The sequence below is a fragment of the Acomys minous genome (genome assembly GCF_964271855.1).
Source record: "Acomys minous genome assembly, chromosome: 10".
NCBI lineage: Eukaryota > Metazoa > Chordata > Mammalia > Rodentia > Muridae > Acomys > Acomys minous.
In genome coordinates this window covers 89,506,060-89,650,238 of record NC_140491.1, presented here as the reverse complement: position 1 = coordinate 89,650,238, position 144,179 = coordinate 89,506,060, and the positions used below count along the sequence as shown (strand labels likewise).

General features: G+C 38.5%; 3 protein-coding genes and 1 long non-coding RNA gene across 17 annotated transcripts in view; 1 reads left to right on the top strand and 3 right to left on the bottom strand.

The window, feature by feature from the left end:
• Positions 1-17,968: 17,968 nt before the first annotated feature.
• Positions 17,969-19,579, bottom strand: LOC311607325. Its single transcript, XR_014782577.1, has 2 exons — positions 18,994-19,579; positions 17,969-18,953 (listed from the first exon to the last, which is right to left on the bottom strand). It is a non-coding gene; the product is annotated as an uncharacterized lncRNA (long non-coding RNA).
• A 9,569-nt stretch (positions 19,580-29,148) lies between these two features.
• Positions 29,149-51,035, bottom strand: ARL6IP6 (ARF like GTPase 6 interacting protein 6). 2 transcript variants are annotated; one of them, XM_084797407.1, is made up of 4 exons: positions 50,228-51,027; positions 48,908-48,961; positions 40,008-40,140; positions 29,149-30,576 (listed from the first exon to the last, which is right to left on the bottom strand). In XM_084797407.1, exons 1-4 carry the CDS (start codon positions 50,625-50,627, stop codon positions 30,483-30,485), a joined length of 681 nt encoding a protein of 226 aa, XP_084653533.1. In that variant the 5' UTR covers positions 50,628-51,027; the 3' UTR covers positions 29,149-30,482. The 2 variants fall into 2 exon arrangements, with proteins under 2 accessions (XP_084653533.1, XP_084653534.1); XM_084797408.1 differs by lacking the exon at positions 29,149-30,576 and adding an exon at positions 38,303-39,508 and having other exon boundaries at positions 50,228-51,035.
• Positions 51,036-51,376: 341 nt separating this feature from the next.
• Positions 51,377-100,006, top strand: PRPF40A (pre-mRNA processing factor 40 homolog A; the record flags this gene model as incomplete). Of its 9 annotated transcripts, none has more annotated exons than XM_084797400.1 (26): positions 51,377-51,652; positions 52,783-52,914; positions 64,708-64,788; positions 65,908-65,938; positions 67,087-67,103; positions 71,927-72,037; positions 73,302-73,422; positions 73,656-73,709; positions 75,206-75,230; positions 76,248-76,610; positions 78,912-79,020; positions 79,481-79,545; positions 79,881-80,045; positions 80,519-80,627; positions 81,250-81,400; positions 82,303-82,436; positions 88,871-88,985; positions 89,166-89,257; positions 89,348-89,464; positions 89,757-89,894; positions 91,047-91,142; positions 94,278-94,364; positions 94,445-94,541; positions 94,627-94,688; positions 95,778-95,909; positions 97,632-100,006. In XM_084797400.1, 26 exons carry the CDS (start codon positions 51,377-51,379, stop codon positions 97,722-97,724), a joined length of 2,973 nt encoding a protein of 990 aa, XP_084653526.1. In that variant the 3' UTR covers positions 97,725-100,006. The 9 variants fall into 9 exon arrangements, with proteins under 9 accessions (XP_084653526.1, XP_084653525.1, XP_084653522.1 ...); XM_084797399.1 differs by having other exon boundaries at positions 89,154-89,257; XM_084797396.1 differs by having other exon boundaries at positions 51,377-51,778.
• A 2,861-nt stretch (positions 100,007-102,867) lies between these two features.
• The window catches only part of FMNL2 (formin like 2), a 276,955-nt gene continuing 235,643 nt past the window's right edge, over positions 102,868-144,179 (bottom strand). For 2 of the 5 annotated variants that reach the window (XM_084797390.1, XM_084797394.1), the window contains 17 exons: positions 139,579-139,653; positions 134,858-134,968; positions 132,743-132,892; positions 130,476-130,577; positions 128,452-128,764; positions 127,614-127,820; positions 122,182-122,306; positions 121,363-121,565; positions 119,360-119,594; positions 118,404-118,472; positions 118,215-118,295; positions 116,792-116,921; positions 114,442-114,605; positions 113,505-113,606; positions 110,113-110,211; positions 109,642-109,765; positions 102,868-104,854 (listed from right to left, as the gene is read on the bottom strand). In XM_084797390.1, coding sequence (XP_084653516.1) covers positions 104,745-104,854; positions 109,642-109,765; positions 110,113-110,211; positions 113,505-113,606; positions 114,442-114,605; positions 116,792-116,921; positions 118,215-118,295; positions 118,404-118,472; positions 119,360-119,594; positions 121,363-121,565; positions 122,182-122,306; positions 127,614-127,820; positions 128,452-128,764; positions 130,476-130,577; positions 132,743-132,892; positions 134,858-134,968; positions 139,579-139,653 — 2,400 coding nt within the window. In that variant the 3' untranslated portion in view covers positions 102,868-104,744. Of the gene's footprint in view, positions 104,855-106,253; positions 106,348-108,098; positions 108,225-109,641; positions 109,766-110,112; positions 110,212-113,504; positions 113,607-114,441; positions 114,606-116,791; positions 116,922-118,214; positions 118,296-118,403; positions 118,473-119,359; positions 119,595-121,362; positions 121,566-122,181; positions 122,307-127,613; positions 127,821-128,451; positions 128,765-130,475; positions 130,578-132,742; positions 132,893-134,857; positions 134,969-139,578; positions 139,654-144,179 lie in introns of all 5 variants that reach the window. The other 3 variants (XM_084797392.1, XM_084797391.1, XM_084797393.1) reach the window with 3 other exon arrangements.

The following is a 144,179-nucleotide window of genomic DNA, read 5'->3' as shown; positions in this document are numbered from 1 at the left end:
TCAAGGCAGGCAGGGCAGTTCTGAAGGGGGTGGAGGGGAGGCTTCCTACTCAGGTGATTCTAATGTGTGACAAGTTAACATTAAAACCAACCACCTTGCTTCTCTTTCTATCAGCTACACGTGGCAGGCCACTGTGAGCCACGGTAAATGCTGCTGAGGTGCTGGCTCTTCTCAGGAAGGCCACTGACCAGCATGTCTCACAATTATCTCCGCAGGATAAACTCTTGAATACTTATCATCTGTTTGATGTGATGCCCATCCCTACTGTTGACAGTTGGATCACTTGATGAGTCACCTCTATAACTATTTTCTTACTTTAATTTTGGCCTGTTTCACAGCATTTACTATTACGCTTTCTTTGCATTTTCTATTTTACTTACACTTCCTATCAAGCCAAGTTCTCATGAAACCCAATTAGCCAAATTAATAAACTTTCTTTTCTGTTTAATTATCTTTAAATGTTTTATATTCTAAATAAAGTCCCTCTAGATTTACGTTTAACCTACTTCCTTATGCTGATTGTCAAATGTCATTTTTTTTTTTCAGTTTTCTGTTTTTAGGGCAAAGGTTTATATTCTGTTTTGTAAGTATATAATCACAATTCTTAGATACATTTGTGTTACATCCATTTAGTTCCCATTGTCATTCAATCACAGTATTTTAAATATAATTCAGTTCATAAAGTACTAGAAACTAAAATTATCTATCGGGGGAAAAAGATCTGAAAGACGCAGAAACCTAGAAAGCATGCTTTGACCATTTTTCTTTGTGTGGCTATTTATCACACATGGGATCTTAGATTTAACTGATTGCCTCTGAGAGCCAAGTGAGTGTAAAGATGGAAGGGTAAGTCAAGATGTCAGTACACGGAGAGAAGAAAGCCCAGCTTCTGTGATAGGATGACTCTTCCTTCTTTCCCCACTCACAGGTTTTGCCTGTTAACATTTTGCTCCCCAGCTTGAGGGGAATCACTGGAGCTTAACCGACCTGACTATCCAGCAACCCCTGAAGAGTCGGTCAATTCTGCCCCTGAGAAATGACGGTGCAGTGCTTACTTCGGCAGTATATACATGAAAGTTGGACTGATATGAAAAAGAGAAGCGTGGTGTTGGCTCAAGGGTGGCATGCAAATTTGTGAAGCATCCACATTCCATATTTTTCAGTACACCAGCGGGGGTGGGGGGTGGGGGGAGGAGAACTTCTTGATACCTATTTTCATGTCATTCTCACAAAGTCTTTAAGTGCAATATTGGTCAACAGCTTTCTGAGGTGGTTAATGTCACGTACAATTTCTAATATCTGTGAGTTAGGGACCCAAAAGAAAGTGAAAAATACCAAAGCTTCGCACCTTACGTCATGGCAGTATTTGGTCGGTGGAATTAGGGAGGAGCTGCTGGTTCTGGCAACCGGCTTTACCTAATTATGAAATCTTTGAGACACCTGTTCTCTCACATTATTTGAACTCAGTCTAGTGAGTTCTAGATCTAGAAGCCTCTGTGTGAACTCTGTTCCCTACCTGTTTCTGAGACACAGACCATTCTTTTGCATGTTTGTTTGTTTTTTTAAGGAGCCAGCAAGAACTCAACAAAATCTCCTTACATTGGGAAGTGATTTGGCAATCCGTGCATGAGGTTTTAAGTGTTCAAATTATTTCCCTACCATTTCATCTAAGGTACCGCCTGTGTCACATAGCATCACTATGCCATTAGACACTGGCCCCTTTGTTCCTCGTGCCTCTGTCTTTCTACTACTAGGACCTTCTTGTGTGTGCTGTAATTTTCTTCATTTGAGCGCTGGGATGCTGGTATTGTTCCTGACACAGGAAGAAAGGTGAACACACAGAGGCAGATGGCCCTGTGTGGTGGCTATGGCAGGCTGGTTATAACCCCTCCATCAAAGGTCCCCAGTCCTTTTCTCACCGCCTCAAGATGAAAGCAATTCAGCCCATCACTGAGCTCCTCTTCAGCTTCATGGAGGCCAGAAAAACAAACAAACAAACAAACAAACAAACAAACAAAGTACCCTTCACTACAGCCAATGTTGCCTTTGAAGTCTTGGTGCCCCCATGCTCTCAACATACAGTGTGTTATGCTGTTTACAGGCTCTTGTCAATCGCTGTGGCAGTCGGTAGCTAGCCCTTTCTGGATCCCACAGGCTCTGCCTTACAGGCAAGTGATTAAAAGACTTAGTGGCCAACTCCAATTTCACAGGTTAACATTTTCTTAGCTCTCAGTCAAATTAGACATATTAGCCATATTTTATTCTGCCATTATCAAATTTCATTATTCTCATTCGTTCTATTATCCTAAGAAAAAGGGAAATGACAACTCTGTAAGCAGGCACAATTGCCAGAGTTACAGTTTATTGCATACGTAAAGAACTTTTGTTGAACAAATTAACAAATAAATAATTGGTGGTGTGCCAAATTTATGCAGTTTAAACATAATTTTTGATATTTTTTTTCCTTTTATAACCTAAGAATTTATTCAGCCACTTAAAAATATTAATAGGCAGCCGGTCATGGTGGCACATGCCTTTAATTTCAGCACTCGGGGAGGCAGTGAGTGGTCTCTGTGAGTTCGAGACCAGCCTGGTCTACAGAGTGAGTTCAGGACAGCCAAGAATACATAGAGAAACCTGTCTAAAAAACAAAACAAAACAAAACAAATTAACAGACTTGCATGGCTTCAGTGTTACATTTAAAGGACAGACACATAGAGGTTTTTTTTTTTCTCCTTTTATTGAAAATAGATTATTTTTGCCTAATGTTGTTTGATATGATCAAAATGTTCAGCTGTTATTCAATCAACACCAAATAGACAACCTCAGTAAGTGAAAAAGATGTGACTGAACTGCACACAGAGGACAAGGCCTTTCTTACATCTTCCAGATCTCTGGACACCAGCAGCCTTCCCACAAGCCATTTATCTCAGAGATGGCAGCCGTACCGGAAACTAACCACCTCTCGGATGGCTGTCATACTTAACTGCAGCTGCGTTTACCTGACAGATCAAGCATAGCACTGAAACTATTGGGTTCAATAAGCTGAACCAATTATTAAGACAGATTAAATAAATGAATGGGCCGTTAGTCTTATGAGCAGCCAGAATTAGTGGCTAAAAACTCAAGAGGCCTAATGTAAAGTTGAGGAACAATTTTTAAGACATTTAATGTACAGTAAGTTATCCATTATGAAAGCCTGACTAACCAGAAACTTTAATAACTTTATTAGATATTATGCAGGTGGTAAAGATACATGCTAAAATTAGTCAAAAAATTTACATGTTAAAGGTATCTGTCCAACATACTATTTACCACTCTGAAAAGTATAAAAATGTATAAGTCATGATTCTTATATTTAACTTGCTTATAATTTAGATGGAAGACAAAAATCACATATATTAAATGATCTGGAAGCAGTTAAGTGTTAAATTCTGTATAATTTGTTATAAAAAAAAACAAATAATTGAATTCTTTTATGGATACTCTTTGTAACCCAAGCATGATCAAAGAAATGAACTTCCGTTCTATTGTTTTTTATTTTAATGCTATTTTTGAGAATTTCAGACATAAGCACTACATCTACAGTACTTCTGCCCCTCCTTTTCTCCTTTCAACTCCTCCTATATGCCACCACCAAATTTATGAATATGTGTTTGTATTTGCCCATGTATACAGAACCTACCAAGTCCCTTTAGCTTTGCTCATATTGCATGTGTCCAGTGCTGGGCATTAGGAATTGGCAGGCAATGCAGCAGTTTGTCCCTAAAAGAAGCTGATTCTTTGTCTATCAGCAACCATTGACAATATATAGCTCTTCACTAAGGGTGAGGCAATGGAAAATTTCCCCTGTCCATATTGGTATGTCAAGTATTGTTGTCATTAGGCTGCTTTTATTCAGGCAACCATATTGTCGAAATTTCATGGATGCATTTTCTCTATCATGTCTCGTAGACACCATCTAACAGCACATGCCCCGAGTCTCTGGCTCTTACAGTCTTTCTGCCCTTTCTTCCGTGCTGTGCCCAAAGCCTTACCTGCAGAGGTTGTCCTGCAGATGTGTTAGTTGGGGTTGGGCAGCTCACAGTCACTTACTTTCTGTGTTTTGACCAGTTGTGTATCTTTTATTTTTATTCCCCCTAGGGGGTTTACTGTTCTTGGAGGTACTACAATACCAGGTCGATGCATAGAGTGGACGGAGCAAGCTCCAATTCCAACTCCTACTTCCAAAGATCCATTTAATATATTGTCCTCGGATAGAGGACGTATCAGATATTAAACTGATAAGAACAGATACTACACTTGATCTTATCCAAAAGGCCAAGAAGTGATCCAGTTGTGTCTCCTGATAATAGTCTCCATTTGTTGCACCTTAACGACACAACTAGAAGCCCTAGAAAAAAAGAAGCAGAAACACCCAAAAGGAGTAGACGTCTGGAAATAATCAAACTCAGGGGTGAAACTAACAAATTAGAAACTAAGAAAACAGTCCAAAGAATCAACAAAACCAAGAGCTGGTTCTTTGAGAAAGTCAACAAGATAGACAGACCATTAGCCAAACTAACTAAAAGGCAGAGAGACAGTATTGAAATCAACAAAATCAGAAATGAAAAGGGAGACATAACAACAGACACTGAAGAAATACAAAGAATCATAAGATCCTACTATGAAGGCATATATGCCATAAAATTTGAAAATCTAAGGGAAATAGATGATTTTCTTGATCAATTTCACTTGCCAAAGTTGAGTGAAGAACAGATAAACAAGCTAAATAGTCCCATTTCCCCTACAGAAATTGAAGCAATCATTGACAGTCTCCCAACCAAAAAAAACCCAGGGCCAGATGGTTTCAGTGCAGAATTCTACCAGACCTTCAAGGGCGAGCTAATACCGATACTCTTCAAGCTACTCCAAAAGATAGAAAGGGATGGAACATTACTAAATTCATTCTATGAGGCCATAGTCTCATTGATACCTAAACCTCACAAAGACTCAACAAAGAAAGAGAATTTCAGACCAATTTCTCTTATGAACATCGATGCAAAAATACTAAATAAAATACTTGCAAAACGAATATAAGAACACATCAAAGATATCATTCATTATGACCAAGTAGGCTTCAGTCCAAGAATTCAGGGATGGTTTAATATACGGAAATCCATCAATGTAATCCACCATATAAACAAACTGAAAATAAAAAACCACATGATCATCTCTTTAGATGCAGAGAAAGCATTTGCTAAAATCCAACACCCATTCATGTTTAAAGTTTTAGAGAGATTGGGAATACAAGGCACTTTCCTCAACATAATAAAGGCTATATATAGGAAGCCAATAGCCAAAATCAAAGTAAATGGTGAGATACTCAAGGAAATTCCACTAAAATCAGGAACAAGGCAAGGCTGCCCACTCTCTCCATATCTCTTCAATATAGTACTTGAAGTTCTAGCCAGAGCAATAAGACAACAAAAGGAGATCAAGGGTATTCAAATGGGAAAGGAGGAAGTCAAATTATCCCTATTTGCAGATGATATGATAGTCTACATAAGTAACCCTCAAAATTCCACCAGTGAGCTCCTACAGCTGATAAACACCTTCAGCAAATTGGCTGGATACAAAATTAACTCAAAAAAGTCTGTAGCCTTCCTATACACAAATGACAAGCTTGCAGAGGAAGAAATTAGGAAAACTACACCCTTCACATTAGCCACAAGCAATATAAAGTACTTAGGAGTTACTCTAACTAAGCAAGTGAAGGACTTGTTTGAAAAAAATTTCAAAACTCTAAAGAGAGAGATTGAAGATGACATGAGAAGATGGAAGGATCTTCCTTGCTCATGGATCGGGAGAATTAACATAATAAATATGGCCATCCTACCAAAAGCAATCTACAGATTCAATGCAATCCCTATCAAAATACCTACACAATTTTTTAAAGACATTGAAAGTTCAATTCTGAACTTCATATGGAAAAACAAAAAACCCAGAATAGCTAAAACAATCTTGTACAATAAAAGGTGCTCTGGAGGAGTCTCCATACCTGATCTCAAACTGTACTATAAAGCAATAGTAATTAAAACAGCATGGTACTGGCACAGCAACAGGCTGATTGATCAGTGGAATCGAATCGAAGACCCAGATATGAATCCACACACATATGGTCATTTGATTTTCGACAAAGAAGCCAAATCCATTCGATGGAAAAGGGATAGCATCTTCAACAAATGGTGCTGGTCTAACTGGATGTCTATGTGTAAAAAAATGCAACTGGACCCATATTTGTCACCTTGTACAAAACTCAAATCCAAGTGGATTAAAGACCTCAACATAAAACCAGAGACACTAAGTCACTTAGAAGAAAAAGTGGGGAAGAGCCTGGAACATATTGACACAGGAGACAACTTCCTGAACAGAACACCAACAGCCCAGACATTAATGTCAACAATTAATAAATGGGACCTCATGAGGCTGAGAAGCTTCTGTAAGGCAGGAGACACTGTCAAGAGAACAAAGCGACAGCCTACAGACTGGGAAAAGATCTTCACCAACCCTACATCTGACAAAGGTCTAATATCCAAAATATATAAAGAACTCAAGAAATTAAACACCACCAAACCAAATAACCCAATTGAGAAATGGGGCAGGGAACTAAACAGAGAATTCTCAACAGAGAAATATCAAATGGCTGAGAAACACTTAAAGAAATGCTCAACCTCCTTAATCATCAGGGAAATGCAAATCAAAACAACTCTGAGATTCCATCTTACACCCATCAGAATGGCTAAGATCAAAAATTCAAGTGACACCACATGCTGGAGAGGATGTGGGGAGAGAGGAACACTCCTTCATTGCTGGTGGGAATGCAAACTAGTACAACCACTTTGGAAATCTATCTGGTGCTATCTCAGAAAAATGGGAATAGGGCTTCCTCAAGACCCAGCTATTCCACTCCTTGGAATATACCCAGAAGATGCTCCAGCACACAACAAGAAAATTTGCTCAACCATGTTCATAGCAGCCTTATTCATAATAGCCAGAACATGGAAACAGCCTAAGTGTCCCTCAATAGAAGAATGGATAAAGAAACTGTGGTACATATACACTATGGAATCCTATTCAGCTATTAAAAACAAGGAATTCCTGAAATTTGTGGATAAATGGATTGAGCTAGAAATGATCATGATGAGTGAGTTAACCCAGGAGCAGAAAGACTCAAATGGTATATACTCACTTATATCTGCATATTAGCCCAAGGGGCATGTCCCATGAAAGCCTTCACTTACCAGGAAACTGAGACAGAGGGGAGGACATTCTAGTGGGACTCTAGATAAGAGAATCATGGGAGAATGGCAAAGGGTCCTAGAAGCCTACAAGTCGAACATTATGATAGGTAGATTAGGGCACAGGGGTCCCGCTCAAACTAAGGCACCAGCCAAGGACAATACAGGCGGTAGACCTTAAACCCCTACCCAGATCTAGCCAATGGACAGAACACTCTCCACAGTAGAGTGGAGAGTGGGATATTACTTTCTCACATACTCTGGTGCCTCACCTTTGACCATGTCCCCTGGAGAGGGAGACCTGGTGGCACTCAGAGGAAGGATAGCAGGTTACCAAGAAGAGACTTGATACCCTATGAACATATACAGGGGGAGGTAATCCCCCTCAGGAACAGTCATAGGGGAGGGGAATAAGGGGAAAATGGGAGCGAGGGAAGAATGGGAGGATACAAGGGATGGGATAACCATTGAGATGTAACAAGAATAAATTAATAAAGGAGAAAAAATGTAATAAATTTCAAAGGCTTATGATAAACTTTCCACTATTTTAATATAGCTTTAATCTACTATTTGGAAGTCAGAGTCATATCCATTTTAAAGATGGTTCAAAAATTAACCACCTCCACAGAGATAGACAAAATATTTTTATTTTTTATTTGCTTTGAATAGACTCAAGCCACTATCTATTATTGACAATACCTAGTTACTGAATGAAAATCAATGAATAAGTGTGCTTTTTTTTTTTTTTACAGCAATGGCTTTGGGTGCAATGGCATAAGTGAAACAAACTGCCCAACCCTGGGCCTGAAGTGGGCCTGAAGACCACTTTCTGCTTTGCGAACAGTGCTGACAAGTCATTGCAGCACACAAATGTTCAAGAAATCAATTCCATGCCAAATTTTTCAAAGGAGTTTAATTTTTTTCATTACTCCTGGAAAGTAACTTCCCTTTACCCACAAAAGAGTCGGAAATAGTCATTCCATGGATAATAATGGAGTTCAGTTATGAATAGGACTCCAAAATAAAAAACAGTAGGAGACAGTTTATGAGAATTTTACTTCTGTGTGGTTCCGTTATTGAATAAAATGAGTGTCCCTTAGCAAGAGAAACACTGTATCTCTTGGAAGAAAAAAAAGCTATACGACTGCTGAGATGTCTTGATTAGCTTGTCCTGCGCATCTTCACTCTCTTGGGCTATGACTCTGTGCAGCAGTGCTAACCTTGCCTGCCCACTGGACCAACTGAAGATCCTTAAAGCGTATGCCTGGTCCTCCCTCCATCAACAGGGATTCTTATTTGACTGGTCTGGGACCTGTGCTAGGTATTGGACTTTTCTGACACTCCCCTGAAGATTTCAGTATATGCCCAAGGCTGAGAGACACTCCTTTACAAGGAGAAGATGAAATGGCACTGCCAGACCTTGGAGGGTTTCCTGAACACCACTAGTAGAATGAAAAGAAGGGAAGAGTCAGATAAACTTTTAAAGTGATAGCTAGAAAGAGCATGATATATATATATGTGTGTGTGTGTGTGCGTGCATATATATGTAAATGTGCATATGTATGTATATATGTAAATCTTACGTGGGAGGGAGCAAGGCAAGGCAAGGCAAGCATAGATACTCATGACAGCTTTCCAGCAAGCCTGGAAGGTATATCAGACTCAAACTGAGGATGAGCCTGACTGAAATAAAAGAGTTCTAGTCTCTTCCTCTCCTCCCCTCCCCTCTCTTCTTCAACTTCTTTGTGAAAGCTAAAGTTGTGTTTTAAGTTTTAACTGCAATGCTTAAAAGAGCTATAATAATAATAATAATAATAATAATAATAATAATAATAATAATAATAATAATAATAATAATAATAATAATAAATGCCTGTAAGCTGTAAGGCCCACTTGACCAAACTGATAACATCCTGAAAGGCTAGGGTCTTTGTTCTTGTAAGATAACAAGCCATGTGTTTTCACTTCTGTAAACAAGGTTGGTTGCCCTAACTACACAAGCTCCGGGAGGTGGCCTCTTTTGGCTCCATATCCCCAGCTGCGAGGAGTTTCAGCTAGGGTCACCCCCACCCCATAGACTCCCAGGGGCCTCCCCCTTCCCAGAGACACCCTTCACCATTTTGTGTTCTCCTTGGCAGCCCTCTCCCCACCTGGTCCCTACACCCTTACCCCTCCCCCCATCTACTTCGGATGTCTATTTTATTTCCTCTTCTTAAATTCATGCATCCTTCCTTGGGACTTCCTTGCTGGACCTAGGCCCCCTACCCATATGTAGCAGATGTGCAGCTTGTTCTTTATGTGTGTCCTCCAACAGTTGGAGCAGGGGCTCTCTCTGACTCTGTTGCCTGCCTTTGTATCCCTTTCCCATAGCTGGGCTGCCTTGTCTGGCCTCAGCAGAGAGGATGCTCTTAGTCCTGCTACTACTTGATGTGCCAGAGTGGGTTGGTACCCAGGGGGGAGAAGAGGAGGGGAGAATAGAGAAAGGGGCTGTGAGGGTCGGAACAGAGGAGGGAGGAAGCTGTGATCAGGCTGTAAAGGGATTAAATAAATTAGCTAGTGGAAAAAAAGAGCCCGTCTTTGCATAAGACTTTCTAGTAGGTTCTCTAGAAAACATTGAGGCTGAGGCTTTTGTTAACCTAATTCACCACACTCCTCACTCCCAAGGGGTCTCACAGCATTGTTCTTTTTCACTCTGTCCCTTCACCTTTATCTTTCTAATGCATTTTTCCTTTTTTTTTTTTTTTTTTTTTTTTGGTAACTTCCAAGCCTATTTTGCCCTCTGCTTCTCAGAATGAACTGGGACAAGATTTCAAAGAACCACCCAGTTGCAAATAAATTTCATTTTAGCTTGAAAAACCTAATTTTCAAATGATTTACTAAATGTTACATGTCTAGGAAGTGGAAGGTCAGAATTAGCAGGGAGGTTTCACAATTCGTAATCTAATACTTTTCCTACTTAAACAGGAAACATTCCAAATGAAGATGGCCTTATTAGAAAATTAAAAAAAAAAAACAAAAAACAACCAATAGCAAAATATATAGTGTGAAAATTTCAAGAAATAAAAAAATTTTTTAAATTTTAAAACAAAGCAATAATAATAACCTGTGAAGAAAATGTAACCTTGCCTTAGTCTGGGCACAAGGTGAAAACAGTCTCAGGATGCTACCCCACTGAGACTTTATCTCTACAAACTGATAAACATCTGAGATAGACTCAGAGGAACCATATCAGCCCCAAACAAAAGACAGGGGCTATTGTATTGCAACGCGGGGAGTAGAAGCATTCGCAAACAAGTTCGGTGCTTGGATGGTGCGGCTGCTTCTGTCCTATAGATGATCTATGAGACTCCTGAGAATTACACCAGGGGAATTGCCCTGCAGAACTGACACCCAGAAGGTTTCATTTTTGTTCCTTTTAATCTCCTTTCCCTCCTATTTAGGGTAGTCAGGTAGGAGGTACATGGCTTTTATCAATTCAGGATAAAGTAGAGTCATTAAGGAATTGGAGGCAACAATAACCACCTATGTAATTTGTACTGGGTGAGAACACTGAAAATACTCATGAGTTTCTTATGCATCTGTTTACCAGCTGACGAATACTGACAGCAGCAAGAGCAAGCAAGCAAAAACTACATTAGGGACATCCAGCTGAAATGTCAGGTCACCCCTCAGTCACTAGGGACATAGGTGCTTCATCTCCAGAATGCAAAATAACAAAACATTGGCAAGATAGCTCAATCTTGGGGAAGCTAAGTGTAATGGGTCGAACCAATCCAAATTTGTGTTGGAACATTATTAATGTAATTTTTGCAGATAGAGTAAAAAAAAAAAAGAGATAGAACATACTGGGTTAGGGTAAATTCTAACTTCAATGAGCATAGCTTTATAAGAAGCAGAAGGGGCGGGTAGGGTAGGTGGCTCAGGAGTTAAGAGAGTATATTGTCCTTTCAGAGAGCTGGAGTTCAATCCTCAGTAACCATGCCAGATGCCTCATAACTGTCTGTAATTATAGCTTCAGGGGATCTGGTTCCCTGGTTTGTAGCCCACACATGCCCATGCACACATGATATATACTCACAGAGAACACACACGCATTCACATATGTGAATAATAACAAACTAATTTGAGGGAGGCGAGAGGGGAAAGGAACACACAGAGAGTGCTGTGGCAAGAGTCACAGGTTGCAATGATGGAGCCTTTAGAAACTGGAGTGGACAAGGAAACTTCTGCCCATAGATCTCCACCAGTATGTTCGCCTCTAGGTCCATGACCTCACCAGCCTCTGGTAATCAGCTAGGTTTACAGCTGAGGCATGAATTCCCTCCTAGTCGCTGGGTCTTAAATCCAATTAGGTGGTCGTTAGTTACCCCCAAGACGTAAGCGCCACTATTGCACCCATGGGTATACCTTGCTGTGCTGGTCGTTGTGATTTGTGGGCTTTCCAACTGGGAAGAACTCTTCATTGCTTTTCTCTCTTGGCAGCTTGCATAGCACCTTGGGAGGCTATGGGAACTAGTTTTCAGGGAGGAGGTTTCAAGGTCAATTCCAGCTCTATTTCATCCCAACATCCAGTATTTGTTGTCAGTTATTTTATTTTTATCTTAGCTACTCTGATGAAATTCCAAAGCACTTTGTTTTACTTTGTGTGGCCCTAATTACTAAAGATGTTGAACAGTTTCTAAGGCATTTCTTAGCTGTTTTTATTTCGTCTTTTGAGAACTCTTTGTTCAGAAACTGTATCTTTTTTTTTTAATGGATCGTTTGTTTTCTTGATTGTCTCCTCCTCCTCCTCTTCCTCTTCCTCCTCCTCCTTATTCTCTTTCTTCCTTTTCTTCTTCTGTCATTTGTATAATTCTAAATACTCATCCATTATGGACCGTGCACCTGGCAGAGACGCTCTTCCCTTCCATGGCTCCCTCTTCTTTCTCCTTTGTTGTACAGAGCTTTTCAGCTTTATAAGACCCCACTTATGAATTGTTAGCTGTAATTCCTGAGTGAAAGAAGTCTTACTGAGAAAGTACTCAGCTATACATGTATCTTATAAGGTATTGTCTATGCTTTCTCCTATCAATTCCAGTGGTTCAGGACACACATTGAGGTCTTTGATCCACTTGGAGTTATTTTTGTCCAGGGCAATATTTTATTCTACTTTTGCTTGACAAAGTCAGAATTATATAACAGGCATACCATCACCTAAAGCCATGTCCTGGTATTTTCATTTTTAACAGCTTTCAGACCGACTTTGTCCTCTTTAATGACAACCTAGTAATTCTGTTGTGTAAACGAACAAAATATGTTTCGCTAATCCTCTGTTGTCATGTTAGCATGCTCCCTGCTACTTGCTATTAAGATAATTGTTCAATGAATAGCCCTGGAAGCGTGGCTATGCAGAAGACTTGACTCGATGTATAATGCAAGGATTTTTGTTACTGTTTTATAGCAATAATGAAAGCAACTGTAATTGCTAGATACAAACAATGCCATCTCTCAATTATTCCTAAAACCAAAAAAAGAAATAAAAAATCAAGTAAATGCTACAGAATCTCATATTTGGTATTTTATGTAACCCTCCCAGGATCACTTACATAGCTAATTACTATCCCTTTTAATGTATATTTTCAATTTAAGAAAAGTTTTCATTTATAAAAAAATCTAGAAAATATAAACATTAACAGTGAATAACAATTTAACTGTTCAGGGAAAACTTCTATTTTAACAAATGTCTTTAATGATTTCTTTCTATGTAGCTATTTTACAATTCTTTATGCTACTTATTAATTTAATTTTTTGAGACAGTTTCTTGCTCTACAGCTCAGGCTAACCTTGAACTTGTCAAGGAGCCAAGGCTATCCGCAAACTCCAAATCCTCCTGTCTCAACCTCCCAATGATAGAATTTTAAGCATGAGTCACTAGGATTGTTTTTATTTAATAGCATACTATCCCATGTGTTCCCTCTCCAAATAACTATTTCTTCAAAAGCTTCATAATAGGCCCTTGCAGCCTGCACCATGTCATTGGTCTTTTAGTTTGCCTTATTTCCTACCATAACTGGGAATTAAAGGTAGTTTCTTTGAGTATAGAGATTTTGTGTGCTTTGTATCAGGCTTTTTAAACTTTTTGCCGAGTTGTTTTTTGTTCTCGTTGTTTTGGTTTTGTTGTTGTTGTTTCTCTTTGGGTTTTTTGAGATAGAGTTTCTCTCTACAGACTTGACTGTCCTGAACTCCCTCTGTAGGCCAGGCTGTCCTCAAACTCACAGAGATCTGCCTACCTCTGCCTCCCCAAGTGTTGTTGGGATTACAGGTATGTGTCCCCATGCCTGGCTGCCTAAGAAAATTTTATACTATAGTGTGTAGGTATATGAAGTCAATGTACAAACCAAACATTTCCTCATAAGTCATGAAAAAAATTATCTTTAAAAAGTTCTTTGGTGTATATACAGTTTTAGTATTTATTAAAGATGAAAGTCAATTTGCATACAATGAAATGGATATGCTGGTTTATTTTCACATACAAATTGGATGGTTGGAATATTTGATACTTCAGTATTCAGTTGAGAATGTTCAATGTTTTTTCATAGTTGATTAATATCCTCATCAGTTCTGGCAAAACCATTTTACCTAAACACATAGTATAAAATGACAGAAGTGTGGCCATTTCAGAATTGCTGGAATCCTGTCTGAATCCCAGACCAAAATTCTTTTCTTTTTTTTTTTTTTAATGAAATACAAGTCGGCAACTCAAACATCCCAACACAACAAAATCCAAAGATGTATTAATTTCATACACACTCATTAAGAAGTGGTGTTAGGAAAGTGAGTATCAAATCTTTGTTTTTCACAAATAAACCAGTGTTTTTGTAGCAGCAGGAAATCTTGTGTATACAGTGAAAACCCTGCCGTTCATAACATATAGCATAGTTTCAGATCTGAGGCAAGAGGTTTTGGGATGCTGTTAGCACAGCACAGCCTGAAGGCACGCACAGTACAAAATGTGCTCGCACTGCGTTCAGAGAGGCTGCTGCTGTGGGATTGATTGACACAACACGAGGGAGGTCCAGACACTCTGTAGAGTTGTCACATGTCCTACTTGAATTAGTTTGCGGTTGTTAAGTATTCAGAAGCATGCTCCCAAATTTTTTATGACCCTCCATTTACTTCTGCAGCAGTGACCCATAGTTTGAGAAGCTATGTTTTATTTCACATCTTTAGGATATATCCAAAGAAATCGAATTAGGAGATCAACACACTGAAATTCCATTAGAGGCTTACTGAACTATTTCTTATGGGCCATCAGATATTGGGCCAAGTAACTCCATATTCTAAACTACAATCTAAATACTCTTGCAGTATTAAATAGCAGTAATACTAGTTGATACAGATGTTTTGTTTCCTTTCCATATATTATCTGAATTTTTTTTTCTTTTCTTTGTATTTATTTTGTTTGGGTTTTGTTTGTTTTCTAGACTGGATTTCACTATATAGCTAAGGCTGTCATGGAATACATTGTGTAGACCAGGCTGGCCCTGAATTCATAGAAACTCACCTGCCTCTGCCTCCTGAGTTCCGGTATTAAGGGGTGCATCACAAGCCAGGTGCTGATGGCAGTGCATGCCTTTAATTCCAGCAGTGGGAAGGCAGAGGCAGGTGGATCTCTGTGTTCGAGGCCAGCCTGGTCTACAAATCAAATTTCAGAACAGCCAGGGCTACACAGAGAAACCCTGTCTCAAACAAAGCAAAACTCCAAAAATTCTTTGCATGGCTACAGCTGGCTCAGAATTTTTCTTAGAATAGTTCCATAGGCCTAGCTCCTTGCCTCTGCCCTTGGCCATATGGGTGTGCTTGGCACCTGGCTGTAATCAGAATGCACTTACTGCAGGGTTGTAGGTGACTACTGGGTTCATATACTCGTTCTTACGGGATTTGTCACTGGGTATTACCTAGGCAGGAAGAATGATCAGAAGCTAACTGTGTTCTGGAGTAACAGTGTGTTATCCCTAAGGCAACTGAGGCCCAAGCACGAAGTCACTGGAAGTCAAGGCTGCAGCAAATTACAAAATGTTCACATTTTAAAAGTTACCGGAGAAATGAAAAAATTTTTATTTATTTATTTTTTTTAAAGACAGAGCTACAGGAATAAAGAAAATCACAATAAAATCTTTGGCATAATTACTTTTAAATTGCCCTTTTGTTTTTCTGCTTATATTGTGTTCAAAAATTATAAGATAAATTAATGTGTACGTTAACATATTATTGAGATGTTATATATGAACTTATTTTATGTAATATGTTACTACATCATGTATTGTAATAATTACAACAGAAAATAACTCCTCTGCAAAATGAATATATATATGTGTGTATATTTATACATAAAAAATGAAAATCCAGTTCTTACTGACAAACAGATAAATAGGAACTATTAATGATCTTAACTTACAAAATTATATCCATTGCTGTTTGTCAGTCCTTTGCCATGACAAGGAGTATAAAACTTTGCTTCTCAATAAAAGCTTTTTTTAAAAAAAAAATTTGTGGTTCACCCTAGATTTTTCAATTTAAAGAATTTTTGTATCAATTATATAAAATGTTCCTTATTGGATACCTTTATGATACTTAAAAGAATAGGTCCCTCTTGGTCTTTCCCCGCTTGAATACAAATAGAAATTTGCCCAATCTGAAAGTACAATTTCATGTAAAATTGATGTAGAATAAATGTCATTCTCTCTATATATTGCATCAATATGAATTTGCAAATCCCAATTGCAGGCATTAGCTATATTTAATGCAAAATGGAAAATGATTCTGTTATTACAGTTTTAAATCCAGCATATCAAGCTTCACCCTGGGCAGATTTATACAGCACTAAGAATTATCAATGGTTATAACTTGCCTAGAGGCAGCAATTACCTTCTCAGTATCTAATACAAATATATAAAGCCCCAGCCTTTTACAATATAAGTTGTGCTGAAAGATTTTAACATAGTCGCTTTTAAAGAGGTTAAAATTCTAGCATCAAAGCCAACACCCATGAAGGATTCCAGGTAATCAGAATCTTATTTTTAATGTCTAAGTGTTTTTCAGAAATTGCGCTCTTCTCTGGCATATTACGGTGGCTTGACGGTCAGATCGCTTTAAAGCTCACCCAAGGCCACCAAGTACTTGCAGCCTTCTCAAAAGAGAAGGAAAGTGTGAGCGGCGTGAGGCTATAGAGGGAGTATCTCAGCACTTAGATCTACATGAACAAGTAGAAAATGAAGTTGCTTTCCGGGAATGCAGGATCAGGGAGTGCTGCTCTGGCAGAGGTGCCAAGGAAACTGTGCTATTAAGTTTTGTTGGAAAGAAAAGGCTCCCAGGGAAAAAAACGCTAAAAGCTAAAGAGTACCTCTAGTTCCATACTCTTTTACCAGCAACACAAAACAAATCTTCATTACTTTCCACAGCTCTGTCTGCCTAAGATTAATTATCTCTCTGAAGCATCCATCACCCCTTTAAAACCGCAGCATCAGTCATTGGTGGGGATACAAACCTTCACCAGGGCTGTAGACTTTTAGCACATAACAGCTTCAGGGAGAAGCCCTATCTCATAAATTTGTATCATACTGAGAAAGTTTTAAGATTCTAAGCCCACCTTTTAACTCGAAAGAGCATTTATTGTTGTTATGCTGGGAACTTGCACAAGACACTTTAACTCTATTCCTTTTCTTTACTATTTCTTAAACCAGTAGTGACTACCCTCCCCACACCCGAATACTCTTTGTAATAATTTTTTATTATTTCTCTGAGGATTTCACACTCAGTGTCTTCTTTTAAGTTTTCAAATCTAGAACTTGTACTCAATATAGGTCTAACTTTTTTGGCATGGGTTGGCAATGTTTCTGTGTCCTGGGGAGTAACAGGGCTTTAGATCAAAGAGCGTGCCTGTAATTGAATTTGTTTTTAATGGTCCTAAGTACATATGTTGGATTTTTCTCCTGTGTTATCAGGTTTTGATTGATGCCAAACTTCTTATATGTTTTTCTACCAACATCTATGGCTTTCTGGAAAATTATTATAATTTTTTTCAAATCCCAGGATCTAGGAAACTTTAATATCATTTCATCTGATTTTTGATGAAACTCACAATGTGGGATTCTTCTTTACACATAGAAGTGACTTTTTCTTTTGAATAACTTACGTCTATATTTTCATATAAATTCTAAATAAATCACAAAAATGTTTTATTATGGACACTTGTTCTATAATATTAATTTTAAAAATAGAAATAAATTATATACTCTGCTCACTAATATGCTCAGTCCAATGGCACTGTAAATGATGATATTTAAACATAAAAATATGTTTTCTTTAAAATGCAAATTTATTAATATGACTTTTACCTTTTATATTTTAAAAGAACTATAAGAATTATATACACAGATATTTATACTAGTGTTCATAGTAAGCATTCTTATAGCCTCATATAATATGAATATGGTACATAAAATGTAAAGTCATCTTCCTAATTTATTTTTTATTTATCTTATGACTATAACTCTATGCACAGATTATATATGTAATAAATGTCACACACATTTAATAAGTATCTAGTAGGTTAAGCCTCTAGGTATTGCATACATAAAGAAAGGACCTTAAGACTTTGGAGGGTAAGTCACTCTAGTATATCTGGATAACATATGATGCTTTTTTACTTGTATTGTTTAAAAAAAAAAAAGGAAAGAAGTCAAAGTAGAAAATATTATGGTGAAACATTTTTTTTTTAAAGTTTTGTGGTGCTGGGGAGAAGGTTCATTCAGTAAAATTCTTTCCCCTCAGCCATGAGAAGCTGAGTTTGATTCTCAGTGCCCACAGAGAGGGCCAAGCTTAGTGACGTATGCTTGTAACCCCGGTGCTAGGCAAGAAGAGACAGGAGGATCTCCAGGACTTGCTGGCCAGCCAGGATAGCCAAATCAGCAAACTCCAGGTTAGTTAGAGACTTTGTCTCAAAAACTAAGGCGGAAACATGGCCACCCAAATGTGAGTTGAACAAGGAATAAGCCAAACTGCGTAAGGAAATACCTGCAAAGAGCTATGGGTAAGCGGGGTAGGAGGTCCTCCCAAGAGAAGCGCACACCAAGTCATTGTCCAGTGCCGAATGGTCAGCCCAGAGAACACACATGCAAGTAATATTATACAGAGTCAGCAAGGTATACCTAGGTATCTATATATACATACATATTTATTAAGAATAATTAACAATTTATGAAAAAAGAGGTCATAAATTTGAAGGATCTAGGGAGGGATATACCATATGGTTCAGAGGGAGAAAAAGGAAGAGAGAAATATGATAATTAAAATACAGTCTCAAAAATAAATAAATGAAAAATTAAGGAGAGGGAGCTAAGCTAGAGAGATAGTACTGTGGTTAAAAGCACTTTTTGACTTTGCAAAAGACCTGGGTTCAGTTCTCTTCACCCAGATTTTGGCTCAAAACTATTTGTAACTCCATTTACAGGGGAGCTGATACTCTCTTCTAATCTCAGTGGGTACCAGGCACCCACATAGTATGTGTACATATATGTAGGCAAATACTCATACACATTAAATAAATTAACACAATTTTTAAAATGATTGAGAAAAATGCACAACATTAAAATTTTTATCTTTATACACATGTACACACTTGTACAAATGCACCTATGCATACATGCACACACACACACACACGTACACACACACACACACACACACACACACACACACACACACAGAAATACAAAAGACTCAGAAAATATGAAAAGTAGCAGTGGAGAGTTAAAACATGATGAATGCCTTCTCGATTTTAAACATTAAAATCTAATTTTTAACACTCTTCTCCAAAATCCGTGATTTCACTAGTCCTGGGGAGTCGGCTAGGTTTCCAGTACCAGGCGTGATTTTCCTCTTGCTGGACAGGTCTTAAGCTCAATAGGGGAGTTGCTGGTTACCACCAAGGTGTGTGTACTACTACTGAACCATTAGGGTTAGCATGCCATCCTGGTCCCCATGGTTGACAGGTTATGATAGCAGCTTAGGACAGTTGGATTCTTTCCTCCCTTAAAAGCTTGCATGACACCTTCTGGCACCATAAAAGTTAGTCTTCAGTGGGGAGGCATTGAGGGTAGTTCCAGCCCAGGGCCCTAAGTGTCTGAAATACAAATGTGTTTAGCAAGGGACTTGCCTTCCTCCTCTGGAACTAACTAAGGGCAATAGCCTATAATGTTTTAGAAGACTGACCAACCAGATTTCTCATGCTTGCTCTTGGGGTCTTTGGTTCTGGAGGGAAGGAGGATTTGTCAACAGAGACACAAAATTTTCACTTAAAATGTATATACTCATATATGTGTATACATGCATATGTATACATTTTAAATGAAAATTTTTATTTAGTATACATATGTGTACTAAAATTTAGTATATATATTTATTTTTATTATATTATATTATGCCAGATATTATATATAATAATATAAAATATATGTGATAAAATATATTATAAATTTAGTATGTATATATATTTACACACTAAGCAGGTTGCATTTAGGAACAATATTTACATAACAACAATTAATGAAAGGAGAAGCAAGAGATGAATTTGAAAGAGAGCAAGGGTAGATATATGAGAAGGCTTGTAATAAGGCAAGGGGGAAATAATACAGCTATCTTATAATTTAAAAAAATCTATCCTTAGCTAGTTTAGTTTAGAAACAAAATAATTCTGTTATATAGTGAGGGAGTATTTTATAGAAAGTTTAGAGAAAGAAAGAAAGATAGAAAGAAATAAAGAAAGGAGGGAGGGAGGGAGGGAAGGAGGGAGGGACGAAGAAAACTTGGTGATAGAGTTTATTGGTAAAGTTATGCTTCAAAATAGGATTCTGGGGAGATCCAAGATAGTGGTGCCAATCGTGCATGGTATTTGAACAGTAGAACAGTGTGATTGCAGAGAAACCTACAGGCCATACTGAGGACCCCAAAATTCCAGGTCTGTGTTTCCCAGGTAAGAGGAGAATCCACAAGGAGGGAAACAAGCAAGTCCAAGCTTAGGTTACCCTGCTAATCCCAGGATAAGTTCATGGGTTCCCAATGGAGCCTAGTCTCAGCCTCTGGCCACCTGCATACTTTCACCATCGCAAGGATGGATACTTTCCAGGTACTGCCCCAGCTGTGGCTCCAAAGCACAACCAGCTGCCAGACCTCTGAGCTCACAGGTTCTCCAAAATGGCAGCACCCAGCGATCAGTGTCTGAGCATAGTGTCTGGCAGCTGGAGCTCATTAACCTGGGAGTAAGAAAGTTAATAGCTGGGAGGTTGACTCCAAGACTTCCCCTGGCCAGAGCAGGGCCCCCTCAGGCTCCTGAGGAGTGTCTAGTTGGTCCTGAAGATCGTACATCTGAGGGCAATTCCCTGAGAACCACCTGCCAGTCAGAGATCATACCCACCAATCCGAGGTGGAATTCAGCAGGAGCTTACTGTTCAGGGTTCTTCCCACACCACAGAGAACTCCAGCAGGCACCAGGAACTACCAGCCAGTGCTGTTGGGTCTTTGTGTGGTTTAAGTAACAAGGTGACTGTGGCTTCATAGAATGAGTTTGGTAATGTTCCTTCTGTTTCTATTTTTGTGGAATTGTTTGAGGAGTATTGGTATTTGCTCTCCTTTGAAAGTCTGGTAGAATCCATCTGGCCTTGGGAGGCTTTTGATGAGTACTTCTATTTCCTTATGTGTTACAGGACTGTTTAATTGATCTTGATTCAATTTTGGTAAGTGGAATCTATCAAGAAAATTGTGCACCTCATTTAGAATTTCAATGTTTGTGGCATATAGGCTTCTGAAGTAAAGTCTAATGATTCTTTGGATTTCTTTGGTATCTGTTGTTATGTCTCCCTTTTCATTTCTGACTTTGCTTATTTGGATACTCTCCCTTTTCCTTTTAGATAGTTTTTCTTTCTTTCTCTTTCTTTCTTATTTCTTCTCTGACCCAGTTGTCATTGAGTAGAGAATTGTTCAGTTTCCATGTCTGCGTGTATGGTTTTTTAATTTCTTTAGTTGTTGAAGTTCAGCTTTAGTCCATGGTGGTCCAATAAGATACAAGGGCTTATTTCAGTGTTCTTGCGTCTGTTGAGATTTGCTCTCTGACCGACTATATGATCCGTTTTGAAGAAGGTTCCATGAGGTGCTGAAAGAAGGTGTATTCTTTTGTGCTTGGGCGAAAAGTTCTGTAAATGTCTGTTAGGTCCACTTGACTCATGGCATCTGTTAGTTTCATTATTTCCCTGTTTAGTTTCTGTCTTTGTGATCTTTCTATTGGTGAGAGTCTGGTGTTGAAGTCTCCCACTATTAATGTATCAGGTTGTATGGCAGTTTACGCTTTAGTAATGTTTCTTTTACGAATGTAGGTGCACTTGTATTTGGGGCATAGAGGTTCAGAATTGAGATATCATCTTGGTGGAATTTTCCTTTGATGAGTATGACGTGTCCTTCCTCATCTCTTTTTGATTAATTTTAGTTGAAACTAACTATTAGATATTAGAATGGCTACTTCAACTTGCTTCTTGGGTCCTTTTGCTTGGAAAACCTTTTTCCAGCCCTTCACTCTCAAGTAATGTCTATCTTTGTGGCTGAGGTGTTTTTCTTGTATGCAACATTATAATGGATCCTGCTTATGCATCCATTCTGTTCATCTGTATCTTTTTATTGGTGAATTGGGAAATAATGGGCCTTGGAGGCAAGAATCTGATTTCCATAGTGGCTATACAATTTTCACCCCCAGCCCCCGACTAGCAATAGATGAGTGTTAGCCTTACCTCACATTCTTGCCAGCCTGAGCTGCCATTTGTTTTATTGGTCTTGGCAATTCTGTGGTAAGATGAAATATCAAAGTAATTTAAATTTGTCTTTCTCTGATGGCTAAGGTTGAACATTTTTCTTTCAGCCATGTGTGTTTCATATTTTAAGACTGCTCTGTTTAGTTCTGTACCTCCATTTTTACTGGGGTTTAATTTTTTTTCAGTTCTTTATATATTTTAGATAGTAACCTATCAGATGTAAAACTGACTAACATCTTTCCCCATTCTGTATTTTGCTCCTTTGCCTGAATGATGGTGTCCTTTGGCACAGATTTTCAGCTTCATAGGATCCCATTTTAATAGCTGCCTGTGCTATTAGTGTCCTAATTAGAAAGTCACTTCCTGTGCCAATGTCTTCAGGCCTAGTCCCAACTTTATTTGCTATTAGACTCAGGGTATCTGGACTTATGCTGGAGTCCTTGATCTATTTGGGGTGCAGGGTTATAGATGTGGTTCTATTTTTATTCTTCAACATGTAGGCATCCAGTTTGGTCAGCACCATTCTTCTGGAAATGCTTTCTCTAGTGTGTGGTTGGGTTCTGGTTTCGCTTGTCAAAAATCATTTTCATAGGTGTGTGGACTTAGGTCTAAATCTTTGATCCACAATGTGTCTGTTTTTATGCCAGTACTATTTTTTCCTTTCTATAACTTTATAGTATAATTTAAAATCTGTGATAATGCCTCCAGCAGTTTTCTCATTATTCATGATTATTATAGGTATCCTGGGTTTTTTGTTTGTTTCCATGTGAAGCTGAAGATTACCTTTGTCATATTGTAAATAATTGTGTTGGAATTTTGATGGGGACTGCATTGAATTTGTAGATTGCCTTTGGTAGGATGGCCATTTTCACAGTATTAATCCTACTGATTCACGAACACAGGCCTCTCCATCTTCTTCAACGTCTTAAAGTTTACTTTATACAAGTCTTAACTACTTGGTCAGGGCGCTCCCAAGATAATTTATATTATTTCAGTTGAGGCTATCATGAAAGTAGTTTCCCTGATTTCTCAGTATGTGATTGGTATATAGGAAGGCTAATAATTTTTGTATATTAACTTTGTATTATTCTTTGCTGAAAGTCTAAGCTATAGAAGTTCCCTGGCAGACTTTTTAGGATATTGTATCTATAAAATTATATTATCTGCAAGTATACTTTGGCTTCTTCCTTTTCTACTTGTATTCCCTTGATCTATTGCCGTTCTTATTCTAGCTATGCTGGTACCATTTTTTCTTACAATTGCTTTGTAGTACAACTTAAAAATCTGTGATAGCGATACCTCCAGCAGTTTTCTTATTATTCATGATTTTTATAGGTATTCTGCTCTTTTTTGTTTGTTCACTTCCAAATGAAGTCAGAGATTGTTGTTTTCATATTTTGTGAATTATGCTGAATTTTTTATGGAGACTGAGTTTGTTATGTTGATGTTGGCTGTGGGTTTCTGCGTTTAAGATCATCCATTTTTTGTCTTTCAGACTGTTTATGTGGTAGATTATATTGATTGACTTAGGCATATTCAACCACCCCTGCATCTGTGGGATGAAGCCAACTTGTGTTGCATACAGCCAGCCTGTAAAGCTTCCATCAAGTCAAACCTAAATTCAGAAACACTCAATCTTCCTTAGTATTCACATGTGGATATTGCTGACTAATCTGATAGCCAGAAAGAAAATGCCTTGAGGCGTGTTTTAGGAGTATATTCAGGAGGTAGCTCTGAGCTCTTACAGCCTCTAAACCTCTAGATAAGGCCTGGCACTCCCAGTAACATCATTCTTCCTTTAAATACAGCAAACTCTTAAAACTGCTTTCTTTCCTCCATAAACCCCAGAGTCCACGTGGATCTCTCTGCATGGGTCATTGCTCTTCTCTTCCAGGAACTCCCAAGTGTTAGCTTTAGCTATGTTGGACGCAGTAATCATAATAATCTTTTTGATGTGTTCTTCGATTTGGTGTATAAGTACCTTATTGAGAAAGTTCACATCTATGTTCTTAAGTGATACCAGACATAACTTTTTTTGTTGGGTCTGTGTTGTTTTGGAACTAAGGTAATAGTGGCTTCATCAAAAAGGATTAGGAAATGTTCCTTCATTTTCTATTTTATGGAATAACTTGGCAGGGATTCTTCTGCCAAAGGCCTGATAGAAGGCTAGGCGTGGTGGTGCACGCCTTTAATCCCAGTATTCGGAGGCAGAGGCAGGTGGATCACTGTGAGTTCAAGGCCAGCCTGGTCTACAAAAGCCAGTCCAGGACAGCCAAGGTTATCACAGAGAAACCCTGTCTCAAAAAGCCGAACCCCCCCCCCCCCAAAAAGTGATAGAATCCAGTTCGGCTCTGGGGTTTTTGGAGGTGGTGGTGTTAATCACTTCTTCTCTTTCACTTGGGACTATGGGTGTTTAAATTACTTAGTTGATCTTGGTAGATCATATATCAAGAAACTCATCCATTTCTTTTAGGTTTTCCAGTTTGGTGGAGTATAGATTAAGATTTTATTTATATTCCATGTGTTTTGCATACGTGTATATCTATCTTATGTTCATCTTGGGACTGGAGTTTATGGTTATGAACTGCCAAGGGTGCTGGGTGCTCTGTAAGAACAAGTTCTAACAGCTGAGCCATTGCTCCAGCCACAATTACAGAGTTTTAAAGTATAGCCTTGTAATTCTCTGAATTTCTATATGTGGAAATGCTCCCCCCCCTTCTAATTTTATTAAAATGGATCTTCTGTCTTCAACCTTTTGGGCTAAGGGATTGTCAAGGTTGTTGGTTTTCTCAAAGAAATAACTCTTGCCTTTGTTAAGACTGTGTTGAGGGTGTTTTTTTTTCCCCTCCTTCTTTTTCTTCTTCTATTTCATCAATTTGAGCCCTTGCCAAAATTTATTTCTTGCCATCTTTTGCGGTATTATTTTTGATGTTTTAGAACTTAGTTGTCTCCAGCTTTTAATGTAGGCACTTAGTGCTATGAACTCGGCTCTTAGAACTGCCATCACTGTGCCCACACAGGCTTGGGTATGCTGTTCTCATTTTCACTCGATTCCAAAATGCTGGTAGGTAGCTAGAAATTAGCATCCTAGAATGGCAGCAAGATGAGGGAGGGAATCCCTCATACTCAGCTCTGGGCTCCACTACCTTTGCCACTAATAACACAATAATTTTACAACTGAAAAAGTGGTGCGTAAAGGAGAAAGAAAATGTCCCATTTTCTTCTCAGAATTTGAAATACTATGTAAAAAAGAGAAAGCACCACAAATCCATCTCCTGACGAATGAAAATACAAGGGCTCTGACAGGGAAATGGGGAAAAGGGTGGGCTCTACTGGACAGAAAAGAGGAAGATAAATACAAAGGGTAATCATAGCAATGATGTCTAAGAGAGTCATAAGAAATACTATAATTGTCTATCATTCCCCCCAAATATATGTCTGTGTATAAATTTAAAAATATAATTTATATGAAAATTTCTCATCTGGGCTGACAATGCCCCTAAGAGCCAAAGGCTATCTAACAAATACCCTAGTACCAGATATGAGAAGCCCTGCTTTGACTGGTTGGTCAGGGCTGTACAAGAGACTCCCTAAACATTACAGATTATTGCTATTTATCATGGTTGCCCCAAGAGGTGGAAAAAGCAAGTCTCTACTGCTGAACACACCACACAATTCAGACACAGGGCCCCAAATCCTAGAGCTGGAACTGACTTGCAGGCCTTTCTGCAGTAACAGAGGTGCCATGCAAGCTTCCAAAGGAAGCCAACAGCAGTCCTACCCAGGTATAACACTTATCAACTGCCAAAGCCAGCACTACATAACAATCTTAAGGCTACAGTAGTGGTACATATGTTGACAGCAACTAAGAGCTCTCTAATTGGACTTAAGACCCACTCAACAAGAGGAAATCATGCCTGGTATCGGAAACCTAGCCAGAGACAGTGAAGCCATGGGTCTTGGAGAACTTATAACCACTTCACTAAACCAGCATGATCCCTAACAACGATCTCATTACTTGGCCTCACAACCACAAGTAAATGTAGTACTCATCCCAGTAAACCTTACTTTGTAACAGATCATTATAGAAAACTATAACCCACCAAAATGCAAACCTGTGTAGTCAAGTTCCAATGGATACATGCATAAAATAACTCCCAGATGTGAAGCTCATGGAACATCTTGGAAGAGAGGCACAAACAGTGTAAAAGCAGAAGATAGGGGAGTTTGCTGTGAGATTGTGTCTCCTAGCCGTGCCTTCTAGCCATGTCAGAAGGTACACTCATAAACTGTCAGCAACATTACAACCTAAACATGAGCTGGACAAGGGCAACAAAAATAAGCACGAAAAGGGGATAAAAGAAAGGCCTCACCACTACAAGCACAGGCAACTGTGAAATGTTGAGGGAAGAGCACACCAATTGTTTATCCAATGTCAAATGGTTAGCCCTGAAATCGTAAATACAAGTAACAGACTAAGCATGATAGAGACAGACACACACACACACACACACACACACACACACACACACACACACACACACACAAACCTTATAGTTATAAGTTAATCTAAATAGGACTCATATGGACTAGTTAACAGCCCTAAGAAAAACTACACTCCAGATAATAGAAAGCCTACTCGGTAAGAGTTTTTCCTCTGCAATGTTCTTTGTCCACTGTCTGCTCTCATCTCTTACTACTCTTTAATAAACTCACACTCATGTATCTTGTTTGAAATTATTCAGCAGAGAAAACAAGGACGAGGATGCTCAATGAAGTTCTGTATGGTAAGACGATATATGATAGCCAAACTTTTGGTTCTGAATGAAAATTAAGTATATTGACAAACCAAAGTAAAATCATAAAATGTCACACACACACACACACACACACACACACACACACACACACACACACACACACACGTTGCTTGGAACATCCAGAAGAAAATGACTGGAGAAGCCCTGTTGCAGTAGACATCTTGAGTTTGGGACAGACCAGAATGGAAGAGAAACAGCATTGAACGGAGCCTTACTGAGACATCCAGCAGAGTGGGTAAACTGAGAATAAAAACAAAACAAAACTTGGAAAAAAGTTTTTTTGTTTTAAAGGCTTTTGCTTCCTTTTCAGGGAGATAAGGTCAGTTTATGTTGTCTACACTTGAGTTTATCAAGCTTGTGTCCGTGGGTTGGTGAGTTTGACTACTTATTTGTTTCTTCCTTATTTACCTTTGCACACTTTTGTAGGTCCTGGCTACCTACGTATGTCAAATAAATTTTATTTCCTTAGATGGTTGTTACTTACAATATAAGATTCAAATTAACATGTCAAGAAAGTTAACAAAAATGTAAAAATACATTGAAAACCTTTAAAATGATTAACCAGAATTTTGGAAAAATATATTCAATTCTCCACTGAATAACTTATCCTTTCCTTTCTAATCTTTCTGATTTGTATGTGTACAAGAGTTACTCTGAAATTTTGTTAAGTTTGATATTCATTCTTAGTTTATTAGGTTTTAGCCAATGTCTTGATAAATATATTTGAAATCACAAATTATATTAAGTGTCTTTGCAAGGTCCTACAAACACTATTGCACTGTTTTCAGTTTGCAATGTGTCAGCTTAGAATTATTTTTCCCATTTAGCAGGTAAAGAAACTGGGAAACTAAGATATTAAACCTTAGATTTAAAACTTACATAACTAATAATGTTTTGATAGTACAAACTGTGGAAGCATTTAAAGGGAACAGACTTCCTGACGAAGCCCTGAGATCAGTAGCCGGCTTTACTCTAAAGATGTTTTGAAATCTTCTAGACTAACTATCAGCCACAGGCGCACTCTTACCCTACCTATTCTTCACAAATAAATAGGGATATTACAAGCAGCACATGATGGTCTAGACTCTACCTGCTAGGTGACTGCATCTTTGGTGCGAATGACAAAAGCCAATGTCAACAGCAGCAACAAATGTATCAAAACATTGTAACCAAGTTTCAAGAACAGCAGGTTGTCACTAGGTTTCAAGAATCAGGGGAATATCATTAGTTGGACTCATCTCACCTTTATCCTTTTCTACTAAGCTTGGTTCACATGGCTGCCAGCATTTCCTGGGATTATGTCTCCCAGTATCATCAGATCTTATTTTCAAACTGAAAAATCCTAGAAATTGGCTGATTTGAATCACATCTCTCCGTGCATTTGTTACAATCAGTGTGGCCAGCAAAGAGGTTGGTCTCAGGTGATCTCAGGTGATCACTTTCCTCATACGTGGTTTATACTGAAACCCAACCTTAGGTGCTGAGAATGAACGGCCATTTTCCAAAGGAGATTGCTAGTTCATAAGCACTAGTGTTTCAGAGAAACAGTACTGTCTGCCCTGTGGATCTACATTATAAATGAGGCTATCTTGTGTATGAATAGATGACTATAATAACTTTAACCTTAGTCATTACATACAAAGAATTTAGAAGAAGCCATTCAAATTGGGGTGATCATAGGGGTGGCACTTTACACAGGCAGAGAAGATAAAGTAATTTTACAATTTGAACTTATCTTTGTCATAAGATAGTCCTTTAGAGGCAAAAGGTAGAAGAAAGGAGGTAAAAAGGCTGAAAGTAAAATACAGAATTATTCAAACAAACAAATTTCTTTTTCCCTGAGAGATAGAACATGAAGTTGGATGAGTAGGGAGGTAAGAAGGAGGGAAGGATCTAGAAAGAGGTGTGTGTGTGTGTGTGTGTGTGTGTGTAAAAAATAAGGTAGAAATATACTGTATGAAAAAGAGCCAATAAACAACAACAAAACCATTCTAACAACCATAACTAGCAGGAAAACTTAAGCCATGGGACTGGTATTTAGTAAGAGCCTATCTACGTCCCTCTTCATCTCTTACTTAAAACTGGAACATTATGAGCCGTTTCCAATGAACCGGAAATGACTTCTTTTTTTGAGGATATAGAGAAAACAACAGACTTTTAGAACCCTTGTTTAGTCACAGCATTCATCAAGGGACTGCAAGTGCACTGCACACACTTATTTCCCAGTTAGCTAGAATAAGTTGATTACACAATGATTTTCTAATCTTAGGTTTGCTACATCCAGGAAAAACAGCTGTGTAAATCATTCAACTTTCTTAAATTGAGATGATTTTCTAAACACTTCATAGTGAGCAACACAGAAAAACAGTTAAGGCCTAGTTACTATAAAGACAACAACAAAAAACCTTGGCATGACAATTATAATATTTAAGCAGAAAAGTTATAAAAGTATATATATATCAACACACATATTACAGTTTTATTACTATATACATATACAGAGTATCAAAATACCTTTTCTACTTTGGCAACTAAATTTTTGAGATTAAAAATAAACAAGTTCAAATATTTCTACATACAAAACTTTCAGGTTTTCATTTACTAAAAACAAAATTGTACAAGTTTTGCTGCCCAAATATATACATCAAAATAAATATTTTCAATTGTAGAAAATAGAAATGGTTATCAGTCTCAAAGTTATAAACATTATAAGGACAAATAGTTTACCCTAAATTTTTATCATCTTTCTGTTAAAAAATAAATTTAATCTTAAACTCAAATCAGTGTACTTTAATTTTTTTTAAAAAAGTCAAAATACTTACTAAAGGTAAAGTTTATACCAGCTAAGAAATAAAATTTACAGCCATATATGTATAAATGTAATCATTTTAAAAACATAAATTCATTATTATAAAAACATATAAAAAGCCCTAGGTACACTCCATAAAAATATAAATGTACATTTGCATTCTATTGATTATCAAAAACTCTTGGTTTATGTAGTTTCTATAAAATATCAAATAATAGGCATTGTCTCTTCTTTTTCTTGAAATGGTCTCATTGTGCAGTTGCAGGCTGACCTCCACACCGCAGAACCTACTTCTCTCTTCAAAGTGCTGGCTTGAAGGTTTTGCTACCACACTTGGCTTCAGCATTGCTTTCTTAATGTAATATATAAATAAAAAATATTTCTATCTCAACCAGTAACATCAAAATTTGTTAGCAAAAAAATGGAGTATACATAGAAAGGTAGGCATTGTCCTGTATTCAAGTTCCCAAGTTTGATTTCCATTAAAATATATTCTGTAACTGATAAAAACTACATAAACAAAAGTAAAAAGATGAGGTAAACATCTTAGACTTTTACGAAAGTATTTGAAAGTACTCAAACATTCCCGAGTTTCTGAAGTGGCACTCTACAAGATCTTCCACACTGATGACGGTACGTATCTGAATCACATCTCATAGTCTTCTGAGTAGGCAATATTCGTTCCTGTTACTAAAACAATCATAACTTTCACCAACAATACTGCTCTCTTGTGGGATTACATGAGGCACCACGCCACAGTGAGAGCAGCTACGATGCCATTCAAAATTGCCATGCTATAGCCCATGTGGAAAGAATGTCCAGTCAACTTCCTAGAGAGGAGAGAAAAGAAAAAAAAAAAAACAGATTTAATGGCTCAGTGGTTAAGAGCACCGCCTGCTCTTCCAAAGGTCCTGAGTTCAAGTCCTAGCAACCACATGGTGGCTCACAACCATCTAGAATGTAATCTGAAAACCCTCTTCTACAGATAAAGCACTCATATTCAATAAATAAAATAAATAAATCTTTAAAAAATAAAGTTGTATGTCATACAATCCCATTATTTAAAAAAAAACAACAACATGTAATTTGGTATGAGAAAATAATATCTTACTAAAATGCTTAAAACATCACAGTGAGCTTTTTTTCATTTATTTATTTTTCTTGGCATATGGCATTTATTTGGGTATTTCTTCTGGGTTGTTAATAACTTAACCTCTAAGTACACTTTTATTTCCCTTTTTCTCCCTTTTTAAAAATATTTTATTAATTCTTTCATATTACATCTCAATTGTTATCCCATCCCTTGTATACTCCCATTCCTTCCTCCTTCCCATTTTCCCCTTACTCTCCTTCCCTATGTCTGTGACTGAGGAGGTCCTCTTCCCCCTGTATATGCTCATAGGGTATCAAGTCTCTTCTTGGTAGCCTGCTATGCTTCCTCTGAGTGCCACCGGGCCTCCCCATCCAGGGGACGTGGTCAGAAATGGGGGATGGGATAACAACTGAGATGTAATATGAGTAAATTAATAAAATATAATAAAAAAGAAAAACCAATAATAAAAATTAATGAATTAGTTATTTTACTAGTTAAACTTTTACCTTATGGTTCATTTGACTATATAGTAAGACATAATGGACAATTTAATGACAGAAGCAGAGTGCTTAAGTTAGGATTCTAAATGTTGATGCTACCAGGCTTAAATAAAGATATTTTCCACTACATTTCTGAAATAAAAAAGAAATGCTGTTCAGTAAGAATAAAATGACTGAAAATAGTTACAAAGAAAAGTTCATTATAATAGGACAACTTACATGTTAGCCGATGAGTTGTACAAAGGAAACTTATCTTACTCTAGTTTCAAAGGAATCTTTTTCAACAATACAGACACAAGGAAATGCTCACGTGATTCTCACCAGTGGTATGATTAAACTCTGTAGAATTAGACATAGGTTTGAGAACTTGTACAAGAGTTTGTATAAAGATCAAGTTCCCTTATAGTAAGTGACCTTCTAGTGACACTGGAAGAAGTCTGTTGAAGCGTTCTGTATGGCTGAGATTTTAAATAGCCACAAAAAAGTGGTAAAGGAGACCAGATACATAGATGGATGGATCGTCATCAAACCTAGCCCAGCATATGCAGTTGTATACTCTAGATATTTGGAACATATTTTGAATAATAAACTATTTACCCTCTTTGATATATAATGCTATAAACTTTGGCCTATTTTAGATGAACATGAGATCTGTGCCTCCTTAACCTTTCTTTTGCCCTGTTGCTTTGTAATTTTACAGGGCAGGCACTTCATATACCATTTTTTGTTGTTGTTCATAAAGACCTGATAAAGGCATTATAACTTTTCTTAGCATTAATAATAGTTGTAGCAATTTTGATACATTTATTTTGGCTTTCTCATTTTTAAATTTCAATTATTTTCCTGGCCACTAATTAATACCTTCCCTATTCTCTAACTTAGCCTGAAAAAATACGATATGAATTATTGCTTAATATGTAATTTAAAGAAATCTGCCTTATTCTTAAGACTATATATAATTTGCCAGAAACAATGACAGTATAACACCCCCATTTATCCTTTGGCTATGTAATAATCTATTTTGGGGACAGGGTCTAAAATTTAGAAATGTTTTGAAAAGAATGCCTAACTTGAGAAAAAAATCCTCAAAAGCTGGTACTAGCAAATTAAGATCCATTTATTCTATTATCCTTTTCTGCAAATAAAGGTTTATTAGAAGTCTTGCTCATTTTACAAACTGTCTACAAGCAGCTGTAACAGATGAGGAATTGTGACAAAGGTTACATGGACCACAGAGCTAAAACTACCTATCATTTGGTTCTTCACAGAAAAAGTTTGTCAATTCTAAATTCTAGTATATAAAGCCTCTCTATTCAATCAGCTAAATCTGCAATCCTAAGTATTACCTGGACTTTCCCCTCCCCGCCCCCATTTTCTTTCAAAACAGGGTATCACTAATTAGCTACAGCTGTCCTGGAACTCACTACTATTAGGCTGTCCTTAAAAAACAGAGAACCACCCGCCTCTCTCTCCTTAGTGCTGGGATCAGGCTTGGCATTCCTTAAAAATTCAGAATCAAAACCAAGATCTTATCCCAAGGATATTGAATCAGAATCTGTATGTTTTAACTACATCTTCAGGTGAAATTACTCAAGAGTAAATACTGAGGTTCACTATTTGGCTATAAATTACCAGAGATTTTGAAATAGATCATTTCTTTAGAAAGATGTGCCTGTTGTTTTCTATGGACAAACCTGAAAATTATTGTAGTTTTAAACAGAATTGAACAAATGCTTACAAAACCTTATCATAATTTTACATAGTTATATTTGAATGGATACAATTTTTGAACATATATTTTAAGTACACACATGGAAACAAAACATACACTAACCAAAAATACATTCACAAGGGTTTACTACTCCCAAAAGATACAAAGAAACTGCTAAACTGATTCTTTGGTGCGTATTACAGTAGAATAAGATTGTGAGCTAAAATAAAAAAAAAAGTCATAGAATTAAAAAAAAAACAAAACATAAATGCTAGCCCCCAAATTAAAAAACAAAAACCCATCTGGAGGAAAGGAGGCCCAAGGAGGAAAGAAGACTGTAGGAGTGAACGAGGAGTGGAGCTACACGCCAGGCTGAGGCATCATGCACGCTTGGCCATATGACATACCTGTTGCCTAAAAAACAAACCAAAAAAAAAAGATTTTTATTATTTGTGTTTGGAGCAGGGAGAGGTATGTGCACATGTGTGCAGGTGCCTACAGAGGTCAGAAAAGGGGTTTGGATGCCCTGGAGCTGAAGTTACAGGCAGCTGTGAGTTACCTGACCTGAGTTCTGGGAATGGAGCCTGATCCTTTGAAAAGGCAGCAAGCACTCTTAATTGCTGAGCAATCCCCTTAGCCCGTATCTGTTGACTCAACCATTAAACTCATATTAATTGCTGATTGACTTGCTAAAGAATTCTTCTGGAAACCTACAAGAAGAACACTATGCCGGGCAGATCTGAGCCCAGGTGTTCTGCTCAATCTAAGGCACCAACCAAGGACAATATATGCAGTCATCAACAAACCCCTACCCAGATCTAGCCAAGGGACAGAACATTCTCCACAGTTGAGTGGAGACTGCGGTCTGACTTTCATATGAACTCTGGTGCCCCATATTTGGCCATGTCCCCTTGATGAGGAGACCTGGTGGCACTCGGAGGAAGGATAGCAGACTACCAAGAAGAGACTTGATACCCTAGCATCATATTCAGGGGGAGGAGGTCCCCCCTCAGTCACAGTCATAGAGAAGGGGAATGGGGTGAAAGCGGGGGGGGGGGGGGGAGGAAGGAATGGGAGGATGCATGGGATGGGATAGCAAATGAGATGTAATATGAATGATTTTATTTTTCAATAAAAATAAATAAATACATTTTAAAAAGAATAGATTAGATAGATATATTGGCGGAATAAAGATCTATATACAGAGAGATGGATTATAGACAGGTGATAGGCAGACAGTAGTTAAAAGAGAGTTACAGATAAGAGACAAATATATTATAAAATGACATCCATTTTGACTTAATAAAATGTTAATGAATGTAGTTATTAAATTCATATTGAATTAAATTAGAGAAATAAACAACATAAAAGTGAAATTAAAGCCGGGCGTGGTGGCGCTCGCCTTTAATCCCAGCACTCGGGAGGCAGAGGCAGGCGGATCGCGGTGAGTTCGAGGCCAGCCTGGTCTACAATGTGAGTCCAGGACGGCCAAGGCTACACAGAGAGACCCTGTCTCGAAAAACCAAAAAAAAAAAAAGTGAAATTAAAAAAAAGAATTCTTCTGGAGTATGAAACATAAGCTGAATTTAAAAGCACCTTTCTGACTTCAAAGTACTTTCTAATATAATTAATAAGCTCATAATTCATAAATATTATTGTGGTGGTCTGAGTAAAAATGGCTCCCAAATAAACGTGGGTGTGGTGGCCCACACCTTTAAGCCCACACACTTGGGAGGCAGAAGCAGGTGGATCACTGTGAGTTCCAGGCCAGCCTGACCTACAAATCAAGTCCAGGACAGCTAAGGTTACACAGAGAAACCCTGTCTTGAAAAACAAAACAAAAAAAGCTTCCATAGACTCATACAGAGTGAGAGTGGAGACCTGGCCTTGTTGGAGGAGGTGTGTCACTGACAGTGGGCTCTGAAGTCACCTTCTCTTCTGCTGCCTGATGATCTAATCTATAGCTCTCAGCTACTCTCCAGCACCATGCCTGCCTATGGGTGGCACTGGTTCACACCATGGTGATAATGAACCTCTCAACTGTAAGCCAGCCCCAGTTAAATACCTTTGTTTATAAGAGTTACAATGGTCACGGTGTCTCTTCACAGCAATAGAAACTAAAACAACTGTTGAACACACAAAATGATTCATACAGTCTCTCTTAGGATTCTTAGTGCTGCCTATGTTTTTGAAAACTCACATTAACAGCACACCAAGTACAACAGCAAACAGGTGCAAAGCAAACGATCAGCTAGACACATTATCAAACAAGGAAGCCAAGAATAAATGCTAACAATTTCTTAAAGGATTTTGACTCATTTCTATATATCTTAACTCAGGAGTAAAATTTTTAAAGACATACATATATTTTAACTTTGCTCTTCAGAAGTCACACTATGCTTCCACCAATGTAGTTGTTAGTATATTCATTCCAACTGACGGTTCCAAGTAGTCCCTAGTTAATGGAACTTCACGACACTCAGATAGCAAAGCTAAGTCCACAGTCAGTAGTTTTCCTCTCCTACTGCAATTAGCCATCTGACATCTGTTCCATTAGTTCATAATAACGGATCTGATTCAACAAGGAGGCAGCTTTCCAAAACATGTATGAAAGAGGATAGACTTAACTTATTGTGATCAATGTTACATCTAAAAAAGAGACTTCTAATTTAAACGTTAAAGCATCCACTTTTCTTGATCTACAGAGTTTATATCACTGGCCAAGATAACCGACACTTTCCTAATGCTGTTACTTTACCCATCTGTATTTTCCTAACCCCAATGTAAAGAGCACTAAAAAGCTACAGACTATTCCTAGTAACACATTTAAAACAAACACAGTCTCAAGGGTACACAGAAAAGTACTACAACACTGTAATGCTAACCCTGAAATCTACAATTCTCCAGGAACAAAATTTAACACAAGAGAAAAAAAAAAAACCCACAAATCCCATGAAAATTCAACTTTAAAACCAATAAATCAGAAATGACTGATTTGTGCACACTAGGTTATTTTGGTTTTATAGGCCTAAAACGATTACAGGGTATAAACTGTTAAATGTGACTTCTGATCTAATCAATGGACATTTTCTTCAAGTTAGCAACAAGATTTTAAAAAATTTTTCACTACACTTATTGCTAGTCTACAAATTAGTATTTGCATTATAGGTGGGATTCTTCAGTAATTAAGTGATTTTATATTTAGCATGGGGAATAACTACAAGCCTACAGACAGACCATACCACTAGATGGTGCCTATAGAGAGGTAATGTGCAATGTGTGCAGTTTAAAGGAGAAAGGAGAAAACCATGAAGGTGAGCACAGATGTTAAAAACAAAGTTGCTACTCTAGTTAGCAACACCACAGAGGCAAAACTGCCATGTCATAAAAGCTCAAAGTTGGTTGTCAACAAAATAACAATGAGTAAAACTCCTCCCATTGATTCCTTTGATAATGTAGAAGTCAGTGAGTTGATGAGGCAGACCAGAGTCAGATGCATGATGTTACATGAGCGTGCAAGTCGCTTCAGTTCTTGAAACTTGGTTTCTTCCTGTTGTAAAATGGAAGAACAATAATATCTATGGGTTGGCCCCTCTGTGACCTTTATTTGGAATCCCTAAGACATCTCTAGTACTAAAGTACTAGTTTAAAAGTTGTACTTAAAAAAAAATAAACTACAAGGTAGATAATATACTACCTAACTTCTCCAATCACAAAGACTTAAATAAATGTCTGGTTCTGCCAGTGGCCTATCCTAGAATGAACCTCAAGATTACTTAAAGCTGTGGGTTCTCTCTGTATCTTACATAGATAGGTGCCGTATGTGCTATAATGTAACATAGTAACTATGCATATACTTAATTTGCCTGCTTGGAACTCACTATTATGACCCAATGAATGAAGTGAGCGAATGGAGATGCTCATGAGACACTGTGGAGGAAAAATAGTACATTATACAAGATTGTTACAGTGAATTATAACCTAGTAACAATTAAGGAATGCTGTAGACACTGCATGAGATCCAAGCTTCTGCTTTGTTCTTTAACAATGCAAATTCCAAATAGCTAAGACAAAGTTCTCCACATAATTATTTTAGAAGCATATTATAACAAAATTCTCACTTTTACATAGCACTGTTAGAATGAAAGATTAACAAAGGACATTTCAAAGAAGTACTTAATGAACTTTGACAGGAAGATGACTCCATGCATTTGTAACTTAGCTAAATTAAAAAGCTACATTGATGGAAGACAAGATCGTTTAGCAGGTAAACAAGTATGTGACCGGAAGCTATCTTGGGAGAACTGAGTTCAATTTCTAGAACCCTCATGGTGGAAGGCGAGAGCTGACTCCGTCAAGTTGTCCTCTGACCTTCCACATGTGCTACGGCATGTGTACACATAGCAAGAGCAGCACACAATTAAACAAAATATAATAAAAATTTGTTAAATAAAACAAGTGACAAGAACAGCATCTTATTTTTAGTATCTAAACTAGTTATTCATTCAGATTGCTAATTTCATTAAATGTTTCACCTCATATTTACTAAATAGCAAGAAATGTTACTTTTTTTTTACTTCACGGAGAATTTTGTGTTTCAGTAAAATGCAGCTCATAGAATAATCTTGATTTTCTTCTCTTGACATTTTCTTTTGTTAAAATTCATGTTTTATTCTATAAAGACTACCAAGACTACTGGCATTTAAATAAACCAATTACATGTGTAAATTGACTACCATGAAAAATAATATATACATGGTGATCCTAACTCCCATTTCTAAAATAATCATAAAGAACATAAAGAATGGAAAAACATACACTAAAATGTTCATAGTAATTTTCCTGATTAGTTATTTCCATTATCTTAACACACACACACACACACACACACACACACACACACACACACACACACACATCACACTCCTATTTTTCACCTTCCCTTCCACCGTCTCTCTTTTTGAGACAAGGTCTCATGTATCCCAGACTGGATTCAAGCTTGCTATGTCGTCCAAGGACGGCCTTGAACTAGCTGGTGAATTACACATGCACCACTACAGACTGTGCAGTGTCAGGCATGAAACCCAGGCCACATGCACACTAAGCAAGTATTGTAGCAATTGAGCTACATCCACAAAACCATTTTCATAGCTCTCAACAAAGAATAAGAATTACGTTTAAACAACCAAGAAACATGCTTATATTAACCTTATTTTTAGGTTAACATTTTACTAACATATAACCTATTATAAAGTTACTTTTATTAAAACATTGTATTACACATTAGGAAAATACATGATTTCTTAGTAAGTAGTCTGAAGATTTCAATATTTTTATAAGAGTCCATTTTCCTGTGCAAGGACTCACTCTACTGGCTACAGAGAGAAAATATACTTCGACATTTATGAAGCAATTGTTTATTTTCATAAACACTAGAGGGCGATGTTTTCAGTTTCAAACAACATCACTGTGTGTTTGTGTATATTTGACTGTATACTTAAATTTCAATTAAATAAAATAATTTTTATTTTATATTTTGTATTTACTTATAAAAAACAACATAAGCACAGCATATTAAAATATATTTTATGAGTGTTTTAAAACTTTTAAGACTAGATGACCAAGTACACAAAGCATGTAATTTGAAGCTCTTTTATTCTAATGACTGTTAAACATTTGACAACTGAGGTTCTTTATTTCTCCTTACAATTTAATAAAAAGATTAATTTATTAAAAACTTAATACAATTACTTAACTGATCTTTAGGAGAGAGAAGCATGGGAGAATGGGGAAATAGAAGGATCCAGAGGGTCCTAGAAGGATCCAGAGGGTCCTAGAAACCTACAAGAAGAACATTATGACAGGCAAATCTGGGCCAGGGGTCCTGCTCAAACTATGGCACCAACCAAGGACAATACATGCAGTAAACTTTGAACCCCTACCCAGATCTAGCCAATGGAGAGAACACTAAAACTCTTTAATCCTTGAAACTCTAATTGCCTAAACAGCTGGAAATACAGGACTAGCATTCAGAGAAGTGAAATATAAATAAAAGAAAAGCTGAGCATATTACACAAGTTTTACAGTCTCTACTAAGATATCAGGCGTTAGTGGGCAGCCATTAAAGCCATGAAGTTTATGAACACCAGCACTTATAAGTGTTACTATTATAGTAACACTGACAACTATCGCTATTATGGCTTTACCTTTACAGAGTTCCTCAAAAAGATATTTAAGAGGTGGGTTAGAGTTGGCAATAACAACAATAGTAACAGCTGTCCTGGGAGTATACATTTACTTGAATTCATTTTCACGTCTTCACCCTCCCTCTGAAGTTTATTTGTAGAAAACTAGAGATCTGTGAAGCTCTTCGCAAATACTATTTAAGGCTGCAGTCTCTCCAGCATTAGTTTCTGATATTCTTTGAAACATAGAAAATACAGTGCAAAGAAACTACACTACAAAAACGCATCATCTACTCTAATATGGATCTCTATACTAGGCACCAAGTATGCAAATTATTTAAACATGAGGTTCAAATCCAGAAAGAAAGTCTAATTCAAGAACTAAAATGTTGTTGAGTCTGACCACACTCAACTAATACTTTTCACACTTGGCATTTTGACTTTATAAACTGTAAAAAATGGAAATCTGCCCCAAAAGTGCAGTCATGAAAGTTTCTCACTTCTTTGATATATGATTTAACATTAAAGAAAAATCATTAGATAGGAAATTTAAAATATCATTGTCCAATTACTTAAACATGAGGTCCAGACACTGAGAAATCTTGTGTTGTTTTGTTTTCTACACTGAAATCTAGAGCCTCAGCATATCTCACTTTGCTCCTCACAATGTTAGTGTCTTTAACAGAACTGATATGAACACACACAACCCACACACAAACACCTAAGCAAGCAACAAAACAACAAACAAGCAAACAAACCCAGAAGCACTTACCTGAACCTAGCAGGTGAAAGAGGAGTAGGCGGAAACATCCCTGGCTCAAAAGAATCAAAATAAGTTACTGTCCAAGAGAAGCTGCAACAGGAGAACCCAGCGGTTAGAGATATTATCAGCAGAGACCAGAATCCTTAATGGGAAGAAAGGGAGAAAATTATTAAAATAATTTAAGCCAAGATCTTCATGTCTAGATGCTGATGTAAATCCCCTTAGCAGCTAAACCAGCTTAGCACATGCTAACTGGTATAAAGTACAAAGTACTAGAACACAGTTACAGGTTGTACCAGTAAGTATTTTAGTGAAATTATTATATATGTAAACAAAGACAAGTTCTACTTAAAAATAGAAGACATTTGGTTTTATGACGTTTAACTACAACAAAGGCAGTCACACCGTCTACTCAGCACTAGCAATGGTGTCATTCACCTTCACGAGCGACAGTCAGCACTTGCTAATGCTTTGTGCTAAGTGCTTTCTCTCATTCCAGAACAAACACTTCTGACATTTCATCCAATTGTGGACTAGCTCCTTTTTATACCTGACCTATGAAAACATCTTTGCTTGGTATAGAAATAAAGTTGATTTCCAACTTAAATTGGTCAATTTAGAACTTTTTTCTCTCAGGAATCAAATCAAAAGCATGGTATTACAGTGAACTCAGGTTGAGGGATAAGAACTGGGAAGCAGAAGAGAGCTACAAAGCGACAGTGCACAGGGGTAAACTGATCGGAAGATTTCTAGATACTACTCAAATCATTAAGGGTAGTCAAGGGATAATATTAATGTAATTTCTTTAGTAGGAATGCAGTTTTATTTCTTAAAACTTATTTATTTTTACTTCATGTGTATGAGGGTTTTACCTACATATATTTATGTGTACCATATATGTGCCTGGTACCTGCAAAGGTCAGAAGAGGGTCTCAGATCCTCTGGATCTGGGATAATTATAAACAACACAGGTGTGTTGCCTAGCAGATGGAATGTAAACACTAGTAACTCCCTTAAGGCACAAAGCTTTTCAGTACAACCTAGAAAAAGGAAGACTGGTTGGATTCACATCCCACACTATACACAATAAATTCTAAAGCATGTCGATGAATGAGGAACACAGTGGCACGGTGATGGAGACTGTAACTTCGGAACTTTGGAGACTGAGACAGTAGGATCATGAGCCCGAGGCCAGCTGCCACCTGAGCTGCACAGAAAACCTGCTTACAAACTTAATGCAGAGACACATATGGACATGTGCTATAGATGGATACATATTTTACTTAGGATGTTGATTGACATAAAAATCCCAGAGAAGACTGAGAATTTAACACTGGTCCTTGTAAAAAGTAACTTTCATTCTCCCAGCTCAATTGTTGTCTGGGAGGCTCGCTACCTCCTTCTGCTGGCCTAGGCTCAATCCTGGAAGCCTCCAGCCTCCATACAATCTAACCTAGGCCTAGAATGTTTTCAGGCTCTGAGACTTACTGCTTAATGAGCTCACCCTTACTCTTCTTCCTGAGCTCACAGCTGGCTGGTACAACTCAGCTGTTCTGGCTCAAACTCTTCTCCCAGTTGAATTATTTAATCTGGCTTCTCTCTCGGCCCAGAACTTCTCTCTCTGCTTGGTCTCAAACCAACTCAGGCCCTTAAGTAGATTCCCTTCCTCTCTCTTCTCATGATAGTTGGGTGTATGCTATTCTCTCAAATCTTCTCTGATTCATCACCTTTTCTGCCACTCAATTAGATATCATTTTCTTTCTTTCTTTTTTTTTGAGACAGGGTTTCTCTGTGTAGCTTTGGTTGCCCTGGACTCTCTTTGTAGACCAGGCTGGCCTCGAACTCACAGTGATCCGCCTGCCTCTGCCTCCCGAGTGCTGGGATTACAGGCGTGCACCACCACTGCCTGGCTAGACATCATTTTCAAACATGGGTGCTTCTTTCTACAACCTAACTTTACCTTTGTGTGGGATTAAAGGCATGTACTGCCATACCTGAACCTAAGCTGTTCTTTACCTGATACTGGCTGGCCTTGAACTCATATCTGTTTGGTTCTGTCTCCTTGACTAAATCCGTGTTTGTGTACCAGCCAGAACACACAGACTTAAAAGATCTTTGGATATGATCTCTTGCCAGACAGCCATGTTCTGAATTAACATTCCTCTACAGGTCCTCTGTACGGAGAAGAAATGGTGAGCAGGAGAAGCCTGTTATGGGCGTATTTCATAAGTATTTAAATTTGACCCATGTGATTTGGGGGGAAAGGGTGAACAGGGTCTTACCATGTTGCTTTTGCTATCCTGGAACTCACTATGTAGGCCAGGCTAGCTTTGAATTCAGGCATCCACCGGCCTCTGCCTCCGTAGTGCTAGGTAAAGTTCATGCACTACCATGCCTGGCCCGTATAATTATTTAATTTATTAAAAAAAAAAAACTAGGAGAAACATAGCCAGGAATATAGTTTAGCAGGCAGATTGCCTGTGTGGCATGTACAAAGTACTGGGCCCATTCGCAGTGCTGGGATGCCCATAACCCTAGCAACAGGGAAGTGAAGCAGAAGGACCAGTAGTTCAGAGTCAGTCTGAGCTACATGAAACCAAGTCTCAAAAACGTAAAGGCCAGGTTTCAAAATTGTTTCTCTAGTAAAGACTGCAGAAAAGCTGTACCAAAGTATATGTATCATCATATTCCAACTGCTCCTTGATGAGGCAAGCTTACTAAGGTATACTCTTACTAAAAAGTTCACAAGAGATGCTTTCAGAGTCCCAGAAGACAAAGAACATCAAAGAATGACAAAAATTAGCAATTTCTTGGCTACCCAAAAATGATGTACCACAGAATATTTTTATCAAAAGGCAGGTAAAAACTATGTGCATTGCACTATTTGTAAATCATGTGGAGCTTAGTAACACTGACAACAATGTTGTCATGTAAAAAGAAAAGTAATTAAACGATAACAAAATGTACAAGTGTTTTGACTGACCTACATGCTTTCTGATAGTTCCCTTTCTGCCCCCCCTTTTTTTCGTTAGCCCACAAGAAGTGTGTGGCAAGGCAGAAAGGAGAAACACCCTGTCTTTTATCTTGTAAAACCACAAAGCTACTAAACAGATTTAGTCAGGAACAGAAAGGTAAATGATGAACGGTTTGGAATACAGATGAAGTGTTTATGTAGAACACAGAGGAAGATGTTCGTATTTGGAATAAACATGGTTGTGTTTGCACTGAACTGTGATATAAAGGAGGAAGAGCGCTGCTAGGCTTCCTGACACGGCCATGCAGAAGTGGCTGTGCACTGGGCGTGAATGTGGTTTAGTACATCCTGGCAGCTGGCCCAAGGATCATTCTGCAGATACCTATAAGTGGGGTACAGAAATAGCAGATGGTCCTGTGACTTAAGTGCTGTATCTAAAAGGACATCCAAAGCAGAATGCAAGAAACTTCAACAGTAACTCACTTCAGCAAATGTCATCAGAATGCACCTCAATTTTGAAACCTGGGCACATTGCCCAGGTCTAACTCAGTGTCTGGCTACTTAAAACCAACCAGGCCTTTCCATCTCAGAGCTTTTAGACCACACCAGTCAATTTTATGAATACTGTTGAGAGTGGCCATCTTATTTTTCTCTAGCTACTATTTCTATAAGTGGATTTTGTCATAAAGAAATAGAGGTGTTATTGAAACATGTAGAAAGAATTCTTGAGATTGCCCATACTGATTATTACTGTACAATCTCAGTGCTTATCTCATCATGGACATTTTAATTACATTTTTATTTATTCTGAAGTAATCAAAAGCTGCATGAGTGGAAAGTCATCACAATACTAAGGCTAAGGCTGCACTGCACTGTACTCTAATAATGCCTATGGTTCTGAAAATTACAAAACTCATCTACCAATAAGCAGAAAAGCCAAAGATGTTAGCTTCAACAACTTTGTCTTGATAGCTCCAAAATGAATCCTTGGATATCATTTTAATACAATTTATGAATTCATTTAAGTTAGGATTTACTTAAGATGAAAAACTGAAGGCATATAAAATGGAGTTAAAATTTTCTTTCCCAAGTGATTTACACCATCCCTACAACTAGCTAACTCAGAGCTTGCTGACATCTTTGTAAAAGCTAGCAGAGTCTGGAACACAACAAAGCACTCAGTTGAAGTTATTTTCTCTATGTACTGCCCAGAAATAAGATTCTCACTGTTCTGTTATCACAGAGGAGTCTATGCTGAAGGTTTTTCTTATCAGAAAAGTTAGTCTTGCCATACATTTTGTTTCAGCCCTTTCACTATTACAAAAGAAATGTTGCAAATACCACAGACTCAGCACATTAACAGATGTACATTACAGATTTTCAGTGTGAACTGTTATCAAAGGTACTGAACTAAGTACATACATCTATATTCTCTTTGGTTCAATTATTAGTTGATACAATGATGAAACTTTATCTTTTCCATCACCTGAAACTTACTGGATTCAATGTTTTCAACTAATGCATAAGATAGAGAGCAGAGTTCCTAACCAAATCCTCTTGTTAGTGCATCTTTCAAAACGAGGTTACTTATCAAATAAATCTGCTGGCAATTGTCTGTATTTCTATAAACTTTTGTATTAAAAAATTGAGAGAAAAGTGTAATGAATTCATATCACTCAGCTTTAAACAACTAACCTACAGCCAACTCTGTTCTTTGCACCTGCTTATGCAAGAAGAGCAAACAGTCTCATCTTTTTTTGGAACTAACATATTGATGGACGTAAAATGGTTTAAAAATAATAACATTTTGGCATACTCACAGTAAGAATGTTGACTTAAACTTAAAAATGTATACTACAATCATACAATTTTAAGTCAGTTTAAAATTACCTTTCCCCCACACCTCTCTTTTAGAGAACAGGGCTTATAGACCAAGCCTTGGTCTTGGTATTGCTATGTAGCTGAGAATAACCCTGAACTTCTGATTCTCCTGTCTCTGCCTCCGAATATGCATTACCAGCCCTGACTAGTTTGTTCTTTTGAATGCATTTTCTTCTTGACAGCTACATTTGATACAAATATTAAACAACTCATAATCCAAAGCCCTGATAAACTGTCATTTTGTTACATCCTTCCAGCCTATTCACTTTGGTTTTCTCTTTTCCCTGATTAGTCTTTTATGAGGTTTTACACTTTTTCAAGGATGGTACTACAGCAGAGGGTAACATATTAGTGGATGTTTAGGTGAAATATATGTGTTACCTCACACAGGTACAAATAACTATTTCTTTCTTAATAGTTTGTGGGTTTAATTAGAAGACTCATACATTGGATATAACTTCTGAGTTTTTAACTTTTCACCTTAAGAGAGAATTGAGCTTTTCTTAACATATATTTTACTCTGGGTCACTTCCAGAACTTTAACCATAATTCAAAAATTTTGAAGCATAAAGTCATGATAGTAGGAGCCTCATCTATTTCTCTGAAGAAGAAAAGTTGAAGTTTTCAATGACTTCACTTAAGATTGAACTCAGTGTTTGTCACTTATTTCTTCCCTGAATATAAGCAAAGTCTTAGAAACTTGTCAGGTATACAAACTATAGGAGCAACTCAAAAACAAAAATAACTTGTTAATGAAAAATAAGTCAACTCTGGTCTTGTTACCAAAAGTTAAGGAATGATAAGCACACGCAGTCATGCTTGGGAGCTGTGTTCGCATGTGTATGTATGCATGCATGTGTATGGATGTATGCATATGTATCAATCAGTGGGTTGGTTTTATTCTGATCTAGGAATCTTCCTATGCTGTCCAGATTGGTCTTGAGCTCCTGACCTCAAACAAACCATCATCTTCAGCTTTCCAAGTGGCGGAGCATAAGGAACTTAACAGACCCAATCTAGAAGCTTCATAAATCACTAAAAGCTGCCCATCAAGCCTCACAATATAATTTTTGCATGGTATGAATTAAAACATACATATAAAAATACTAGCTCTATATATTTTAAATTAAGTATTTTTTGCTAAAGGCAATTCCATGTACTTCCCTAAGAATTTTTCTAGGTTTGCCTAAAATGGAAGGCTATCAGGCTTATTCTGGGAAATATTAAAAACTGCAGAAAATACTGCAACGTTGGAAATAGTACTAAATTGTCAAATGTGAGAAAACTTGGAAAATGGGGCTGGAGAGAAGGCTCAGAAGAGCACTGGCTGCTCTTCCAAAGGTCCTGAGTTCAATTCCCAACAACCACATGGTAGCTCACAACCATCTATAATCAGATCTGATGCCCTCTTCTGGCCTGCTGGCTCACATGCAGGCAAGAATACTGCATAAATAATTAATAAATAAATCTTTAAAAAAAAAGTCACTTGGAAAACTACAAGAAATGCAAAAGCCAACATGCAAAATTAAGTAACTCAATGTTGTATGTGTTTAGCTCAATCAATCTGGCCAGCGAACAATCTTAAAAGAGAAACGAGTGAGATGTGATTTTACGTAAGTAATTGTACTAATCTCTCAGAAAAGTAGGTTCAAAGAAAGGGAGTTTTAAAAGAAGAGCCCAACATCTGTAAAATCTGTGGTGTGATCACTACCATTCAAAGACAGTATCAACCACTCTGCCTGGAGACTTCTGCAGTAAAGCTGCGCTGTACAAGCCTAATGCTTGTCAACCAGACCAACTAACTCTGCCAAATGCAAACCTTTCTTGGGAGGCACAAGCAGGCAGATCTTTGAGTTTGAGGACAGCCTGGCCTACAAAGAGTGTTCCTGTCAGGAAGGCCAGGGCTACACAGAGAAACCCTTTCTTGAAAACAAAACAACACAAAACCAACTCTCCCAACTGGTCTTCTACTGTCATAACAAACCTTTTCTTTCAAAACAAAACAAAACAAACAAAAACAATAACTACAACAAAAAACAAATACTGTATCCAGGCTTCCTATGAACAATTTTTTCAGAGAAACAAGAACTATTCATAAAAGCTGAATATCCTTGGACCCAACCTAGGGTCAAATCATAATTTAAAAGCATCTAAAATAATAAAAGAAACAAGTCACCAAATTGAGTCTTATCCATGTCAAAATGAGAAATGCTGTTAATTCTGCTACATTCTTACGTTACTGAGGTTTATCCCAGCCCTAAACTAGTATTCAAAAGCATCTACAGTATTCAAAATGTTTATGTGTATAGAAAGAGCTTTTTCATGGTTGAGTACTTACTGTGCTCACATTACTTTTTCTAGAAAATAAAACCAATCTACTAATAGTAATGATTACAATAAGCACTGCTAATGTCTAGCAAACAATGCAAAATGATGAAAATATTCTCACATAAAAAGGGTACATGTGGTGGTTTGAAAGAAAACTGCCCCCATAGCTCATAAGGAGTGTACTAGTAGGAGGTATGGCCTTATTAGAGTAGGTGTGTAGGGGTAGGGGGTAGGGGTTTTGAAGTCTCAAGCCAGGACCAGTGCTGGTCCTCTTTTCCTGCTGCCTGCTGATCCAGATGTAGAACTCTCAGCTATCTCTCCAGCACCATGTGTGCCTGCACAGTGCCATACTTCCCACCCTGACTAAACTCTGAACTGTAAGCCAGCCCCCAATTAAGTGTTTTCCTTTACAAGAGTTGCTGTGGTCAAGGTGTCTCTTCACAGCAAGAGGACACTAAGACACTTATAACCTAGTGGAAATTTTCAACAGGTTTATTCAAAACTTAGGCCGTTTCTTCCTGTCTTCATTTCAAACTTTTATATCAATTATAAAAAGGATAAGGTTATTATTCCCTTGGCATTTCCTTGTGGTAAGATAATGATTCGTCTTTCTTCTTGGTATCTTAAAAAAATTATCACTGATCCGAAGGAACCCATCTAGAACTGGCCTCTCCTTTTAACTATCCACTGTCTCAAGGAAAAGTTTACTCAGAGGCCTGTCAATTGAAAACACGTCCGTAAGGCTGGTTATGCATTTATTCTCAAACAGGTGAGAATTCAAGCTCAAAGAAATATAATGACAAGCATTAGCACAACTGCCTCAATCATATCAGTAACTCAATAATCTTTACAGTACTTCTCTGAAACACGTGTGTGTTTTGGTGGTGCTGGACATCAGAGTACACATGTGATAAGCGAAGCGTCTACCACTGAGCTACACACTAAACCCAGATTTTTTTTTTAAAAGAATGATTTTTCTGTTGGGAAAGATTCTCTGCCCACATGCTATAATATATTTTCTGTAAGCCAAACTATGCTTACTTTAAGATCTGAGTGAGCTAACCCATCACGTGATACTGACTGTATTTACTCTTCAGTTGATGAGAGACTCATAGGGGTTTCTATCTTGGCACAGTTGTTTCTGCTATAAAAATAGTTGTTTTCTTTGCTCCTGAATTTTAATAGTAAAATATATCAAATAGGTAAAATTCTAAACTCTTCAAAATCATCTATGAGAGAGACAGACACCATCAATAACCCTCTTCAATAGAAAGCTATAAACTACATAATATATAGCATTTTGGACAACAGAAGCTCAGCTGACTCACCTAGCTGATGGCAAATAATTCTTAGTTTAAAATTTTTATCTCAAGACACACAGCTGACAAAAACATGTGGACATTAAATTCTTCTGGCATCTGTTTCTGATACTATTTATGTTGGCTATATTTGTGAGCAAGCTTCTAGTTCTAAATTCCTGAAGCAGGACAGGGTGCTCCTCAGGAACATACTTAGAAACTAAGTATTTACTGGAGTCAAGTCATGCACAGTTGTGTTGAATTCTTATACACACAATTATAGAAAATATCTAAACATATATCTGATGAAAAAACACCTGAATCAACTATACATGGTACATATAAAATATTTATCCCAAAGTCTATATAACTTAAACATAATTTGGAAAAAAATAAGTGATTGGATGAATAAAATAATCATTTCCTACCTAACATCCCAGTATCTATATCCTCTTCATTTTTCAAATGTTCTGCATGCAATTCTGTAAATACAAAGAGGGGTTTAGGTAAAAGAGTAGTATTTTCATCATGACATGAATATTCAAACTCGTTGAAGACACTGTTCAATTGTCAAAAGTACCCTGGAGTCAGAGCTAGGTTCAACTTCTGTTTTACTACCTATGCTACCTTAAGCAAGCAAATACTTTTACAAAAGTCAACTGTCATAGCATGAGAATATGTTTATTACCTGGGTTGTGTTGAACAGTTTGAACAAAAGAAACTTAAAGGAGTAGTAGATTTTGACTTCAGTTCCTTGCTTCTTTCTCCAAAAATACCAATGTCCTTTGCAATAAACTTCTACTTATGGGCATATTAACTTCATGCTACAAAAAGAAAAACTGTGTGCATGACAAATCTATCTGGGCTGAAGTGAAAAATTGGTGAAAGGTGTGACAGAGATTTGAAGCAATAGCAGTCGAACTTTTAAGAGCAGAGTTAAGAGCCAATAATATATTGAAGTAATCGGTCTTCCCCAGAAATCAAACCAAACAATGGTAACCTGCTCAAAGGCCCACCAGCAGCCCATTAGGGGCCGGGGGGGGGGGGGGGGGGGAAGATAAGGCAAAACTGGAGAGATTTAATTTTAATTAGAAAAGGTAACACAAGAGTGACAAAGTGTTAAATGCTTTTAATACAAGATCCTTTTTTTTTTGAGGCGTCTACTTCTCTTTTTACTATAGTGAGTACTAAACTATACAACAAATCCAAATGGGTGAATGCGGAAAAGTGGTCTTTGAGAGCATTCCTATTTAGCCAAGCTCTCAATTTCTGACACAGAATAGACTCTGTCCTGCAGTAATGCTACTCAGTTACAAGCACAAAATAGAAAAACTATTTTTTTCTGTAAGAGTGAGATTTGGGAAGCGGGGGAGAAATCCTTGATCTTCAGAGACAAGTGCCTACAGAGCACGCCTCTAAACATTGTGAATAAGCCTTACAACATACACAGCCTATTTTTTAACATGCACTTTTCATTATCCTTTTAAAAGTAGGGGCTCTGATTAAATAGCCGTGCTAATGTTTCAACTCATGTGTTCCACATTTAAGAGTGTGGATTTAATCAAAGATCCTTTCTAAATGGTTATTATGGAGCAGGGACCTCCATCCTGCGAGAGAAGACAAAAGGGGGAAGAGCCAAGAAAGATGCAGTTAGGAGGGAAAGCTTTGGGAGGAAGACTGTGAACCGGGGCGAGTGATGTACTGGCTCGACTTTACTCTGGATACTTTCAAGGCCTGGACTTTAGTACCTTTAACGATCAGGTAGGCGATGGCGAGGAGGAAAGCAAGGAGGGCGGCAAACAGCAGCGAACAGAGAATGGAAAGGACCTGGATGGGCCACCGCCGAGCCTGCGTTCGGCTGGCCGCAGCGGCCGCGAAGATGCCGTTGCGCTTATCCCGCAGGACCGGCGACCCGTCCCCGACCCGAGGGAATAGCGGGGTCCTCTTGGGCTCCGACAACGCCCCGGCCGAGAACTCTGCCCGCAAGTCGCGGGCCACTCGGTCGCATCCCTCGTCTTCGTCGACTTCGCCCTCACCCCAGCTATCCCCGTGAGTGAAATCGGAATACACGGGCCGAGTCCCAGGGCCTGGGGTAACCTGGCGGCGACTTCGAGCGGCCGTACTCCTCGCACCGTCTACAAACGACATGGCGGGAAAGAACTGAGCGACCCGCGGAGGCCGAGCATCAACCACCACTGCCACACCCCGGCCCGACCACAGCCAATCAGCGACGGCCGTCGGCGGGTCCAACCACCGCGCGTGGAGCCGTGGGGGTGCACCGGCGGCTACTGGGGGGCGGAAGCTCCTCTTCCGGAGGCGCCGTGGGAGCGCGCGCCTGTGCCCAGGAAAGCACAGTGCCTAACTCATTCTGCCCTTTCTGGTCCGCCCCCCGTTAAGAGCAGCGTCCCGCTCAGCTCCGCGGCTTCCTAACCGCCTATCGCTGCCTCCCTCGGGCGAGCTACCTCCACTTCCAAAGCTCCCCGCCAGCTACAGTACGCACATCTTCCCTTCACCCGGGCGCGCGCAGAGCCGAGACCACCCCCCGCTCCCCCATATCCCCATCCCGGGGGGGCGCAGGACCCCTCCCCACGCCAACCGCGCGCGCGCACCGGCGCCCGCGCACTAGGCCGCTAACGCCGGGTTCCGCTTACCCAGCACCCCCCCACCCCACCCTTGGTGGCCTCAGGTTTGTGGGGCGAACGTAACTAAGGGAGGAAGGGGTGGCGAAGGTGGCAGGACGCCACTGCCCCCACCCCACCCTCGGCGGGGTGAGGTGGCCCAGGCCCGGGAAGCTGGGTCCCGGCCGCGTCCCCTTTCCTGGGGGAAGTTGGTAGAGTTTTCCCGGCAGAGCACTCGACGCAGAAACTTCCTCCGTCCCACTTCCCCCTCCCCTCTCCATGCAGGCGACGCCGTGCGAGGCTGAGGCTGGGGGCGAATCGCCGCAGAGCTGCGTGTCGGTAGCGCGCTCTGATTGGACAGCAGGGAAGCCTGTCAGTTTATTGGCCCCGCTGATCCCGCCCCGTAGCTCAGGGCAGCCTTTACCCTTTGGCCCCGGCAGGCGTCAGCCACTCAGATCGCTTCTTGTTGGTATGTGTAGCGGCAGTGGCCGCCGACGGAGCAGTCTGAGCCCGACGATGAGGCCGGGGACTGGCGCCGAGCGTGGAGGCCTCATGGTGAGTGAAATGGAGAGCCAACCTCCCTCGCGGGGTCCCGGGGACGGGGAGCGGAGATTGTCCGGCTCAAACCTGTGCTCCAGTTCTTGGGTCTCTGCTGACGGCTTCCTGAGGAGACGGCCCTCGGTAAGGGATCGGCGGGGTAGGGGAAAGCGGCACAATGAAAAAAAAAAAAAACCGAGTCAGAGAAACAGGAAGCTTTCTCCTAAAGGAGAAGGGTATTATTCCAGGAAGGGCTCCCCAGATGGTGGGCTGCGTCCCAGGGGGAGAGAAACGGAGGGCGGGAATGCACAAAGGAGGATGGTGGGACCTTGGACGTTCCAGCGCTCTGGGCCTGGGCAGATGCCGTAGGAAGGTGCCGGAACCCCGGCGGGCTGCTGCTTCGTACCTAGCAGGGAGCCCTTGATGAAGTCTCGTAGGACGTACAGATAGGCTGCCGTGGTTTTGTTTTCTCCAGATATTGTAGTTGTGTTTTTTGCAGGGTTGGGGGTGGGGTGGGGTGGGGGGATTCTGTTGGGGACATTGGCAGCGGATACTTAGTTTCAGGCCAGGAACAATGGCCATACAAACGGAAAGAACGTGTTAGGTCTGAAGCTCCTTGAAACAGACGAATGTGTTATTTGCATTTAGTTTCTGGGACAGAATGACAGTTTGATGTTTTAACCCTATTAGAACATTTGGCTTGGGAGCTAGTATATTTCTTTCTTAGTGAAGTACTCTTGGGTACCCACACTGTTTTTTTTTTTTTTTATCACCAAACTTATCCAAATTAGTGTAATTTTAAGTAATAGAAGCTGGTTATAAGTATAAAGATCACCATAACAATTTTTAAGTTTAAATGCAATACGTAGTTACCAAGTGTAGCCAAATCATTTAACAGTTGGTTAAAACATTGAAGAGGAGTCTGTGGTCCACTAATGGCTTTAACATATTTCGGTAATTCTCAGGCTCCTTATAAGAACCACTCTAGTGTATCTTGTTTTAAGATTAATAATAGTATACGCTAATCCAATAATTTAATCACTCTGGCCTAGTAATTGTGCCTTACAGGTCAGTTGTCTTTGTTTGTTTTTTGAACTGACATGTTAAACATTTACTGTGTCTTGCTCATTTCTCATTATTTTTTTCAGATGGGGCATCCTGGCATGCATTATGCACCAATGGGAATGCACCCTATGGGTCAGAGAGCAAACATGCCTCCTGTCCCTCACGGAATGATGCCGCAGATGATGCCTCCTATGGGAGGGCCTCCAATGGGACAAGTAAGAATACATTGATTTACTTTGGCTTGCTTATTTTTCTTTGACTGTATCAAGATTTTTTTAAATGTAGGTCAGTCCTGTACTTGTAGATGTTCAAAGCCTAGTTTATATCCACAACCTCTTTTCAAACAAGACAAGCATTGCATTGATCATGGCTATAACCAAATCTTGAATGTAATAAGACTGTATTTTAAAAGCTGCTGATTTCTTCAACAAAATTAAGATTATAAAAATCTTTAAGCCAGGCCGTGGTGGGGCACGCCTTTAATCCTAGCACTTGGGAGGCAGAGGCAGGCAGATCTCTTTGAGTTCAAGGTCAGCCTGGTTTGTAGAATGAGTTCCAAGATAGAGAACAATCAATTTTTAAAGTAACAGTGTACATGTAGGCTCTTTTAACTTAGTGGCTTTTTTTCAGGCTTTTTAATTATTAATGGTCCAAGAGTAACTATATGTCAAAAGACAATTTTGGTGAACTGTGTAAATGCATAGCATCAGAAAAACAGTAATTACTGAGGATTTTCATTTAGAATGAATTTTATTCTTGGAATATCTTCCTCTTGTTTGGGGTGTGGAGGGATTTTCTGCTCTAATACTTACTCTTCCGTGGACAGTGCCCAATAGGTAGCTCCTTTTCGCCTTAATTTTTTAAATGACTATTGCTTCTGCACTCCTACTTGTGTGCTGCTCCTTGCATCTCTAGCACAAATCATAAATGGACATTTTATGGGAGTGACTTGGATTAAAAGAGTTTACGCTGACTCAGTGACACTGGTAGACGGAATTTCTAGAGAAGTGTTGAAAAAAGACAAGAGCTTCAGTTCCATGAACGGTTGTGTCCTGCGCTAGGCTCTATAATACACAGATCTTTGGGTGGGCTGGGTTATTTCAATTAGATGTCTTGATAAGTCATGAAAATTTTCCGTTAGCAAAATGTTTTGGAAAGCAAGTTGTATAGTTTCTTTTGCTAATGAGTACTGTTGAGTTTGATAGTGATTGAAGCAATGAAGACTAAATTATTGGTGAAATTGCAGCGGAAACAGGAGCTTGTTGGGTTTCTCTTTTTATTTTACTATAAGAGTAGACTGGCTCAATGTCAAGTGCTTTTCTTTTATATTTGGAATATAGCCCTTAATTTTGTGTAAACATTTTGGTTCAAAGGCACCAGACTGAAAAGATTCTGCCTGCAGGAGTTCCTTATGTAAAAGACTCTGGCTCTGTCACTCTAGAATAGCAATACCTTACAGCTCCCTAGGAGATGCAGAGACAACTCTGATTCTTCTTCTGTATTTTTCCATCTCAAAGCAGCACAAAGCCCTTCTTGTTTTCTTGGTAAAGCTGCTCTAACTAGATAATGAGCTTTTAAAAAAAATATTTATTCTTTAAATGCTCTGGTTCTTATTTAAAATTAGTTTCTTTCCACAGAAAGATAAAATAAAACAATTTGCTACTGCCAGATGCTTCTCTCTTTTCTGGGGCCTTCTGTTTCCATTGGGCCAATCAAGGTAAGTTTTGCAAGGGGTTGTCCTGCTTACCCTTGCTGGAATGGTGCTGTTGCACTAGCAAACCTGAGGTGCCAGCTAGTCATTTTCAGTACAATGCAGATTTTATTTTACTTTTTTAAAAGTAATTGGCATATGCTGGTCACAGTTTGTTTTTATGGCCCCATCTCTTTAGCTGTGCCAGTGACCACTTCCTAATAAGTTTACTTGCTACTTATATACTTCAGATATTCCAAATTTTGCTTCAGGGTTTTCTACTCTTTTTTTTCTAGTCCAATATGTTCTATGCACCATTAAGTACACCTTTTTAAATGTTTAGAATTCTTTCTCCCTCTGTGAGGATAATGAATGAATATTTTAGGAGACCTGCTCTGAAAGTCTCAAGAGAATTGCCATTGTTTACTCACAATTAGATCATTAGGTAGTGTCCCCTTCCTACCTATCAGATATGGGACCTAACTTATATGGTAAAGCTAGATAACCTTTTTTCAGCTTTAGGAAACTGGGAAGGTGTGATAAACTGAATCCTTCAGTAGTCTAGGAATCTTACTTAAAGCTCTGAATGTTCTCTTAATGATGAACTGATCATTTTCCCACATTATTTCTTCTGTTTGCATATGCTGAGAATCAGTAACAGACAGTAACTGTAATGAGAAGTAGGTGCCTGTATCATTCATGGCAGCAAATGCATCTATCTTTTTTATAACATACTACAAAGTTGTTTAGGTTTTAGGACTAAGGGCTGTATAATCTTCAAAAATAGTTGACTCTGTTACTGCGGAGTTCTGTGTCCATTGTTTTAACTAACTATGAGCCTATAGTACATGAAAAATAAATTACTTTTTTCCAAACCACAAACAGATTTTTTTTGCCTTGTCATATTCCTTATGCAACATATGAAATAACTATATAGTTACTTACATAGAGAGCTTGAATATCATACTAGGTATATAAGTAATCTAAGTGTGATTTAAATTTTATGGGATGGCCATAGGTTATATGAATATATTATGATTTTTTTTTTCCTGCAAGGGACTTAGCATCTGGATTTTGATATGTACCAAGGTCCTAGAAAGGTCACTCTTCTGTCAGATATCTGCTGTGTTGACCACATTTAAGTTACCTTGCTTAGACCAGCCAAAGTCCGTATTTGGTGAATGATTGTGGTCTTTGAAATGTTACTGTATATGGCAAGACATTTTAATGCTTGTTTATGAAACAGTGTGCAGACTAGAAAATAATGATTTAGGGTTAAGGCAAGGTTTGCAAAGCTGAAATGCAGCTAGCTCCTTTAAGAAGTGATGTATTCAGAGTTCTACCGTAATTACAAGATAAACTAGAATGCCAGTTTCTCCACTTCAGGCTGAGTCTATTAGGGAATGCCTAGAAATAGCAAGTGTAACCTAATCATACTGTCCTTCAAATTTTCTCAGTCACCTCCTGGTGCACCTTCCTTTTGCAGAAAGTCATGCTTATCAGTTACAAAATTATAAGATTATACTGCTGAAAGGGACCTTACAGATAAATGAACTTTAAACTGTATGTGATATAAGTAGTTGTTTTTGGAGGAATTGTGGGTTTGTTTGTTTTTTGTGTGGTTTTTTGTTGTTTGTTTTTAAGTATTGAATTTTTTTGTTGTTGTTTTGTAATTTTTGGAGGTGGCCTTTTTTTTCTTAAGTATTTACTGAATTTTTTGCATAGTAACAACATTCAAAACTTTCCATTAAAATATGACCATATATAGGTTGTCTTCCTCCATATCTATTAGAATACAACATGTTTTGTCTCTTTTTTTTTTTAAGATTTATTTATTTTTACACTATATCAGATCACATTATAGATGGTTGTGAGCCACCATGTGGTTTCTGGGAATTGAACTCAGGACCTCTGGAAGAGCAGTCAGTGCTCTTAACCACTGAGCCATCTCTCTAGCCCCTATATTTTGTCTTTAAAGTGTTTTTCCTTCTTTTTATTTGTGCTTTTTATTGCCAAGAACATTAAATTCTGTTTTTCTTTATCAGCTGATTTTTGCCTTTGCCCAACAGAGTCCTACAAGCTGGTTCCACTTTTCCTTGAGTGTTAATTTTCCTCCTCTTTAAGAATGAAGTTAAATCTTGAGCACTTTTTCAGAGTTAACAGCTTGTTCAAATTCAGACTTTATGGATTAATAAGGAAATAAAATGCTATCTAATTAATTAGGTTTGGGGTGAGTTATTGATAATATATTAGTTAATAATTATATCTCACAAAATAATGTGATTCTCTTATTTTAGTACTAAAACAGACTTGTAGGTCTGTAACAGCCCAGATTGTTGCATTCCTATGCCTTTAGTACTCAACTGTTTTTTGACCTGGTTTTCTTGCTTCAAGGCTGCTTCTATCTCCTATCAAAAAATAAAAAGTAAAATGTATTTCTTTGCTTAAGAATTGCCAATGTTCTGTATCTAGCCTAGTATCTAAATTCCACAGCTTAAATTTTGAAAGATATTCTGTAATACATATCAAAGCAACATTCAGAGATGCATGTTTTTATAATACCTAATATGAGCTCATACTAATCTTTTCGTGGTGCCTTAAATGGTTACATTAGCTCTTGACTGTAAGCTTACACTACTGCTTCCAAGATCACTGTCACCATGACATCTTTGCTTGCCTAAATTATTTCCTCAAATAATTTGAACAATGTTTACCTCCTCTCTAAATTATTTAACACCTATTCAATGTTTGGAATTTTTACTGTTTTATTGGCACTTAATGACATTTTCTTTTTTTTTTTCTCAATGTTTTCTGATTTGCTATTTTCAAAACAAGTAATAGGTTATAAGCTCTTAGAGCTTAGCAAGAACTAGGTTCTTTTTACAAATTGTTGGGGCTGAGCACAGTTCTTGGTGTGTTGTGAGTGCTCAGTAATACTTGTTGAATGAATGAAATGAATAGATACTATTTCCTACAATGTAAGCTAAATAAAATGTAGCTGATAGAGGTGTGTCTAAAGGTTACTTTACATTATCTCTGCTTTTATCTGAATCATTATTGCTTTTGCATTTAGCAAAAACAGATAAAATGGAATAATTTGGGGAATATATATAAATATATATATATATACATACACATATAAATAGGTTTTTTGATAATGCTAGGCACATGTATTTCTAGCTGAGTCATGTCATTGAGGAGGAAATCTTGCCGTATACCCTTTACAACATACAGAGGGATTTGTATGGCACATGCCTTTAATCCCAGGCAGAGGCAGGTAGACCTCTTGAGTTCAAGGCCAACAGAGAAACCCTGCTGGGAGGGAGGGGTTGAAATAGAGGGCTTTTGTAGATAATCAGTGTTTTAGTATTTAAATTTATCTTACTGGTGAGATACTTTGTTGTTGTTGTTGTTGTTGTTTTTAACTATTAGCCAGTCATTAAAAGACACATGGTATTTTTCAGCTTATCTACTTGAAATTCACATGTCTAGGTAGTTTTTATGCATTTACTTCTCTCAAGCAAATATTTTTTTTTTATAAAGAACATTAACCTAAGGCAATGTCTTCACTTGTATATTGTGGTTAGATTTTGACAGGTTTTACTAGTAAGACTATAGTTGTGATTATTTCAGCTACTACTACAAGGTAACTCATTTAAGTATTTACTCACTCAACACTTGGGCTACAATAATGTTTTTAACTATTAATGTTTAGAATGACCTAAGAAGACTATCTCAGCTTGATAGAATGGACGGTATCACTCCCATACTGCTATTGGGAAGTCTTAAAGGAACATTTTTAAACTGCTGCTAAGTGTTTGTCTGCCCCACCTTGTTTCCCTAGTAGCCTCTTGATCATGAATACTACCAACACTTACTAAAAACTTCCTAATATAGATGTATACTAGTGCGAATGGGTAGATTATGTCCTCTCGTTGAAGTTGTCCGTAATTTTTCGTTTGGTTATCTTATACCTTCAGATTCCTTTTTATCAGTAGGCATCTGTGTCTCTTATGAATGTTCTTTGTGTAAATGTGATATGTATCTTGTTCTTAAGCCTCCCATCATGTGTGGAATGGTTGGCGATGTTGAGAGTGTCAGAATATTCCTGGGCTCTTGGAAATGTCATAGACTTTTTTTTTTTACCCTCTACTCAATTTACCACACATTAAGCAATGTTCAATTCTAAGTAGCAGTTAATAAAGATTTTATATTTACATTGATGGGCTCAAATCTATTTCTTAGTATGCTTAAAATGAGTTTGGTGCTGTTAGGCAGTTGAGGACTGTCCTGGGTTGAAATACAGTTTGCTGTATCTATGGCTCTAAATAAAGTTTTTGTATGGTTATCTTAAACTTTGATTTCTTTTTTAAATGAAAATTCTTACTACAGTATAAACAGAATCATTCATTAGATCCTGGTCTTCAGAACCTTAAGTTCCTTTTGAAAGCATGGGTTTGGAGTTGCATATTTCATAATATAGTCTGGAAAGGTTGCTGCTCTGGTTAATTAGACTTTATTAATTTCTGTGTGCTTCATAATAATGTTTCAGTCAACTTAATGGCTGCATGTATGATAGTAGTCTCATAAGATTACAGTGGAGATGAAAATTATTATTACCTGGTATTTTTTTTACTATATACTTTCTATATTTAAATATCCAAATGTTTTGTGTTATAGTTTTCCTACAGTAATGGCCCAGTGACATAGCCATCCTGTTGTCATAGCACAAAATACTGTTCGTGTGTTAATGGTAATGTACAACTGTACCAGTCATTAAAGACAATCTCATACAAGTCATTTATAATGCATAATACTTGAGTTAGTAATGGTACCAATAGACACTATTGTGGATTTGTGTACTTATGGACTGTATGTCAGACTGTGTGTTTACTATTCTATCCTTTTATTGGTTTAGAATGTACTTACAAAAACAAAGTCATTGTAATAAAATAATTCATGTTACATGGCAGTAGCCTCATACATCTTGTGTTCATTAGGCCTCTTGGTAAACGATAAGGCTGTATCCAGTGACTGACTGACTTTTATCATCTGAGTTTCTGTATGTATACACTATTTAATCAGTGAATGTGTCTGCTGTTAGGTGAAGCATGCCATATTTAATGTTACCTTTTAGTACTTAAAAAAAAAAGATATAGATGGATGTAATATTGAATCTAGCTTGAAGAACACGAAAGAGGAATTAATAGTGGTCTTGTGTCCCAAAGATGGCTTTAGATGACATTTAGAGAATAAAATTTAAAGTCCTTAATTCTATAAAACTTAAGAACCACTATTTTCTATTTCTCTATTTGAATTTAGATCTTTCTTGAATTTAAAAAAAATACTCGTACTCATTTTCATTGTACTATACTTCTAAATTTATATTGCATAATCTGTTGTGAAAGATTATAATTCTCTATCTTTGCTTTTGTATAAGCTTTGAGAAATTCATATACCTTATTGAATTTAATCCTCATGTCTGAAAACGGAGTTGACTCTATTTGTGGAGGTTATATTTAGTAATTGGATGGTCTAGAGAGTTAAATGAATTGTATACTAACATTGTAGAGCCAGCATTAAATGCGATCCTTAATCTGAGATTGACTTCTTCTTACATGTATTGATTTCTGTTGAAAGTAATAATTTGCCAGGCAGGATGCTACATGGCTGTAATCCTAGCACTTGGGAGGCAGAGGCAGGCAAACCTTTGTGAATTCTGGGCCAAACTGGTCTACAAAGTGAGACTAGGACAGCCAGTGCTGTTACACAGAGCAACCCTGTCTCAGAAAAACAAACAGAACAAAACAACTAATAAAGTATTATTGGTTAGTCTTTCTTGTTTTCAGGTACTACACATAGATTCAGTCATGGATAAGTAAAAAATATTTAGAGAAAGATTTGGGTCTATACTGTATGTGTTTAGGCATTTTTGCAATATGATAACGAGGTAGCATATAATATTTATATGGTAGTATAAGAAGCCTAGATATGATTTAAAATTTACCAGGGGTATGCATAGATTATATAAATATGTCTCCATTTTACATGAGATAAACGTTTTGAGATTTTTCTTATCCATTGAGTGGTACTAAAACTGTGAATACTGTGAGCTGTCTTATCTAGTAGTTTTAGTGAGCACTCTTATAATTGCCTTGCATTTTTTATTGCATTCGATATCCTACAATAAGTCTTGTCAGGTAATACTCTTTACTGTTGATGGGAAATTGAGGTCCAGAGAGGTCAGTGTCATAGCATCTCAAGATTCCAAAACTCTTTAAATAGTCAAGCTAGGGTAGGAATTCTGCTAGTCTGACTTTATAGCCTTGCTAGGCTGCCTCTCTATATAAAATTACAAAATAAAGCCAGGTGGTGGTGGCATACGCCTTTAATCTCAGCCCTTGGGAGGCAGAGGCAGGCAGATCTCTGAGTTTGAGGCCACCTTGGACTACAAAGTGAGTTCAGGACAGCCAAGGCTACACAGAAATCCTGTCTCAGGAAAAAAAAAATGTGTAAAATTGTGTAGTCAATTGAATTAACTGCCTCAGAGCATGAAGGGTACCTACAAAGTTTTCTAGGATTTCCTGTGGATTTCTAAAACCAAACCATAAGTACATGTTTGCTTTTCTCCCCAAATGCCCTGCTGTGTTACCTTTTAATGCTAGAGTTTATCCTTGGAAATTTTGTTCCCTGATACTTCCTTTATATCACTACTATACTTAAAGTTTGGAGCCATTATTAAGTAAAATGAAGATTACGTGAGCTTGTGCACACATACATTGCAATACCTCAGAGGTAGATCTAATAAGCAAGACTGGTTGGAGGGGACTACAGTTGTGGTATGTACACACACACACACACACACACAAACCCATAAGTTAAAAACTTGTGAATTTGCTTTTAACGCTTTCGTGTAATATTTTCATACCCACACTGACCGTAGGCTACTGAAGCTGGGATACGAATCCAGGTGTGATAAAAGGTGGAAGGGACTACTTTATTGACTTATAATTTCTAAATTCTGTAGGTTGTATTTAATGAACTACTTTTAAAAACTAGGAGTTGTCTTAATACATGTTTCCTACATGTTAAGAAATTATAAAAAATTATTTACCTTTTATAGAAACATTTAATGAAAAATATGTTGACTTTACTTTATAGTCTGTTTCGTTTGTAATTTACTCTTGCTATTTTGAGATGGGGTATCACATCCCCTATGGCTGGAGTTACAGATGATTGTGAGGCTCCATGTAGGTACTGGGACTGGAACCAGAGTTCTAGAAGATTGGTCAGTGCTCTTAACTGCTGAGCTATCTCTCCAGCCCTTTGTCCAACTTCCGTAACGCTAATGCTGTTTTATTACTATTTTTATTTTAAAAGTACATAAAGTGCTAAATAAGACAAACTTTCTAGGAGCTAAGAGCAATAGAATAGGTTGTGTGATGGGCACTCATTTTTACTTGTTGATTATTCTCAAATTTGTGTTTCTTCACTCCCTCCAGTACTCCACACTGAGTGCAAGGCCTCATGCACGCACTAGACAAGTGCTCTAGTGTTGATCGTACATCTGCCGTCCTATTTTTATATCTAGTCAAGATCTTGTTGCTGATCTTGAGCTTTTGGTTATTCTTCTTCAGCCAGTAGTGTAGTAACAAAGATTTATTAAGAGTGTCACCCACCATACCTAGCTTTAATATCTTAATAGCTGGCCTTAAACTCCCCCTACTGCAGGGCTGGACAGATGACTGAGCAGTTAAGAGCACTCTGTCTGTTACTCCTCAGTGTTTACTTTAACTCAAACACTCTGTCTCTGGTCTTAATAACTGAAAGTTGTAGTTATTACAGTACTTTATATATTGGCCAAAGAAATAGAAATGGAAATTTGTAAAAAGTGACTGTTTTGATTTTATAGTGTAGGTCACATTAAGATAATGTGAATGGCCTTTTGTGCTTAGAAAATAATAAGTTTATGAAATTGTTGTGACATTATCGTAGCAATTAAGCTAAGAATATTTCCTTTTTAAGCAGGTCATTTTTCTTTTAACTTAAAGGTTTATTAACAATGGAGGGGGGTGGCAAATAGGAATCTAAAAGACTTTACAATTAGAGCTGGCTATACACTCTATGTGAAGCAAGAAAATTTTAACATACCGTGCCAAAGACAATAAAGAAACTTGGCTACCCCAGTTTTTGTTTGGGGAAAAGAAGACTAAACACTCCTGAGGATTTAAAACACAATCCACTTTAAGTTTATACCCTGGATTCACTTTCATTAACACTGATATTAAACAGCAAAAGGAATATATTCATTAGTCCCAAATTGGGGGTGCTGCCAAGTAACTAGTATAACTAAATCCATTGCTTTCAAAAATGTCAAACGTGCTTCTATGTTTTGTATTTAGAATAATAGGAATGATTGGTAACATTTCCTAAGTAGATAATGGGGGCTCAGGAAAATAGATCTTTCTTTAGTTTCGTATTCATACCATTAGTTTCACTTTTAGACTATTTAGTTATATAAAAGTTTTAACATTTACAGTTGAGTTTGTCAGGTAAAGCATGTGAAGTTAAGCTGGATCTGCCAGGACGTAGGGAAATGCTGTAGAAGACTGTGGCTTTGTATTTTCTATCACATCTCACTTTCTAACCATAACTGATTTCCACACCAGTGAACAATTTTGAAGTGTTTTAAAATTTGAGAAATTTTTTCTTTTTTTTATAATTTATTTTCTTTAAATAATTTATTCTTGTTACATCTCAGTGGTTATCCCATCCCTTGTATCCTCCCATTCTTCCCTCCCTCCCATTTTCCCCTTACTCCCCTCCCCTATGACTGTTCCTGGGGGGGATTACCTCCCCCTGTATATGCTCATAGGGTCTCCAGTCTCTTCTTGGTAGCCTGGTGTCCTTCCTCTGAGTGCCACCAGGGCTCCCCCTCCAGGGGACATGGTCAAAGGTGAGGCACCAGAGAATTTTTTAAAGTACTTTTTCTCCCCCTTAAGAGAAATTACTGTTTTTCTTTTAGGTTTTTAAACTTCTACTTTTGAAATGATCTTAGGATTCTAGTTTGGAATGCAATACCAATTTTTTATTTGTTTCATAGGCCATTTTAGACTTTCCCACTGTGCTCCTAGCTTTCTCATGGCAAGTTACTTGTTTGATTTACTGTTGTTCCCTAAAACACAGTTGAAGGATAGATAATTTTGGAAACAAGCATAATTATTCCTTGCTTGTCTTTTTTTTTTTTCCTTAACGTGTATGTTATTTTTTTAATCTTAGTTACGTTTTGGAGGCGTCCATGCTTGTTTTCAAGTCTTGTACTTCTTATAGGTCGTGTGTCCCAAGGACTCTATCACAGTCTTCTAACTGTAATCTCTGCCCAGTAGTTTCAATGATTTTTAGCATTTTTAAATCTGTTCACCCCATGCCGCTCTGCAGGTACTCCAGCCCACTTCATTCTCAGTTTTCACAAGTAATCAAGCTGAACATAGCTAGTCTTACCTAATTTTATATTTCCTAGTGATCAATCAACGTGCTTATATTTTTCTGTTCATGTTTTGTAACTTGTTCATTTATTTTGAAACTTGAATAACCAGTTTCCTTGTCCTGGTACCTGTGATTATTGCAATTTTTGTTACTGTACAAGTTTCATAGATTCTTTTGATATTCTTAATATGTTAAAGTCAAAATTCTAATATGGAGCTGTATTTATTTTATATAACAGATGAATGTTTGATCAAATCCTTTAGAAAGTAAATTTTGATAATTTTTATTCATGCTTAGTACTTACTCAGATTTTAATTGCAGCTGTTAGTAGACTAAAATAAGTTCTCAAACAAGTATATCCAGGTATTTATGTACTTTTCTATACTTATGATTAAATGGCTTTTATTTATGTACATTTTAAGTCAGTGTTTAGATTTTAAGCACCTTTGATCAAAGCTTTTGAAAAGGTTTGGACTACTGTAAAATTTATTCAGTACAGATTAAGAAAATACTAAGGTTTTTTTGTCTTACAGTCTCTTGTTCCAAAGAAAGAAGAAACAATATTCAATGAAAACTAAAAGGAAATGAGTAGTTTTAAGTTAGAGTTAGAATAATACAACAATCTGTTCTTCTAAATTAATTATAATATTTTTTACCGTACATATGAATTACGGTGTAAGTCTTGGAACAGGATTGTTATAGAATACTTCATTCATTCAACAAGCACTTACTAAGCATACGATACAGTAGCATAGTTTAAGCTGTGTGACACTTACAGTCCTGTACAGTATTTGGATCTTCCATGGTAACTGTTTTTTAACTTTTATTTTAGATGCCTGGAATGATGTCTTCAGTAATGTCAGGAATGATGATGTCTCATATGTCTCAGGCTTCCATGCAACCGGCCTTACCGGTTAGTAATCTTATGAAAATTATTATTTTTCTGGGTTTTGATTACTTTCATATATGAATAATAGTGTGCATGTACTTTATAGGCCACCCCAAAATTAGAGTATAACATGGAAATTATAATGGCGCGTCACATTGCAACATATATACATGTTCAGTGATTAAATTAATTCTGTAATAAACAAGTCACTTAAACAATTTGTGAGGGAAAGCCATGTTAGTAGTCTTGTAATATTTTCAAAGGTGACATTTTAATTATTAGGTGCTATTAAAAATTGATATTCAATTTAAAATGAGAAGACTTGATTTTAAAACCCCCCATTTTATTGAAACTTCAGCTCTCACAAATTAACTCAGAATGTTCTTGAATAAAGACTTATTGTCACACTTAGGTAGTGATTTGGTGATATATAAATAATTATGATATTAGATAAAGCGTGTTTATTTCCTGAGAGCCCATTGGTTGTTTTTTGTTTGTTTGTTTTGTTGTTGTTTATTGTGTGTTTGTTTGTTTGTTTACTTACTATATATACAGTGCTCTGACTGCATGTACACCTGCAGGCCAGAAGAGGACATCAGATCACATTACAGATGGTTGTGAGCCACCATGTGGTTGCTGGGAATTGAACTCAGGACTTTTGGGAGAGTAGGCGGCTCTCTTAAACCACTTAGCCATCTCTCCAGCCCAGAGCCCATTGGTTTTAATGAACAGGTGTGACATACTTATTTAAAGTAGTTTTTAGTGTTTTAGTCAAACTATTAACATTTGCATACACTTCATTACAAAGATATTCTGAGGTCTATGAGGCCTTATTTCTAGTATATTAGTATTGGTAAGTTTTATTGCTTAATTAATTAAAAAAAAATTTTTTTTTGAGCTTTGTAGACTCCAAAATTGAGAGGGAAAGGTTGTAGTTCTGCATACAGTTGATAGCCGGGCAATGTCTTCAAGTGATTAAGTTACCCTCCACCTCTGTTGGTTCTTGAAATGTATAGCAAGCCTGAGAGTTAAAACCACTAGAGTTAGTGGCTTACAGATTACCCATGAAACTGATGTACATTGCGTGTATAAAATGTAGTGTGAATGATTTGAATGTTAGTAATTTATTTTCTCTTCTTTCAGCCTGGAGTAAATAGTATGGATGTAGCAGCAGGTATGGTGGACTTCATTTGCAAAGTTACAGCCATAGTATAATAAGTCTAACAATGAAGGTGGAGCCTAGGGCTAAGAGCACTTAGGTGTTTCCTCAGAGGACCTGGCGTCCACTCCCCACTCTCACTTGGTTAACAGCCACTTGTACTTCCAGTTCCAGGGGATCTGATGCCTTCTTCTGTCCTTCTCGGCACCAGGCATGCATGGGCTACACATACATACATGCTGTCAAACCACTCATGCACATAAAAATTAGGTTTTAAAAACTCATCTTTATGATTGGTTCTTAATATTTTCTCAATATCTGATAATAGAAAACATTTATAATTGAATCCTTAAGTAAAACTTATTATGTGGAATAGTGTTTGCTACTCATAATTTTATAAATTTTGTAATTATTATTAAATACTTAGAATTTATATATTAGAACATTAGATCGGAATTTCATTGCTTAACAGTCTTGTCAATATAATCAGAGCTCAGAGCATACTTGCACAATGCAGTATTTCTACTTAGGGAACATGGAAAAGGGCAATAGCTCTACTTGCTAGATATAAAGTATTTGCACTTCTTGGGCTTCTGTTTTTACTTATTTTAAGTTGACTAGTTTCTAAACTTAGATATTATTTGCATGAGCTTTGTCACTAGCACCAGAAAATCCTTTACATCATAAAGGGATACACATGTGTGTGCATGTCTGTGTCCTATACTTACTATCTAATACAGTTACTACTAGCCACATGTAACTTGGGATTTGAAATGTGAGTAGTACAATTGAGGAACCACTTTTTTTTTAATTAGTTGGAATTTAAATTTTAAGCAGGAGTATGTGGTATCTCATGTGTTACACAATAGTACATGCATAGGATCAAAGTAACTGAGTTTGGCAAGGGTTTGAGAATAGAGGCATTGTTGAACTATCGCAGTTTATATAACAAAGAAAGGAATTTAGGTGAGATTGACACCTGGAATAGTCAGAAAACAAGATGAATGTTTCTTATTTGGCATCTGACAGTTAATTTTGGAGATTGGAAGCTCAAGTTCTGAAAAAGTTTTATGCTTAGATGTTTTATTTGTGGACTAGGAAGCAAACAGACAGGTCATATGGGACAACTCATTACTTACCGCTGTAAATACTTTGTTTTTTAGGTGCAGCATCTGGTGCAGTAAGTACTGTTTAAAACCTCTGTTTTTACTTATTATGTTTCATCAACATGCTGCATTGATCCTTTTATTACTTGCTAAACCAATTCTTAGTTTTCCATGCCAAATGTTGAGACTTCTCTTTAAAAAATAATTTGGGATTGGAGATATGGCTCAGAGGTAAAGAACGCTGGTTGCTCTCCCAAAGGTCCTGAGTACAATTCCCAGCAACCACATGCTGGTTCATAACTATCTATTATGAGATACGGTGCCTTCTTAACAGAGTTTTGGCTTTTCAATCGCTATAGTGATAGAATCTCTGCCCAGATGCAGATTTTCATAAAGACCCCTATGGGGAAGAGTATCACCCTTGAGGTTGAACCCTCAGCTGCTGTAGAAAACGTCAAAACTAAGATCCAGGATAAGGAGGGAAATCCTCTGGGTCAGCAAAGGCTGCTCTTTGCTGGTAAGCAGTGGAAGACTCCATACTTTGTCTGACTACAGCATTCACAAGGAGTCCACCCTCCATCCTGTGTAGAGACTTGGTGATGGTGCAGAGAAAAGGAAGAAGTCTTACACTGCTCCCAGGAAGAATGAGCATAAGAGAAAGGTTGTTTGCTGTGCTGGGTACTGTGAGAGGGGTGAAAATGTACAATTAGTTGCCTTGGTTGAGATTGTCCTGATGAAAACGGTGCTGGAGATTTCATGGTCAGTCACTTTGATAGACATCACTGTGGCATGTGCTGTCTGGCTTACTGCTTCAACAAACCAAAAGATAAGGAGTTGTGTATGAGTTAATGAAAAGATAAGGATTGGAGTGAGGGCGGGGGAAGAAAAACAGGTTTTTGGAGCTGGAAAGATGGCTTATTGGGAAAAGTGCTTACTCTACAAACATGAGAACCTAATTTCAAATCTCTGTCATTAGTGTAGAAGCAAGGCATGGAGGTTTCTTCCTTTCTAAAGTGCCATGGTGTTTAAAAGTTGCATAATTTGTTTTCATGAATGTATTAGTACACATTCATATAGCAAATATTAGTAACTACTTAACAACTTGCTTTATCTTATGAAGAAAACTTTATAGTTGTTAGAGTATTTCTCTTATATACTAGTTAGTACTTTAACTCTTCGTCTTACAGTAAACAGATAATTTAATTAGAAATTTCTTCTTAAGCCAGGTCGTGGCAGCAGTGCACACTTGTAATCCCAGCCCTTGGGAGGCAGAGGCCAGATTTCTGTGAGTCTATAGAGAGAAGCCCTGTCCCAAAAAATGAAAAGAAAAAGAAAAAATTCTACTTCAATTACTATTTTTATTTGCATTGACACATGTATACAAAATAATGGGTTTCTACAACATTTTCATATTTGTATAATTAACTTTGAATATATTTATCCCCTTGGTCCCTTCCCTCTTCTCAAGTAAGTCCTTTTTTCTACTTTATAAATCTAGGTTTCACATACGAGAGAGTTTGTGATATTTTTGTAGATGGGACATAATTTCTATTTAAATTATGGTCTCCAGTTTCAGTTTCTTGCAGACAAAATAACTTTGCTTATGACTTAGTTTTATAAACACATTTATATAAGTTCTTCATTATAGGAATTGTATAGAGTAATTGTATAACTTGTCTGTCTTGTTTAATGTAGATGTGCAAGTCTTTCTTGATTGCTTCCAGAAGTAACTGTGAAATCATATAACAAATCCTAGTTTAGTTTCTTGAAGACCCTCATGTTTCTGAAGTGGTTGTACTGATTTATATTCCCAACAACAGTATGTGAGGGTTTCCATTTCCCATACAACCTTGACAACATTTTTAGTTTGTTTTTTCTTTTAATGATTTCCTTCCAGTTTCAGCAATTCTCGGAATGTATTTTCTTCATCTCCTTGGTTATAGAAATGTATTCCCTGCAAAAAGTTGCAGAGTATTTGAAGAAGTGGTTAAGTTGACAAAAGATAAGATATTAAATAATGAACTTGGTAATTCATTCAATTTTGAAGTGTTGGTTATATCATGTGTGGTTAAGCATTTTGAGGGAAGAATTGAACCCTTTCTGTTCATCTGCTGGCTGCAGGCATGTGAGTTTTTTTTAGTGCAACTCAGCAGTTTGCTGAACATCTCAGATGCAGTGGGATTCAAAAGCCATTTGTCAGCACATCATAATCTGTTGTTGTTACATAGAGTAAGAGGAAATGAAGGTTCAGAAGGGGTTTATTGTTTTTTGTTAGTTCATGCAGCAGCAGCACCTACTTACTGCTAATGGCCTATGCTGAATTCTTCAGTCACTTGTTAAGTTTTAAAATAATGAGCTTTGATTATTGCTCTCATTTGATTGTTAACAGCTCTGGATGGCCAGTCCTCTAGCTCCTGGTCTTCAAGGCTCTCAAATCACAACTGTATTGTATATTTCTTTGTTGCAGTTCCAAGGCCAAATGAATAGTTGGTATTTTGAGTTTTCTCTGTTGGTTTACCAATATTTTGAACTCAATCAAAATCGTTTGGATTTGCATTTCCCCCAACATTTCAATAGTAAAAAATAAAAGACAAGTAATAATTTATAACTTAGAAACAAGGAAGCTTCATCTCTGAAAGGCAAAGTTGGTTCAACATTTCTAAGTCAATAAATGTAAAATACCATAGAAGTAGCTTTCAAAATTAAAGATACGATGTAATGCCTTACAAAATTCCGATGTCGTATTTTACAGGCTTAGTGGGAAAAGTACAAAAATTCATACCATATCCAGTCAGAATGACTATCATTAATAAGGGACAACTAGGATTGGAGAGGGTATGTTCCTGGATATTTGATCACACTGTGAACCCAGAAATTGTGTACAGGAAAAATCTGTTCCTAGTTTGTGTGGGTCAGCCCTAGCACACACCCTTAATCCAAGAACTTTCTGTTTATTGTAAACAGATGGTTGTGGTATGGCTCAGTCCTAGCACACTTAAGAGATTTCTGTAAACAGGATTAAATAAAGGTAACCCTAGGTAAGTCAGGAGGCAAGCAAACAACCAACTGACAGGAAGTGAACATAGGAAAACACCATAAGAGTGCTGGAGGAAGTCCAGAGGATGGATAGAGAAATGCACAGGAAGTAGAAAGGTACATTCAATTTGAAGGATTTTTAAGACATCATGGAGAAGGAAAAGGCCCTTTTTTCCAAATGGAATGTCAGTTGAATAGTCAGCTGGGTGCTTTCTCTGCCTCTCTAGTCTAGATGGCTTTCACCCGTGCATCTGGTTCCTCAAGCTTATTGGTAAAAATTGAAAGTTTGGGAGTTTGCTTAAAAACAACAAGGGTATGTAATGAGAACCTTATTGACTGTTGAGGACCGTGTAAATGAAGATAGCTGTGTGGAAATCACCCTGAAGATTGCTCTAAAAAGTAAAAATAGGGGCTGGAGAAATGGCTCGGTATTTAAGAGCACCATCTGAATGCTAAGACTCAAAGTTGGAAAGAATTGCACAAGCATATGACTGGCATACTGTAACTGTGTCCCATGTGTAAATGGAGTCCCAGAAGTTATATAATACACAAGCATGAGTGCTTATTTACATCTGTACCTAATATTTTCTTGTTTGTTTTGGTCTAGGTTCTGTAAAGTGCTATGTTAGATACGTCTTTGTTTTGTTGTTGTTGTTTTTGTTTTTGTAGCTTAACATGGGATTTGTTTCAACTTTAATTTTTCTTCAGTGACTGCACACTAATAATGTAATACGGACTGTGATATAATTCATTTAATTGAATTATTAACCAAATTACTTTCATTTTGTTAAGTACGATATTGCTATAATCAACAAGGTATATGTAAACACTTAGTCATAGGAACTATATTCCTGTGAAAAGTTACAGTTGGCAGAAAGGTACAAAAATATTCTAGTTTTCTGGGAAAAAAGTAGCCTTGTTTTAAGGAAATTGAGGGAATATTTTCACTACTTAGTTTCCCTTTATGCAAGCACACAAGTGATGCATGATAAAATTCAGTCATAATAACTTTGTCAATAAGTTTAAAATAAAATCTTAAGTGTTGAGTAAGCAGTTGGTACCAATTGTTCTTCTACTTAGTGTTATATAGAGTAATCTTACATTTGGAAAGTAGAGTGTAGGTCATCTTTGTAACCCTTCTCATATACCATGGTTAAATTTGTGACTATATGAAAAGCTGATGCCAAGAAAAGACCAACTTGTAAGTAACCAACATTAAAGTATCGTGGTGAGGCTTCACTTTCAAGTTTGTTGGTTCCTTGATTAGGAGTAGATTTACTTATAGTTTCACATGAAAATCTCATTTCTTTTTGTTTGAAGTATTTGGATTCAGTGTGTCACCACTACCACCTCAGCCCAACCACCACCCCATTTCATCTTGCTGGTGGTTTTTGCAATAAACCATTTTTATTTTATTTTATTTTATTTTATTTTTCAGTTTTTTGAACTGTGTCTTTATAGAGGAACAATGTAGAACTTTTTAAGTTCTTTTTAAAAATAAGACTAGATAAATACATGATTTATATACCTATATTTTATTCTTATTTAGTTTATATAATTTTCCAGTGGAGTAGATTTATATTGGTGGAGGATTATTTTGTGCATAAGGTAAAATGTTACTGTTTTTCTGAGACAGTCCTAAAATCTTAATTGATCCAGTCTACCTTTGAGCTATTTTTAAATGTTCTGTTTTCCAGTTCCTTTTCTACATCCATTGACAAATTACTTTAGGTGATTTGAACTCTTAAATAAAATATAGTCATTTTATACTTAAATTTGGCATTCGTATGCTTGCTACCTTGTAACTCATGGATATTCACTGTTGTATAGTTTACATGTCAATAATTTTTTTTTCCTTTAGAAATCAATGTGGACAGAACATAAATCGCCTGATGGAAGGACTTACTATTATAATACTGAAACAAAACAGTCTACCTGGGAAAAGCCAGATGATCTTAAAACACCTGCTGAGGTAAGTGTTTGAAGACTAGGAATTAGAACTGTTAAGTAGCTTGAGTATATACAGTCCCTAGGATGCTATGTTAAGCTTCAAAGAGCAGTTCCTGTGTATCTCAGACGAGTAAATAAAGACATTGGGTGGAGTGGGCTAGTGAAGTTACAGTTACCAGCAAGAACTATAACATTTGTTTTCCTATATGGACAGACGTTGCTTACTGTTTTCCTATGCTCAGAGGTGTCTTAAAGAATAAATTGAAGGGGAAAGCAATTTTCCTTGATATAGCATGACCTGTGTGATTTTAAAAGACATATGAGCAGTTCCAGTTAACCATGGGGTTTGATGTAATTAAATTAAATAACCCATGAAATACTTTCCTAGAGTAGAATATTTTCTCTAAACTGGTGTTTATTTTGTATTAATATATTTCACCATTCAAAATAGATAAATACGATAAAATTAAGATTGAAGCACTAAGCCAGACGTGGTGGCGCGCACTTGTAATGCCATCATTCTCGGGGGCAGAGTCTAGGACAGCCAAGGCTACACAGAGAAACCCTCTCTCAAAAAACAAAACAAACAAAAGATTGAAGCAGTAAATTAAAGAAGCAGTATTGCATATGTTTTATAGTCAGGCTCAGAAAGAGGTGATTTTTTTTCTTCCCCTGAAGAATGTTTTAGTTATCCAATGGTATTCCATTTTTACTTATCTTAACCAAAGAACTTAAGACAGGAAATAAATGCACCTTTCCCCAAGCTGTCTAATGTGAACAGTGTTTGAAAAAAGGAAGGTTGATAGGTAGTATTTATTTCTTTTTCGTATATGTGCACTCACACAGAGAGATACTTCGATTTAATGGCACTTCAAATTGCTCTCGTATGCATTAGCTTTATATACTGGTTTTGTCATACCTTCATTATTTCCTAAGATTCCTCACATACATAATCCACTTAGGGTTCTAACAAATTATTGTCTTTGAAACTAAAACATTAGAATAGATGTGTCAGATTTCACTTTTCCCCCAAGTTTTCTATTTGTCTTATTTGTATTAATATGTGAACACTCCATTCAGTAATTATGGATGGCAGTTTTTACCTGTGGTGAAATGTAGTGGAAAAGCACACACATTGAATTTCAGGTAAACAACATATTCAATAATTAACAACTTAAACCATGCCACAGTAGAGTTCACAGATATACACTCTCTGGTGAAAACTATGTGAATGATCAGTGATAGTGAGTGTGTTACTATTTGCTGAAAGTTTTTCTCTTCTTTAGCAACTGTTGTCTAAATGCCCATGGAAAGAGTACAAATCTGATTCTGGGAAGCCTTACTACTATAATTCTCAAACAAAAGAGTCCCGCTGGGCCAAACCTAAGGAACTTGAAGATCTTGAAGGTAAGATGGGAAAACAGTTCTACTGAAAAGTTGTTGCATATATGCCAGCCAACTGGAAACAGTCCTCCCTGAATAGGATTATTCAAACTAAGGCCTTACTCTTTTTAATTAAATTTTGTGCACATTTTAAATGATGTAACAGTTTTATGGGCTCTTTATTTTCTTATTGCTCTAGATCTCAGTTCTATAGATTTTAAATAGACTTTTATTTGATTTGATTCCATTGAAACTAGGATACCAGAATACCATTGTTGCTGGAGGTCTTATTACAAAATCAAACCTGCATGGTGAGCTGCTTTGATAATTCATTCTCTGTTACATTTAACATTTAGAGTATGTCACTAATCTTCACTAACCATGAATGGAAAAATCTGCAGTGAAAGACATTAATTCACAAAATTGCTTTTATTTAAGAGTTATATTATAAATGAGCTTATAGATTTTAAAGTGGTACTTTAGTATTTTAAATAAACATGAATGTTGTACAACTTCACATACAAACTTTCAGGTATTGCTCAGAATGTTCGTGCATACATGGGACATGTGACTAAACTTAATAATAGTAGGTAGTAGATGATCTTGAATCAGTTCTATCCATACATTATCAGATTACACTTAATACTGATTTTGTTTTAGTATCATAAAAATAGTATTAATGTGTTTTTTATCTGAAAGTTATGTTAAATGTTTTATTTATAGAAGGAAAGCTTTCTACACTGTCAGCTACTCAGTACCATTGAAAATTTAGGAAAGATTTTTATCTAACAATACTCAGGCATTAAAATAGCAAACTTTGTGATGTGAATAAAAATTGAGTTACTTTATTCTCCTTAAAATAAAATATAATCTTTTATATCTGTTCTAGATTAGGTAAGTAAAAGACGATAGGAAGTAGCAGAGCTAATAATAAGAAACAGCATCTGGCAGTAAACAATTTTAAACATGATGCTGCTATATTAGATTCATTTACTTAGCTTTTAATTTACAACTTTAGATCAGATTATTTATGGTTACCTCTTATTTTGCTTTTGTTTTGTTTTGTTTTTTTAATCTTAAAATAGATTTTTCAGAAATATTTTCCTTCAATGGGTGATCAGTTTTAAAATATGTTCATAGACTTACACTTTTATCATCACTGACATGGAGCACTTCATTCTCTAGTGATACAAAATTAAAGATACAGATCTTAGCATCAAATTTTAAATTTTCCTGAGCCTAGAATGCAAACATGTTGACTGCTTAAATTTCTAAAGCTATCTAAATTGTCTGAGCGTGAGCCTAAAATAATGTTATCAACAGAAGCGCAAATTGCTTACTTACCAGAGTATCAAGCTCATTTCTGATATGACTACAAATTGTTGGTTTGCATAGCTGCTTATCTGCTTGTCAGTACCAGTATGAAAGAATGTGCTGGAATTTCATGAGTTCGGTACCAATTTACATTTAGTATCTTTTAAAATGTAATCTCATCCCTGGAGACAATACTATTGTATTCCTAAATTATTAATGTTTCCAGAGAGTGCTTACAAGGCTAGTAGCCTTTGGAAACATCAGCCTTGTAAAAGATTGCTCAACAATCATAATCGCTGTTGTAAATTTTTTTGTTGTTGTATCGAGCCTTTGAAACTAAGCCAAACACTTGCTCTTTAAAGTGAGTTTTAAATTGCTTTTCAGATGGTAAATTAAATCCTATGAAATTGTAATATTTTCATCTCCTTTTAGAGTTTGTGTTCAGTGGTTATATTTAAAAACTTGTTGGTAACTTTTCTGTTTTCTTTAATAGCCATGATCAAAGCTGAAGAAAGCAGGTAAGCCATTTTGACAATGAGTATGGTTTACAACTTTGTTTCTATGGCATTCTTATTTTAGGTGTTCTTATTTAAAAAAATAAATGAGGGCTGGAGAGATGGCTCAGCGGTTAAGAGCACTGCCTGCTCTTCCAAAGGACCCGGGTTCAATTCCCAGCACCCACATGGCAGCTCACCCCTGTCTGTAACTCCAAGATCTGTCATTCTCACACCAACACACATAAATTAAAATTAAATAAAAAATATTTTTTAAAAAAATGAATGCTACTTAACAGAATTAGGCTAATGTTTTGATATCTTTGGAAGATTTTTACGTCAGGACGATTAAAAAGGAAGTATATTTACTCACGCTTAAGCCTTGCTAGACAAGCAGGTACTTTAATATGGAATGCATTGTTCTTGAATTAAGTTTCTTCCTTGGGGATTGAGTGGAATAACTATATTTTCTTCATTACACTAAATTTTGTTTTTGTGGTTTTTGGTCTTGATGAATAGACCCAGTACTTTGCATATGTTAATAATCAAATACTGAGCTATATACCCCAGCCTACAAAGTTTCCCTTTAATGGTTTAAATGTAGATTTTAGAGTTCTTATAAGAATCTGTTATGCAAAGTAACACTGAGGCTTTATTGAAGTAATTGGATGTTAGGAGATACAAGCGTTTATATCCATGCTATTACATGTTATTGTGCAGGTTTGCTGAAGGCAAATAATGGTAGAAGCTGGAAGTGGTAACACAGTGAAGGATACAGTATTGCCTGAGCCTTATGAATCTGAGCCTAGCCTAGGCAGTATGGGTAGATACTCTCTAAAACAAACATAAAATTAATACAGTCTTATGTGATTTTTTTTGGGGGGGGTGGCTTTCTAGTTTACTATCAATGGTTTTATTTAGCCCTTTGATTATTCCTTTAGTGTTACGATTTTATAATTGCCTTTATTTAGTTTTACTGTTATAGTATTGAAATGACTAGTGTGCTGTCTCTCCCTCCCCACCCCCCTTTTTAATGTATAGCAAGCAAGAAGAATGTACAGCAACATCAACAGCCCCAGTTCCTACAACAGAAATTCCTACCACTATGAGCACCATGGCTGCTGCAGAAGCAGCAGCTGCTGTTGTTGCTGCTGCTGCAGCTGCTGCAGCAGCTGCTAATGCCAATAGTTCAACCACACCTACTAGTAGTGTGGGAAGTGTTCCAGTTGCTCCTGAACCTGAGGTTACTTCTATTGTTGCTGCTGCTGTAGATAATGAAAATACAGTAACTGTATCAACTGAGGACCAAGCACAGCTTGCTAATACCACAGCTATTCAAGATCTAAGTGGTGATATATCCAGTAATGCTGGAGAGGAGCCATCTAAACAAGAAACTGTAACCGAGTAAGTTTAATAGCTCAGACTTCTTAAATCAATGCCTGGCTTAAAATATAAGAACTTGTTAATGTAGTCAATGGCCATTAACTGTTTAAGTTAAAAAACCTCTGTTTTGAGCTGGGTGCTGGGGCACAGGGCTGTAATCCCAGCACTGGGGAGGCTGAGGCAGGTGGATCTGTGGGTTCAAGGCCAGCCTGGTCTACAAAGTGAGTCAAAGATAGCCAAGACTACACAGAGACACCCTGTCTCAAAAAACCAAAATAAAAGGGGGGAGGGAACTTGATTTTTTTATAGTTAATAAGTTTTAAAAATGTGAATTGAGAGGTGTCATTCTACCATACTGTTGAAAGTAATCTTATCAAAGGTGTAATCTTACCTTGAGGAGCACTGAGTGTAGAATAAGGCACAAATTTAAAGGAGTACATCTATCAATGTAATATATGAAATGAAAATCAAGGCAAAAAGGAAAAAAATCAGCAGTTTATGAACTTTCAGTATTTTAAATAAAGGCTTGGTATCATTCCCTGATCTGTTAATATTTTGGAAGGGGTTTGTTTGTTTTTCCTTCTTTGTTTTATGTGCTAGCACAGCACTGCCAAGAAGCACTGTAGATTATTGTTGAATATACAGCTAAATTTTGGAAGGTGAGAAACTGCCAAATAGAGTAGAATTAAACTTGTTTTCATTCTTTTTTTTTTTTGGATATTGGTGGTGTTTGGTTTTTAGCTAATTGTAAATAAATTGAAAATATTAATAGCTTTATTGAAAAATGCCTCAGATAAGAGAAGGTACTTTATAGAGGAATCAAAAAAGGGAAGTCACTTATAACTGCAAAACTTAATAACTTTTTTCTACCATATGATCTAAGATATACAAAAAGATAAATGGATGACTAATCTGACCAAACACTATTATCCAGTTAATGTTTGGTCATGCTGCATCCATCTTTACTCCTTACTATAAGTGTTCCTTCTCTTCTTGAATGTTAATTCCATAAATAGCTGTATAATGTTGTAATACTGAGATATCTAAAAAGAAATGAGAAGGCATATTTGGAGACGAGTAAAGATGACATTTTCTTTTGCTCTTCTGACATTAGCTATGCATATATTTAAGTATGTGTGTCTGTGTGTATCTGTGTGTGTGTAACCATTTTGTGTTGGTGTATACTTGCGCACATCTCTACACACGCATATATATACATCAGAGACATATTCTGCATCCAAAAAGGTCCTTCATGTCAGGTGCTGACATATTATGACATAAGCTTGTGAGATATCATCCTTCTGCATTTTATGCTTGAACATTTTGAATACTAAAATACTGAGATTCTCAAAATACTTCATGTCACTTGGTATGATAAGTACATGTGATTTGTGCATATCCTCATATAATTCTGTTTTAGTACATCATTCAGTATATGTTACACAGTCAAATTACTTCATGAATGAGAAATATCTGTTCATCACAGATATGTTTTATATTATTTTTATTCTGTTGCCTTCATTTATATGAATGCAGAAGGCCAAGAGTAATTTATTTTTCATAATTTTAATGAGGTTTCTTTCTTACAGCATTCCAGTATTCAGAAGCCATAATTTTTTAGTAAGTCAAATTAAGTTCTATGTAAGGACACTTAAAAAAGATATACTTATATATATTACATTCTCATGTCAGTATCTATTGCAGTGCCCTTTCCATCATTTTTATGTTGAGCTAAATTTTTTTTAATGTGGGAACCCAAACAAATACTTGGTAATTCTTTATTACATTCTTTCTATAATCAGTATTGAGCAGTCTTTTTTACAGCATCCAAAAAATATGTTATTTGGTGTCTTCTGGGTTGTAAAGTGACTTGGCGCTTGCGCCATAGTATATTATTATCTAAAAGCAACATGTGGGTAAATCAGCATTGCTGTCGTCTATTAATCCTATGTTCAGGACAATAACTAAACTGGATTTTGCAAATAGATCACTTAGATTGTTATCTACGTTCTTTTTAGTTCTTATGTGCACACATAAAAAAATATTAGGGATTAAATGTGAAACATCCAAATAAATATAATAAACCATTTTTTAACATGTAGATTAATGATACAAGTGTACTTAGTACACTTCTATGTTAAACTTTGGCCTTTATATAAGGTCTAGTACCTGACATGCAGATTTCTGTAACTTTATGTCCTTGTCTTCAGACATTTGTATTTTTAGGGGTCTGCATCAAACAGCTAAATGATACGGAGATTTTTCTCAGCAGAAAATAGTTACTGAAATTATGAATAGCATGTTAAATTTCTCTCTCTCTAGTTTTACTCCTAAAAAAGAAGAGGAAGAGAGCCAACCAGCAAAAAAAACATATACTTGGAATACAAAGGAGGAGGCAAAGCAAGCATTTAAGGAATTATTGAAAGAAAAGGTATTATAGATTTTTAAGTAACATGTAATAATTTCCTAATAAATGTTTATTTGGGTGCCTTTATTTAAAATACTAATTCACTTGAACTGTTGTAACTGAAAACAAATTAAATTTATTGTGTTTTAATTGAAGACTGCTTTTGTAAAACTCGAGGTATTGACTTCATGAGCATATTTTTGCCTTGATATGTAAGATCTTTTTTTAAAGCTTAAATCATTGCTTACCTTTTACTTGATGTTCTGATGCAAAACAGATGCTGTTTTAATTTCACTGTGAATTTCCTTTTTAAATCAATAAGTACATATCATAAAATTTGTTCATTAGAAACAATTGTAGACTTTAAAAAATTCTGCAAAGGGAGGTACTTGATGATTACATTGAGTGTTATATTTGCTTTTCTGTGATTCCATTCTTTCTATTCTTGTGTGAGATTTTAATTTTTTCTTTAAATTATTTTCAGCGGGTCCCCTCCAATGCTTCATGGGAGCAAGCTATGAAAATGATCATTAATGATCCTCGGTACAGGTAACCAGAAATTTATAATTTTGCCTTTTACATTAATCTCAGAGCATTTAAAACAGTATAGCTTTATAAACAGCTTTTTCTAGCTGTATAGTTAGCATAAGTAGAAGTATTTTATGTATACTATCTCCAAAAATCCAAAAGGCTTTTCCTTCAATTTGAGCATCTTGTGACAAATGAAAGTAGAGTAATTTTAAGACTAGAAATTGCTGTTTAGAATCATTTTATATCTTCAATAAATTACAGTTTTATTAATATATGCATCAAATATTTTTACAAAGCACTAACATTCAATTGTCTAGCCATTATATTTATTCTTATTTTATTGATTTATTTAGTGCATTAGCAAAGCTGAGTGAGAAGAAGCAGGCCTTTAATGCCTATAAAGTCCAGACAGAGAAAGAAGAAAAAGAGGAAGCAAGATCAAAATACAAAGAAGCTAAGGAATCCTTTCAGCGTTTTCTTGAAAATCACGAGAAAATGACTTCGACAACCAGATACAAGTAAGGTTTTTAATGATATAGACATGTTTCCCCTGTTGTTTCTGTCAGTACTTCCTGCTAACTCATCCAGAGCAGGTGGTAATGAAAACAGCTGTGTAAATGGGGAAGGATGTTGCAGTTTTATAATACACCCAAAAAACCCATTAAGTAGTTTTACCTGTAGGCTCACTTCACTGTTATTTAGGGAGTAAACATACCACATTAACTGTTATCTGTTTTAAAGTTTGAAGAAGATGCCTTAATGCGAATTATTTTAAGAGAGAGTAGAAGCTTTTGCTCTTCTGTTACTGTTCTGTTGGCTGTCATGAAGTTCTCCTGAGCAGGGTATGTGTGAACTTAGCAGTGGGAAGGTGTTCGTTGGTTGTCTAAACGTGTACCTGCATTAATAAGCAAGGAACGTGTGCCTGCATTAATAAGCAAGGAACGTGTGCCTGCATTAATAAGCAAGGAGCCTCTGCTCTCATCATCACCAGGAAAGCTGAGCAGATGTGTGGGGAGATGGAAGTATGGAATGCAATATCAGAGCGCGATCGCCTGGAAATCTACGAAGACGTTCTGTTCTTCCTTTCAAAGAAAGAAAAGGTGCCTTTTACATTATCAGTATTTCAACATTATGAATAGTTTTCATTCTATTTTAAATGAGTAAAAGTTATAACAGTTTCTTTGTTTAATTTGTATAGTGTATGTTGGTCTTCATATCTATTCCTTGGAAGTTATATTAAAAGATAAAATGATTAACTTATGATCTTTTTCCCCTCTTCATCAGACATAGTGGGTACTGATTTATCTAAATATTTATCACTGTTAAATTGTTTTGCTCTGCTCTAAAAGGCTATGTAGATGATAGTGCAGGTATTCCTAAAAATTTAAACATAGTTGAATGTCATTGAAGACTTTGGTATTTACATGCTGTGACTGTACACAGTAACCCTCATTGTAAATTGTGTCTGTACTGCATACTGGTAAGTTTATGGATTGAGATACAAAAACAAATACAATTTTTGGATTTTGACTTCAAAGAGAAGAAAACTGAAGGTAAGGTCTACATACATCTACCACAAACAACAGGTAACAAAATAAAAGATGTTGATGCTAAAGGCATATACATAACATTTGAAATTTATCAGAATGTTAAGGAATTAAGTGAGTGTAATTCAGATAACCTTGTTTGAATGTAAAAAGGTCTATTCAATGTTTGTTGTAGGAACAAGCAAAGCAGTTACGAAAGAGAAATTGGGAAGCCTTAAAAAACATACTTGACAACATGGCTAACGTCACATACTCCACTACTTGGTCTGAAGCCCAACAGTATCTGATGGATAACCCAACGTTTGCAGAGGATGAAGAGTTACAGAGTAAGAATAATAGCTACATACGAAAAACAGTGACCCTCTAGTCACATAGAGTTATTGTCAAATTTTGTATGAAATCAGAAGAATTATTCTGGCTTTTTACTCAGTTGGTAATTCACAATGATTTGTCCTTTCAAATGGATTCCTTCTAATTGAATTTTAAGTTTAGACTTAGGAAAAAATATACATCAGGAGAGCTCTAAATTACCCTTAACAGATGATTCTTGATATATGTAATAAGGCAACTATTAGTAGATCACTTGTGTCTCCTGAACACAGCAAGGCAGCTGCCCTTATGTATCACAGTGACTGAGACACCATGCAGGGTACTTAGGCAAGCCACATCCCACTGTGTAGATGGGAGATGACCACGAAATCCCACTCTTAACTATAGAGCTATAAGCAATGGATGAGTGTAGCTTCTAATAAATAGACCATATTCCAGTGGAAGACCTTATGTTCAAGAATATTTGGGCACAACAGATTGGTCTTGATGGGTTTAAAATGAGTGAGATTCAGAACTGGGAAAAGCCAAGTTATGTGGATGAGTAGGGGATAGATTTGTGAAGAGTTGGGGAGAGTGGTGAATATTATCAAAGTACAACAGAACTCTCAAACTAAAAAAATTAAAGTACAAAAACCTTTTGGTAAGTTAAGTATGACATGCCTCTGACAGCCAGCTCATATTGCCATGTGCATGTGCTTTTCCATTTATTCCCTGTAATACTTGAAGTCTTCCTCAAAACTCATGTCATAACTTGTGTCATTATAAAATTGTGTTTGAATCCAACACATTATTTTTGAACACTGAATTTGAAATTTGTATGCTTAATGCAAATAATTAAACCACTTTCTTTGTTAATATTTTAAATTTATTTTTACTGTTTTTATTGAAAAATACTTAGACATGGATAAGGAAGATGCATTAATATGCTTTGAGGAACACATCCGGGCTTTAGAAAAGGAAGAAGAGGAAGAAAAACAGAAGACTTTGTTGAGAGAAAGGAGGCGGCAGCGTAAAAACAGGGAATCTTTTCAGGTATTAGAAAAATGCTTTTTCTGTCTTGGTTCTGTAGTATAAACAGTGAATTTCAGCAAGGATCAAAACAGCTTAAATTACTTAGTTCAAGTTCATTGCTTAGCCTTTGTGGATGACTATATATATATATATATATATATATATATATATTGTTCCTGGACATTTGAGGCAAGAGATTATAGCAAGCAGCAGCAAACACTATTTACCTTAAAGCATAAACTTTTAGCTAAGAAAAATAGCATGAGGACTAAGTGGAAACAAAGTGAGTGATGAGTGCTTTGTGGCAGTTGATGTATGGTTCCTTAAAGAATATGCTGTGGTACAATTGAGGCACGGAACATAATTAAGCATGGTGCTTCCGTAGTCAGTAGCTCGTTTTTTCACGTCCAGTGGTATTCTTTCTATTACAAAGAAAGGAATTTTTGTCCTGTAAATTTTTATGGGCTTCGTTTGAGATAGGATCCTAGGTGACCCAGACAGTCCTGTCCGCAGGCTTGCCATGTAGCCCAAACCACTTTTGCACTCCAAAGGCAGGGATTTCAGATGAGTGCCACAATCCTTGGTTAAGGTATTTTACTTACATAACCTGTGTTTTTGAAGCTGTGTCTTATAAGGAGATACATATATAGATATATAGATATATATTATGTTAAGTATATTCAGATAAATAAGGAAATGGACTTGGTGAGATGTAATAACTTGCCCAGATCCACCAACTACTAAGTATGGAACTAGGGTTTAAAATGATGCCATCTTGGTTATAAGTAGTCTTTAGTCTTTTATTTTAACTCTCTATTAGGATGGCAACATTGTTGTGGTGACTTGAGTAAGCTTGATAATAGTAGTCTGTTTGATCTATTGGTATCCTTTAGGGCAGTAGTTCTTAAAAGTTCATTTGTGTTAGATTCATGTAATAGACTTTTTAAAAAACATTGCTGCCAGTGGCTACTAACTCTAGTAATATCACAGCCATTAGCAAGGATTTACCCTTGTCTGTGAAACTTGCTGTTCTAGTAAGACCATATGACTACTAAGATTATTATTAAGCCCCATCCCAAGAATTTGATCCAGTAGATATAGGGTAAGTTTTAATGTGTAGTAATACTGATGGGGCCCTATGAGTACCAGTGACTTCTCAAATTGCTTCTGACTTCCTACTTAGGTGAATATAGCATCCCTTTGATCACACTTAACCTGGAAATGATTTGATGAACAGTCTTTCTTTTCTTTTCTTTTTTTTTTTTTTTTTTGAACAGTCTTTTTAAAGCTGTGGATGTATAAATTCTACTCATCTGAGAATTCAATCTAATTTTCACAGCTAGCTATAAAATAAGCTATACCTAGTTTTAGATTAAATCAGCTATGTGACAAGAAGGAAGGGCTTTTGGGGAGAAATATTATATTTTTGCAACCTTTAAGCTTCAATGCCTTTCGTAAGATTTAAAGTTTACAATGGTTCAAATTTAAAATAGACATTAAAAATAACTGTTTATAAAAATCTGAGCCATGGAAAGTAAGATAATATGTACCAAATGCTAGAACTGACAGCAGGCCAGGAGACTGTAATTAAAGGCCATATGGGTCTTTAAGTTAAGTGTAAAATACAGCTTTAAATCAGATTGGTATGCATATAGTAGTGTTTGTTTAATGTTAAAGTAGCTGGTTATTAAATCACTATATCGGTATTCCTCAAGATATGCAGCTCAGTAAATTTTCACTCCTATTCACCTTTCAAAGTTTTGTTTAGAATTGTAATAAACAAGATTAAGAGAAACTGTTATTTCCAAAACTGATTGTGAGTAGAAAGAAACTATTCAATAATGTGGTTTAGTGGTTATAGTTTTTTTGTTTGGTTTGGTTTGTCATTTAACACTTATATATTAAATTTGATACATATTTGCTAGGAATCTGTTGAACTGTCTTTTTAAAGTCTTTAATTCCAATATATAAATTTATTTGAGCAAAGGCTTTAAATGGAACAAAGGAAAAATGTGTTGCAGAGGCCAAAGTGCTGTAAGATAAAGTAGTAGTCCTCTGAGAATGAGCCCCAGCTGCACAGAAACACCATTTCCTGGAAAGTGACCAAAATACAAATTTTTCAACCCCAAAGCAGACTTAACTAAATAGAATTCTGGGGTGGAGCCTGGTTGTTTTGACAGATCCTAAGGTATAAGAAAATATCCAAACAAATAATACTCAAAATTTTTATGGTATGTAGACTTAGGGTACTGTTAAGTATGTTACTTAAGATATTTAATAATCATTGGCATAATAGGGAAAGGGAAAGGCTTGACAAATACTTGAAAGTTACAGTTAGACTTTTCAGATACTGGTAAGGAAAACCTCAGGATTTGGTTTTGTTTTTCCTTTTTTTTTTCCTATTCTAATCTTTTTTTAATTTAAATAATTCATTCAGATTATATCCCAGTTGCTATCCCCTCACTTGTATTTTCCTGTTTCCCCCCTCCCTCCCTCTTTCACCCTATTCCCCTCTCCTAGACCTATGACAGAAGGGGACCTCCTCCCCCACCATATGATCACAGCCTATCAGGTCTCATTCAGATAGCCTGCTTCCCCTTCCTCGTGAGTTCCCCCAGGCCTCCTCACCAAGGAGAAGTGGTAAAATAGGAGGCACCAGAGTTCATGTCAGAGTCAGTCCCCGCTCCCCACAAGTGTGGAGAATGTGCTGTCCATTAGTTAGATCTGAATATGGGGTCTAGGTTTACTGCATGCCTTGTCCTTGGTTGGTACAGTAGTTTGTGTAGGCCCCCTGGATCCAGATCCACTAGCCTTGATGGTCTTCTTGTAGGGTTCCACGACCCTCTGGATCCTTCTATTTCCCCAGTCTCCCATACCTCTCTCACCTGGAGTCCCAGTAGCAAGTCCCAGCACCTGTCCCAATCCCCCGCTGAGTGAAGACTTTCAGAGGACATCCATGATGGACTAGTGTCCAATTATAAGTGACTGTATACCATGTGTATCTTTCTGGGTCTGCGTTAACTCACTCAGGATGATCCTTTCTAATTCCATCAATTTGCCTGCAGATTTCAAGATTCCTTGTTTTTAATAGCTGAGTAGTATTCCATAGTGTAAATGTACCACAGTTTCTTTAGCCGAGGGATGTCTAGGTTGTTTCCTGATTCTGGCTATTATGAATAAGGCTGCTATGAACATAATTGAGCAAATCTTGTTGTGTGGTATATTCCAAAGAGTGGAATAACTGGGTCTTAAGGTAGCCCTAGCCACAGTTTTCTGAGGAAAGCATCAGATTGATTTTCAAAATGGTTTTCCAACTTTGCACTCCCACCAGCAATGGAGACATGTTCCTCTTTCTCCACATCCTCGCCAGCAAGTGCTGTTGAGTTTTTTTTCTTAGCTATTCTTATGCATGTAATGGAATCCCAGAGTCATTTTGATTTGCATTTCTCTGATGACTAATGACGTTGAACATATAAGTGTTTGTCAACCATTCGATATTCCTCTGTTGAGAATTCTCTGTTTAGCTCTGAAACTTATTTCTTAATTGGGTTATTTGGTTTGGTGGCATTTAATTTCTTGAGTTCTTTACATATTTTGGATATTAGACCTTTGTCAGATGTAGGGTTGGTGAAGATCTTTTCCCAGTCTGTAGGTTGTCGTTTTGTTCTGTTTACAGTGTCTCCTGCCTTATAGAAGCTTCTCAGCCTCATGAGGTCCCATTTATTCATTGTTGACCTTAAGGCTTGGGCTGTTGGAGTTCTGTTCAGGAAGTTGTCTCCTGTGCCAATGTGTTCCAGGCTCTTCTCCACTTTTTCTTCTAACAGATTTAGTGTCTCTGGTTTTATGTTGAGGCCTTTAATCCACTTGGACTTGAGTTTTGTGCATGGTGATAAATATGGATCTAATTGCATTTTTCTACGTGTAGACATCCAGTTAGACCAGCACCATTTGTTGTACAGATTTGGCTTCTTTGTCAAAAATCAAGTGCCCATAGGTGTGTGGGTTTCTTACTGGATCTTCAGTTCAATTCCATTGATCAATGAGCCTGTTGCTGTGTCAGTACCATGCAGTTTTAATTACTGTTGCTCTGTAGTACAGCTTGAGATCAGGGATAGAGTTTCCTCGGAGGATCTTTTATTGTACAAGATTGTTTTAGCTATTCTGGGTTTTGTTGTTGTTGGTTTTTGTTTTGTTTTTTCCATATGAAGTTGAGAATTGAATTTTCAGGGTCTTTAAAAATTGTTTAGGTATTTTTATAGGGATTGCATTGAATCTGTACATTGCTTTTGGTAAGATGGCCATTTTTACTATGTTAATTTTCCCAATCCATGAACATGGGAGATCTTTCCATCTTCTGGTAATTTGGGGGGCGTCACTTATGTACACTATCATATCATCTGTGAATAGGGATAATTTGACTTCCTCTTTTCTGGTGTGGTTCCTGTGGATCTCCTTTTGTTTTCTTACTGCTCCAGCTAGAACTTCAAGTACAGTATTGAAGAGCTATGGAGAGAGTGGACAGCCTTGTCTAGTCCCTGATTTTAGTGGAATTTCCTTGAGTTTCTTTTTTAAAGCTTTCAGGCTAGGTGTGGTAACACATGCCTTTAGTCCCTGCACTCTGGAGACAGAAGCAAGTGGAACTGGATGTTCATAGCCAGCCTGGTCTGCTTTCAAGATCCAGGACAGCCAAGGCTACATGATGAAAATCCTATCTCAAAAGGAAAAGGGGTTTTATAGATAAAAGAGAAATAGTCAAAGAAGAAATGAAAAATTTAAAGATGGGCAATATCTCTCATAAAATATGAAAGTTTATGATTCAAGTATATACATGTGTATATGAAAGTGTGCATATGAATAACAACATAAAAAACAGTATGTGAGGGGAAAGAAAGGACCAGATAAAAGATAATTCGGAGTTGGATCTGAGGTAGAGATGTTCAACCAAGGAAAATTCTGTTGGTGATGACTAGTCAAAGGAAAAGGCAACATTGGTGTTTAGTGAATACCAGCTTTAAAGAAATTAGCAAACCTCCCGACAGTTTTTCAGTTTAGAGATCCACTATTGAAATGGGACCAGACTCAAAGTTCAGTGACTCCAGTGAGATAATCAACAAAAGGTGACTGAATGGAGTAAAATCCTATAGCAAATCCATGAAGGTATTTTTAAAGCATTTTAAGACTGAAAATGTGGAGTGAGAGAAACATAGTGACCTCCTAAGTAGCAGGAATTAAGTTAGGACCTGATTTTCATTTAAGAATACAAACAAGGGGAGTTTTCAGAGTTTCAGAATGATTAAGGTGTACAGTGCTGGCTCTTGTTAAAAGAGAATGTGGTAATAGGATGTGTGTGCCCATGTTGCTCTGCAGCAGTGCTGCCCAGTAGCAGTATATACCCTGTACATGCAGTTTGAACTCAGCCAATTTCAAGTTTAGTAATCTAGTTAAACCAATATCTAAAAGGCATTGTCTTTACAAGTAGTAATAGATATTTTTAAAAACTGAGGGTGCTTTGTTCTGTTTAATAGAATATCATACTTTTTTATTTTTTGAGAAATTGTTTCTTTGTATAGCCTTGGCTTTCCTGGAACTCATTGTGTAAACCAGACTGGCCTTAATAGACCCTCTTGTCTCTGTTTTCTAAGTGCTGGCACTAAAGGCGTACCACCACCAGAGGATTAGAACATCATACTTTATACTAGCTGCAATCTATTTGTTCAGAAATTGCCTTTTATTGGTGGCTTTTAAATTTTTTGGTGTAATATTTTCATGTATGCATGTTTTGCCCAATTTTCCCAAATGATTTGAGGAAAGTAATATAACTATAGTTGATTTATTTTAAGATTTAATGTAAGTCCATTTCCTGCATATATGTATGCACTGTGCATTGCCTTATGGCCAGATTTCCCTGGAACTGAAGATAGAGGTAACTGTGAGTCACCTTATGGGTGTTGGGAGCAGAATCTGGGTCCCACCTGTCCCTAACCACAGAGCCATCTATACAGTTCTGTTTTTTTTTTTTTAACTTAATCTAAATAGAAATATCTGAAGAGTCCTAGTTAAAAAACAGAAACAGCATTTTATAGGACAATACATGTTCATCATTTGAGAATAGATAATTCCAGTCTTTTTAGTAATCTTTGATTTATAATTACATACATACACAGTATTATGGATTTTTTTCTAAACTCAAAATTGTTTTCTTTCTTAAAAGACAGGCAGCTGAAGACTAGAAGAATAGTGTAGTGTTTGAAAGACCTTTCTTTGGATTATTTGTTTACATTATTTATTTGTGGTCTAAAAACATTTTTGCTCCCAGCAAATAGCAATATTCTTTTCACCTAAAGATACTGGATAATACTGTTAAAAAAGTGTTTTAGATTTTGCTAACAGTTTTTAACATATGTTTCTGTTACATTTCTAGTGACTTCAAATGTAATTTTTTTTCTTTCCTGCAGATATTTTTAGATGAGTTGCATGAGCATGGACAGCTACATTCTATGTCCTCTTGGATGGAACTGTATCCAACTATTAGTTCTGACATTAGATTCACTAATATGCTTGGTCAGCCTGGTGAGATTCTTTTCTTTCCAAACCTAAGATAGTAATTGGAATGGACGTGTGGTTGTGGGGGTGCACAGGTGTTTGGGGGGGGTGACATGTGTGCTTTATTTTATGTTTGTTTTACAAACAAAAAGTAATTGCAGCTCTTGGTTAGAGCTAGCTTTTTGACTTCTTTAGTTTTTTCATTAGGATCAACTGCACTTGATCTTTTCAAGTTTTATGTTGAAGATCTTAAAGCACGTTATCATGATGAAAAAAAGATAATAAAAGACATTCTGAAGGTAAATAAAATACTTGTTCTTACCTATTTGAAAACATTGATTCATTCCTTGGAGTTACATGTTATTTATAACAAGATTCCTGGCTTTTAGGATAAAGGATTTGTAGTTGAAGTAAACACAACTTTTGAAGATTTTGTGGCAATAATCAGTTCAACCAAAAGATCAACTACTTTGGATGCTGGAAATATCAAGTTGGCTTTCAATAGCGTAAGTTTAATTATTGCAGATAACTATCCTTATTCATCTTGAAATTACTTAAAGTTGTGAGCTAGTGGGATAAAATACTGTGAATATTTTATTTACTGTAAATACAGTAAATATTTACTGTGAATATTTATTTATAAGGTAAAGTAAAACAAAATTTGTTAAGATGATGTACTATGTTACATTTCATTGTTAGAGGTCATTTAAAACATTCATAAATGGTGTGGTAATAGTTTTAAGAACTATGACTTGTTTGCAATACTATCATAATTTATTAGATACGATTTTTTGATAGTTACTAGAAAAGGCGGAAGCCCGTGAGCGTGAAAGAGAAAAAGAGGAAGCTCGGAAAATGAAACGAAAAGAGTCTGCATTTAAGAGTATGCTGAAACAAGCTGCTCCTCCAATAGAACTGGATGCTGTCTGGGAAGATGTATGTATAATCGTAAATTATCCATAATGAACCATGCTTTACAATTGAAAATAATACTAGTTTGTTTCTTAAGGACGCAGATAAGCTAAAAGTATTCATAAAACATATATGTCAAAAGTTAGCTATGACTTGAATTTAGGCATAGTTTCTTCAAAGTGGTTTGAATACACTACTACCAGGGGACAGGGTTTCTCTCTCTCTCTCCCCTTACTAGGGGACCCACATGAAGCCTGAGGTACCCATCAGCTACATCTGTGTAGGGGACCTAGATCACATCCATGCAAGGTCCTTGGTTGGTGCCTCAGTCTCAGTAGGCCCTTCTGGGCCCTGGTTAGTTGGCTCTGCTGGTCTTTTTGTGAAGATCTTGTCACCTCCAGGTCCTTTTCTTCCCACTCCACACTTTTCCACAAAGCTCCCTATGTATCACTCAGTGTTTGGCTGTGAATCTCAGCATCTCTTTCGAGGTGCTGCTGCTGGGCGGAGCCTCTCAGAGGACAACTCTGATAGGCTCCTGTATGCAAGCATAGCAGAGTATTGTTAGTAGTGTCAGGGATTGGATCTCTCTTGTGGGGTGGGTCTTGGGTTGGACCAGGCATTGGTTGGACCTTCCTTCAGTCTCTGCTCTCTATATGTATTCCTGCATATTCCAGGTAGGGTGAATTTTGAGTCAAAGTATTTGTGGATGGATTGGTGTTCCCCTTCCCTCTACTGAGAGATTTGCTGGTTAGAGGGTTTCCCTTTGCAGCACTAGTTGTCTTAGAACTCTGTACATCAGAGATCTACTTGGCTCTGCCTCTAGGTGTGTACTGCCACACACTGCCAGAACTTTTGTCATGTTTTTTGTTTATTTGTTTGTTTGTTTGTTTTGTTTTTGAGAGGGTTTCTCTTCTGTGTAGCCTTGGCTGTCCTGGACTCACTTTGTAGACCAGGCTGGCCTTGAACTTAAAAAAAGAGATCTGCCTGCCTCTGCTTCCCAAGTGCTGGGATTACAGGCGTGCGCCACCACTGCCTGGCTCCCTGCCAGAACATTTGAAGGAAGAAAAAATACGTACTTGAAGACTTACCAGAGTTTTACCTATAGGTCAGATTCCTTTTAGTCATGATATAATTGTCTAGGCAGTTATATATTCATTCCATATCATTGCTTTCCAGATCCGGGAAAGATTTGTAAAAGAACCAGCATTTGAGGACATAACTCTAGAATCTGAAAGAAAAAGAATATTTAAAGATTTCATGCATGTACTTGAGGTAATTCTTAGTTTGTTAATGATATAAAAGGTGAAACTTTGAATTAAAAATAGTCAAGTATATTTCTTAATATTCTCTGCTTCTTTTTTTTACTATTCAGATCAAAGAATGTTTTTCTGTAGAACTGTTTGAAGTGAAAAACTGGTTTGCATGGACTGTTAAAGCTATTGCCTGAGATTTGCTGTTTGTTTCATAGTTGTAGAAATTCAGCTGTTTGTCAGCTTCACAAATCAGTTAGTAACTAAGTCTTGGAATATCCTGAAGCTTTCTTGGAAAACAAATTTTTTTGAAAGTGTTTGTTTGTGGCTGGATAAATGGCTCAGTGGTTAAGAGTGCTGCCTGCTCTTCCAAAGGTCCTGAGTTCAATTCCCAGCAACCACATGGTGGTTTACAACCAACTGATGCCCTCTTCTGGCCTACCGGGTACACAAGCAGACAGACCACTGTATATATAATAATAAATAAATAAGTATTTTTTAAAAAGTGTTTGTTTCAGACATTAGACTACATTAGGTAGGCCAAAAATCCAGGGAGTCTGAGAAACAGTGGGAAAAATAGTAGGTTTTGTTTAAAATATCAGTGGGGGAAGTATCAAGTGACTATTGTATGGTAGGATTTTTGTTTGTTTTGTTTTGTTATTGTTTTTCGAGACCAGGGCTTCTCTGTATAGCCTTGCCTGTCTTGGACTCTCTCTGTAGACTAGGTTAGCCTCAAATTCACAGCAATCCACCTGCCTCTGCCTCTCAAGTGCTGGGATTACAGACGTGTGCTACCACGCCTGGCTGTTTGGAATATTTTGACTATTTGTCATTAAATAATAATTATAATGACTGCATGAGATAATTCATGTAGCATTAATATAGCTTACATGTGTGAACTAAATTCTCATAGCAAGTCCATGAAGTTACAGATGAGCAAACTATGACAACGTGAAGTAAGTTTTCCAGGAAAGGGAGTCCAACCTATGCTATTTGACTCTATTAGTGCTTTAAAAAAATACTTATTTATTATTATGTATACAGTGGTCTGTCTGCTTGTACACCTGTAGGTTACAATGGTTTTCTCTGCTAACCATAAACTCCTGTGGGCTTCCATGCTGATTCACACCTGCCTCTTTGGCTGATCCATGCTGACCTTAGTTTATACTACTCTATACCTCTGCCCAGTGGTGTTACCTACAAGCCTCACGGAAAGGTAGAGCCTCAGGTTCTATCCACAGAAGTCTTGTATCAAAGTCTTAGTTATACCCAGATTCCAAAGCATTTAAATGTACTTTGAGGTGTGTGTACTAGGAAGTGAATTATGTATCTTTTCTTTCTTTTTTTTTTTTTTTAATATTTCCAATTGACTGTTTATTCTCTTTTGTCTTAACTTTATAGCTTAGATATAACCTCATATTTACATTAAATATTTCCTGTGTAAAGTTCTTTTTTATATATTTATAGTGCTTTTTATTCTATGGAAGTTTTTTTAAACTTTTATTTATTTTTTTATATATTAATTTATTCATATTACATCTCAATTGTTATCCCATCCCTTGTATCCTCCCATTCCTCCCTCCTTTCCATTTTCCCCTTACTCCCCTCCCCTATTGACTGTGACTGAGGGGGTCCTCCTCCCCCTGTATATGCTCATAGGGTATCAAGTCTCTTCATGGGTAGCCTGCTATCCTTCCTCTGAGTGCCACCAGGTCTCCCCATGCAGGGGACGTGGTCAGATATGGGGCACCAGAGTTCATGTGAAAGTCAGACCCCACTCTCCACTCAACTGTGGAGAATGTCCTGTCCATTGGCTAGATCTGGGTAGGGGTTCAAAGTTTACTGCACATATTGTCCTTGACTGGTGCCATAGTTGAGCAGGACCCCTTACATATCTTTTCTTAATTAAAGAATCTGCAAGGGTTAAAGAGATGGTTCATTGGGTAAGATTGCTTTCTTTGCAAGCATAAAAAACAATCTGAATACCCAGTACCTGTGAGTTGACACCAGGAAATCTTGGGTGCTTAGCAGGTAGGCAGCTAAACCAGGAAAAAAAAAAAAAGAATTTCTGTTACAGTGAGAGGCCCCATCCTAAGGGGAAAAGATTGAGAGCCATAGAAGAAAAGACCATACATCTTCATCTGGCCTCTGCATGGGTACATATCTCATGCATACACCATAAACAAACACACACACACACACACCTCCAGCTATATATATTTGATGATTTGGGCTAGAGATGATAATATAGAAAAGGGTTAAACTACTTCAGATTGTGAGACCTGATAAATTAGGCCTTGAGGGAGCATGTAATGAGACAAGGATATAGGTTACTTCTTAGCCATATTTTTCCATTTCCATTTATTCGACCAAATGTGTGTTTCTTGAGACATGGGAATAAAGATTAGGAACAAGGAGCTTTTACTGCAGCTCTCTTTTCCAAGTAGTCTCATAAAGCATTTTATGATTGTGTGTGATTATGGAAGTAGGAAGACCGCATTCAGGAGTTTGTTTTCTCCCTCTACCTTATGGGTGCCAAGAACAGAACTTGGGTCTTGCCCTTTACATACTGAACTATCTAACTGCCCTGTATACCATCCTCCTCCTCCTCCACTACCACCACCACCACCCACAATAACTTGTTTAATAAGTGTTACGGACACAAACTGTAGTTAAATAATCATTCCCTGTCTGAATAAGGAGGAATTGCTTCTCAGAACGAAATAACGAGGAATAGATTTTATAAATCTCAGTTTAAGGATGTCTGTGAGGTTTTTTATCTCAGGGCTTGGCCTAATGTACTAACCAAAGCTAGTTAAATTAGCCAGCAAAATGATGCCTGAATATATTTTATCTAATCATTATTGAAAGTTATACCCTTCTAGGACAAAACACTTTTCCCTATCAACCTTTGCCTTTTGTCATTTTTATAAAAAACTATTTCTTATTAGTATTTTGTAAAATTATTTAGATATCTAAATGAATAAGTCTGTAGAATAGCTAATAAGAATACGGAAAAATTAATGATTTCTTGTACCTTAAACTATCTTGTTTGGGATATTTTTGAAGATGTCATGTGTTGAGCATGAAACATTTCCTTGTAATTGCCTCTGTAAAGCAAGTGCAGTTCTTTAAAGTTTTTCTTTTGGCACTCTAGCATGAATGTCAACATCATCATTCAAAGAACAAGAAACATTCTAAGAAATCTAAGAAACACCATAGGAAACGCTCCCGCTCTCGATCGGTAAGGAGGTGTATTGCCTGGCACAGTATACCAAAATATTTATGAACATTATTGTAACTAGATTTATGTTTATTGTTCAGGGATCAGATTCAGATGATGATGACAGCCATTCAAAGAAAAAAAGACAGCGATCAGAGTCCCATTCTGCTTCAGAACATTCTTCTAGTGCTGAGTCTGGTGAGCATTTCTCTTTATTTGAGCAAACCTTGACACTTTGATTTCATCATATTCTGACCTTTCTTTTGCTTTCTGTGCTCTACAGAGAGAAGTTACAAGAAATCAAAAAAGCATAAGAAGAAAAGCAAAAAGAGGAGACATAAATCTGTAAGAAAGTTTCTAGTTTTTAACAAGGCTTTGCTCTGGAAAGGATTCTTTGGGCCTTCTCAAGCTATTTATTATGTATAGTCATTTGGCAATAAAAAAAAATAGAATGTGTAGGTGTGCTTCACCTTAATCTTCATTAAAATCACTTGGAGCTTCAAATAAAAACACACACAAGTTTAGGATTAGGATTCTTGCTCTGGTCTTCAAAAGGAAGAGTGTCTGTGTGGATGTATGTGTGGGTGTGAGCGTGCACAAATACAAATGCGTTTCTTCTGCTCTTGTAGACATATTAGGTTTACATATGATTTTTTCATAAATGTTAGTGCCTGAGATTTTAGCACAGATGTATTGAATTAGATGTTTTGGTTTTTTCATGCTTCTCACTAATATTTGTATCTAATTCAGAACTACTTTTTTAAGCACTAATATTTTAAATACTTATTTCTCAGCAATAATTTTAAGGAAGAGGTTTTATTATACACCTTCAACCTTGTACATGACTAAATACACAGCTTAGTCAGCAGCATCCTGTTACATATCTAAATAAACTAGAGTTATGGTTGTTGAAAAATGTGCAGGAGATAAGGGTGTACCCTGTCGAAGGTGTGTGGTTAGTATGTATGGTGCCCTGGCTTCTAAATAATAACTAATATTTCTCTATAGTTTATGCAGTAGATATAACCTGGTAGTGAGGCTTTTAATGGTGTTTTACCCTATCCAAATGTTATCCTTCCTGTGGGAAACACTACTGCCTCTCTCCCATGAACATTGGAGAAATTCTATCAAGTCCTGGTATTCAAAGTGGGGCATGGTGGCACATACTTTAATCCCTCCATTTGTGAGGCAGAGATTGGCAGATCTCTGAGTTTGAGACCAGGCTGGTAACAAAGCGAGTTCTGAGACAGCCAGGGCTACACAAAGAAACCCTGTCTCAAAATCCTAAAAGAAAAAAATCCTGGAGTTAACAAATTACATTTTTACTCTCTGCAAACACATAACCTAGTAAATGTGATATTATTAAATCTTATCTGCATAAATAATTTGTAACAGTGGTAACTTATCAAAATTACTATGTTTTTATTTACATAGGACTCTCCAGAATCAGACACTGAACGAGAAAAGGATAAAAAAGATAAAGATCGGGAAAGTGAAAAAGACAGAAGTAGACAGAGATCAGAGTCAAAACACAAATCACCTAAGAAAAAGACTGGAAAGGATTCTGTAAGTACTTAGAATTGTTTCTTTCCTGGATTCACAAAAATCAAAAACGGATGCCCTCATTAAAACCTTAATGGTGTTTAATGGATAGGCTTTTTTTCTTGGGCCTGCTAACATTGGAGAAAAGATGAAATTCTCTGAACTGCATGTCATAAAATAGAATTCTGAACCTATAGTCATAAACGACCACCTCTTTGAGTCTCTCAGACTTATGTCTTGTTTTGTTAAAGTTGTCTCTTTAGCTTGGAAAAAAAAGATACACTGTAAATTTTATAGGGCCACAAAGAAGTACATTGGGCACTTTTCCCTTGATTTTCAGATTATGGGGGTTTTGTAGCCCTGGCTGTCGGAACTAAGAGAGCCACCCGGGTTTCCTTACTGAGTGCTAGTATTAAAGGCCTGTGCCACCATGTGCATACTGACCTTTTTAACCCCACCTTCCTTTAGAATATAAAATTTAGAAGGCTCAAATATGGTTTTTCTAGATGGCCATAGTTATCATTGCTCATAAATACAGTTTCAAGAAGTAGTATTCCAGCAACAATATAGACTAATGGAGAGTGGCAGGCACAGAGGAATAGGAAATTTAATACCAAATTACAGTAGGCTTAATCTTCACGTACATAATAACAATGACAGGGCAGACAGTAGTGTCAGCCTTCTTGGCTTTGCCAGTTCGTTGTACCATCTTCATACCAAAGTGGGTTTATGCCTGTGAGTCATTAATGAGGGGAAACCCTGTGTCAGGATATTCTGGCCCATTGGCATAATATTGTATGTGGTGGTGGTTTACTATTATTGTTGTTTTCCTGCTTTTTTATTGTTTTTAAAAATACAATCTATTTTAATCATATTCGGTCCCTTTCTCCAACTCTTCCCAGACCTACCACATTATTATTAAATTTCTATGAGTGAATGTGATTCATGATCTCCGTGGAGAATGACTGTTCTTCCAGAGGTCCTGAGTTAAATTCCTGAGTCCAAAGCCAATGGTGGCTCACAAACATCTGTAATGTGATATGAAGCCCTCTTCTGGCCTGTAAATGTACATGGAGGCAGAGCACTGTATACATAATAAATAAATAAATAAATAAATAAATAAATAAATAATTAAATATTTAAAGGATTGAGAACATTTAGAGTCTAAATTTAATCAGGATTACCTACAACTTATAAAATTAGCAAAAATCATACTTCCTAGGAAGTGGGCCCCTGGCTTCCATTAAGTAGGAATGTGTCATATTTAATTATATGAAAGAAACCAGTATGTATAATTTTTCCTTGTTTATATATTTTAATATAAACTTAAATAGCTCCATATGAAGTCCTTGTCTTAGCATTCCTCCAATGACATCCAAGGAAAGCTTAATAACCCATTGTTGGGCTTTGGAGCAAAGCATTAGTTTTAAAAGCCTGTTAGGGGATGGAGAGGTAGCTCAGTGGTTGAGAGCACTGTCTGCTCTTCTAGAGGTCCTGAGTTAAATTTCCAGCAACTACTTGGTGGCTCACAACTACCTGTACTAGGATCAGATGTACTTTTCTGGTATGCAGGTATACATGAAGACAGAGTACTTGTGCATAAAATAAATCAATAAATCTTAAAAACCCTGTGAAATGTGTTTCTGTAATGAAATTCCATATCTACTTTGAAATCTTTTTTTACAGCTTCAGTCTTAACATTTTCTGGATTAACTTTAACTGTAATTATGTTGAATATCTTTGCAGGGTAACTGGGATACTTCTGGCAGTGAACTGAGTGAAGGGGAATTAGAAAAGCGCAGAAGAACCCTTTTGGAGCAACTGGATGATGATCAATAAATTATACCAAATATATGTTTATAGTATGATTTAAAGTCTAATTCAGACCAGGGATTATTTTTAGTTCAATTTACATAACACTGGGTTTTAATTGTGTCACAGGAAAAAAAAGTGCATTTATGTATTGTTATTGTGGACTTTATAAAAGCAAAGGAAATTGAAAATAACTTGATTCTGTATCAAGAATCATATTTTCCTATGGTCATAACTGTCTTTCTGTGACCCTTTCATAGGGCACTGCAGGATGGGATTAAAAGTGGCAATTTACTGGTCGCTGCAGACGTCTCTACTTTGTTCTAAGTCATGAGGTGATTTGATTTACTGTATAGAAGTTGGATTTTGAAGATACAGTGAAAATTTTTTTGATAATGTAGTACAGAAAAAGCACCAGCATCCTATGTAAGACTGCTTTTTTGTGCACTACTCACTGGTTGAAGCCCATGTTATCTTTTATGGTGAGCTCTTCAGAAATAGGTGTTTTGGATGGAAACTGGTAGATCTTTCACTGTAGCAGTACGAACGAGCACTGCTGTAATAAAGCCACCATTATTTTTTATGAAACATCTGAGTAAATTTTTAAAAGGCTTATGAGGGCATTATTTTGAGCATCATTTTTGAGGTGATGTTTTGAAATAGCTAACATCAAATCAAATTGTAAATTAGTTTAAATATATTGCCTTAAGGACCTACTAAAGAATGTGCCACCAAACTCTGAGTGATAGTTGAAATATCCTTGTAGGGGGAAAAAAATCAATGTTGACTTAAAATATTTTCCTTTAATTTTTAATCCAGTCTTTCTCTTTCACTTTTTTTTTTAAATTCCATTAAGGAGGTTGTAAATTACCTTCCTTCTCACTGAGAAGTATTGACTTCATTCTACACATTCTAAAGCATATCTGATTTCAATATTTTTGTACATTTTTATCTATTATTAAACCTTCTCTTGTAGTGTGCTCTAGTGTTTATTTCTACGTAAAATGCTTAGCTCTAAGGAAATTGTATGATCATTTTCAAGATAATAAATCCCTGAAATTTTGTTTCATCCTACCCATGGTAGCTACATTACTTTCCTTTTTTAATATTTATGAACATCATAAATCAGTGCATTTGAGGTCCTTAAATGTGTTTTCATCTATAAGTTTCCTATGGAATATTTTACAAAGGCAATGGCTTAAAGATAGAATACTCTTTACATGCTAACTTTTCAGGGTTAGTAATGTGATTTATACTATTTCCTTCAGTGCAGGAGGTTTTTCGTTTTGTTTTTTAAGTAAAATTTAGCACTTAGTCTTTGCTGTCATCTTTGTTCTTTTAATTTGGACATGCTGAGATTGTCTCTTTCAAGTGGAGATTTAGATAGGACAAATTATATCATTGCCCTTTAAATGATTTGGGACAGATTGATCAGCCCAATGTTTTAATAGTGGCTACTGTTGATAAACTCAGAAAAGGGGAGATATTTTGTTCCTAAACTTCTCATTGCCATGTCACTTCTGTTAAGAAATAAGACATGACTTTGTGGAAGATCATTATCTTTGAGAAAATGTTATGTAATCAAATTGCCTGCTTGAGATTGGCTCTCCCCCCCCCCCATTGTATATTACTCAATACCTGACAACTGGCAACATTATTTCCTTGAATTTAATTTTTAGAGGTCCCAATTTAGCAATAGTCAAGACTGCTAACCAGTCCAAGCATTTGACATAGAGGTCAGAGATAAAGTCTTTAAATCATGCATAAAATTTTGGGAGATAAACCAGTAATGTTTCATAAGAGAAATTAGAGTCTGTAAAACATGTTTTAATTCCATGAATAATGATTTTTAAAGTACAACTTTAAACTTTTTATATATTTGAATAAAAAGCTATTGATGTGTTTTTAGCATATCCTCAAAATAGATTTCTGTATTTCTTAATAATCTCATCACATCTTCAGATCCCTATAAAACATAGTCATAAATCATAAAGTATTGCTGCAGTGAACCTATGCAAATCAGACTCAGCAAAAACAATGATTCTCTTTTGATTAAACTTTTTTTTTTTTGAGACAGTGTTTCTCTGTGTAGCACCAGCTGTCTTGAAACTCTCTAGGCCACCCTGGCCTCAACCTCAGAGAACCGCCTGCCTCTCTGCCTCTCTTCTTGTAAATGCTACTGTGAACAGATCACTATCATAACAGAACCCTTTTGATTTAAATAGAAGTTTTATATCAGTGTATTGAATTTTGACTTTAGGAACCTGGAAATGTTATATCCTTGCTATAAAACCTGTAAATCAACTCTCTTCCATTGTCTTCTTTTGATTATCCCTTCAAATAGACTTTAGTTACTAGAAAGGTTTAGTGTGAAGGTTCCAGGTGATTGGAACGTGGATATTTTATATCTAGCAGATCCTGTTTCTAAATGTTCAGTTTCACAAAAGCTGGCATATCTTTGAATACTTGTTCTTCTAGAGTTGAACCTGATTTACTCATGGGAGAGCATTTCAGTTTATATATTTTAGTTAAGATGAGCACTCAATGCTGAAATCTTATTTTTCCTTAGCATCACTAGAATTAAATTTCCTTACATATTTAATATCAGGCAAAATCTTGACCTCAGCTATTCTTGTTTTCTCCTATTCTTCCCTTCCGTGTTGGGAAGATTAGTAAGAGAAGTTAGTATGATTCAGCCTAAGGTTTATTTGTAATCTCAGATGAATTTAAATAATGTGACAGGACCATCGTTTTTTGATTGCCTTTTTTTAAATGTTACTATTATTTCTCAACATGTAAAACTTTGACTAGTTATTATTTCATCTTTTGGGTTTTTCTAAAGTGGCACTGATAGTGTATCTATCTATAAAATGAAAACAGGCGTTCCTAGAGTAAGGTAATTCATTTAGAGTGGTAATAGCAACTGAAAAGTCTGCGTTATTCTGTGAACTATATGCATCTTGAGACTATAGTGCACCCCTTTCATTGATATGTTCTGCTAAGCATTTGCTAAATACTCCTAGTTTTACTCTAGTGCGAAAAGTGTTCATTAGACTTCTTGCATTCAGAAAAGACAAATGAGATTCACGCATTTAAATACCTAGAGAAGAATTACGAAGAATGGTTTTAAGCGTATAGGATTTTAACATAATATAAACTTAAATACACATTTTTGAAGTCTGTAAGACAATCTAATATAAATGAAAACAAACGAAATTCGTATTTCCTTTGGGAAATCATAGTGTCAGATTTTTAATTTATCTTACCTTTTTCCTCTAGGCTAAATACACTTTACTTAAAAAAGGAAAAGAAAAAAATATGCTGTGGTTTTTCATAGAGCTAAAGGGTTATGTTTTCATTCTTTGTTTCTGTTGATGACATATGCCAGTCTAATGATAGTCATCATCATTTATGTTGAAGTCATGCAGATTCCTTGGCTGGGATTTATCTGCTTCATTCACTACTGCATATGTGTGTGTGTTCATTAGGATTCTGCCTGGCATTTAACAAATAAGTAAAATATCAGTTGACATGTGCTCATCCAACACTACATCCATACTAAAGGGCTTAAAGAGACATCATTGCAATTAAACCATACAATCGAAACTGATGCCTCATCCGTAAATTATATTTACAATAAAGTGTAGTGATTATAACTTAGGAAGTGTCCGAAGGATTAATGAGAAAATTCAGACTTGTGAAATACAAAAATTTTGGGCTACTTTAAAAAGGGTTAAGTTATGGTTTTCCTGGGCTAAGTTCCTTAATAAGATACTATTCCTAAACCTGCTGTACTCACAGCTGTATTTGAGATTGAGTGGATTCTAGCTCAAGGCCATCTCATGCAATTAATCTTTTAGGATGATTACCCTATTGCAGTTAATGTTTACATTTCAGAGAAGCCGGCTAGCCCACAGCCCTACCCTTCCGTCTAGGCTGTGGAGCAGATCACATTCAAGCTGAGCCATTTTTTGATACTATGCTGTGATTGTTACTAGATTCTTTACTGTTACTGATAAACTTTTGTTTTTTGGCCCCAACTACTAACATTTTGGGTAGGCATTAGTCTTCTTGCCTTCCTCCTCTACACCTGATCAAAGGACTTGTTCAAAGAGGTGAGTAATTGGGAAAAGTTTTCTTTTTTCTATGTAATCACCAGATTTTTACTTCTGTTTATATATTTTTCTGATGTATGGAACCTCATAGCTATAACAGCAGACCTTTGTAAGTAGAAAAATGGCATATTTTATTAAATAAGTTGGATTTGTGTTGCCGTTTTTCTTTAAGTCACTGCCCTCCTGCCCTCAGCAGTTTTCTGCTCTGAGTTGAGGTGCCCACAACCGTTTCTCAGGGTAAAACCCACTTTGCTTAAAAAGTTAGGTCTTACCCGCTTCAAAAAATTCTATTAGGTAACCTCACAGTTACTCTTTCTTTCAATCTTTACATAAAAATGAGTCCTAACAACTTGAAAGGGTGGAAAATGAATCCTGTCTTGATAAGTTATCCATGTATAGATAAAAACTAGAACAAAGAATATGATCAAATACTCTGGTATTATAAAAGCACTCATTTGCCTTTGTAAAGTTTAGGAATTTTGCAGAAAAAAAATGTATGTTGAATAGTAAAGCAGTGTCAGTGATTGAATATTAAGTAAAGTGTGTGTCCAATAGAAATTGACTCAAAGTCATAAGGCATTGCAGTAACATGTATTTCTGCATTTACACTGGAAGAAAGCATACTGAATTCTGAGTTAACTCCCCTTCCTGGCACGTGGAAGGGCCTGGATTGGATTCCCAAAACTAAGTAACAAAACCCACTATTAACAGAAAGCTCCCAATCTAACCAAATCTCCCTTTGAGCTTTACTGCTATAGTTAATGGTCTCAAAATATTTTAAAAGTAGAATGTTTGACATTTTAGACATTTATAAATGAGCCAGAGGCACCTGGTCTTTTGATCATGACAGCATGTAGGAAGCTGAGCAAAAGAGGCTTGTGCTCTTGTCTGGACATATAACTTCCCCCCTTTAAGTAATAAGAAAATAAAGCACATGAGGGAGTAATTTTTCTAAAATACACTCCCTTTGGATTGTAAGCTCAAGCAACATGCTATGCATAAGTCGACATAAACAAGAACACCATAAAATATACAAAGTATAACATAGGACAGAATAGTAGTGTAAATAGTTTATTTGCTCAAATGGCATGAAAAGACCAGAAAAGTAACATGAATTGCTTTTATAAAACATTTCTAATATTGCTAAGAAGCAGGCCCATTAATAGACAAACAAAAGAATATGCCAACATTACTGTCTGTTTGTACACTGGGATATAGGCGGGGGGGGGGTTGTTTTGGAAAACAGCTGATTTGTGTGGAAAAAAGTTCAAATATTTCATGTGATCAAATTAGTATATTCATCAAGATGAATATTGACTCAGCAAAAAGACAGCAATCTTGGCATGTTCTTTTTAAACTACACATTTATGAATGTGCCAACAAGTGGCAGTTTAAAAGAGATCTGTAAATAGGCATACTACTGTGAAATGTGGTAACTGACTTTTAAACTGTCCTTGTAGTTAAATATATATATTTAAAAAAACTATAAGTTAAAGTAACATTCAGATTGTGTAGCATAGGCTGATGCATTTTAAAACAGTATTTACAGTATTACCCAGAGGCTTAGGTAGGAATTAAAGAGAAGTGTAAAAACCATAAAAAACTGCACCAATCTTATAGCAAAATATCTGTACATTTAAAAGATCATATAACTACACATCCATGAAAAAGGGACTTTCACCAAGGGGTTCACATGAACACAAGAAATTTGGAGGTTAAATACTATACAATAATTTTTACAATTATTATACTGATGTACCAACAAGGTAAGCCAGAAGCAGACTATGTGTTATGAGAAGTACAAATTTAGCTTCAGTCCAGTCTCTGAATGGATCAAAATGCCTTGTCAGTGAGGAAGTAAAAATAAGTGACTTAGTTAACCATTTAACCCTATCATATATAATTTAAACTTAATCTCAACATTAATTTCCTACAGTTTAATTGGAATTTCTGAAAAGTGAGAAATATACCAAGCAGTTCAGTCTTGATAATTTAATGTTGACTGTATCAGTATACTTTTAATTTACAAACGGAAAAAGAAAAGGACCCTTCGATTGTCAGAAGAGAATCAGGCCAGGTTCCTAACATCAAACTAACACATGTAATCTTGAGTGCTTACTGATAGAGCTTGTGGTAAATTCTCCCTGACTAACAAGGCACCAATTTCTATTTTAAGGATTGACCTATAATGGTCCTCAGATACCAGAATACTGATTACTGAGATGTTAATTTTAGTGCTAATTAATGAATATATTGTGTTATTAAAAGCTGCCTCTAGCTTAAGAACACAGTTCAGCAAGTAAGTCTTATTCATTGTTTGAGGCCATCTTGCAGTCATCCAAGTCAGTGTCTTTGTGCATGGTACCCTTGCACAGAAACAACATGAGATAAGACAGACTTAAGTGACTTCTAGTGGCACTATAGTTGCATCCTGTTTATTCTTTGCTGGGGTTTAATGATAGAAGGACTTCATTGTATGCCAGTTTCCTTCTCCCTTGTTACAAGTCCTTAAAAATAGAGTTGATGAATATGGCTTGAACACACAATTTCTTAGAAGACTTCATAGCAAAAAGAAGCCTGTAGCAGACACATCCCTGTTATTTACAAGTTACCAGGAAACCAGGGTGGGCCCTAAGGGACAATCACAATGGCAAATAATATGAAATTTATATTTTGGTTAAAAAACTGAGCAACATACTGATGTAAAAAGATTTAAGTCAAATCCTATTGCTTTCATTAATCTGAGCAAGTTTCTTCCAATTTTAGGCACTTGTTAACAAGGGTTAAAAGGAGAACCCATCTTTAGATTCTTGTGTTTACTAAATCTGAGCCCTTAAAGAGTATTTCATTTGTATTGAAGGCTGCAGCTAAATGGTAGCACATAAAGTTCACATCAGCAGTTTCGTCACACCCTCTCTTCAGTGTCTCGGCGTCACATTGTTATCTCCACACCATTAACAGAACGCAAGTTCTGATCATCCAAGCGTCGCCTCACACTTCGTCTCACCGCATCGGCTCGTCTATATGGTTGGTTTCTAAGATCTGCAATGAGGAAAATGCCAATGAAATGACAGTAACCTCAAGTATGTCTTAACAAGACAAAGGCCAGTTGGCAGCCAGTCAAAGCAGCTTGTGTAGAGTCAACTAACAGGCCCTTTGAACCCACAGAGCATTCAACCAAAGACTACATTTGCCTTAAGTATTTACAATTAAAAAAGGTGTAATACTGGTAGGATTCTGAGACTTAGAAATTATTTCTGTCACTGTCAGTATCTTGGCTAGTTGAAATATCTTGAGATGTTTCTCCAATTGGAAACAACTGTGGTCAGTCCTACAGGATCCTAAGTATCCAAAGCGATTACAATGAATTTATACTGTAAAATTCACAAAGAAAACTGTATTATCTTTATAGTTTTAACAAGGATAAGACAGGAAAGAACTACAGAACCATTTCCATTGTTTACAACTCTAGACAGCTGAGGTCAGATTTTTTTTTAATGAATTAGAAATACTACTCAGTACCTCACATCTTTAGTAGTCTCCTGCACCTGTGATGTTTGTACTTCAGTCTACAGGGAAAGAGCCTACTCAGATTTTCCAGTCTTGCTAATGCAAGGCATAATGTTTGACATTTAAAAAGAAAGCTGTGAAAGAGTGAGTAAGTCAGACCAACACAGTGCACTGTAGGTGAAGGAGGCATTGCTTTAGTGGAATGAAACAGGAATCTTTAGGTAAATACTCTTAGTAAAAAGGCATAATTTCATGAATATGGTCTAGCTAGCATGTAGCCTTTTGATGGAGTTAAGACATGATGAAACAAAAGGTAGTTTTCCCTTCAATTAGTATTTATTAATAGGATTACAGGCTTAGATGAAGCAACATTCTACATTAAAAAGAAAACTTTTTGATAGTTGATAGTTTACATAGAAACCAATACTTGGTGAATATTTCTACAGGGGAAAAAAATCTAACTGGAATCCTGTGGAACAGACCCATCTATCCTCTTGAATTTGTCTCCAATCTATTACCTTCTGGGTTCTAAGTAACTGCCCTTCCCCTATTCCTTCTCAGTCTAACCAAAGTCCTCTCAAAGCTCTGTGGTTTGGGAGTCCTCAGACGAATTTTTTGCAAAATTCAAAATCTTTCACCTCCACTAGCCACTACCTACTATATTCATCCAAATAAAGCAGGAGTTAACTGTGTAACTTGAAGACAAACACAGATTAAAAGAAGCAAGTACAGTCAGCAACTGCTCTGCCAAGCCATCAAAAAGAATGTGAAGGCTAGCTGAGAAAGCCACACATAATGCATGTGAGGCACAGACTGGTCAGAATCTCACCAGTATTACCCTTAACCATAAATTTAAAAAAAAATAAAAAATAAAAACCCAATGGACTGCATATAGGAAAGAGGAGGAAGCTAAGTAAAAAGTGATGCTTGCCAGCTCTGTGTATCCTCCACCACCGGTGTGCTAGAAGAAATCCTTACCCTCGAGTGAACATTTGGAAATTTAGTGATATTATTCTTCTTTAAGGCTAAACAGAAAACAAAAACACAAAATGATGGTTAAGTAAAAATGGGATGAAAACAAAAGCAACTTAACTCAGTGTTTAACATTGCTGGGCTTGTTAGCTAACAGAGGGTGTGGCCTTGCTACATACAGGTTGTGTTAGGTTAAACAAGGGGGGGTGAGCATCTTCCCACCCAGCCGATCACCCAGTTTCAAGCTGCTTTGAAGATTGGCTCCAGAAAGATACAAAGTCCAGCAACAAACAGCCAAGCAGATGAAAGTTTTCAGCCTGTTAATGAGCACTGGTGGTTAAGTACACTGCCGAGCAGGCAATGACAGTGACGTCTTTGATTCACAGACAAGCACAGTCAGCAAATATAATTCATAGGTTAGTTATACCACAAAACACCCAGTTCCATGTCAATCTCAGTACAGGAGACAGGCAAAGGCTATGACAATTGGTAATATGCACTTTGTCTCTTCTAAGCAACTATATGCATAGACATATTTGCTCCTTTTAAAGCATAAATGCTGAGCCTAGGAAATTGGACAAGTCTTAACACCTCCCTCCTGTTATCAAAGGCTATGAAAATGCTGATTTCCAATGGTAAGTATACTATCTGTATTCCTGCTGCCACTGTTTTACCGAGGAGGTCTCGGTGTGACCTCATCACCAAAAAGTACTTGGTTTGACATGGAACAGAGTTACCAATGAAGGGATATGAGAAAAGGCGGTGGGGAGCTCTTTTAGTCTTTGCTTGTACCTCCTGCCTTGCATCTCTGCTAAAGTATGGAACTGAATATAGCTGAAATAGGCCATGACAGTGAATAGACATCACCTGCCCAGGGCAGTGCTGTCGGCCAGTAGTTGCTGGCATCAGCATTTTCAAGATTTTTCTGCTGAAAGGGTTCCTAGCACAAAGCTTAAGACTATATAAGACTTGGGGCTGGAGAGATGGCTCAGAGGTTAAGAGCACTGTCTGTTCTTCCAAAGGTTTAATTCCCAGCATTGTGGCTCACAAGCATCTATAATGAGATCTGGTGCCCTCTTCTGGCATGAAAGCGCACATGTGGCAGAATATAAATAATAACTAAATCTTTTAAAAACAAACGAACAAAACTCGACAAGACTTGAGAAAGGCCCAATTTGCAGCTGTCTTTAGTACAGGTCTTTGTGTAAATGCAGCTTTAGAACCTTTGTCATTTCCATACCCTGTATAGATGGTTTTATTGTTTTTCATTGGGCGGGGACAGTATGTGCCATGGTTCAGGTGTGGAAGTCAGAGCTGACAGTTTGCCAGAGTTGGTTCTTTACTTTTATCATGTGGGTACAGGGGCTCAATGTTAGTTTTCAGGCTTGGTGGCAGGCACCATAACCTGCAGAGCCATCTCACCATTTCCTGAGCAGTTCTTTAAAATATATTATTATCAGTAAACCTGCTAGAGCACAGTCAATACTGGTCTTAGAAGTTACTGCTTGTTGTCATTTCGCATTCAAATATATCAGCCCCCAAGTCTTTAACTTTATTCTTCTGAAAATTTCTGCAAGTGGTTCTATTAACTGTCACCCACATCCATACCATTGCAGGAATGTGGAGCTATATATAACGTACTGAAAGTGGCAGTGAGTGTACAGTAATGACTGAAATACAGAACCATGCAGCAAGGAAGACAACACAATTTGAAGTGAAGAAGAGAACATTCCACAGTGATTGGTCCTAAGACATGGAGGGTGGAGAGAGGAGATTTAAAAGAAAAAGAAAATCTTGTAGCAACCTTTTAATAGTATCAGGTGACAAAGAGCAATAGTTTAGTAATGGTATTCTTCAGTGAGAACAGGTTCGCAGAAAAACCGAGACCCACGCTTGGCGGTGCGAGCAGTAAAGGGCACAGTCTTCAGCACTGCATTGAGAATAACAGCCAGACAACAAACAAGTAAAAGGCCAAGGTCTATTGCATTAGTACATGGTTAGTGTAAGAAGAAGGGTAAAAGAAAAGGCAGTATGTACTCCATTCATTCAAGTTGGAGGACAACCTGGGGCTTTGAGGGTGGGGAGAAGAGAGTGAAAAACACTCCAAGGAAAAACTATTCTGGGCAACGTTTTGGTCAAATAAACCTGCCGCTTTAATAACAGGCAAGGAATTCTTTGTTGACTTTAAAAATCTAATCTACATATCTGCTTAATCTCCTATGTTTGGTATGGTGAGAAAGTTCTATGGTTTTATAAAAGCTTGACATCCTTATTCACAATGCTGAGTAAGCTACAAGAAAATTCAATTAACTATGCTTTTTTAAAAACTAGAATTTTGTACATCTGAATAATAACTATACACTTAGTTTTGAGTGTGATAAAGAACAGTGTGTTGGAGCTAGAGGGATGGCTCAGAGGTTAAGAGCACTGGTGGCTCTTCCAAAGGTCCTGAGTTCAATTCCCAGCAACCACATGATGGCTCACAATCATCTATAATCTGGTGCCCTCTTCTGGCCTGCAGGTGTTACATGCAGGCAGAACATTGTATACATGAAAAAACAAAAAATGTTATATTTTGGCTTTTTAAAAATAAACATCCATCCTCAGCTTTAAAAGATGCATATTTAAATATTTCCAAATGAGGTTATAGTTATGAGAATTCCTGGAAAAGACCCAGGGATTGGACCCTAAGAAGGACAGGAGCACTAGCAGATATATGTAACAAGACTGACCATGCTTTACTGTTGAGATGGGTGAGGAACAACTGAACATGCATCATATAATTGTCTATACTTTAACATATTTTTAAGCCTTACCATAAGAGCAGAATGCCTTAAGTATATCTGATAAACAGCATTCATACGCAAGAGACATTGAAGAAAAGTCACTTACTGCAACTGTCAAACAGGCCAGCAGCCTAAGTTACCATCCTTTGTTACCTTTGTTACTTTAAGTAAACAGGTTTTTAAAGAGCATGCCAGAGAAACACTAGTACAGAGAATGGACTCGCCCGCATTATTTCTATTAGGCAAGTACACCCAAGTGGCCACAAGGAGAAAAATCATGAAGTTTGATAAAATCAAAGCTAATGGGAAACTTAGGGGAGGGTACCTACAGGTCCCCACAGGTACAGAAAGGTCAAGATTGTTCAGGGTGTTGGACAGCAAACAAAATCAAAATGTACTTCTAACCCTAGTTTACAGTCTTGGTCCATAATTCTTAAATTTCATTAGTCCAACCAAAGAGCTTGCCAACTGTTCCCAAAAGGAACTGCAACATCAGTATGTGGCCCCACTTCCATGAGGCAGTGTGATCACTATAGACCGCAAAGACGAAATACCCTTTACCTGTGATAATGTCTTCGATGGCGCCATCTTTTCCCTCATATACATGTCTGTTATCTTTAACTTGTCGCCTTCTCAATTCCGCAATTAACTCTTGCTGCTGCCTCTTTGATTTGTGGGAAGGAGACTGAGAAGAAAAGCAGAGACCAATGATGCTAGTACCCGCCTGGATTTTAAGAAAACCCAAAGTGCCTGAGCTTTATACTGAACATCCAACACTACAGATGCCACCATCCCCATATTCTGCTCAAATGCCAAGACCAGGAAGTTTCTGGGAAGACAATAGAAATGTTAAGCTATGAACATACAAAACCCAAGTAGGCAGGAATGGTAAGGGTGTGTGTGTGTGTGTGTGTGTGTGTGTGTGTGTGTGTGTGTGTGTGTGTGTGTGTTTGAGAAGGAGCAAGAGGATCAGCTTACACTCCTTTCTACTTGTGCTCACTCAGGCCTATGTCAGAAGCAGAAACTTCTTACCTTTGGGTCCTGCTGCTCCATCAGGGCTTCTTGCTCTAACAGTTTTTCCATGAGAGCTTGTTCCTGCTTTTTCCTCAGCTCATTTTCCTCTTCTGCTTGCTGGGGAAATACAATTTTGAAGATTGAAAATTGAGTAAATGGAAATGATGACAGTTATGGTTTCTTAAAGCCATTATTTGAATAATCTGTAGCGGTTTGGGAACTGAAGGCAGGAAGATCCTTCCTGAGCACATTCTACCCCAGCTGTGTCTCACTGTCTGGATATGAGACGTCTTCAGGCTGCTGTGCTACACCTCAACTAGAACTTCCCTGATGATCCTCAACTCGTACAAATAACTTCTGAGCCCCACCCCTCTGATCACTGTTCTCAATTATTTTCAAATGAGTCTGTATTACTTTCAGAATCTGCCCACCTAGTAACAGCTTCCCTGAAAGCTTTTGCTAGAGAAAAACCTCCATTTCCCTGGACTTGCAGTTCCTTAAGAGCCATACCACTTGCTTTCTCCCTACAACTCTCCAAATGAGCCAGAATGACTGATCTGATAACTTGGAAAAAGAGAGGGTAGACTCAGCTCTCTTGGGTACTCTAGAGGCCATCCCTGCCCAAGAGACTTTTTGTTATACAAACTGATGGAAAGGTCATCTGTCTGGTTTAGGGATTAAGTGTAGTTCACAAGTTTGATTCTGCCAAAAAGGTTTGCATTTTTATGTCTATTTCTCTTTTAAAATGGTCTTATTTCTTGACTATTTCATATATGTGTATATATGTCTGTTGCCTTTGTTAGGTTTCCTCTGGGCTCATAGAGAAGGACAAACAGCAGTGTATTAACTTCCTAATACCACTTAATTTCCCACAATGCAACATGATCAGGACCATGTGAGAACATTGTTCAACAAATGTTGGACAAAGAGAGTATTCAGTAACAGCACCAAACACCTACCGTGGCAGCTGCAATGTTTGCAAGGATAAATGGTGAGGCAGAGGAGCACACCTGTAGACAAGCTTGACCACAATGTCCCAAAGGTCACCGAGGGCAGCTGCTTTTTACCCGTTTCACACATGCCCCAACTGAAGCCTCAGGCTTTGAAAGCAATCCCAGCACTTCCTAGGTTTTATAATTTTTACATGTGATTTCTGACCTTAGGCTTGGAAATTTTCATGTGAAGAAATGTGATCATAGCACCTCATAGCAATGTGATTGTGGTACCTCAAAAGAGCCATCTGCGACATCTCTGCAGCTCATTAGCATAGCTGCCACCCTAGGGAAAGGGAACTACAGAGTACCAGTTAACAGCAGCTGGAAGGCAATGGCTTCTTCAGCATCTCAGCCCTGTGCATCCTCCTGCTAAGGAAACTTTCCTTATGTTCTTAACTTACGACAGGACTGCCCTAATGGCCATGATTAAAGGACGTAACTTTGTGTGTTTCAAGACAAGGCTTCCCTGTGTAGCCTTGGCTATCTTAGACTCACTTTGTAGACCAGGCTGGCCTCAAACTCACAGTGATCCATCCACCTGCTCCCAACTGCCTCCCAACTACTGGGATTAAAGGTGTGCTCCACCACCACCAACCCCTCCACTCACAAGATAAGAGCGTAATTTTTAATCTGAGTAGTAGGCCCACGGGTGAATCTCCAAAGCCATTGGCCTCCACTCGTTTTACAAAAATGCTTTCTTCATACTTGCCATGGGTTTTTTTTTTCCTCAAAAGTTTACATAAACTGCTCAAATCCTTTAAAATTTTTTTCTTTCCTCCACCAACATGGCCAATATTAAACATAAAGTACTCCAGGTAGTAGAGTTTGCTCTCAATATCTGAATTCTTCATCCATGAGTTTAATCAAATATAACTTTGAAATATTCAGAAAACACCCTGCATCTTTACTAACCAGGGACATTTTTCTTGCTTCCTAAATTATAGCACAACTATCTGTATAATATTGGTATAATGGATTGAAAGACAATGTACCCCATAGGCTCATATTTTTCAAACGTAGTCCCTAGTTGGTGGAACTATTTGGGAAGTGCCTTAGTTGCTTTTCCACTGATGTGAAGAGACACCATGACCCAGGCAACTCTTTTAAAAGAAAACCTTTAACTGGAGGCCTGCTTACAGTTTCAGAGGCTTACTCCAGTTTCCTCATGGTGAGGAACATGCAGCACACAGATGCACATCACAACACCATCTGAGGCCTTCACATCTTGATCAACAGGCAGAAAGAGAAGGGGAGACAAGCTCCAGTGTGGCCTTTTGGAACCTCAGGGCCCGTTCCCAAAGACCTCTTCCAACAAGGCTCCACCTTCTGATAGCTCATCAACTGGTGACCAAGCATGCAAATATAAGAGCCTTTGGGGGGCCAATCTTATTCAAACAAGACAGGAAGGATTAGGAGATATCACTGGACTTTGAGGATTCTAAAGACCATTCCCAGTGTACTGCCTCCTGATTTGTGTATCGAGATATGAACTCTCAGGTGTTGCTCCAGCCTCCTGCTACCATGTCTGCTGTCCACCATCATTAACTGGAACAGTATGCCCAGTTAAACTTTCTTTTGTAAGTGGCCTTGGTAATGGTGTTTTACCACAGCAATAGAAAAGAAGCTAATGTGTTACAACGAATCTAGAAACTTCAGATATACAGGAGAAAATGCTCAAATTATATGCAAGTAAACAGTATCATTTTATGTGAGGAACTAAGGAGCCTCAGGATTAGGTATCCCCAAGCTTCTAAAATCAAACCCCACAGGTACTGAAAGACTTAACGCTTCCTAGGAGCTAAACGTTTCGAAAATCTTTGTCATCCTTTGCCAAAAGGGGAAATCTTTGGAGACAATTTTTCTTTCAATCACATGCCTTTTCAAGATCATGGATCATGTCCAAGGATGGGTCCTGATCAAGAAGGAGAAAGCAGCTGCCCTGCACAGCACTATCCTTCATTCCATCATACCAAATGCTAGTCTAGGAAGTTGCACAGCCCAGTCAGGTCTAAACACAGCACACAGGCTGTCCCTGACTTGAGTTACAGCATGTGCTACTGACAGACCTTGGTTCATGTTAACCCATCAAACAATTACATGGACTTGTGGGTTTTCTATGCCTTCCACCTTACTTGTATGGGTTAACAGTCAATACCAGGGCAGCAGTGGTGATGGAGAATCTCCCTTACCCCGAGCAGATAGGTAGTTGCCTTGGCTTTCTTACTGATGCCCAGGCATGGTTCTGACAAAAATGAACTATCATGGCCTGAGGCCCCAAAAAGTCTTAGCAGTGCCAGAGAGTGAACCCTCAGATCTTCTGCCCAAGGCCTCTGCAGAGGAGCCAAGTCACACTTCTGGGGGAGGGCATCTGTTGAGAAAGTGGAGAAGGCTATAGGGTGCCCTCCTCCTACTAACCTTGTAGGCTTTCACAAATCGAACAAAGACAGGGAAGAACACAGAGGGTGGTGTTGTCTTGGGGTTTTCGCCAAAATACTTCACCACATCATCAAAGGCATCCTGGAAAGAAGCAAATTTTTCTTGAATCTCATTAGCTCCACTACCAGAACAAGATGCTCTGGGCTGGAGAGCTAAACCACAGACACTTGCCCTGAAGCTTCTGTGCCCTGATGGGACCCTCTACATCAGCTCTAATATCTCAGTAAAGGCAATCAGAAAAGTACAATAGTGGGACACAAAAGCTCACCTCTAAGGATCTGCTGTTTCTTCCCCGACTCTATAGTAACACACACACACACACACACACACACACACACAAGAGCTATTTCTTCCATGAGTTTCCTAAGGCTGTGACATCACTCCTTAAATCACAAGGAGCAACTCTGGTTCTAAATCCTAACTCTTTCATTCCTACCCCCTGTAATGTCTCCATGAAAAACAGGCTCTTCTGTGATCCATTACAGCCCTAAACCAGAAGCTACCTCTGTGTGCCCAGTTCCCCAGCACCCCACCTCCTGCTCTTTAGTAGTGTACACTGCACGCTGTTGTAGGTTACTCATTTATCAGAGGTCCCTAAGGTAACAGAGAGGTATGAAGTCTTAAGATCTACAGAAACCTTAAACTCCAGAAATACTGCTTTGGGAGCCCAGGCCTGGCATGTTACACACCTGAATACAGACCTGTGGAGAAGGAATTTCGGAACAACACGGAAGGAGCAGAGAGGGCTTTTACAAAAGACCCCCTTGGAAAAGGCACTTTCAAGGACAATGATAGAAAAATTGAACATTAGCTACATAAGAAGCTAGCCCACTAACAGTAGGAAACTGCAACATCCGTGTCCCAGCCCAGAGCCTGTGCCTCAGGCGGCCTGAGGGAGCTCACTGTCCTGGGCTACCTGAGCAATCTTGGCGTCATCCTGCAGCTTCTTCAGCTTGCCCTCGCTATGAAGGATGAACTCTTTCAGCAGGGTGTTGTGGTCGTGCATGCTGTACTCCCTCTTGGTTAAATCCATTCCCCTCTGCAGCTCCTTCACATCCAGCAGAACGTTTTCCAGGGAGACTGATGGAGAGAAGGCAGATATCAGGGAACTTCTACTAAGAAGAAGCCCGGCTGCTAATGCAAGCTCTCAGGACTTCGTAAGACTCACTCAGGACCCTTACAACTAGTTCCCACTTTAGTCGCAGATAGCCTTTCATATTAGTAATCTACGAAATGCCAGTATCAAATACCACAGTGATTTGTTCACATGCACTAATCCTACTGTCCCATTAGCATACTTTGCTAATGAAGAAAAGCCACATGAAGTCCTATGGCCTCCCATGAGTCACACAGTTTGGAGAGAGCAAAGGGATTGGAAAATAATTTCAGTCTCTACTTCTTGTGCTGAAGATCAAGGTTCCATCTCCATCCAACCTATTGGCTTAGCTGTAGGTTTAAATAGGCCCAAGATTTCTTTCTCCCCTCCCCCCCCCCCCTTCTCTTACTTGCTCTAGTTGCTGTTGTGTTCCTGTAACCATCCGGCAGAGGGCAGAATTTTACCTGCTGAACTTTAGTTGCACAGACCACTAAGACCCTAGGCAACCTTGGATAGATTTTTGTTAACCCTTTCTTTCTTGCTTCAAATAATTTGGCATGAGCCTTGTAATAGTGCACCACCCAGCGCAGGCACACTTCTGAACCCTTATAGTCACTTTCCCTAAAGAAGTTAGTCCCAGTTGTTTTCCCTGTTCCTCAGCTCTGCACATGGATGAGATACAAATCAATGGGGGGGTGGGGGTGGGGTTCCCCTTACTAGACCTGCACTAGTGTATCCCCAGTGCTTCCCCCAGTTTTGACCATAACATCTCTGACAGTGCCAAGTACAAAGAAAGACCTCAAAACTGTCTGCTTTAAGTGAAGGAGCAGCCCTAGCTGTCGACATTGAGGACATGTGTCAGTGGTTAGCCTGGGCGCCAGGTCAGCCAGTGAGCACATCAGTCTCTGTGTTTTTCTCACTGGCTTTTTTTTCAAAGCAAAATTTCCTTGCCAAACCACCAGTGCTACTACTTAGTAAGGTAGAATCTTGCTATTTAGTCTTCCTAATTGGACCGATACTTAAGAGCCTTAGTATAGACAAAAGCATCTCATTCTGCTAGCTGCATAAGTGAGCCCAGATGTATCTACTCCAACCTGTTTGCAGCCACAAAACCAATTTTCCCTGCAGTTCTGACTATACAATAGCCTCTACCTCTTCCAAGCTAGCCACTTTATCATTTCACCCATTCGTTTGCTTATTTATCCCCATCATCCAGTTTGCTCAAGTCTGAGGGAATTGTGTCGTTCTGTAAAAGCTGAGTATACCCTTAAGAAGTACATAGATTGCAATGGCCCAACATATTGTTTGACAAATCTATGGGAGTGTAGTACAGAATATTTTTATAATGTAGAAACAATGTTCATTTCACTTGGCTAGAAAAGTCATAGTTCTATAAAAGACTTATCAAGTCTGCAGTTGCTTCAAGGGTCTAATAATAGTTTATAATAGACACTAGTTGTTGATGGTTCAAGAAAATTACAATTTGAAAATCACAACCTAGGACTAACTCCAGGATAAATTTGCATATTGTTCTTACTTTGACCCAGATATTCTTGAGAGAAGACAGTACATTATTAGCTGTCATACAACTTTAGAAGTCTTGGTTTCTAGTCCTGATTTTATCACTTTCCCCAGATCATTACCCGCTTGGCCTTGCACAAGATAAGCTCCACAAATGATCTTGCATAAAATATGGGACTGCTACTATCTTGTACAACCCAGCTGTTACAATTATGTATAATTTAAATAAGAAAATGTTAACTGCCAATGCAAAGTAGCAACCAAGAAATCCTGGTAGTTTAGATACAATGCCCACAAGTGTCACATCTGAGCAAGCAGAATGCCATGAAAGCAAACAAAGGTATTTTATTCAGGAGTGACTGATTCTCATCATCATATCTTACCCAATAACAAAAAAACCTAAAAGGGTGATGGACGAGCAATGGAAGAGGCACAGCACAAAGCCCTGGATCCTTAGAGAAGACTCTGACAGAAATTACCCACAGGCCTACATGCAACTGCTCAGGAGTGGTGGCTCCATTAAACACATTCTGGCTTCTAGATCCTGCCTTCTGCAGCCAGGTCCGAAGTGTGTCTCAGCAGGGACTAACTCACTCAGAGCTATGACTACTAACACCCCAAGGTAACACTGACGGCTGAAGTTAAGTACCTGCAGCAGCTTTCTCCACATAATGAAGCTCATTATAAAAAAGAGTAACTTGCTGATACTTTTCTTTTACCACATTTGATATATAGTGCAACAGCGTTTGTTTTCGGTCTGTTGACTTTGTATCTAAGAGCTGAAAACAGAAGGGGACATGGGTTAGGTGCAAGTGTCCAGAATAAATAACAGATTAGAGCTGCAGAAAGGGTTGGGGAAAAAACAAAAAACAAAACAAAACAAAACAAAAGCCAAAAAAACAAAAAACAAACAAACAAAAACCCAGAGGAGACTCAAGATTCAGTGTATTCTGTAGAGAACCAGCCAGTGATACTTAAACAGCCTGAGGATGTCCTAAATGACAGGGTAGAGTGAGCTAGGAATGCTTCTAGATTTCCATCTTGCCTACAGATTCTCCCGCATCTGCCAATCTGCCACCCACCTACCTCCCTTTGGTCAGGAGCTAGTGCTCTTCAACATGAAGAATCAGACTAGAGACGGAAGGCGGAGCCAGCACATGTGCTCAGTGGCTCCAGAGGCAGCAGGTTCTCCCTTAACCCCAGTCTGATGGCCCCAAAGCAATATGGCTGCCTCTATGTGTCTGGGCATTCAGAATCTGTGAACTTTACCAGCCTCAGACAGAAAATACTAAGGAAGAAAACTGTCTCTGTATTGACTTTTTCTTGTGATTCTTTGATATATATTACTGGCAAATCATGACATAGTAATAGGTAAACTAGACATGATTTAAAAGCTGGGGGTCATGTTTAGGATAAATCCATATATTATATTACTTTACAGAAAGGACTTGAGCATCTGAGATGTTTGGTGTCCTTGAAGGTCCCAGGACAAATCCTACACAGACACTATTGGTCAGATTATGACAGCGACGAGTGTGTGTGTGTGTGTGTGTGTGTGTGTGTGTGTGTGTGTGTGTGTGTGTGTAATGACACTATCAATTAAGTATGCCTTCCTTAACTTGGAAGCCACACCAGGCTTAAACAGCCTGGACAGGACATATAAAAGATGACTTTGTAAAGGATTGTACTTTGCCCATGCAGAAAAACAGAAATTAAGTATATGTGCAACTATATTCCATGTTTTTCTAAACAAAATTATCTGTGTCTGAAAAGCCTTCCCAAGTACTAAAAAAAAAAAACTAAATAGTTCACTGTATTAACTTGAGATTATTGCTATAAAATGCAGTATTTATAATTCAGCTACTTGAGGAAAGATTCCTAGAAATGGAAAGGCTGAGTGAAAGGCTGTAAGTCCTGGGTCCTTCCTGTCACATGGTGTTTCAGAAAATTTATACCAACTCACCCTCCTCCACCTGCCCCCAACCCATCCCAGAACAGCGCCCCGTCCTTCCACAACTTAATCTCTGCAGCTGTACGTCCTTAGCGATCCCATATTCCCTCAGTTTACACACCAGATCTAAACTCTGAAGTTTAAATCCATAAACGGCTCCTCGTTTGCTGCTATTCATATAGTTTCCAAGGGCCAAGATGATCTGGAAAAGCAAGAGAGAAAAGAAGGGTTCACTGGCACAGCAGTCCAGGTGCTAGAAAGCAGCTGCCAAGTCAGCTCTCCATGAACATAACAAGAAAACTGCACTTGCCTCCAGAATTTTCTTGAGCTTCTGAGATGACTTGATAGAGACAGACGCTGCTATAATTGCATGAAGTTGCTGGATTCCAATCAGAAGGAGAGATGGGAAAGACTGTTAAAAATGGCAAACTAACTGGAAATTAAGAGCTAGCTATGCCTTAGGTAACCCTAGCATTACATGTGCTTTTCTCAAAAACTATTCACAGTAACTATTCCCATGAGTAACATGGGAAATCATTCATCTGGAGCCAAGCCAAAACCAGTAAGATTTCAAGGTAGGAGTCACTAGACTCTTATGGCACAATTTAGTGCCGGATGTGCCACGTCTAATCACTTACTTCCATAGAGATGTCTAAGAATACAAAGGGAGGGAGGCGATGGGAGGGCAGCAACGTAACACTCTCTGGAAGTTCTCAGAACATGTTTTGCACAAATATGCTACTGTAATCAGTAAGTATTTTGAGATTTTGAGAAACAGAACCATGGAGAAACTGATGTTCACGACATCACACTAACACAGACTAACACAGGGAATGAGACAGCTGACTACTATGTGTTTGCACACCAACCACCACAGTCTACTGCAGCAAAGTCCCAAACAAGAGGCACCCTCTGGCAAAGTGGGTACTCCCAGAACTCTCTAGAGCCTGCTGCACACTAAAGATATGAGAGTCACATTTCTAGTCTTGCCAACAAGAACTGTTTTTTAGAGTCCTCTATCCTTGTGTTATCTGAAATGCAAAAGATACAAACACAGAAAAAAGTGTTCTTTTGGGAGAACAGTCGTTTATCTAGATTTGGATCCACAATGTAAAAAATCAGGGCTTAATTCCAAATGTAACCTAGAAAGTTCTGGAAGGACTCTTTGGAACCCATTATTACACTGAGTGTAGCTCAGAGAGCTGTGTAAGAGTAAATGGCTCTATCTTTCCATACCCCTCTCCCTGCCAGAGCTGGTCAACTCACAGGGGTTAGCATCTGGATGCTTTCTGCGAAATTGCCAATGAAAGCCATGATGGTCATCTTCTGCATGAGCCGCTCAATCTTACTGAACTGCATCATGAAGCGGTCCTCATCTGACAAGTTCTCCAAGGGCTTCCTCTCTCGCTCGTAGAGCCGAAGCACCTTCACCTCATTCTCAGTTGGCAAGAACCTCATCAAACATTCAACAAAGTCAACCGGCAGTGTCTTCAAATCAAACCTGAAATCAGTGGCGACAGGTCAGTGTTCTCACCTCACCCAGCCCAGCTCATCCTCCATCAAATCAACAGGCCTTAGATTCCGATAGCTGTACTGTGGAAGCCCCATCCAGGTACGGGTCACAGCTGAGTGCCAGTTACCCTAACTGATCCCCCAGACCATGCTCAGTTTTTGGTGATGTTATGGTAGAGTTACCCAGTAGCAATGGTCTTTAGAAATCAAGAGTAGAGAACAGCTGGCAGAATTAAGGCTGTATCAAGGACAGGGCTTTAGACATTATGAAGTAGTCCAATCAAGAAGATCACCACCACACAGTTACAGAACACCTGGTAAATTCTGTTAAGATGTTTCTGTCATTACTTTGCTCTCTCAGGGGACAAACTCAAGTAAGGTTCCTGTTCTTTACGGGTAATTTTGATGTAGGTATAGACACATTCCTTGAAGGAATATCAGCTCTTGGTAGCTGTTTGCTCAGTTTGAACAAGTATTTGTTTAATTCCTATTTTATTCTCCAGACAATCTTTGTTCAGCAAAACAATAAAATTACCCATACATTAGTATGGCAAACAAGGTATATGAGAATAATAACCAGATTGCAGGCTGGAGAGATAGCCCAGTGGTTAAGAGCACTACCTCCTCTTCCAAAGGACCTGGGTTCAATTCTCAGCACCCACATGGCAGCTCACAACTATCTATAACTCCAAGATCTGACACCCTCACACCAATGCATATAAATTAAAAAACAAAAAACAAAAAACCAGATTGCACACCATGTTTCAATGTTGGAAGTCAGAAAAGATTTCAGAAGATTGTATTAGATTCTGACCCTGGCCAAAGACACAAAACCAGAGCAAACAGTCCCTTGGGGTGAGGTAAGATCACCAGTCAAAAATTATGGAATGCCGAATTATTAAAAATGTTTTCCTAAAACATCATTAACTCTTATCAGTTTGGCTATAAGAAGAGTGGAAAGAATTTCCTGATAGATAAACAAAACGGTCTGTGCAATTTATAAATTAAAAAAAAAAAAAGCCAAGCATGGTGATGCACGCTTGTAATTCCAACACTCTGGGAGGCAGAGACAGGCAGATCTCTATGAGTTTGAGGCCAGCCTGGTCTACAACGTGAGTCCAGGACGGCCAAGGCTACATAGATAAACCCAGTGCCAAAACACAAAACAAAAAAACAACAACAATAAAACTTGTTTAAAACGACCAGAAAGTACTAAGAACAGAAGAATTCACATTCCTCTTGTCAGGAATTAAAACATGCATCTGTATCATATTGGCAGCTGGAACTGCCCTGCACCCCACAGATGCCATCAAATTGAGATTCAGCAAATCTGGGTACAATCCAGATCCTCCAGAGAAAGCTGCCATCGCTCCCTTTCCTCAAGTTCCGCACCACCCTCCATTCCCCACCCCGAACCCCCTATCCCCCAGCTCTTTCCTGAGCACTGCCATGGGCCTATTTACAAGAACATAGCAAGACTGTCCCAATCCAGACATTCTCACTCTCAGCTGACCAACAGCAGGTGGGTTTGGCACTTCCAAGGGGACCTTCTGGTATGCTGCTTAGTGTGATCATCTTAGTCTAAGGCAGTAGCACACAAGAAACAAGGGGAGCTCTAAAGTGTGGGTACCAAGAGTTCCTCCATCTTTGTACTTAGATCTTGCCCCACTATTTCTGTTCTCTGCTGATTCATAACCTAGTTCCTTCCTTAGGCTGAGTATTCTGGGATTGATTTCCTCAGGACACTGTAAACTTACACATGGATAGCTTTGCATATCTCATCAGCAGATTTTCCAGCTTTCCTCAAAGTTATGGCAAGATTTTTGGCTCTGTTTGCTTCTAATAATGTCACTTTACTTGATCCCTTCTGTGTTATTTTCTGCTTGCTTGAAGAAAGATCAATAGCAGGACCTTGGGCTTTTGTTTTGAATATTTCCTCAAATTCGTCCACATTTAAATCCTTGGGAGGAAAAGGATGACATCAGCAAGTTGGGTCATGCATCAAAATTAAGTCATTCTCAATTAACAGAAACCTCATCCTTTAGACATTCTCTGAGGCAAAGACCTTCTGTTCTGCTGAGTGCTTATTCTGCAAGGCTGGCTGTGCTTTTCCTGTTTTCGTTAGAGTACTCCTATCTCTTGGCCAGAGAACTACCAATTCTAACAATCTAATTCAATTGCTTTTGATAATTGGTTTACACAGACATCTGCCGCAGGCTAAATCCATGAAACCAGATAATCAGTACAGTCACTGAGTCCATCACCAGCATAGTTCAATAAAGGCTGCCTATGTTCTTCTAAGTTAAAGGACAGTGTTGTGTCAGGCATAGACTTTGTGGCAAACAATGAAGAGGTCCAAAACTATTATTTTAACTTAACTCGTGACACATGGTTTTGGAGCCCTCTTATAACATAATGTACAATTTAGCTTTTTGCTAGTGCAAATCCATTTCTTCTGTGCATTAGAGTACAGAAACGTTAGGTCTCCGTTGGGGATGCTTGCAGGCACAAGGGACAGCCTCCTTTGCTCTGCAGCAGAACATGTCTCCCTAATTTATAAGCAAGGAGAAAGATACCTCCAAGATCCGCTCGTCGTCGATTTCATTGAAGACTGTGCCATTGATCTGATTTGGCTTCAGCGCTACCCAGTTAAACACTGGCATTCTGAACTTGGTCTTGATTGGTTTCTTAATTTTCACAGCTGAAGATGTCAAAGATAATGAAATTAAGTCCCGTCTAGAACCCCATAACCTTCAGAAACAATTAGACAACAGTCCTTGCAGATGACACTTTAACACTGGAGGAAGATGGCAAGAGGCACCCAGGTGATGCTATAGAGGCCACCTAGTCTTGGCGAGAGCCATTTGGTTGCCTGACACTGGACTGTTTTAAAAGCTGTCTAGGGGCTAGGGACTGACTTCTACTAAGGCCATTAGACTACTGCTTTCTAGTTACAGTATGAGAAATGTGACTAGGTAGCAGAGGGGAAACGCTATCCTAGATTTTGATAGGATACATACATATAAAGAAGCTGTAAAGGATGGTCAGAGACTGCCTGACCCACCGGGAATAGCATACCAAGAATGGTGATCTTCAGCCAGGAAATTGCATCCTGTGGGTGACTAAGATAGTGAGATTACACTGGCTGCTGAGTCATTCCAAGGAGACTAGTGACCATCAATGGCCTATATCAGAGAACAGTGAAGAAGACAGAAGGGGTACGCAGAAATCATAGCGCTCCTCGGGAATGCCACTGGAAATGGAAGGAAAATGTCCCTTCTGTTCTTTTCAAAGGAGTCAGCTACTGTTATCAAGACACTGTCCGTGAGCTTGTTAAATGTACTGAAATAGAGGAGGGGAACTAATCTGTATGAGCTAAGGGGGCTGCAAACACCTCTCATTTTGAGAAAACAAACATAAAAGATAACCTATATAGTATTATACATCATATATTTCATTATACATCATAAACAAGGCTTTCCAAACCACTTAGCTCTCTGCATCCTACATCAAGCTGTCCAGGGTCCCACCTGGCTAGGGAAAGCCTCAATATTCATCGTTATTAGCAGGTAAGAGTAGAGAAAGTTAATGCTCTGGGAGAGAACATAACAAAGAAGCCCAGCACCTGGGCTTTCACTTGGCAGGCTACCTGCCTCTGCTGATGTTTACTGAACAGGGAGACAGGCAGTGCCTCTCATTCCTCCAGAGTTACAAAGGCCACAGAAAGAGGAGTGTCATCAGATAAATCCACACAGAAGCATGCAGGAACACAGAGACACTGCTTTTGCCAAACGTGGCACCCTCATCCCCATTATCAACAGTGTTAGATTCCTGCTCACGCGTACCTTTTTCTCTACACTGCCCAGGAGAACCAATGTCCCCTATAGAAAAAGGCTTTCTCTAATTGGCCCTTCATCTACAAGGAGGGGGATGTATCTCTTCAACCCAAGGCCATTTGTTTCTGGCTTCAGCTAGGCATAGGGTATAGCAGACCTATAGGTATTAATGATATACACTCTGAGCTCAAGACTCACACTTAAAAAAGTATCTTTAAATAGGTGGTTATTCCACACAATAGAACCACAGACAGTGGGAGGGTTCTGAAAAGAGTTTTCTCTTATTCTCCTTATCTGCTTAGAATATAGCCCTCTCTCAGAGTGGAAAGCTTAAAACTGACTATGACCGCTCTAAGAGAGAAACGTTCCTTCTCTCCGAGGGGAGAGCTGGAACGCGGCCTGTGAATCTAGGCCTAAAGGAGCGCCTACAGAGTCAGCTGAAACACAGGGCAAACCTGGGGTCACAGCCAGCCAGCACCCAGACTACCTGGAGACACAATGTCAAATGCAATGGCTCAAAGTAGGATGGAGTGGAGAGATGTCAAGGCACAGGGCGACCGACAGAACACACAGCAAATACTCAACACGCTTGGTGAGGAACAACCTACAGAAAAGCTTGATTGGCCCATCTTTTGTGGAAGCAGAAAGAACAGAAAATACAAAATATAGATATATTAGATACGGTTAGAGTCAAGTGGCCCAGCAGTTCACACACTCTTAGCATAGGAATTCATGCTTCCTGGGGACACATTTCAGCAGCACAAAGCCAAAAATTCATTCCCCCTGCCCTTGAAGACTCACTTTGTGTTTTTGTTTATGTTTCTGTATTTCTCCCCCTCTCTGGGAGAAAGAGAAAACAAAACAAAATATTTCACTGTCGTGAAAGCAGCCACAGTGAACTGCACTAGCTATTCCATAGACTGTAAACGCATTCTCGTAACATAGAATCAGCCACAGTCAGACGCTGAGAGGATTCAAGCGCAACTTCTCAACGCAAAGCAAAAGCCACCAACAGCACGGGCAGCCCACCGCAGGGCAGGGGATCGGGACGTCCCATTAGACTCGAAGGTGTGAGTGTTACACACATTACTTGATGTGAGTGAAAATTTCCCAGTACTAAGATTTTCTTCATAAAATCCAAAGACCTTTCTCAACTAGAGATACACTAATGAGTCCTTTCTCCTGACTCCCGCCTGGGACCACGCCTGCCCGTTGTAGAGACACGGATACCCTGTCACTGTGGACATACAGGCCCAGGGGTTTTTCAGAGCTACTGGGCATAGCGGCTCAGTTCTGTCTCTTACTTCTACTGAGACATTCCGGCTCTGTCAGGCCTCTGGGTTCCAGAGAGGCAATATTATTGACTATAGAGGGAGAATATTTTACAAAATCAGCTTCAGTTACTATGCACTGAACACCAACTTAAGGGTGACTAGTAGGGAGATCAGAGGCCCTAACCCCACAGTATGAAACACTTAGAAGGACTTTGTAATCATATAAAACATCTTGTAACCCTTAGCAGACATTTAATGAGCTAAAGAGGGCGTCTTCACTCCTGCCTATAGCGCTGCTCTACTTTGCATAAGAGGGGAGACTTCTGCCTGAGAGGATCCTGAGGGCTGCTGACGTCAGCGTCAGTTTAAAACACCCCAGAATCAATAAATGTTTAAAGTGAAGTAGTTGCAAAGGCTTTAATGCAAAAAAAAAAAGGGGGGGGGAGGGGCGGCCCTTCAGAGGAAAGCCACTTCAGACGTGCAGCCTCAGCCTGCGGCTTGTTTCCCTAGCACCGTGTCTTAGTTCTGCTTTAGCTCAGGTGAATGCAAGCGGATGCTGAACCACAGATTAGGTCTAGCAATGGAGAAAGAAGCGGCTCCAGGTGAGGCATGGTGGACACATCTCACAGAAAATGCTCATCTGGGGCTACAAGGAAAGCTTAATCAGTGAGCCGGGTGCACGGGACAACGATGGCATCCGCATTCAGTCACCAGGAACAGCCTGGTCACAGAACAGATACCCCGAGACTTTAGGACGTCTGTTATTTACATTCACAATCCAACAGATCCACGGTGACTCTGCTCCACCTTTCCTCTTCGGAAGCAATAAAAGTTCTAGAAGAAAGTAGTAAACATGGAAGATCTTGAAGGGTGGGAATAAGCCACGAGTTTACCATGAAACCGAAGAGGTATCTCTGTACCCCTGACAACTCTCCACAAGTCAGAGCTGCAGGGTCCTCACAGCTCTGAGGAGGCACATCCGCTTTATGAAACTGTCAGATGGCTCCAAGGGTTGTAGTCACTTGGAGGAATTATCCCTGGGGGGGGAGCTGGGGGGGGGTAGGGGGGGAGGTAAAGCTGCTGACAAAACCCTTGGAGGGACTGAGAGGAAACCTTCCGGTAAAGACTTGGATACTTCAGCGACCACCACAGCCTTGGAACTAGAGCAGTGGTTCTCAGACTTCCTAGTGCTGTGACTCTAACAGAGCGCCTCATGCTGTGGCGACCTCCCAACCATGGCATTATTTCATTGCTGCTCCGTAACTATAATTTTGCTAGTTATGAATCATAATGTAAATATCTAACTGTGCAGGATATCGGATATGTAACCCCTGTGAAAGTGCTGTTCATCCCACAGGGGTCATGACCCACATGTTGAGAACTGCTGCACTAGAGGCTGGTAGGGTATCAGCTCATAGTAACAGAGAGGTCAAGAACAGGTGGGAGTACATCACAGGGACAGATGGATGTCACCTCAGAGCAGAGCTACCTAGTGTCACAGGGACAGTAACATTAGAACACAGCTACACAACTGCCCAGAGTGGCAACTTCTGAGCATTGCTAGTGTATTGGTTCTTTTTATTTATTTTTTTTATTTTTGGCAACTTGACACAAGGTAAGAGTCACCTTGGAAGAAGGAGCATCAATGGAGAAAATGCCTTCATTAGATTGCCCTGTAGGCAAGATGTGGAATATTCTACTGATTACTGATTGATGTAAGAGGGTCCAGCCCACTGTGAGCTGTGACACTCCTAGGTCCTTGTGTAAAACACCAGGCTGAGCAAGCCACGAGGAGCAAGCCAGTAAGCAGCAGTCCTCCACAGACTCTGCATCGGTTCCTGTCCAGCTTCCTGCCTTGAGTTCCAGCCTTAATTTCCCTCCATGTTGAGGGAATAAACCTCCCCAAGTTGGACTGGTTATGGTGTTTATCACAGTAATAATCAAAAGAAAACTAAGACGAGTCTACAGTTATCACTGGGGCAGCATCCCAAAAGCAGAGCTGTCCGGTGTCACAGGGTATCATACTCTCAGAGCAGGCGCTCTATATAACAAGGACTGTCACCACAGAGGAGAGATGCTCACAGGGATAGCCACCTCCAAGCAAGGCTATAGGTTGGCAACCTCAAAGCAGTTACTCAGTGTCCCGGGACAGTTAGCTCAGAGCACAGATGCCCGGAGCACAGATGCCCAGAGCACAGGGTGGCAACCTCAGCACCGTGCCACCTCCAGTCATAGGGACACCCACCTCAGAACAACTCCAAATGCTCAGTGACACTCTGACTGAAATGGCTCAGTGTGAAAGAGTAAAATTTCATTTCCAAGAGTCAAATACGAGTCAATCCTGTTCCTTCCTCACCTCCCTTTACTGCTGGGCAGGCAGGACACAACCTTATCTCCTGGTCAGCAGGAGGACATGAATCATCCGGAAGCTTTTCAAACCGTAAAGAAACCGCTGTCGTTCTTGCGGCCTGACACTACTCTGGCAAATTCTGACGCCTACAAATGCTCAGAAGCTATGCCTGCAAGCCTGCATCGGGTATTTACTCAATGCCATGTTCCTCCCTACAGATGACACTCCCAATACCTTAAAAAAAAAAAAAGAATAATTCTCAATATTAGCACCTAATTCAGAACTTTGGCCAAGGTAGGTAAAGACAGTGGAAGGCTGCGTGACAAGGTCAGAACTGTCAGGAAGAGTGTGACAAATGCTACTGGGAGGACAGTGCCTCTTGTGCAAGACAATTTCCCCTTCGCTGGCTACATCAGCAGGAACATCCTTCTAAGGGATGTGTACAGATGGGGAAGATATAATTGACGAAAGAGCACCTTCGGCGCTCCAGAGAGGAAGAGCCCAGGGTTTTGCACACAAGTACCTCCGTTTCCATCCAGTACTCTTACCTGCTAATCCTGAGTTGAAAACTACTGTGGGTGAAGAAGTCCCAGGCAGAGGGGGTGCGGAGGGGGGTGGGGGTGGGGGTAGAGGAGGAGCTGGCACAGTCTCAGCTGCAGGACCTGGGAGGGGAGGGGCTGGAGGGGGAGGGGGAGGGGGTGGAGGCGGTGGGGGAGGAGGCGGTGACAGAGGTGGTGATGCTGGTCCGTTTTGCGCTAGAGAAAAGAACAAAAGGTCACGTGCACATGAGAAAATTGGGCTGGCCAGATGGCTCAACAGGTAATGCTCGTGAGATCCTGGTACCACATAGTAGTGGACAAGTGGCGACTCTACAAATGGCGACCTCTGATCTCTACAAGCATACTGTGGTATACACCTACACAGATACATCACTCATAGGTAACAACAAGAAGCAAGTAAAAATTTAGAATAAAGCAAAAAAAAAAAAAAAAAAAAAAAGCATGTGAACACAAAACACTTAAAATGGTAACATTTCCTTACTGACAAATGGGGAAATAGTATAACGTAAGTGACACGAAGATTAACAACCTTAATCCCAAACTTCTGTAGTAATGTACCATATCTCCACTGTGTGTGTGAGTATGCGCGCATGACTGCAGTGCCTGCAGATGCCAGAGGCAACCGCAGATCCTCTGCAGCTGGAGTTAAGGTAGTTTTGAACCACGTTATGTGGGTGCGGGGAGGCAAACCCAGGCTGTCTGGAAGAGCAGGGCACGTTCTTAGCCGCTAAGCCATTTCTCCAGCTCTTCAAAATGTAAGCTTTCTTAAGATAAGGAAAAGGACATGGGAAGGCAAAGGTTTCTGCCCCCCACCAGGGCATCTTACCTGCTTCGGGCATGTCTGATGACGGAGGTAGTGGTGGGGGAGGAGGGAGTGAGGGTCCTGAGGAGGTGGCCCCTGTCACTGGTCCTACATAGCTACCCACTGCTAGCTCTGGCCCCCCGGACAAGGTGCCAGAGGCCACAACTGGCAGAATGGCAATGTCCCCATCCCCTTTCTTCTGAATTTTAATGGTCCCCTGTTTCTCCAGTTCATGAATCTTTTTTTCCAGGGTAGACTGTCTTTGAATGGCTTCTTCCTTTTCTTTGACCATTTTCCTTAACGTGTGAACTTGGGTGTTGGCATCTTTGTAGATTTCCTGAAAAAGAGGTCACGGTCAGGAAGCTGATGTCATAGGACATTCCCAGGTAAACCTACTGGGTGAGCCAACTGAGGGGCACAGGTAGAGAGAGAGCACGCACTCTGGCAGTCAGAAAATTCTGGAATTCAGTCAGAGCACTCAGAGCGAGTCCCAGTGATCATCAACTGAACTAATAATTCAGGCTACATATTCTACCATTGGCTGTGGTTAATGAAGTCCTTTCTATTTAGTGAAACTAACTCCACTTGTAGGCAAAAGAGAATACAGCAGAGATGACTTCATGGCCAAGTGAACTTGAAACATCCCATAGGAATCCTGGTGGATTCAGCATGCTCTCTTTCACTAACTATTAAATGTATGTGTAACTGCTAGACACACACTGGCTAACAAGAGACAAAAGGGCCCCAAATCAGACTTGACAGAAATCAGACTAGGATTAAAATGTCTGCAAAGGCTGGGCGTGTTAGTGCACGCCTTTAGTCCCAGCACTGTGAAGGCAGAGGCAGGCGATCTCTGTGAGTTTTGAGGCCTATCTGGGTCTATGTAGTGATTTTCAGGCCAACCAGAGGTCTACACTAAGGCCTTGTCCCAAGGAGATATATAATAAATTAAGCAGGCAAAGAAACCCTGCAAAGCCGGGCATGATCTATTCATGAGTGACCAGAAGCTGGAGGCATGGCTGGGTTTCTCTGCCCCTTAGAAAGCTCCTTGACTGAGCTCGGGACACAGGTTGCTGGAACATTTTCCTTTTGGAGACCTACTTAACAAAACAGCCCAAAACTTCCCAGCACTAAGTACTTATCTTTCTCAAAGTTTATACTATAAAAAGAAGTTAAGATTCAATTCAAAGGCTATCCTGGCTGCTTCTATCAAGAGTCCACGGTGTGAGTGGCTTTGTGGAACTGAACTCAATGTCTGGGCCTCGCACATGTTATCGCTCAGACCTCCAGTAGGCGGGGAACATTCCTTACACCCTGTCTCTCATCTATAATCTAAGTGTCTGAACTTGAACGGAGCCCATATGCTCCAACTTTTGTCTTGACAGTGTGCCAGGAAATACAGATCACAAGCTAACTGTAGGAAGTGTCAAAATACCAAAGAGCACACACAGCCATGATAACCATCACATAAAATGTGCCATCACATTAGCCATGGTGTAAAGGCAAGCCATGTGGCTAGAAGCCCTCCAGGCATGTTGGTTTTATGTTCCACACAGTGTCAAACACATGGATGGTTGGAACTCCATAAATGACTGACACATGAAGTAAAAACCTTTAGGTCTAACCTTTAGTTTGTTTCCTTAGCAACCACTGAATCTGGTTTTGAGTAACAACGAAGTAAAGAAATACAATGAGGCCCAAGTCCTAATAAAAATAAAAAGTGGCATGAATTAAATTCACGCTTTGTTTTTAATTTACGAACACAGAGAATCCACAGATTCAACTCAGCCTGCCCCAGATAGGAAAACACTGTTGCTCCCCAAAATCTGTGATGAGGAAATACTGAAGCAGGAATTTATGGCAATGCACACATATGTACATATACTTTATGTGTACTTTTGAGTATCACCTCTGAGATGGTTGCCATGAATATATCGCATCAATGCATTCTTCTGAAATGAACGCGCTCTCCATCGGAGCAGCCTAAAGCTAGAGCACACTGAATTCCTGGCCACGCCCACCTGGGTGGATGCTGCCAGGACACTTACCCGGACAACATCCAGTTCCTTACTCCTCTGCATGAGCTGCTTTTCCAGTTCCACGATCTTGGACATGGCTTCATTCTCCGTGTCCTGCAGCTTTTCAGACAACTGTGAAATTATGACCAGGAAACAGTGTCACATCACAGGTCATTCTGACCAGAGTTTTGGCCCTCAGAATTACACCTTCCAGACAAACAGGGACATCAGAGTCTACCAAATACTACAGTTCTGAAGATGTATTTGTTTCTATCAGGAATTAATAATGTATATTTGGGGGTGGAGAGATGGCTCAGTGGTTAAGAGCACTGACTACTCTTTCCAGAGGACCCAGGTTCAATTCCCAGCACCCAATGGCAGCTCACAACTGTCTGCAACTCCAGACCCAGGGAAACAGACACCATTACGCACAAATACAGGCAAAACACCAATGAACATAAAAAATGTAAATAATAATACTAAAATAAATAATGCCTATGTGGCCTCCGTAAAACCCACACAACAGCTGCCTCTCAAGAGTTTGAACATACACAGCTATGTCTCCTTCAATGTCCTCGAGCTGACAAGAGTAGAAAAAATTAAGGTAAAGGAAAAGAGGAGGATCACCGTCCCACCCCTAAGAAGGGATTATTATGCAAAAGCTTCTGGAAAATGTTGATCCAGAAAACATGGTTGTACCATTTTAGTCAGCTAAGCAAAGTACTATAGCTTGCTTCAGCCTAAACTACCCAAATAATGGCAGTTATTTCTATTTAAAAAAAAAAAATCAATACAGAAAGGCTACACAGTGCAGGTAGGGAAGGGAGGAGAGGAGGGAAGCTCTGTGCTACGTAGCTAAAGTTCTACAGGCAAGCAACTTCTGATTTCCCACTGGACATTATCACAGGCAAAGGCATCCCAGGGGGGCAAGGCAGAGAGTGCATAGAGATTTACAGGCTAAGAATGTAATTTCAAAGAGAGAGAGAGAGAAAAGGAGAAATAAAAATTTTTAAAAATCTTTAGTTTTTTGGGAGTGTTTTTTGTTGTTGTTTTGTTTTGCTTTGTTTTTAGATTTTTATTTATTTATTTATTTATTTATTGTTTTGTTTGGTTTGGTTTGGTTTGGTTTTTTGAGACAGGGTTTTTCTGTGTAGTCTTGGTTGTCCTGGACTCACTTTCTAGACCAGGTTGGCCTCAAACTCACAGCCATCTACTTGCTTCTGCAACCCTGAGTGCTTCGATTAAAGATGTGCACCACCACACATGGCTCAGAAATCAAATCTTTTAAGACAAATAATTGAACCTGTAAATTCCGTTTCTGAACAGATGCCAATCAAGCTAATGTAAAGCCTAGGAAAGGGAGACAGCTTATGAACTGTTTCTAACTGTAAGCCATGAGGAGACATTTTCACAGGGATGGTAAAGGCTAAAATAAACATATGTAGTACTCTAAAATAAAGTGTGATGGGAAACAAAAGCACTCCTCAGAGAGATGAATAATACCCTTACAAATAGAGACAATCAACCACACAATTAAAAAAATTCCAATCAAATCATGATAAGATTTTTTTCCCCCAAGAGCTCAGTGGTACTGTTCTTCCCTCAAACATATGAAGTGCTCACTACGGTACAAGGGTAAAAAGACTTTAGTCCTCAGAATGCTTGGGCCTTTGAAAAACACTGCTCTCAATTTATTCCTCAGTATGAAGTGTTAACATCTCAAAGCCTTGGTGTTAATACGAACTTGTTCATGGACAGCAAATTTCAATTAAAGAAAATCAAGACCCTGTCCACTTTGTAGGTGACATTTTACTGAGAGGACTTGCTTCTTCAAAGAAGACCACAGTTGGCAAAGCTCAGTGATTTCCTGTGGAACGTCCACAGTTGAAATGAACCCAATCAGAAGCTGATGCATTACTGAGACAGGAAGGAGGAGACAGCTGTGTCCCTCAGGCTTTGGTGGCACTTTGGAAGGTGGGTCCTCTTCAGAGGCCCCTTCATCAGGCCGCATTGCCTCTTTCCATTTCCCTCTGGCCCTTACACTGACGACCTCTGTGTTGGCAACTAGGATTGCCATTGCATGAGGCATGAGAGAAACAGAACAGGAAGGTGAATGCAGACAGGGCAAGGGCTTCTCTTATAAGAAATGCTTCTTTAAAGAACTTAGAAGGCGTTTGTGGGCTCTCTGGCCCAGTTCCTCCTCATGCCTATGCCCTAAATCCTTTCAGTCCCTACCACAAACGCTAGCATGAGCTCATCTGGGCCCCGGCATGTCCCCCTCTCTGTGAAGCAGTTACATGAGAGATGTTCTCTTCCAGTTCCTCCACCCGCTCCAAGGCTGCGTTCTTGGTTTCCGCATCTTCCAGCAGAGCTCCCACATCAAACACGTTGTCCAAGTAAGCCTGAATCTGGACCTGCAGCTTGTCACTCTCTGTGTGCTTCAGCTTCTAAAACCCAACATTCCAGAGAAGAAAGTTATTAGTTTATCTGTGGACATAGAACATAATTACCCAACCCTCTACACATCCTGTTTCAATGTGTAAACTTTCCCCACACATCATCTTCCCGAAGAAAACTACAGCATATCACCAAAAAGAAGGTATGACCATACTATTTCCTAGATAGGACTCTCTCTCTCTCTCTCTCTCTCTCTCTCTCTCTCTCTCTCTCTCTCTCTCTCTCTCTCATGCTTAGCTTCTGGTAATTTTAATATACATTTGCTAGAACGCATCTTGCAGGATTCCTTTCCTAAGACAGGAATAGCTCAGGGCTCCCCAAAGCCTGAATCAGGAAGCATCCTCAGACCAAGAATCCTGAAGCAACTCAGCTACCTATGTTTCAGCGACACTAGAGGTGACGCGTCATCAGCACATCTTCCCCATGAGAACCACATATTAGGACTTTCTCTGGGGCCTGTGAGGCCAGAATAATATCTAGCACATAGATGATGCCAGTAAGTTAATAAACACATCAATGAACACTTGCAAAGAAGGCTGCCTTTGTAAACAAACAGAGAAGTTATATATTAGATGCATATAATATTGTTCTTCTAATGATCTCTGTCCAACGGGGTCCAGAACCAACATAACACAGTTAAAGAGGTATAGAACTTGGGGGGCGGTTATTTTTAAGAAAAAATTTCAGATTACATCATTTCTTAAGAAAAACACTTTCTCTTAGGTTTAATTTGAAATCCTACAGTTTAATTATGTTAAAGAGAATACATTCCATCTTAGTTTAAAAGCCAAAATGAAAGAGAAATATGAATCTGGAGCTAGAAAACAGCGAGCAACAGAGAAGCAGCTACATGGGACTTTCCCCACATCCGCAGTATGAATGGATGTTCACCAACGTCATTAGCTGCCATGACAACCTAGCCCCAAAGCAAAACCTCATAAAACCGAACCTGCAACAGAAAGGGAACTCAAATTCCTATTTTTTCCCCCAAATCCTGCAATTTGTGGAGTATGGAAGGAAAGAAGATAAACCTTAATCTCAAAGCATCCAGGGTGGGGAAAGGAGTCAATATCTTCCACCGTCCAATAAGGTGGGTACAAGGTAGTTCCCTGGATTCATGCCTAACAAACAATGGCAGCCGAACTCTGGACGCAGCCAAGCGAAGGACTTCCATCATTCCCATCCCAGAAAAGCCCTGAAATTTAAGTCAGCAGTCCCTGTCCTATAACCAGTGGTCTTCCAAACTCAACTGAACCATTCATGCAGGAAAAGGAAAAACAAAAACTTCATAAGTGACAAAGATGGGTACATCTAGCAGACACAAAGGTACATCTATGAGTACCACATAGACTTCCTGTTTCTTTATTGGAGAACTTCAGGGAACTGGCTGAGCACTTCTGTGTGGCAGCAAGAAAAAGAAACTAAGCTCCTTTCTCCCAAGAAGTAGAAGCCTGTGTTCAAAAGCAACAGACACTTTAAGCAGAAGTAACAGCTCCCAGAGGGGTCTCTAGGGTCCTTTCCTCATTACTTTTTCATGCTCTAAGCATTGACTCATTCTACAACAGTCTTGGCTTGATGTTGCCTGCTCGGATGGGGCCCCAAGAGTGCCCCAAAATAAAAACTGCTCTCCAGTTTTGATAAAGAATGCAATGAGACTTGACCCAGAGAGAGCTCAAAAGCAAAGGGAGGTGGCAACGATGCTCCCAGAGGTTGCCTGACTCATCACTAAAAGGCTGGAACCAACAGTCATCATCCTACAGATCTCTCAGCAGTTCTGCAAATAATCCAGCTTTGCTGGCCAACTCCGTCGTTCAAACCGGTCCCCTTTACCTAGCATGGTAATTATTGGACCACTTGATGCTTTAGGCGTTCTTTAGTTACCACGGAAGTGAACCTGTGAGAATAGGCAATAAATCCATTCTTAAAATGGCACACAAAAAGACAGCTATACTTACATCCAAGTATTCATCCAGGCCTAGTTTGGTAAACTCATATTGGAGATGAACTCTGAAGTTCATGTCTTCCACTGAATGGACTACGATGTTAATAAACTGCATCGAGGCCACCTGAAACGACATTCCCAAGAGTTTCAGCAGGCTCCAAGTGCTTTCCCCCACCTTAAGCATGCCCAGAACAGGAGCTTCATTTCACAAGTCTCAGTTCACACCAATTCCCTTTTCTTTAATGTCACTACATCTTTTTTCCTTTCATTTTTTTATTTTATTTATTTATTCATATTACATCTCAATGGTTATCCCATCCCTTGTATCCTCCCATTCCTCCCTCCCTCCCATTTTCCCCTTACTCCCCTCCCCTATGACTGTGACTGAGGGGGACTTCCTCCCCCTGTATATGCTCATAGGGTATCAAGTCTCTTCTTGGTAGCCTGCTATCCTTCCTCTGAGTGCCACCAGGTCTCCCCATCCAGGGGACGTGGTCAAATATGAGGCACCAGAGTATGTGTGAAAGTCAGTTCCCACTCTCCACTCAACTGTGGAGAATGTCCTGTCCATTGGCTAGATCTGGGTAGGAGTTTGAAGTTTACTGCATGTATTGTCCTTGGCTGGTGCCATAGTTTGAGCCGGACCCCTGGGCCCAGATCTGCCCATCATAATGTTCTTCTTGTAGGTTTCTAGGACCCTCTGGATCCTTCTATTTTGCAATTCTCCCATGCTTGTCTCGCTTAGAGTCCCAATAGGATGCCACTAAATCTTTTTTTTTAATTCTCATAATTTTAATTAAAGAAATAAAACAGGCACCACAACAAGATACCACTTCACAGTCACTTAAAATGGCTATTCATGTGTGTGTGTGTGTGTGTGTGTGTGTGTGTGTGTGTGTGACAAAGATGTAGTAAGGAAACAAACCCTCACCCTTTGCTAGTGAGAATGTAATATGAGGCAGCCACTTTGAAAACATGAGTTACTCAAAACGTTAAGCACCGTCTTTGCCATATGGCTTAACAATTCAATCATCCATCATGTGATTACGCCTCATTTTCTTTATTCACCAAATGATGGACATTGGGTGTTTTCCCATACTTTCCCATAAAGAGAACTGAGAGAATCAAAGAAACATGTTCACACAAAAATGTGTACACAAATATTCATAAAACTGTATATCCCAACCAACCATGGAAAAACACCCAATGTCCATCACTTGATGAACAAACAAATGAGGTATGACCACATGGTGAGATATCCTGTGACAATAAAGTAGAGTGAAGCACTGATGCATGTTATGGTGATACATGTTACAGCATGGATGGACTTGGGAGCCTCATGGTAAGTGAAAAAAAATGCCAGTAAAAAAAGAACCAAACGTTGTATGATTCCATCCATATTAAATGTGCAGGACACCCCAAACTATAGAGATAAAAAAAGGAGATTAGTAGATACTTAGGGTTGAAGGGTAGAGCGTATGGGAAACAACTTTTAAAGGGAATGAATGTAGTTACAACTGGACTGTGAATGGTCAACACACACCAAATCATACACTTCCCATGGGTGAAGGAGACGGTATGCTAATCTAACTTCAAGAAAGTTCTTCTTAAAAAGCCACAAAGGTATTCAGAGCAAAGTGCAAGTTACTTCAGAGATACTGATCATATAAAATAAGAGACTAAAGTCAAAGAGGAGTAACAGTCAACAATGTAGAACCTCACCATAAGGTAATTACTTCAAAAATTTCACTTTGAGTTCTACTCTACCAGCAGATCGTAGCTGGCCTTCACACACTCCTAACTGCTAATTCATAGATACTTTGTATGTAGTGCTTTCTCCCAAAGCTATAATACCTGTCTCAGGAAAAAAAAATCAGTCCCCACTTTAATAAGTAATGGAATGGACTTCAACAGACCCAACTGTCTTGAACAATGGCCATCTATTGACAGGAACAATGCCTTACTCATGGTTGCCTTCTACAGCATGATCCAGCAGAGTGTTTGGGAAGAAGGGAAAATATTCAAGGATCCAGATTCACAGCACATTTGGAAAACTACTTAACACTCCCCCTCCCCTGTGCCCCGTCACTCCCATGGACTTGGAATCAAACCCAGTCTCAGCCACAGAGATCAGACAAGCCCTTGCCCTCTGAGCTTTATTCCTAGCCTTCCTATTACTTTTATATTAAAAAAATAATTAATTATTTTTAAAAATATGTTACTGAGATGTTTAACTTTAGCTTTCAACTTGACTCCATCTAGAATCACTTGAGAAGATAGTCTTAGGGAAGGTTTATGTATATTGTGTCAGCCTGTGGGCTGTGGGGGATTGTCTTGATTTAACGGATATGAGAAGATCCAGCCACTGTAGGTGGAACCATTCCCTAGACAGTAGTGTTGGCTGTATATAAGTACAGAAATCAATCTGAAAACAATAAGCATATAAGAAAGCAGGCATTGATTCCTGCTCAGTTGTCTCGAGATTCTGAGGAAGTAACTTCTCTACAGTGATGGCTTGTAACCTGGAACAGCAAGCCAAATAAACCACATTCTTCCCTAGTTGCTGTTTGTCAGGTTCTGTGATCACAGCAGCAGATGGAGCTAGAACAATCATGCACTGAACAGCTTTGGAAGATGCATAAAGTCTCTTAGTGAAAAAGGGACCCTCCTGGAATTTTCTGAAAATTTAGTTTAGGTTCTCTAGTTAAATAAACTTAAAAAAAAAAATCTTGTCAGGCTTGTTGTTTGTTTCTGTTTGTGTATTTGTTTAGTTTTTTTCTCAACTATTTAAAAAAACACAGGAAAAAGTCTTATATTACATTAAAGAAATTTATACCATTTAATTTGAGGAATATATTGTTTGGGAAGCTGGAAAATCTAATTGAATTCCCAAGGAAGTAATGAAAAGCCTCATTTTTTTTTTCCTGGAGAAAAATAGAATTAGACTGTGACATCTTTCCTTATCTCTTCTGAAAACAAGTCTAAAGGACCTGCTGGGTTTCATGGTAGCCCATGAGCCAAGTGTAGTGCCCTTGGACGATAAGCTGCATCCAGCCGCGTACTGCACGCTGTGTGCTGTACACAAGGCCATCAGAACCTGGACACGAGAGTAAGTACAATGACGGGAGATGGGTTCTAGGCTGTATGCAAATGGGGACAAGTGTTTTAAGAAACTTATGATAATTTCAGCAAAAGCATCATAAATGAGTGAGATGGCCAGTATACAACACAACAAACTGCAGAGAGAGGAACTGTCTTACCCCAAAGGGGCAGGGATTCCTTGGCTGTAATAGCAAATACTTTAATAAATGGCCAACAGGGAGGGCCTAAATATTGTTAAGATATTTTTAATTAAAGAAAAAAATCAGCCTTCTATTTTCATGTACCAATACCCACAGGTTTTCACAGAAGAAGCCATCTTCCGAATAAGTGCATGCATCTTGTGTTGGTTGGCCTCAGCCTGGGCTGTGCCAGAAGAATTAAGCTCCTGTTGAGAAGGCGTGAGAGAGAAGCTGGCAACGAGCCAGTGCTTGGGGCTCATCACGCACCTATCAACAACTTCAGTATCACTCTGAATGCCCCCCCCCCAATCCTAATAACAAGAATTAAAAAATCAGCTAGGCACGGTGGCGTATGCTTGTAATCCCAGCACTTAGGGAGGTAGAGGCAAGCGATTCTTTGTTATTTCTAGGCCAGCCTGGTCTACAAAGTGAGTACAGGACAGCCAACGCTACACAGAGAAATCCTATCTTGAAAAAAATAAAAACAAAAAACAAAGTAAAAAATAATTTAAAAGTCACTGTAAAAGTGACCCTTATTTTACCATTTCACATTTAGAAACTTTTTTTTTTAAAGTAAATACCATATCTAATGGAACAGAAAAGCTCTATAAGGGATTTTTTACCATCCAGATTTTAAAAGGAGCTGAGGCAAAGATTCATATAAACTGAGGTGGAAGCAATGAGCGTCAGACCTGATGTGTTTCAAGCCTTATTGTTACTGCAGTGACTCAAATGAAGATACAACTTAACAGGCAAAGCCCAGGCTCTTCATGCAGGCACTGTTGGAATACCTGCTCCAGGGCTAAGCAATGCATAGCAGGAACTCCTGGATCCAGAAGTTTCCTAGGAAAACTGAACCAGGTCAAAGCCTGCACATAGGGGTCCTCTAGAGAGGAAAGGCTCAGAAAGGCTCGTGAGAAGTCCTGTCTTGAGCCCAGAATGATGACTTAGGTGTTAGAATTACAAGTGATGAAATGTGGTCCCTTCCTAACATGCCCCAGTCTGCTACAGCCACAGCAGGAAGGGAGCCGCAAGCAGGAAGACCCACCAGCCCTGTGTCCATCTAGAGGATGCCAACGGTCCGCACTGCTGAGCCAAGTTCCTTAGACTCTAAGGATGTGGCCTAGAGAGCAGCTTAGGATGCTATGTAAGCACTACTGCCAACTCAGCCTGGTGCCTATGGGCATCCGCTCCAGGTCCCGACTTCCTTCATTAAATGCATGACCTTCCTTCTGACTTGTTAAATTATCAGCATTTTGTCCTTTAACCATATGAGTAAAACTTGAAAGAGCATCAAAAGGGAACGTACAGATAAAGAAAAACATTCTAGAGCAGATTATCAAGCTCACTTCCCTGTCCTTTGTAGAGTGTCAATTTGAATGTGGATGTGTTTTGGGAGAAAAAGCGCTGAAATTGAGTTTGCAAGGCTGAATGCAGTACCAAGACAACTCACCATGAAATCTATGTTATTGTCTTCATTCCTGAAGTGTTCCATCAGCTTCTCAAACCGCTGCTTTTCTCCGCAGACCTGAAACACACATTGTTACTGTGCATAGGACGTCACACACACAAGCATTCCAAAATTAGCTATAGAAATTCTAGTGTTGACAATTATTTTCAGAATGTTTTTTTTTTCTATCTCTCTTATATATTCCTACTTCTCTTCAGAGCTAGCTAACTACCAAATAGCAGCATGGGGTATACCAGTTGTGGATGCTTGGTTTCTTCTCCATATGGTTTTGATGTTATCAAATGTGTTCTTCCTTCAGTGTTTTTGCTTTTCGCCAAGGTTCTTAGTATATATTCACAATACACTTCACAGCCAAAACTGGCTACAGATTTCCTGCATTACCGAAGTACACTTCAGACAGAGATACTAAAAGATCTAAGTAATTTAATATTTAAATTCCTTGTAAGGAAGACTGACCATGCCCTTAAGTCTGTCTTGATCAAATAATTTGAGCGCATGACACTACAGCATAATTTGTGATTTATGAAGCAGCACCCCAGAGGCCTGAGTCACACACATTTTAGCTCAAATTGATGTTTCCATCAAACATGTAAAATAAACAGGTGAAATACTCAAAGCCCCGGGGTCCCGGAGTGTGTATGTTTCATCTACCTGAAAGCTAAGGACATGCAGTAAAGAACAGCCAAACATTTATGTCAAAATAATACCTCTCTAAAGACTCACTCACAAAATCAAGGATGAATTCAAGTTCTGACACTGTCTTTGGGTAGTTTTGTTGAAACAAAGCCCTATGCCTATAGGCTAATTCATTCTGCCTTCAGAGTATTCACCTGAACTACATATATACATGCTAAATTAGGCTATACATGCTAATGACTAAATGATTTCATTTGCAATCTTGGGAATATCTAGACCAATCCTCAAGAATTCTCCTAAAATGGCATCTCATAATGTAATAGTGAACCAATTTAATTCAGTCATGTTTAATCCTATGTGGACACACACATGTATATGTTATAGGACTTAACATAAATATATATTTAACATTATATACACACACATATGTAATGTAATATAGAGAGAGAATGAGAACGCCCACAAAGAGAGGAACGTCATCCGTTTAACCCCTGTTACATCTTCAGCATGTAGAATGATATTATTATGAGGTCTCAATGAGCACTGGGTCTCATTCAAATGCTCCGCCCTCTGTCACCGGCAACATGAGCTGGGCCTGCTGCGTGTGCTGGTAGTGCTGCCCCCGATGAGGGGCTGTGTGTGGAAGCGTTGTTAGCTTGTGTAGCTGTTGCATGACTGAGCGTTGCAGTCACTGTTTAAGCTTGGCATAGCACTCCTGCCTCCCGCTGCCATACGCCAACCTCTGCTCTGCCCACAGTCGCTCAGCACCCAGTATCCCTCCCCCACGGTGGGACTCGCGGCTCCTTCCCAACCCTCTCGATTGGCGTACCACTCTGCCAAGGTTACGGCCATACTAAGTTTCCACTCATAATTGAAAGACGCTCAGTAGAAGAAAACGGCCCTGAAGTTCCTGACTGAACTCTAACAGTCACTGGCCCTGATCACTGGCCTTGATGCTCAAGTCTTTTATGGATCTTACCCCTGGGCCCTGCGTTGCCAAGGGTGGGAAGAGCCAATGGCGGTAACATGAGCTGCAAGACTGTTTTGTTTGGCTGTAGAGTGCGAGAGCTCCTTCCTCCTCGGTAATGCAGCAGCTGCACGCGTGGTTTCCCAGGTTCGCTGCTACACCACCAGGAGTGGCAATGATTTCCATTTTGAGGTTGTTTCCAGGAATAGGTGGAAAGTGAGTCCACAGTGCTTCTTTTGTGTGGGTGTCATGGAGGCAGATTTGGTTTTGACTGCTTGATGTCTAGCATGTCAAGCCTCACAGGACAAAGTTGATTGCCTGCCAATGAACGGAGTCTGATTCCCCCAAACTGGGAGTGAGTCCAGCATCTCACACATGGGGGAGACCTGGTTTTAAATCATCTCGGAACCTCAACTTTACTTGGCTTTGGCTGAAGAATACCCAGTCTTGTCATGAGCTTCCATGTGATATGAGTGGACACGTCTCAGACAGCCAGGGATTGTGGGGTTGTACTTGGCCTTGGTAAACATTAGAGTTGTGGAGAAGGGTTCCTTTCTGTAGAAGGAAGCTCTAGAAAGTTCTGAGTCATGTGGCTGCATCTTCCTGGGGACCCAACAGATTCAGGAGTTCTTCACATGGTGTGGGTGATTCTGACTTGGGCAAGAAATTATATCATTTATTTCCCCCCTCAGGTTTTGGGTTTTAATAATGCATGACCGGAGGTGGCTGAGGCTATGGCTCGATTTATGGAGTGCTCGCATAGCATACACTAGATCCTGGGCTCTGTCTCTAGCACTTCATAGCCTGGGTGTGGTGGCACTCACCTGTAATTCTAATAGTCAGGAGGGAGCAGCTGGAGGAGCAGGAGTTCATGCCTATCCTTGCCTCTATCGTGAGTTTACGGCTAGCCTGGGATACAGTCTCAAAAACCAAACCAACCAACTGACCCCTACCTAACAAAATAAAGCTTGAAAGAAACTTAACTCCTATCTTAGACCAGGGATGTTGCATGAGTGAGAGAGAGAGAGAGAGAGAGAGAGAGAGAGAGAGAGAGAGAGAGAGAGAGAGAGAGAGAATGTGTGTGTGTGTGTGTGTGTGTGTGTGTGTGTGTGTGTGTGTGTGTACAGGAGTGCATGACGCAATCATAAGAAAGACTGCCCCTTCTTCTTACAGTCCTGTGGGATTTAAACACCATTCAGCTGTACTTATAATGCACTTACTCTTAAGCTGGCTCAGTCATATACAAACACAGTCAGAGCTTCAAACAACACATTTGGGCAAGGGGACAATTCAGTTCATAACAGTCCAATTGTTTGGTACGCTTATGTAACATCTAAAGCTTAGCTAACTGAGCCAAGTGTGGTGGCGCACGCCTTTAATCCCAGCACTTGGGAGGCAGAGGCAGGCAGATCTCTGTGATTTCGAGGCCACCTGGATAGCCAGAGCTGTAAGACAGAAACACCCAGTCTTAAGAAACAGAACAAACCGAAAAGTCTAGCTTAACAAAAGGCGCAATTCTTAAATTCACTTTTGCATACAGTCTCTTGTGTTGTTTTTTGTTGAATTAGGTGAAGACAATCCAGCCCTACACAAACACCAAGGTGGGGGAGAGAGAGTGCACTGAGTATTTTATCAGCATCATGTAGTAGCAGTCAGTATTCTTCTTGACACTTTACTAACATAGGACCACTGATGTCTTTTAAATGTGAGTTGCACGTGGATCTGAAGCCATGTTATGACCACGCACAGTATGTCTAAATCCACTTGCCTGTCTTGTACCTTAATTTATAATTTTGCAACACTATGCGGTGGCCAGCTGGAAATCTTGGATTCACTGAATTATCCCTATCTTCTACAGAATGATATAGCATACTATTTAAAAAACAACCTCTTCCTTATTATCCCCACCAGAAATTCGGCAGAATCTTTTAAAATGAGGAAGCTTCCATGTATTCAGCGGAGAGTACAAGTTTTCCAAAGTTCCTATTTTCCAATGGTGGCTCAAATTTTACCACTGGCAACAAAATATCACCAGTTGTTTTTAAAGGCTCACTTAGTTCATTTTCAAGAACATGTCTACCAAGAATATAAATCTGAGCAATTATCATTTCTTACATGGTCAGGGGGGCTGGGGGAGTGGAGGAGGCAGGATCACACTGTAGCCCTGGTTGTCCTGAAGCTCATTTGTAAGATCAGGCTGGCCTCAGTCACAGAGACTCATCTGCCTCTGCCTCTCCCATGCTGGGATTAAAGGTATGCACCATCGCACCCAGCACCCAGCACCCAGCCCTCAGTTTGTCACCTTTTCTCTCATTCTCACTTGGAAAACCTAGTAGGTGGCTTTGCAACTGGAGTGATGCAGAACGCTTTTTCTTACTGGACCCGTGTACAGTGGGACTACTTTAAACAGGGCTCGATTCATCATGCAACACTCTTCTCATCTATATAAAAGAAGTTACTATTTTTACTACTTCATCAGATATATTTTTAGGTGAAACTGGCTTTTTAACAAAACAAAGAACACGTGACTGCAGCAGTATGCTGAAGGTCCAAGTAATTTTGTATCACTCCTCTGATTCCTGCCAAGGTACCAGCAGTTTATTCATTCACTATTGCATCTCGGTCGAGTTTATCTTTCAAGTGCACATGCCAGCTTAAAAAAAAAAAAAAGGCAAGTAGTGTCTTTTCATTTTCAAAACACTCAACCTCACGGATGTGCTGAAAGGGCCACCGGGAGTCCTTGATGTTCACAGAGCATTTTGCAGAACCGCTATGCAAATCCATTGTCTGTTGGGTGGAAGGGGCTCCATTTGTCTAAGAGTAGGATTCTCTGACTTAAGTGTGATGAGTGTGGGGAAGAATAGGAGAAAGAGAAGGCGGGAGCAGGAGCTGGCTCACCTTCAGGAATTTTCCTCTTGCTGGCCTGAGGTATCTGGCCAAGGTAACATCAGGTCTTTGTGGGTAAAGGTTCTGAACCCAT

Excerpts from the sequence above, each read along its gene's own strand:
- ARL6IP6 (XM_084797407.1), bottom strand. The coding sequence starts at position 50,627 with ATGTCGTTTGTAGACGGTGCGAGGAGTACGGCCGCTCGAAGTCGCCGC. Across the intron at positions 48,962-50,227 it reads CGCCTACCTGATCGTTAAAG|AATTGCATGCAGAACATTTG; the intron begins GTACTAAAGTCC and ends TTGTATTTACAG. Across the intron at positions 40,141-48,907 it reads TATAGATACTGGGATGTTAG|GATTCTGGTCTCTGCTGATA; the intron begins GTAGGAAATGAT and ends CTTCCCATTAAG.